The sequence below is a fragment of the Miniopterus natalensis genome, chromosome 20 (assembly GCF_054644295.1).
Source record: "Miniopterus natalensis isolate mMinNat1 chromosome 20, mMinNat1.hap1, whole genome shotgun sequence".
Taxonomy (NCBI): Eukaryota; Metazoa; Chordata; class Mammalia; order Chiroptera; family Miniopteridae; genus Miniopterus; species Miniopterus natalensis.
In genome coordinates this window covers 11,782,732-11,923,322 of record NC_142100.1, presented here as the reverse complement: position 1 = coordinate 11,923,322, position 140,591 = coordinate 11,782,732, and the positions used below count along the sequence as shown (strand labels likewise).

Below are 140,591 nucleotides of genomic sequence, written 5' to 3'. Positions count from 1 at the left end.
GTCTCCAGCATGCTTCCTCTCAGGTGTTCCTGGCCCTGCTGACTGGCCCAACATTGGGGGTTGACTAGCAGGTGACAGCCACATGACCAAGTCCACCGAGGCCCTCTCAGATAAGCCTCAGTCTCCTGAGATGGAGGACAGGGGCCCAGCCCATTGCCCTGTGCCCCCAACTTACCCCTATTCGGCTGACCTCCTGGAAGACCCACACACAAACTCCCACCAGGATCTCTGGCCCTGGGGACTGACCCTCCTTCAAAATGTGCCAGCAGCTATTTGCAGCAGACTTGGCTTCTTGGTGTTTACGGAGCATCTGTGAAATTTAGTTGTTTTATTTATTTCCATATCTCCTGGCATCTTTCGGGCCAGCCTTGTTTCTACAGGTACATTTACAGGTAGGTCATCCTCCCAAGGGACCTGGGGCCAGTGACACTCATATCCCTTTGGCCTCAGCCTGGAGGTGAGTGGATGGTCTCAGCAAAAACCGTGTGCCTTGCTCCTATGTCCTCTCTCTGCATTCTCAAACCACCCTGCTCGCCTTCACCTCCATGTCCAGGCACCGGCTTCCTTGAAGCAAGTGCTGTAACTGTGATCCCTTTGCTTTTATATCACAACAGCTTTATTAAGATCAAATTCACAAACCAAACAACTCATTCATTTTAAGGGTGCAACTGAATGGGTTTTAATAGATTCACAAAGTTAAGCAAACATTACCACTCTCCAGTTCCAGAACATTTTCATAGCCAAATGCCACACCCATTAGCAGTCACTCCCCATTCTTCCAAGAAACCACTAATCTACTGTTTTTATATAGATTTGTCTATTCTGGACACTTCATAGAAATAAGATCATACAGCATGTGGTCTTTTGTGTCTGGCTTCTTTCACTTAGCATGATGTTTTCTAGGTCCATCTGTGTTGTAGCATGATGCATCAGCATTCCATTCCGTTATCGCCAAATAATATTCCACTGTGAGTGTACTACAGTTTCTCTCTCCACTCGCCCACTGATGGACACTCGGGTTGGTTCTACCTTTTGACTATTGTGAATAGAGCTGCTACGGAAAAGGACCACTTGCCACTATCCTCATAGCTGCTGTCCCTGGGTTGAGGAACTGGGGATGGCAGCAGATCTACTAAAGGTGGAAATGGACTGAAATGAACTTAAATTTATCAGCCTCTTCATCAAGCTGTTGCCTGGAGGCTACAAGTAGTCAACAGTGCTTAACGGGTCAGGAGGTCCAATTCACCAAGATGTTTGGAGCACCTGGTGAACCAGGTGAACCAGGTGAGCCAGGTGGGTGAGGTGGGGAGTGAGGCTGGCACCACAGTCCAACCTAGCTGTGGAGGTGCAAAAATGTCTTCAGGAGACACGGGAGAGGCCCAGGAGTGAGTGATGGGAAGGGGGGTTGCTACAGGGGGCGGTCAGGACAGGTCCCTCCCAGAAGGTGGTATCTCCTGCAGCAGGCTCTGAGTGCGACGTTGGAAGGAAGGGCATCCTAGGCTGAAGTGGGGAGACCCTTAGGGGTAAAGGGAAGCCGGAGGGAGGTGGCAGAGCAGGTGGCACTGAGGGCCTGCAGAGGAAGATGGGGTGGGGGCTGAAACCAGGGGGACCTCAGGGGTTCCAAGGGAGCCTGTGGGTTCCGACTGCCCGTTGGGTGGGGCGGTGGGCCTGGGAAGACAGGAGAGAAATGGAGTTGGGCAAGTTCCTAAGGGGCCTCCTTCCCAGATCCGGCCTTAGGCCCGGGGGGGGGGGGGGGGGGGGGGAGAACGTGGCTACCTAAACACCTCTTTACGCCACAGGATAAGGGGGGCCGCCTTACGACCCTGCGGGATTCAATGCAGGCCTCGCCGCAGCTGCGAGTCCTTGAGGCTCAACGAGCGGGGAGGAGTCCGGGTGCGTGTGTGCGCGGGTGCGCACGTGGGTGCGCAGGTGCGCACGTGCGCGGCGGCGCTGACGGGCGGGATCGGGACCCACCTGGCCCGCTGGGCGGCTTGGGAAACCCGAGATGCCGTCGCGCGTCCGGTAGCGGGCCCAGCGCCTGCAGGGTCTTGGCGGGGAAGGCGGAGTTGGGGATGGGCAGCCAGGGAGACGGGGTCCCTTTTGGGGGGTGGCCACGCGCTGAGAAGGCGAGTTTCGGGCGTAAGTAGGGACGCTCGGTGCGCGGGACTTGCCACGGGACACGCGGCTCCGGAACGCTCGTGGAGCGGGGCCTTCAGGGGAGCGGGCGCGGCTGCTGGGGGCGGAGCTTCGGGAGGAGAGGGCGCGACGGAGGGCGGGGCGGGGCTTCCCGAGGAGTGGCCGGGGGTCCGGGCGCCGCGGAGGGGCCGGCGCGGCCGGGCGCAGCCGGGCGCGGGGCGGGGCCTGCGGGGCGGAGCGGCGGAGGCTACTTAAGCAAGTGCCGGGCGCCGGGACGGGGGGTCATGGCTCTGAGACGCGTCCTCTCCGTGGTGTGCCCCGGCGCTCCCCGCCTCGCCCCGCTGTCAACGGCGCCGAAGACCCGCGAGCAGCCCGCCGCGGGTCCGGGGCCGGTGCCGGGACGCGGGGCGGCCGAGGCCGTGCGGCCGCCGCTGCCTGCCGTGGACTTCGACAACCCGCAGGAGGCGTACCGCAGCCGGCGCAGCTGGGAGCTGGTGCGCAGCCTGCTGGTGCTGCGCCTCTGCGCGTCGCCGGCGCTGCTGGCGCGCCACGAGCAGGTGCGGGGCGGGCTGCGGGGCGGGCGGTTACGCAGGGCGCCCCGGCTTCGGCCGCCCGGCCCAGGGTTCGTTATGAAGTTGGAGAGTGTAAAGAAGGGGCTTCTTGAGCATCGCCTGTAGCTAGGGAAGTCGGGAGAGGAGGTGTTTCCTGCCTTCCTTTTAGTTCCTGAATTTTGCTACATGTGATTACTACCAACTGAAAAAGACAGTTTTTAAACTGTATACTGCTTGCAGTAATACAAAGTTGTGATCTGAAATTTAAAATTGAGTGTCCTGTGTTGCCCAAAGTGAAGTCTGGTGGTATTGAAGCGAAGTCCTCATCGCCTAGGACCCCAGAGTTCCCAGTATCCAAACCCGGCCGCTACGAACAGTGTTGGGAGGAAAATGGGAAGCTGCTCAAACACCAAACTTTTAAAATTTTAACATGGTAAATTTTAACATGGTAAAAAGTATGAGGGCTTTGGGAAGGGTAAGAAGCAGAACACTGCCTTAGCTGCTGTCACTCTGGGGCACAGAGATGCAGTTTTTTAAAGGGACCCTGGGAACAGTTTGCAAGGCTCCAGTTGTTGGTACGAAGCGTCTGGAAGGTTCTTCTAGCGGATTGCTCAGGTGATACTGCTGAAGGGCATGGTGCTGCTCCCTCAGCCCCTGGCGGTGGCTGGACCAAGGTGCACTGAGCCACACCTCAGGCTTAGGTGAAGGCCAGGCCACAGCAGGAGGGAGGTGAGGGCACAGGTGGGAGGTGGTGGCTCTGAAGGGACTGTGACGCCAGTGGAGGTGTTGGCCTGGATCTCTCCCCGAAGCTGCACCGTCAAATTTGGAGTCTGGGACTGGTGAGGGGAGGGAGGGATTCAGAGGAAGAAGGAGCTGAACTGGAGAAGGGGAGGCCTCTGGGAAGCCATCCCGCATTTGTGGCAGCGGGATGTCCTAAGGTAAAGCAGTGGCCGTGGCCAACTGAGGGAGGAGGGCAAGAAGGGACATTCGAGGTGAGGGAAGCTGGTAGGAGGTGATGACTACTCTTTGGGGAGCACCCACATCTGAGGGGAAGCCAGAAAGGAGCAGCGATCACTGGTGGTGCAGTATTCAGGAGGGAGGAGGCAGCTGGGGGGCAGGAATGACAGGGAGGCAAGGAGTGGCTGTCTCTGGGGTCTCTGTGGAGGGCAAGTACAGGACCCGGCTCCCAGTCTGGCCATTATGAGGACTGCCAGGTGGCACTGGCATGAGAGGTGCAGAGGCTGTGCCCTTGTGTGGATGGAAGTGAGGGAAAGGGAGGGCTTTGACCCGGCTAGGCCAGATATTGTCTAGGCACAGCATGGAATTTTCTTCCCTGGGTCAAAACTAGCAGTGAAGCCAGCATAGCTGGAGGCCCTAGGTTACCTTGGGAGGGTGGTGCCATCTCTGCTCTCTCTCTGGTGCCTGCTAGGAGCAAGTGCTGGAATGTAGGGACTGAGCTGTGGGTGCCTGGAAGAGACTGGAGGCCCCTCCCAGGCTCCCTCAAATCCCACCTGTGCCCTGGGGATGACCTCAAGAAGCCTACTATCGGTGGAAGGTACTCTGCATGGCCCCCCATTGGACCTGTTCTACCTTTGTCATTGCTTGTGGTCCCACTGATGGTGGTCTCGGTGCCTGGTGCTGGAGGAGATGGGGCAGAGGCCAGACAGACTGCACAGAGTTGTGGGCCTGCCCTTCCCTGTCCTCTGCCCTGCAGTAAAAATTCTTCCTGCTGAAAATTCCTCCTGCTGAGCAGTGCTGGTCCCTTCAATTCCTGCTGGGGTCATTAACTCCACTCCCAGGGAGAGTGTTAGCCTGCAGGAGCCTGATTTGAGCTGTTGTATTGACTCTGGACTCAGCGGGGACCACACTGAGGATCTTTTAGAAAATCCAGGTCTTTCATCGCCAAGGCTTCTGTGCTTGGGTATGAGCCAGTGCAGAAGAGGGTGATGGAAGGGGACACTACAAATTGTGACAATGGCCCTGCTAGAGGCAGGGAGAGAGAACCTGCTAAAACTGTGTTCTGCACGCATCTGTGTTTTACAGTGAAAACTAGAGTATGTGTTACTGGTGCAAGAGTCTAAATCCGAGAAGGATGCCCCCACCTGGAGAAAAGGTGGGGCTGCCCTCGTGTCAGGTAGTGCTGCCCAGATGGTTGCAAAGTGGCCACTTGTTCTGGAGTTGGCTTTAAAACTGTGAGCCCTGCCCTATGCCCTGGCATACCGGCCTCCCCTTTACCAGGGTGAGAGGTTGAGTGACTAGCTCCATGACCTGGGTGGCCATGCCCTCTGAGCCCCGCCTGCCCTTGGAGCAGAGTGCAGTTCAGGGTGTATGGAGGTCACCAGCCCAGGGTCCCCAATCCCAGCCTTCCTGTCATTGTCACTAAAGCATCAGTATTGTTCTTCCTCCTTCAATTAGTGGTGGCTGTGGCTGCTTTTGCACTACTCTGGCAGAGCTGAGTAGTTAGGACAGAGGCAGTTTGGCCGGAAGAGCCTAAATAAATTATTTGCCATGTAGCCCTGGATGGGAAGGTTTGCTGGCCTGGGAGGAGACGCTTCCACACATGGTGGGCTGGAGCTGGTGTATATACTGTCACGGGTTCTTTCCCAGAACCGAGTGACGGTTATTCCACCCTGCCTGCCACTGGATGAGCTTCGATATGTTTAAGACCTGCTTTCCCTCCGAGGCTGCTCTGGCTCTGGCTCAGTGTTAGGCTGGAGGAGAGAGAGGCCTGCCCTGTCCTTTCAGTTTCTGTTTCTAATCTTCTTTATAAAAATAACAAGATACAATAAAATTAGACAGGCTGCATGCAGCAAGACAGAGGTGAGGGTCTGGGAAACCTTGTCTTTGGGACCCTTGCAGTGCTCACAGGTGTAACCTTGAGGCATCTCCACTGAGAGCCATCCTGCATTTCAGGGCCTGTCTGCCTTTGGTCCAGTGTTGGCTGCTTGGGACTGGTTTGGGGATGAAGGTGTTTGACTTGCTTATGCTGTTGCTTAGTAGAGATTGTTCCTTGAAACCTTCATCCCAAGAGATTTTCCCCACAGTAAGGGGGATTCTGTTATCTGTGGGGTTTGAGAAACCTCAGGCTCTTCCTGTCTTGTAGCTGGGAGAGAGGCAGTGGACACAGGAATTCCCAGGCAGGTGGTGGGTGTGCCCTCCCAGCAGCCATCCCTCAAAGCCCTGGAGGCTTTCTGTTGTCCCCTTCCCTCCTGCTCTGGCTGTCTGCATTGCAGCAGCTCTGTGTCACCCCCTCACCTTGGCAAGCCCTCTCTCTGAATCCATTAGCAGACACCTCCCTCCCTGTTCTAAGTCACCCCCTGGAGTTACCTTTCCCGTCCCTTCTTCAGAGTCCCTTCCCAGCAAGATGTGAGCCTCTCTGTTTTGTGCAGCCTAGAATTGTACTGGAGATGAAACAGCTGCTCAGGACATTTGAATGAATGACAGCAAAAATTTGGGATGTGATTGGTGGTTTATGGGCAGCTGTCTTCCTCAGGAACTGGTCTGCTGTGGCCCTGGATGGCTGTGCTGAGTCCCCACTGGTCGCAGGGTGCTCTCTCATCTCACAGAACTCAGTAGATGATCACCTGGCTGCTTGTTAGCCTACACCTCACCCCAGCCGAGCTCAGATTCATTCTGAATTTTGCACATGTTTATTTGTTCAACAACTACTGAAGAGCTGGTCCCTTGCCAGGCACTACATTAGGAACTTGGGCTAAGCAACAAACAAACCATTGAAAAATCTGGGCACTGGCCTTCTAGGAAGTTGTACCAAATCCTCTCCCCCAGTGTAACTTCTGAGGTGTGGACATAAGGAATGTGCTGAATATGCCAGAGAGACCTGCCATTGGCTTCTTCATCCACCAAGCGGTGTTCAGGCACCTGCTGAGCCCTGCTGGGGTCATCTGAGCACGCAGGGCCTGGAGAATGAGTGGCCACAGGGGTGCCACTTGGGACCCGCCCTGCATGAGGAGTAGGTGATTGACAGTTGCTGCAGACAGACCAGCAAGCTGCTTTGGGTGGTCTCCACTCTAAAACTGAGGCCCTGAGACTATGTCCAGGCTTTGTGGTTGGAGTGAAGGGGTCAGGGAAACAGTGTGTCCTGCTGGGGACAGGGGAGGCTGCTGGCCCAGGACAGCGTCTTCCCTTTGCCTTTCAGCTGCTCCACTTCGCCAGGAGACTTCTAGGACAACGGCTCTTCGACAAGCTGATGAAGATGACCTTTTATGGGCAGTTTGTGGCTGGCGAGGACCAGGAGTCCATTCGGCCCCTGATCCGGCATAACAAGTTGTTCGGCGTGGGCTCCATCCTGGACTACGGCGTGGAGGAGGACCTGAGCGTGGAGGGCGCCGAGCGCCAGGAGCTAGAGTAAGGCCCGGGCCGCGGGGGGCGGGCGGAGGCCGGGCTGGGAGGGGGGGCTTGGAGAGCTGGTCAGCCCCATTTCCAGGAAGCCCTCCTGGGTTCAGTCTGGGGTTCTTGCATTCTCGCCTCGAGAGGATTACAGACCTGGGCTTTCCTGGGGACCTGGTGTGTCCAAGGCTGGAGGAGCAGCGAGAACAGGGGCCCGCACACTGTGCCCCACTGCTGATCCCACCCACGGCCTGGTTTTGTACGGTCTGCAAGCTGAGAATGGTTTTTGAATTTCCAAATGGTTGAAACAAATCAAAGCAGGAATAATATTTTGTGACATGTGAAAATTACATGAAATTCAAATTTCCTTCGCCCTGCGGGGCAGAGTTGAGTAGCTGTGGCAGACATGCCAAATGGCTCGCAAGACTGAGAATAGGACTCTCCAGCCAGTTACAGAAGATGTGCCTGCCCCAGCGCAGAGACTTCCTGCTCTGCCAAAGCGTCTCTTCTGGGAGCATCCCTGACCTGCTGAGTGGGTCCCACCGCCCCACCCTTCCTGGCCCCTGAGATGGTTTTCTGATACGCAGGTGGGCTCTGTCTGGTGGGTTTGCAGCCTGCCCAGGCATCGTTGGAGAAGGGAGTGTGCACCAGGGAATGGCTGGCAAGCTGGCCTGGGTTCCCCCTGAGGCCACCAACTTGCTGCAGGGCCTGTTCTCTGGCAGTGAGTGTGGAGACAGACAGGTACTTCCCTGACCCACCCTGCTGAGTCAGAATTAGGTCACCCCCTGCTGCCTGGGGAAGTACAGACCAGACCTGCCCTTTCTTTGCAAAATGCCCTGTTTCTGTGCTGGTGCCTGCTCCTCTCCAGGCCGGGCCCTCACTTGCATCTGGATTCCCAAGTGCAAGCAACTGTGCCCAACTGACCTGAGGCTGGGGCCAGGCCTGCTGCATAATGTGCCTGTCTCGGGCTGCAGTGTTTGCTCTGGCGAGGGGGCGGGGGAGGGGGGGGCAGTCACATGAGGCTCCTGCCCTGAGAACAGAATGTCCAAGCCTGGCAGTGGCCAATTGGCCTGGGAAGCTCAGCCCCTGCCTAGTGATTCGCTGTCTTGAAGGCGGGGTTCTCCAGCTGAGCACCCCCTCTGTTCCCAGTGGGGGCTGTGGCTGCCTATTGACTAACTAATGGGCTCTGTGTCCGCTGTGTCAGGGTGAGGGCTGGGCAGTTTCACAATGGGATTTTCTCTCCCGCATGAAAAGACTCCTTTCCCAGGGTGGCCTGCCTGGCTTCCTCCCTACCCTGCTATGGGGCTTTGGAGCCTGTGCCCTTGCACTGCCCTGCTGTTAGCACCGCGTTCTCCTGGGCTCTGGGATGTGAGCGGTGGTCCCTTCCTGTCCTAACAGGGTGACTGCCATCGATGCCAGTGGTTTGCATCAGGGACTCATGCCTAGCTCTGTTGCTAGAGGCCCTGTGGTTTTGGAGGGCTTGGCTGAGTGTGAACCAGGCTTGCAGGCGTTGCTATGCACCATCAAGTTGCCTGCCTGGCTTACTGGGTGTTCCTGGCTAGGAGTGGCTCTAAACATGCCCAGGGACCCTGTTCTTGGTAGTGATGTGGAGGCCACTGCCCCAAATAAAGGCTGTGGGCGAGGATTGTCAGGCCTGCCTTGGGCATAACTGTAAAAGGCCCAGTAGGCCTCCTGAAGGTGTGGTGAGTGGGCTTAGGAAGGCTTCTTAGGGCAGAAGCCAGGAGGTGGGAGACAGTAGCCATCTAGGGAGGGCGTGGGATGGTGTTTCCCAGAGCACTTGTTAGAAGGCAGAATCCAGGGCCCCAACTCTAGGAGAGGACCCCACAGGGTCTCCCCAGCAGGCCAGAAGCCATGGCGATGGGGAAAGGGGCTAGGGTATATTCCTGGTGATCAACTGTGATAAGAACACCCAGGGACGGTGTGGACGGTGGGTGCGTCTGCCCTGTTTGTGCAGACCCAGGGTTGGCTGGAGGCTTTCTGGGCGTTGGTCCCCAGGGTGGTGGTGGCTCCCTGGGATAAGTGTGCACAGAGTGTCTCAGGCGCTGCCTGGCACCAGGGCCCGGGGACGCGTGGGAGGCGGCGTGCAAGCAGGAACACCCCGTAGACTGAGCCAAGCTTTTCTCCCTCCTCTTGCTGCCTTGCTGGTGCTTCACCAGCAGAGATCCGGAGCAAGGGTGGCTGACATGGTCTCCCCTCACTTTCTGCTTTTCTCTAAAAGGCATCCAGCCAACAAATCACGCATTGCAGCTGCTGAGAGCTGAGCTTGGAGGTGGCCGAGAGGGTGGTTGGGTCCTCCTGTCACCTTTGCAGACCCCTGGGGCACTAGTGTTCTTTCTCTTCTGCCCCTGCCCCAGGCATACTTTGTTCCCTCTTCCTTGTCCTGGGCTATGTGCATGTGTGCATATATACGTGTGTGTACACCCTGGGTGCTCTCCTCCTTTCCCTGGTGGTGATGTGACCTCCATTGCACATGGGGACTACTGTCTTTGTCTCCTGGTGACCCATCTATCTGACCCTGTGGCTGTGCAATCCACCGGGTCCTCTGCTCAGACCATTTCTGAACTGCTTTTCCTCTGGTCTGTACACTGGAGAAGTTCATGGATGGAAATAGCCATGGCCTCTAGCAGATTTCCTGCTTCTGAGCATACTGGGAGCGAGAAATGGGGAGTCCTCTGAGCCTGGCTATGTGAGTCAAGCGGGAACATCATGGCCACAGGCCCCTGGGGACCTTTTAGATAGATAATGGTTCCCATCTGATGGAAGGACATCTGCCTAGGAGGCAGGTAACTGTGTGGTTAATGCTCACCTTCTCTGAGCCGTGGACTGTGGTTACAGAGCAGGCCCGAGTTCCACCAGCTGCCGTCCTTGCTTACGTGGCCCCTGCCTAAGTGCACACGATGGGTGCCCATGTTGCACCTCCCCTTTAATGGATGGTTTTTGCCTGGTTGTACCTGATCCACAGCTTGCAGGGTCTGGGGCTTGTCTCATAGGTGCCCTTGCCCAAGGGCCTCAGGTTAGGGGTGGGGGTGGGAGCTCCTTGTTCCCACAGGGATGTCCTTTGTGGGGCCAACATTGTCACACACCTCACGCTCTTCTCTTCTGTTACATCAAGCACTTGCTTCTGGTTGGCATGAGGTGGCCTTGTAGGCTGTACCACTGTGTGGGGAGCCCCTGGCCTCTCTGGGTCCTGACCTGGGTATTCTGTCCCAAGGTCCCAGATTCAGGCCTGGAGGGAGGTCTCCCTGGAGGGTGGCTGGGTGGCCCAGGACTCACTCTGAGGTCAATGAGGTAAAAGTCGCCACAGCCTCTTGACACACGTGAGGCCACCGCAGGTGCAGGTACCTGCCAGCAGCTTCTCTGGCTTTACCTTGGCCTAGAGTGCCTCTGGGGGGAAGTCACTGCCCTTTCCCTCTGGGGTGTGAGCAGAACTTCACCCCCACCCCCCAGTCCCGCAGGTCTGAGGATTTGGGAGGTCATGGGATGGCTGCAGGGCTGCAGCTGAGCCCTGTCTGTGGTAGCTGACTTAAGAGGCTTTATATACAAATTCAGATGATAGATAAAGCTCCTGGAGTGCCGGCCCTGGGCCTGGTGGACAGCGATGATGAGTGCTGCCTTCATCTGAAGACGTAGCAGTGACTGGCTCCAAAGTTCCTTCTTTTCCTCAGAAGGAATGGCTGCACAGCTAGGGGTTCCTTCAGGGACTCACTCTGTGCCCTGGGCTGTTCAGAGAACCCTCACCTGTCAGGTGGTTTTGCCTGCTGTCCACAGTGTGAAGGGGCCCCACCCATGTGGAACCGAGGCTTCTCCGGGGGTGCAGGCCTTGTAGGCTGGGTTGGTGCGGAGGCTGCTGCCCCTCCCAGCTCAGGGGGGGTAATGTGAGGCCTGGATGGGTGGGGCAGGTGAGGCACCCTTACCTGCCGGGCTAGCCCAGCCCTCCTCACACAGCTTTCCTTGGTCAGGTTCAGGGCTCAGCCTCTCATTTTCTCTCATCCTGATGGGTAGTACTTGTCAGTTGTGCCTAAGGTGGCATGACCCTGACCCTTGACCTCTTCCTTCCCTAAGGTCCTGTACCTCGGAAGCGGAGAGGAAGGGCGGAGGTAAGAGGCAGCTGTTCATCAACAAATGCTCTCACCTCCCCCCCCCATTCCCCCACCCACCCCACCATGGCCTGGGGCCTGGACTGGGGGCACAGACAGCCCAGGGACAAAGGGCAGTGCTGAGTTCTGACCCATGTCCATGGCACCCAGGTCATGGCTCTGAGTATGCTGACACATCTTCCCAGCCCTCCGTGGGTCTGGGTTCTGCCTTCTTGGCCCAGGTCTGCCATGTGACTAGGGCTCCTCCAGGGAGGAGCAGTGGGTACAGGGTCAGGTGACTGGGAATTCGCGCACAGCTGTCAGCACAGTGCAGGGGGCTGCAGGGCATGTGTGCTGGGAGCATGGTTGGAGGGGTGAGTGCTCACCGTTTGCAGGCACCAGTAAGAGGGAGAAGCAGTACCAGGCCCACCAGGCCTTTGGAGACCGCAGGGACGGCGTCATCAGTGCCCGCACCTACTTCTATGCCAACGAATCCAAGTGTGACAGCCACATGGAGACGTTCCTACGCTGCATTGAGGCTTCAGGTGGGGCCTCGCTCTTTGCTGCCTGTCCACCTGCCAGGCCCAGCAGGTCTACCTGTGGCACGCGGGAATATTGGGGAATGGGAGGCCAGGACCGGAGCACTCGCCCAGCTTCCTCTCTGTCTGGGTGGCCCTGCCAGTCATGAGGATAAGCTAGGGTGACGTGGAAGAGCCACAGGCTAAGCTTAAGTCACGCTGGGGTCATGCCTGCATCCAATACCTCCATGAAGAACCCAGTTGTCCCCAGGAAGGTGCCTCCCTCCCCTTTCCTGGGTACCAGGTGCCCACTGTGGGCCTTTGGGAAGGCTTTCAGTTGGCTAGCGGCCCCCAGTTATGGCAGGGGCAAGGCTCTGGTCACACATGCACCCCGACCAGGGCTGGGGAATGAGCCTGCAGCTGAGGTATGTGTGCTTGGCTGGAATGGAACCCGGGACCCTTTAGTCCTTGGGCCGACACTCTAACCACTGAGCCAAACCAGCTAGGGCCATGTCCTCTAGTTTTTAGAAACCTGCCAGGTCACCTTGCCACCCCACTGTGCATCCTCAGCAGCCCGCCTGTGATGGGCATGTGCATACTGCACCCTCCGAACACTAGGAAATGGGAGTGAGTGATAGTGGTCAAAAGCAGTCTTCTAAGAGTGGCGCTGGGGAGACCCTGGCCATCCGGGGCCCAGTGCCACGGGCATCTATATGCCTCCTGGGAGCAAATAGGCTCCCGCAGAAGCAAAGACGCCTCTGGAAGCTAGAAGCCAGATACAAATGTAGTGGTTGAGCACCTTGCATGCCGCAGCCTGCTTTCCGCTCTGCGTTTCTGTTCCCTGAGCCCCCCATGGGCAGCCTGGGTGCTGTTGGCATGGGAGAGGAAGCGGGTAGGGAGAGGGGGTGATCATCACGGTTATGTAGGAATGGGCAGGACTCTCTACTGCCTTCCTGACCCACGTGGCAAATGCAAATGAGTCACTGTTCCCGCCTCTGTGGTGGGGCGTTGAGAGTAGCCGTATGCACTGAGGTTATGGGTGAGCCTAGGTCCTGGTCCTCTCTCTCCCCTCTCTGGAGCCCTAAGAACTCTTCCTGTGGCTTCCCATAGGTGGAGCCAGCGAAGATGGCTTCTCAGCCATTAAGCTCACTGCACTGGGGAGACCCCAGTTTCTAGTAAGTGCTGGAACCTTCCACATGCAGAGAGTTGGCAGGAACTGGAGTGGGGGTGTGAGCATTAAGTGAAAGCTCATGTGCGGGTACCTTGGGGCCAGGAACCAAGTGCACAGGTGGGCGGGAAGGGGCCTGGGGGCTCGGGGGAGCCGTCCGGGGGGCAGGGAGCTGGAGCTGGGCCTGCACCTGCGAGGGCAGCTCGGGCCTGCATTTGCAGTTGCAGTTCTCAGACGTGCTGACCAAGTGGAGGCGGTTCTTTCACCAAATGGCTGCAGAGCAGGGGAAGGCCGGGCTGGCTGCCATGGACACAAAGCTGGAGGTGGCGGCACTGCAGGTGAGCAACCCTTCCCTAGTGGGTGACACTGTGGGGCTGGGGAGGCTCCCTGCCCAGGAGGAACTGGCCAGGCGGTATCTGAGGTGGGTCCCCAGAGCTGCTCCAGGGCCTGCAGCCCACCCTGAAGCTGCTAGGGTTTGGCTGGGAAGGAATCTGACCAGAGGCTGAGGACATGCTGGACAGGAGGGTGGCGGGACCGGCCTTGCAGGTAACAGAGCTCTGCGGAGCTACAGGGACAGGAAAGGGGCATTAGGAACCCGTGGGGTTTGGCCCATCTATGGAGCAAAAACACAGCCCAAACTGTATCCTGTTCTTGTAATCAAGTCAAAATAGATCACAAACCAATAGGTGGGAGACACTAAATGTTAGTGAATGGGTCGGGGGGATGCGAGGGGTCAGACACCTTCTCACTTCTCAAGGAAAGCGTGGCAAAGATGGGCATTGCGTCCAGGAAGGAGATTGAGAGCTGGTTCACAGCGGAGACCCTGGGCTTATCCGGGTAAGAGCAGCACCTGGCTGAGAAGATGGGAGTGTCTGCCCCCTTCAGCCATGGTTCCAGCTGAGTCCCAGTGGCCTCTCCCAATCTTGGTCACCCTCCTGAAGTTTGTGGGCCTTGGAACAATGGTGCAAAGAAACTGCTGCCCTGAGACGCACAGATAGGAGTTGACAGGGAACTAGGAGTCCATGGATGAAGGCCGGCAGCTTGGGCACAGGGCTAGGTGACTCTGTGGCTAATCGGGAGAGCCAGCCCTCCCTGGGCCCCCGATGGGAGGCAGGTGAAGGGCCAGGCAGCTGAGCCCCAGAGAGCCCCAGGCTTCATCCTTAGGGTGCTGGGACTGAGGTCACCAGGACCCTGGGCTGGCAACAGGGTGCTTTCTCCTTGAACACTGTGCCTGCTGCTGCCTGGTCTCCCATGGTTGGCTCTTCCCGAAGCCTGACAGCCAGTGGTGTTCTGGGTGTGAGCCCTGTGTTTCCAGAGCTGCCACTGCCCCGATGCAGAGCATGGTCATGTTATAGTTTGGTTTTTTAAAATCCTCACCCGAGGATATTTTTTCATTGATTTTAGAGAGAGAGGAGGGGAGAGGGAGGGAGGGAGGGAGAGAGAAACATCGATTGGTTGCCTCCCATATGCATCCTGACTGGGGGGTCAAACCCACAACCTGGGTATGTGCGCTGACTGGGAATTGAACCCATGACCCTTTGGTGCTCCAACCAACTGAGCCACCCTGGCCAGGGCTGGTTTTCATTTTTTAAACAGAGTGACATTTACATTTTATCTGTCTTTTGAAAGGGAACACTGAGGCGGGTTCTGTGGGGATTGGGTTTGGGGGTGCTCTTTTCGAGAATGGGCTGGTTTGGGGTCTAGGCCCTCCCAACAGATCCTAGCACCCATAGGTAAAACTACCTGGCCAGATGGAGAAGCTGCTGCCGCCACTCTACTGACTCGCCTTCTCCCTCAGCACCCTGGACCTGCTGGACTGGGACAGCCTTATCGCCAACACGACTGCGCTCTCCAAGCACCTCGTGGTCCCTAACATGCAGGTGACGCCGCCCCACTAGCCAATGAGCCCTGTCCCAGAGGACGCCGGGCCAGGAAGGGAAATGTTCCCTATTGCCTACCCTGGGCCAAGACTACTGTCCTCCCTGTCCCCACGAGACCCCATGGTTTAGGGGGAAGACCCACTAGTGCCCCACAGGATGGGATAGAGACGAGGAGAGGAGTGTCTGGGGTACCCTCCCCATGTCATCTGCCCTTGCATGTTGGGTCACCCCAAGCCTCACTGGACTGAAAGGGCAACACACATTATTGCCCTTCACCCTTCTAGGTGGTTTTCTCTCAGGGTCTCCCTTGCAGCTGTACTCAGAGAGTGGCAGGGGCTGGGGTCCTTGTGGAGGGGTCCCCACTCACACAGCCAGCTGCCAGCCAGGGCTTCCTCACCATGCGGTTGCTGGGTTCCCAGTGCGTGTCCCCAGGAGCTGGTGAAGCTCTGCCACCTTTTCTAGCCTAGCCTCAGAAATCCCATAGTGTCGCCTCCACCTGATCCCATTGGTTAACAGTAAGTCACTAGGCTGGCCCATGTTCAGGGGCAGGGATGAGACCACCTGCCCACGGGAGGGTGTCAGGAATTTGTGGCCACGTTTGAAACCATCTCTTAAGCTGGGATGTGAAGCTGCAGAAGTACCTGGAGGGAAAAGCCAGCAAACGTGCCTTTCACAAACCTCCAGCCCTGGCCCCTGAAGGCCCAGCCCCCAAACTGAGGCACTGCCGACCCTTCCCCTCGGGGCACCCTGGACAGGGACAGTGGGCAAGTGGGGCGAACAGAGGGCGCCAGTGCCACACAGGCCTGCAGTGTGTGCCCACTGCCAACCTGCCCAGCTCCCTGAAGGCTATCCGGGGCTGGTGCCTCTGTCCAGTCTGTGCTGCACGGCTGTTGTCCTGGAGCCGCAGTTATTTCTCTGCACTCCCTCCCTGCTTGGAGCTGAGCCTCTCCCCGTGATTGGATGGGTCAAGGGTAGCCTCCTTGGCGTGTGTGGGAGCAGAAGGGGGGACCCTCTGAGGGTACTGAGGAGGTTGTGGGAGCAGATACCTTGGGTGCAGGCCTGACCTGCTCTGTGAGTAGGGGCATGCTGGCTGGCTGTGAGGTTACGCTTCCAAGTAGCCTTGTCCCTGTGTCACCAGCCGGCCTCAGGGCAGGGTGCTGATCTTCATGCACAAATGGGGGGGGGGGGGGTGCTGGTCCTGGGTACCAGGTAACAGGCCTTGGTAGGCTCTGTGCAGGGGAAGCCCTGGCTTCGAGAGAGGTGTGGTCTGGGGCCCTGCCGGGGCCTGACGTGCGCCCCCCTCAGACAGGGCAGCTGGAGCCCCTGCTGTCTGGGTTCTCCGAGGAGGAGCAGCAGCAGATGAGGAGGATGCTACAGAGAATGGATGTGCTGGCCAAGGTAGAGGCTGGGATGTGCCCAGGGGCTGGGAGGGGCTCCCATCTCACCTGAGCCCCAGACAAACCCTGTCTCCCACCTCTGACCTCTAAGAAAGCCACCGAGGTGGGGGTGCGGCTGATGGTGGACGCGGAGCAGACGTACTTCCAGCCGGCCATCAGCCGCCTGACCCTGGAAATGCAGCGCAAGTTCAACGTGGAGAAGCCGCTCATCTTCAACACGTACCAGTGCTACCTGAAGGTACCTCGGGGCCCCTGTAGCCGCCCACCCCCCTCGGGTGATGGCGCACCCCCCTGAGCCCTGAGGTCAAGGGGGGAAGCCCCAGATCCAGAGTGCTGAAGGGGAGGAGGAAGATGAAGGAGCTTGCTTTCGGTCCACTTAATGTCCTTTAATCCCCAAATTTCAAAGCCTTCATGAATGACCGTTTTCCCTATGGGGCTGATGAAAGCTCTGGGCCCTTCCCCAGAAAGACTTGGCTAGAATTTTCCATGTTCTTCCCTAATGCTTCAGGGTGGAATCCCTGAGCACAAACCTAGAACGGGCTGCTTGGGACCAGTGAGGTGTTTAGAAGCTGTAGGGTGGGGGGTATCCAGGCAGGTGCCCACCCCCAAGTCAACCTGAAGAGACTGGCATGTACTATGGCTGCTAGCATCTGGCCTGTCCCCTCAAAAGACTCCCCAGGCCAAACAGAAGAGGCTGCAGGTGGCCCCAGTTAACCATTCCTTGGGGACAGAAGTCAAAAGGCCTCCCTTGCCCACACCTGTCTCCCAGATCCCCTGAGCACCCGCAGGGCATAGGGCACCTCCCTCAGTGAGCTGCTGCTACCCTGGTGCCCCTCGCTGACTGCATTGGATGCTCCTGGGCCCAGAAAGGCTCAAGGGGTGTTGGCTGGAGGGGGCTGACCTAGGAACGGACTTTTGGCCCTGACCTGCAGGATGCCTATGACAACATCACCCTGGACGTGGAGCTGGCTCGCCGGGAGGGCTGGTGTTTTGGAGCCAAGCTGGTGCGGGGCGCATACATGGCCCAGGAACGGGCCCGCGCTTTGGAGATTGGCTACGAGGACCCCATCAACCCCACGTATGAGGCCACCAACACCATGTACCACAGGTGCGCCAGTCCTTCTTGGGTCCCAGAGCCTCACGGCTACCTGGGGAGGAGAGGGAGCAGATGGAGAGGGAAACGTATCTCCTTGGAGTTGAAACTGACCCGATGGACCTCTGTCCGAAGGGGGAGCAGCCTGGAGGTCAGAAACTTCTGGTAGGAGCAAGACTTTTGCTCTGAGGCCAGAACTGGTTATTTTCTCTGCTTTTGATTTACTTTTTCAAGAACATTAGGTGGCTTTTTTAATATAGAAAAGTCTACTAAACAAAAGTAAACTAGCCTGGGTCCCCCGCAGCTCCTGCTGGTTGCCCAGGCCATCCCTACACTGCACTCACCTTGTTTGCAGGGACCATCGTTCTCTTCTGCTGCCTGCGTTTACCTTGGTGATATTTTTTGCAGTATGGACAGGTTGGCCTCGTGCTTTTTCTCTCAGAGGTTGTGCAGATATGTTGCAAATTCAAAGAGATTGTCTCCCCTCACTAGAGTTTCAGCCCTGGCAGCACCAGGCTTCCTTCCAGGAGCTGCTGTGCGCATCTGTTGGTGCGGACCTTGTGGTTGGCCTTCTGCCCTTGCTTTTCTGGTAAAGCTGTATTTGGATCCCCCCAGGTCAGTGTGCAGACTGTGCCTGTGCTTATATGTGTCCCTGCGAGCTTCAAGGTAGTTTGGTGGCCTGTTGTTACAAGGGTGATCCAGGGCATACCGTCCCTGTCTTTTGCACCCATGGGTGAGGCCAAGCTGTTGCTGGAAATGGAGTTGCTGGGCCAGAGGACATGCACCTGCCGAGCTGTTTTCACTGCCTGATGGCAGCAGTGGTCAGCGCTCCCCCCAGCACAGGGAGCCCCCGGCAGGCCTTTTAACTTCCTCGAAGACCCTTTTCCAAAGTGAAGCTGCACCTGTCCCCGGCACACAGGGCAGTGTGCCTCAGCTAGTTCCCTGAGTATCTAACCCCAGTGCTGTGTACTTTTTCTTTCTTACTCACAAGGTGCTGAGGAAGGACAAATGCTCCTGGCATTGGTCCTGTCACCACGGGCACCTTTGGGAGGAGTGGCTTACTGGATGGCCCTGGGGCCTGCCTCTGGCCTTGCCATTGTGGGGGCCTCTCCAGGCCCAGGCTCACCTGCCATTCTCCCCAGGTGCCTCAATTATGTCCTGGAGGAGCTGAAGAACAACGCCAAAGCTAAAGTGATGGTGGCCTCCCACAATGAGGACACGGTGCGCTTCACACTGTGCAGGTGAGTACACCCCTTCCACAGCTGTCCAGACACTCCCAGGTCAGGGGAGGGCTGAGGGGAGCATCCTGGAAGCGTGTACGGTAACCAGCCAGGCATGAAGGGCGTTGGGGGGGAGAGCATCTGTGGGACAAGTGGGAGGGGTGGCTTTAGTGCTCTGCAGGCCCCTGCTCCCCAGGTCCCACTAGACATTGGCACTACTGTAGACAAAAGGCTATTTGCAGTGAATTTGAGGCTATCTGCAGTTATTTTGGTTTTTAAAATTAATACCTGACTTACTAAAGTTTCAAATTCAAAAAATTCACTAGGTGACACAAATAGCTTATTAAAATGCACAGATACAGTGAAATGTCGGAACACCTCAGGAGGCCTCTGATGCGTAGCCTCTGAACTGCATTTGGAGTTTAATACAGTCTGTGTTCTTAAATGCCTGCCCTGTGGAGCACATATTTGTCTGGCAGAATCCTTACAAGTCAGATACAGAAATAAGGTGAAGCAAACTCTTAAATATCCCAGTATTGTCTCCATGTTCTTTCATCTCGTGCCTTAACCCAGGGGGCCACCTTTTGTGCTCAGCAAAGATTAGCTCTGGCTTCGACTTTTAAAATGAACATAGCTGAGTTGCAAATTTTAAATGTGGCTTTCCCTTAGGCTTAGAAATATTCTCTGATGGAACCTTGATCAAGACTTGATCCCCCTGGCGTTGGCTCCCCTAGATGCTGTCTGGCAGAGGCCCCCACACCCCTGGCCCAGCACTTGGGACCCTGCACAGTGGTGTGCCCTGCAGGGACCAGCTGTGTGGAAGGTGCCACCTTCTTAGATTTCAGCTGTGAACTCAGCAGCTTTGTTGGTGACAATTATGACTGGGCTCACAGGCTAGTCCAGACACTGATTAGACAGGGAACCATGACAATTCTAAAGATATCACCTGCCCTCTGAAGGGCTTCCTTTTGAATCTTCCCACTGAGAACACATCTGTCCTCACCATTTTGGCCACAGCAGCCTCCTGCCCTGGATGCTGCTTCCCCATCCTGAGTACCAGCTGAGGGCCCTCTTTCATCCTGGCCTCCAGGACCCATGTCAGGCTCCACAAATACACCATCATGGAAAAGGCTAGCCCCTGCTGGACACAGTTCTGGGCGCCTACTTGGGGCCAGGGAGCCTTGAACAGCTCGGGCTCACCTTCCCTGGGAAGCAGTGTAGGTCTCTGATCAGACACCAGGACCTCGGGTAGCCTGTCAGCTTTGACCAAGTAACAAACCAACCCAAAAATCAGTGGCCAAACAACTGTATGTTTGGTGGGCCAGCAGTGTGGACTGAGCTCAGCTGGGCTTGGTTGGCCCTAAATGGCCTCATTTGTGGCTGGGGCAGCAAATGGGACTGCATCTCATGGCCAGTGTCCAGCAGGCCAGCCCAGGCTTTGTCACATGGTGGTCTTGGGCTTCCAGAAGCCCTGAGGAGGACAAGCATCTGCCCACATCACATTTGCTATTGTCCTATTGGCCAGAGGAAGTCACGAGGCCCAGCCCAGACATCACAGGGTGAAAGCCTCCGTCAGTGCCCTAGGAGAAGCTGCAGTCACATGGCAGAGAGTGTGGACACTGCAGGAGAGGGTCAGCAGCCATCTTCACAGGATGCCCTTGAGCATCCCAACTCAGGTGGCAACATGGTGGCAGCCCTGCTCTCACAGGGTCATGTTCTAGTGGGACAGAGACGCATGAACTTGAGACCAGGGTGACATGATGGGGATCGGGCTGCTGTAGAGTGAGTGGCCCCAACACTGAAGCCCAGCCCCAGAGGACAAGCCTCATGCAGAGGTCCAGGGAGCTTCATGCTCTTAATGCTCTGAGACCCTGGGGTGGGATGCGGGGCCCTGAGACAGGAAAGTGAGGGGGTCCCCAGGGGCAGGGACAGGGAAGCACAGACCTGGCCTGTAGCCTGGATAGGTGTAAGGACCCAGGCTGAACAGGCCCCTGGGGGAGGTGGAAGATGGGGAAGGCCCCCCAGTGTTGCTGCAGATAGGCAAGCCTGGACATACAGATGTAGGAAGCTGGAGATAAACATAAAATCATCAAAAATCAAGTAGATATTTCAAACCCTCGGAATGCTTGTAATATCCCATGAAGGAAGGTGTGAGGGGGGAGAGGGTGCTGGACAGAACTGGGAGCCCCCACCACCATCTGAGTAGTGCTAATAGAAGTGCGAGCCACATCTATTAATTCTAAATGTTCTGGGTGCCACATTAAAAGAAAAAGATGAAGTTATTTTCACTAATATGCTTCAATTAACTCAACATAGTCAAAAATGTTAGTATTTAAACATGTGTTTGGTGTTTCTGAAATTCAGTGAGATATTCTGCATCCTTTCTTCATACCGTCTTCACAATCCCGTGCGCTTCACACTTGTAGCACCAGCTGCCTTCCAAAGACCCAATGGCCGCTGATGGCTGGTGCCTGCCACCTGCCCTGTGGGACAGAGCAGCCAGCGAGGGAATGACAAGTGGCCTGGCTGGGGTGTGAGGACTGGGCATGTGGCACTAAAGCAGAATGGCTGGAGAAAAGGGTAGTGAGAAGGCTGCAAGCTTCCCCAAGCCACACCATGGGGCAGGCTGCCGGGTGGGTCTGCCTTGCTGGGTCAGAGTACCAGGAGAGAGGTACCACTTCCCTGAAGGGGCCATCAGGGAGTGAACACAGCAGGAGGGGAGGCTGGCTAGAGAAAGAGGGAACTTGGTAGCCACGGGCTGCAGGGTAGAGGCCTAGTCTGGGCAGGACAGAGCTTATAGCCACACTCCACCCGGCAAAGGATGGAGGTTAGAGCATGTAGATGAGGACTGGGGGTGGCAGAGGGGCTCAGCTAGCACATGGGGTCAGAGGGCTCACCTGCTGCCTTCCCTGGTCACAGGATGGAGGAGTTGGGCCTGCACCCCACCAATCGCCAGGTGTACTTTGGACAGCTGCTGGGCATGTGTGACCAGATCAGCTTTCCACTGGGTGAGCTGGGCTTCCCTGGGGGTGGGGTGGGTAGGGGTGTCAGGGCCGGGACTCACTGCCTCTGCCTGTGCGTGCAGGCCAGGCAGGCTTCCCTGTGTACAAGTATGTACCCTATGGCCCTGTGATGGAGGTGCTGCCCTACCTGTCCCGCCGCGCCCTGGAGAACAGCAGTGTCATGAAGGGCGCCCGGCGGGAGCGGCAACTGCTATGGCAAGAGCTCAAGCGGAGGCTCTACACAGGCAACCTCTTCCACCACCCAGCCTAGCGCCCATGGGCGGCCGCCGCCACCACCACCGCCACCACCTGCCACCACACTTGGCCTCCCAGGGCCCTCAGGCTGGGACAGGGATCTGTGGGGTCTGGGTGGCCCCTAGTCCGATGCTGCTATGGCCCAGCCTCACACGGCTTCACCTTCTTACACCCAAGACTGAGACCTGCTCTGAGTGGGGCCTCTGTGACCTCTGGTTCCTACCCAGGATGTGGGAACTCAGGTGTAGGCTGAATCTGATACCTGCCAGAGCCACTGAGATTATCAGGAGCTACCCTTTGAGCGGGCACCGCCCTCACCTTTGTCCACCCCCATGACCTTGGACCCAAAGGCCCACTTTCCACCAAGGTATAGCCCACATACCTAAAGCCCCACAGGTGGTCAGTGGCCAGGCTGAGGAAGGGGGGCTGATCAATAAACCACTCTTTCTGCAGCTAAGAGCCCCCAAAGCCCTTTCCTATGGGCACTCAGGTGGGTCAGCATCAGAGGGAATGGCTCCAGTGGCCTGAAAAACCTCACCTCAGTCTCTGCCTCTGCCAAATCATGTGCCCCCAGGGGCCCAGCCCACAGCACCCTTCAGGCTGTACCGCAGACCCCACCAAGCAGGGTGCTGGACAACTCCACAACCCAAGACAACAGCAGGGCCGTCAGGCTCAGACCAACGCACCCAGGATAATCCCAGGGGTTAGTGCATGGTGCTTCCCCATCCTGGGTCTCATCGTCCCTCAAACCCTTCCTGCCACCCTGTGCCCATGACCCACACAGGCTTTTGCTGCTCTGATAGGATCAGGCCCATAGAGCAGACAGATAGGTGATCCTAAGTGGCCCAGGGGAAAGGTGGTGGGACTGGGCTTGCGGCTGCACAAGGAAAGCCCCAGGGAGGGGCCTCTGGAGGCCATGGAGCTACAAGGTGAGGATTCCAGCTGGGCCCTGGTCATGAAAGACACCACAGAGCTGTCACACAAGCCACTTGCAGGCCACACTGAGGCAGCTTTATTTCTCTGGCTCACACAGGGTTTGGGCCATGAAGCCTCTCCTACTTGGGGGCTGCACCTACCAAGAGAGGGGCTGAGACCAAAATAAGCACAAAGCCTAGGGCTTGGCAGAGGTCGAGATGTGCTTGGTGGAGTGAGGTGCCAGGACCCCTATCCCTACCCTGTGCCCAGCTCTGAGGCAGAGAGCCAGCAGGCTGGGCCCACTCTCCCTTCCACTCTAGCTTTAGACATAAAAACCCATACCAAGGTGGGGCAGACACAGCCTCTCCTGGGTCCATCCTGCCTCTCCTCAGAGGGGTGACCCTTCCTGCAGGCACCTGGGAAGGTGGTAGCCAGATGTCAGGAAGACGAATTCCTTAGTGTTTTGCTACCTGTGGTAACAGTGGGACAGGGCTGTCTTCCCAGCCAGGATGGGCAGTGGGTAACTGGCAGGGACCCCACCTGGTCACAGGGCTGCCTTCCCCGCCTGGAAGCCCCTTTGTTGTAACTTCCGGATGAGTTCCAACAGGTTCATCTGTAGTGTCAGCTCCTGGGATGCAGAGGGGCCACTGTGAGGCCAGAATGACACCTGGTCCCCTTTTGCCCCAGCAAAGGGGCCAGAAGCAGATATCCGGGCCTAGAGTGTGCCAGGCAGTGAGCCTGTGGGGCTGCCTCCAATAAAGCCTGGCCATAGTCTGCTGGAAGCTGATTACAGCAGCCTGGAGTTGCCCTGGCTTGGTGCACACAGAGATGTATGCAGGGGAGCTGCGGAAGGTGAGCGGTGCCCTGCAGCCTGTCAGTTGGTCCTCGTATGGGCAGAGGAAGTGGGACCAGCCTCTGTGCTGAGCATTGCACAGAAACCCTTCCTGGAGCCTAACTCCCCCCATTTCGCCTTCCCCACCCCCACCCACCCTGCCCGGGAAACCAGCCCTAAAACCCTAGATGGAATCTGGCCTTTGGGAATTAGCATTCCCTGGGCTAGGGCAGGCCCAGGGCACTGACCTGTGGGTTGGTGGTCACGTAGAAGCCAGCAACCCCTGCCTTCTCCAGTGTGCTCTGTTGGTCCGCCACCTTCCGGTCCAGCTCCAGGATGATCTTCTGGTCCATTGCCCGCTGCTCCTCACGGATCCGGTGCTCCATTGCCTGCCACAGTGAGGGCAGCTCAGGAGTTCAGCCTCAGCCCATCAATGCCTCAAACACAGGGTCCTGGCCTGCCACTCCCCACCCTTCCAAAAACAGGCTCCAAGACCACTGATGGCAGCCTTACTGCACCCAGATCATTCCCTTGGTGGCCACATCAAACCCTCCAGAGGGGCTTGGCTGCCCTCCCCTAAATCCTCTCCTCTCTAGGACCTCCCGTCAGGTGTCCTCCCTTTGCTGTGCCAGGCCTTGCCCAGTGCTGACAGCTCAGGGCCACCATGAACTGGTGAGATGCTGGTGCCACCTCTGCTTACTATCAAGCTGGCCACCATCTCTGGGCATTTGTGTACATACTTCCCCACTGGGGCTGCCTGAGACTCCAGCTCAGCACCTCCTCCATGCATGCCCGGCCTTAAGGCTGCCCCGGGACCCTACACCCACCTGTATGTACCCCACTACCTGCGGCGTCTTGGTTACATTCAGGTTTCCTGGTTGTCCCTGAGTAATCTGGGAGCAGGATGGGTCCCTACTGACTATCCCTGCCACCCCACCACTGCCCTTGCACCTCCAAGGCCATGGGCACAATGGCCCCTACTCAGCACCTGCCTTGCACAGGCCCACCCACCAGGAGCTGCAGTCTCAGGGAGCAGGTGGTGGGGATCACACACTCTCCACCTGGTCCTGGCACAATCCAGTACCCCACGGTGAAAAGCCACATGCCTTTTCCCCAGACCTTCAGCAGCCCACCCCAGGCTGAGGCTCCCAAGTCACCCCGAGCCCCTCTACCATGCCTGCCTGCACCCATACCTCCTGCTCACGCTGCTGGGCTGCCTGGAGCACAGGCAAGTTGTGGGGTCGGCAGGCCTGCTGGGCTTCCTGGTGCTTCTGCCGCAGTGCCTGCCTAAGCACTGGGAGGGAACAAGAAAAGAGAGTCCATCAGGAGGCGGCAGGGGCGAGATGGAAGGGGCAGGGAATATCTCCCACCTCAGCACCAAGCTGAGGCCCAGGGCAGCCAGGTGTAGATGTGAGGCCCCAACTGGTGATCCAGCCACTCCATAAAGAGCTGAGTGGAGCTCTGGGAAACACCCAGTCCCCTAGCCCACTTAGTCCTGCCCTCATCCAGGGCAGGGCCTTTCTCCAGCAGTGAGGTGCCAGGGGACTCAGGAATGTGCAGGGCACTAGAGGGTGAGGCAGGGCAGGCTGGCGTGGGGGTGGGGCCAGGGCCAGGGCTGTAGCTGGACTCAAGAAAGTGGGCGGGAAACAGGTCTGGAGGCTTCTGGGCTCAAATGGGACATCCGCTGAGATGTCCAGGAGACCAGCCAGGCAAAGGCCTGCAAAGGAGGATGAGGAGAGGGGTCGCTGCCTGAGTAAGGTGTGGCCTCTGCCCGAATGTTCCGAAGGACACACAGCAAAGGGTCTAGAGAGTTATCAGAACTGTCCCAAAGGGAACCAAGCCTCGGGCTCGCTTCAGCAGCACATAGACTAAAGTTGGAACGATACAGAGATTAGCATGGCCCTTGCTCAAGTATGACTCACAAATTCATGAAGCGTTCCATGTTTTTAGTAAATAAATAAATATGATGAAGTACATTTTATTTAAAAAACAAAAAGGAACCAGAGCTCCATGGAGAAATGGCGAGTTCCTCTTTAAAAAATTATTCCAAGTGCCCTATTTGCTCCCCAAACTACTAACCTCGGTGGAGATAAAGATTACCAAAACAAGAGCACGTGCTCCTTATTGACAGCAAGAGTGAGCCGCCACCACCGCCTGCACCTGGCAGGGACTCAAAGGCAGGAGTGGAAAAGCTGTATGGTGGCCAACGGGGAAGGTCCGTCCTAATGGGAGGTTGGTTAGTGTGGGGAAGCTGGAGGTGGTCTGACTAGAAGAGGGGCTAAGGCAGGGAAAGAACAAGAAAAGATGAGTCTGAACACTTTCCTCTAACAGAAAGCAAGGAGGTACTCAGAGAGTGATGGGGACACATCAGAGAGACACAGGAGCCAGGTTCAAGTTCTCCCACTGGCCAAATGTGGCACAATTTGGGCATTAAAAAGAAAAATGATCTATCTTGGATTTGTGAGTGTATGCAATAGAAAGATTTACAAAGACAACCACCCAAACGGGGAAAAAGGAATACTGACCCTACACAAACTCTTCTGGAAAACTGGAGAACACCTGCTCAACTCACCCTGTGAAGCCAGTATCACCCTGGTACACAATCCGAACAAAGACACAAGAAAAAACTACAGAGTGATGTCCGTCAGGACCACAGAGTCAAAAATTCTTGAGATTTTAGCAAATCAAATCCAACATAGACAAAAGGATAAAACGTCATGACCGAGTAGGAATACAGTTTATCCCAGGAATTAAAAAAAAAAAAATCAATGTAACTCACCATAGTAACCAAAAAGCTACTGATCATCTCAATAGAAGCATAAAAAGGATTTGACAAAATCATCATCTATTTCTGATAGAAACACACTAATTCTGGGGCAGACGTATATCGCTTGTCCCCATAGGGAAGAGACCTGTATCACTAGAGGAAATTTCGCCACAAACATTTAACCTGCATATCATCAGGCTCTACCTGCTCTCCACTCTACAGGAAACACGGAGGGTGGAGAAATACATTAAATGACAGCCCGAAGAAGCAATATGACAGATCCAGAGTGGGGACATTCTATGGGTAGAATGCCCTGGAGTCTTCAAAAGGCCAATGCCACAATAAATGGGGACTGTTCCAGAAGCTGAGAGACCAAAGTAACCAACTGCAGTGCATGAATCGACACTGAATCCTTATAAAGCGACAGACAATTTGAGATATTAGGTAATGTGACCATGGACTGAAGGTCAGAAGACGCTCCCGAATGATTATTTCTCAGGAGGCTAGTAGCCACTATGGTTACATAGGGCAGTGTTATTGTCCTAGAGCACTGGTTCTCAATCCTGAGCTAAAGTTGACCCCCAAGGATGTCTGAAGACATTTTTGGTTGTCATCTGGGAGAGGGAGACCCCATCATCTAGTGGATAGAAGCCAGGGATGCTTCTAAACATCCTGCTAAGCACAGGACATTGTCTCACCATGAATACTTGTCCAGCCACAAATATCAACACTGCTGTGGTTGAAAACCATGGTCTAGAGGAATGCTGAAGAGGCCTGGTGAAGCCCTCAGGTGTTGCAGATATTCAGGGATATAAAGAACTCCAGCCTAAAGTTAATTATTGAATCTGCCTGCAGGGCATACGGGTATTCATTATACTATTCTCTCAACGTTTTTATAAATAAGAAGGGGAACAAAATAACAAAAGTAGGAAATCCGATGGGGCAGGGAGAGCTGCCCAGCATACATTGCAGGAAGGGGTTGGGGGGCCCCTCACCCCGCCCGGAGTGAGGACGCCTGGAAGGGGCTGAGGCTCATGAATCTTTGACCGAGTGCATAGCTCAAATGGGTACGTTTTGGGGTACCAAAGGGAGCCACAGGTCACAGTGCATGGGAATTAAATGCACAGTTGGTGTGGGGTTCTGCACCACAGGAGAGGGAAATGACCATAAAGGGCGCTGCAGAGCTGTGAACACTTCGGGGCACCATTGGGGGCGGTCAACCGCTATGCGGACCGCCACCACCAGGTCTTGGGCCATCCTGCCTGAAGGGGGGCGGGAGCACGGGGGAGCCTGAGCAGGAAGTTTCCGGGTGTTATGCTAAAAGAGGACTGGTGCAACTGACAAAATAAAACTGGCGTGACCCATCTGTTACCTAAAAAGCGCTAGCAAGGGCTCGGCCCGCAGAGACCGAGAGCTCCCAGGGCGGGCTGACCTCCCGGAGGAGGAGCGTGCGCGCCCCACCGCCCCCGCTCACCTCGGTGCTCGTTCTGCAGCCGCAGGCGTTGGTTGTACAGGCTTTTCTCGGTGAGGTGCTGGATCTCCAGCAGCCCCTGCACGATCTCGAACACAGTGCCGTCGAGGAGCGCCTGGGCCAGGTCGCTGAGCGTGGTGTAGGACAGGCGCTGTTGGAAAGAGCTGCGGGCAGAGGGGCGTGGTGAGCGCGGGCAAGACCCGCAGCTGCCACAGCCGCCCGCCCCGCGGCCGCGCACCTGGGCAGCTCCTTGACCAGGCTCTGCAGCGCCGACAGCAGTTGGTAGTGACGCTCCTGCTGCCGAGTCCCATCCGCCGCCTCCTCGAAGGCGCCCGCATAGCGATCCATGGCCCCAGCACCCACCAGCCGCCGACGCGAGCGACGCTCCCAACGCTACGTCACTCCGAGCGCGGCGAGTCCCGCCCCCTTTTACGACAGTTCTGAGTAGCGCGCGGCCAGCCAGAGGAGGCTCGCTCCGCCCCTCCGCGCAAGCGCCTAGGAGGGTCCCGCGTGTCCCCGCCCCTTACCGTGCCTCCAGCCCAAGTAACCGCAGGGGCTTAACTCCGCAACCCCCAAATCCAGAGATTTGGAAGGAGCCCGCCGGCCAGCATCGCCAGCGTGGAGAAGAAAACCCAGTTCAATGCCTCATTCCAACCTGGAGAATAAATTACTGGGAATCCCCAATTACGCTTTTAATAAACCATAAAAATCTATATCCCCCCCCCCCCCCAAAAAAAAAACACAAAAAATCCCCGGGACTGCTGAATATTCTGCTGGCTCATGCGGGCCGAAGGTGGGGGGTGGGGGGAATTCCTGCTTTAGAGAACTTGCATTGTCCAGGGAAAGGGAGCGGGCTGAGGCGCCTGGCCTGGAATGTGGGTTCTTGACTTGGGGCAGGAAAGAAGTCAGGAGACGCGTCCAGGTGATTTTGAGAGTGTGTTTATTAAAGTCGGGGACAGTGAAACAAAAGAAGGGCTTAGGACAGAAGAAGTAAAATCACAGTAACAGAAGTGAGCCTGGGCTGGGCGGCCTAGACTTACTGAAAAGCAAAAGTCACTGTGACAGAGGTGAGCCAAGGCTTTTGACTCACTGAAAAGTTAGGCAAGAGGAGGGCCCGCAGAGCTTAGGAGGAAGGAAGGGAAATTACACAAGCCTGAGGAAAGGGGGCTGGGAGAGCTGCTGGTGTCCTTTGTCCAGAGTTGGCTTTTTTTTTAATCCATTCTCCGTAGGCAGGGAATTTCTGGGAAGGGCTCATTCAGAATATGCATCAGCTTTGCAGGTGTGTCCTTTAATATGCTGATACATCAAAATGGGCCTATAAAGGGGTTTGGAATCTTTATCTGGTCAGCTTCTGGTCTACCTTGGATTTGTTAGACTCTAACTAGGTTTTTGGTTATTTGTTATTACCCTGACTTCACTCGTTCTTGGGTTTGATGGGCACTAATGGCACTCACTGGGTCTCTGTTACCTATCTCCCTAACCCGCTCTCTGGCTGGGGTGGAGAGATGTAAACCATCTGCTCTTAAATGTCTTTGGTTGGAGAGGCTAGGGTCTTGTGATTTATTAGCTCTGTTAATTGCTTGGCGGTTTGTTTAACTATTTTGTCTCCCTTTTCCTCATTCCACTTGTCAGGGAATTTCCTGGCTTTTGCTGTACAGCAAAATGCCAAAATAGGCAGGATCATGGGGGGGAAAAGACCAGAAAGAAGGCTTGTGTGATCAACTTGAGAGGATGAATCCAAGTGGCCATGGAGGAAATGTCCAGACCCCTGGGGGCGCCTAGTGCCCAGCGACCCCCGTGAGTGTCATCGGGAAGGACGCGAACGGCGGCCTAGCCGGGGGCCCTTCCCAGTCCTCTCCGGAGGGCCTGTGCCAGTCCCCGGCTTTCCAGGAGGCGCCTCCGTCGACTGGGCCTCCGAAGGAGCCTTCGTATGCTGGTCGACCCCCGGCCCCCCCTAACCCAGCCCGGGAGACCCCGCCCTTTCAGGCCTCCTGGAGTCCACCGCGGCCGCATCCCGTCCTTTGCAGGCTTCGCCGGGGGAGACACTACATACAAGCGGCCGCCAGACGGCGCCCGAGAGCCGGCACGAAAGTCAGCGGTGGGACCCGACGGCGGCCGCGGGGCCTCGTCTCCGTCCCCCTGCGGCCGCGTCTCGGTCCCGGGCCGGTGGCCGTGCCCCCGAAGCCGCTCGCCTCGCCTCGAGGCTCCCGGCCGGCAGGACGCCACTCCGGCGGCAGAGAGGAAACCTGAAAGTGTTTTTAGGCGGCTGCTGGGGAGGGGACTGGGCATTTCTGGGCTCTGGGGACTTGCAACCCGCCCCCGACACGCTGGCCGGGTCTCTGCAGAGACTCGCCGGGTGGGGCTGTAAAACCGAAACCTGCCAAGTACCCCTAGAAACATGGGTGAATCATTTTTGTTTATAATTTCAGAAGGGGAGGGCCTTTCTAAAGCACAAAACAAAGCCCAAGCCATAAAGGAAACGACGGATACACTTGACCAAGTTTTAAACGAAGTTGATCTTTGCATATAGCACAGGCAAGGTCAAGTGGCAACGAATGGGGAACATTTGTGCAAACACACCAGTAATAGGATTATCGATGTCAGCATTACTTATTATAATAATAGAAAACTGGGGAAAATAGTAATCATTAAGAGGGACCAGGTTAAATAAATGCCAGTACATCAGTACAACGCAACACTGTGAATTGGTTCGTTTTCATTTTTACTTTTCAAATGAAATAGATCTCTAGGTACTGACAGGGAAGGGTGGTGATGATGGATGGTTAAATGAAAAAAGCAAATTGTAGAACTTCTTTTAAAAATGAAAATATGCATATTTCTTTTTTTAAAAAAAAAAAACTTATATGAAATGGCAAAGGCATTAGAACAGCAATTTTGCAAAACCAGAATAACCCCCCCCCATTTTAATAGTTATTATATAGCCAAACGTTCTGTGTGATGTTAATAGCGGGAAAGACAGGTTGATCAATGGAACAGAATAGAAACCCAAACAAAGATATCCAACTTCTTTTTAGCACATGTGCAAATGTCCTGTCCATCAGACGGGAGGAGGGCAATCATATCCACAGGCAAAGCAAACAAAACCCTTGACCTGAACACCTACACCTCACACCTCATAAGAACCTAACTCCAAATGGATCATACATTTATATGTAAAATGTAAAACAGAAAAAAATTCTATGAGAAAAACTGGGGATCTCTGCCTAGGCAAAGGGATTTTAGACTTGACACAAAAAATGTGATCTAAATGAATAAATTAGAAGTTATTAAAAATCTAGGCTCTGTGAAAGATGAAATAAAATGCACACTGGGAAGAAACATTTGCAAACCACATATCCAACCAAGGGGTAGTATCCAAATGTACAAAAACCCTCAAAGTGCCACAGTGAAAATAAACAATCTGATTACAAAATAGGCAAAGGATATGAACAGGCATTTCATTGACAAGGATACACAGATGGCAAATAACCAGGTAAAAAAATTAAAATCATAGCCCAGCCGGCGTGGCTCAGTGCTTGAGCACCAACCTATGAACCAGGAGGTCACGGTTCAATTCCCGCTCAGGGCTCATGCCCAGGTTTCGGCTCATGCCCAGAGGCCAAGAGGGGTTGCCTTGGCCTGTCCTCTAAGATTTTACAGTCTCTGCATCCCCAGCACTCCTATAAACCCCTAGTCACTTTCTGTTGCTTGTCAACATAAGCCCTGATCCAGTATTTCCCCCTACATCCATATAAGCCAAATCATGGACTAACTGGCAAAAGATATATATATGAAAAGTTAAACATTGTGTAAAGAAAGGGTTTAGGGTATCTTGATTAACAATTAATAATTGAAAGCAATAGTTTTTGTAGTCCTCTCTGTATCTCACTAGAATTTTCTCTCTGGCAAGAAATCTCATCAGCTTTCCTAATAATGAGTCACCTTGCACCTAACATCAACCTCATTTGCTATAATTTTGGGGTTTTGCCACTAAAAACTATTAGAGGTAAGTTACATACAAATTTTTCTTCTCTTAAAAAATAGAGAAGACAGGACTTGGTTCACCTAGATTGTCTAATTTGAGATGCGCTCAAATCCCATTCTCAGAATGTTCGCTGAGAACGCCATGGCCCTTTTAAATCCGTGACTAACCCTGTTCCTTTTAAATGGATACAGTTTTTTGCATATCCAATCTTTTCCAAATATCATCAGAATTACAATTATCACTAGCAAATGAAAACCACCAAATGACTGGCTTCACTGTGAAAGCTGATTACAACTGACGTTTTCCCAGTAGAGTTCCCGGTGGGGTTTGCCCCGACTCAGTTTCCCAATAACTACAGAAGAGGCAGAGGAATCATCAGGAAAACCTGTTGGGAAGAAAATGTCCATGTCCTAGCCCCTGTTTTTCAAAACCTTCTCTCCTGAGTAGGATAGACAGAATTGGAACCCCAATAATGTTAAACTCCTTTAGTTGGTTAAAAGAACTCAGATTTTGAAAAAAACCTTCAGGATCTAGTAGGTATAGATTTTTAACACTGCACGGAAGGCGAGGCATAGATTTTTAAGACTTAACACCAGAAGCACATTCCCTAAAAGGAAAGTTTTATAAATTGAACCTCACAAAAATGAAATGTTTTGGCTCTGTTCAAGCCCCTGTTAAGAGAATAAAAGGACAAGCTTCAGACAGGGAGAAAATATTTTCAACTATACATATGAGAAAGGACTGGTATCAAGAATATATTTTTAAAAACATCTCAAAGCTCCACAGTAAAAATAAACTGAATTATAAAATGAGGAAAGGACAGGAAAAGACATTTCACTGCAGAGGACGCGCAGATGGCAGATCAGCGCAGGGACAGATGCTCGGCTGCCCTGGCTGGCGCGGCTCGGTTGGTCGGGCACCTTCCCACGCCCCAAGGGGTCGTCGGTTCGAGTCCTGGTCAGGCCGCGTGCCCGGGTTGCAGGCTTGAGCCCCAGTCCGGGTGTCAGGAGGCAGCCGATCGATGTTTCTCTCTCATCAATATTTCTCTCTTTCTTCCTCTCCATTCCCTCTCTCTCTCAAATCAATAAAAGCATATTTTAAAAAACTCAGTTTCTGTGCTCCCTAAAGTTCTAAGAACTCCACCACTGATATTTAAAATAGTGTGTGTTCGTGGATGTGTATTTATACAGAACTTGGAAATAACGTGTTACATATAGAACTTGGGAACAATACATCCATATCTGAAAATCCTCGCATTGGCCATCTGCTCGCCCAGCCACCCTGTCCATGGCAAAGGCCTCTAAAGACACGGCTGGCGGACGCCCGGGCAGCCTCCCTGAGCCATTTCCAGCCACGGTCTCTTGGAGGAAGGGCTGCCTCCAGCTCCTCGGGTCTCAGATATCCTGGAACTTACAAAAATACCTTCATCGGGCCCTGTTAAGTGGGCATCAATCACCCGGAAAGCCCACAAGCCCTTTAAAATGGTGCAAAGAAGTAAAACAAGAATTGCTCTTATTTTGCACTTGACCTTGGACAGAAGGCTCAGAAGCGATTTGTAATTGCTCTCATTTTACAAACTGTAGGACCCGGTGGGGCAGGGCTGTAATGGGAAAGTGCACAGCACTCTCCTTGCCCTCCAGAGATGAACTTTGGGGGCAGATGAAGCTTCTAATACTTTAAGTACTCGTATCTGTTTTACAAAAAGTTGTGTAAATTTTAATGACCAGAGTTATATAATTTTTAATGTGATTAAAAAAGAAAAAAAAAGGCCGGGTCAGTAGGAGAACGGAGATGCGCTCAGAAGAGAAGCTTCCAGCCCTGACCAAGCAGTTCACTCAAGCAGCCGCCAGGCTGTGCTGGTGCCTCAGGAACATTGTTTAACCCCCACCCCGCCTCCAGCAGAGTGAAGTTCGCTTAAGATGGTATTTCGCAGCTTTCTTAGGCCTCTAAAATGCGTAGTCATGGATTTTATATAACTCCTTATATAAAATGTTCAACTCATTATTAAAACAAACTTACAGCAAAATTTCAATTAAGCAGTTTGAATATATTCAATTTGCAAAACATATGGGGTACTTACTGTGTTGTGTCATGAAGAAAGCATGGATGAGACATGGCAAGCACAATATTAATAATATACGCAAATATAAACAAGTGATTTCAATATAATAAATCGCTAGAATGTCAGCGCAAGCATTTTGCTGTTGTTTTGTTTACTGCTCTGTCTCCAACACCTGGAATATAGTAGGAGTTCAATAAATAGTTATTGAGTAAATGAAAGATTTGATGAATTAATGAGTATATATATTTATAGAAAGTGTTAGGAACATAGTCTTTTATGTTCTCTGGTTTTATTTATTTTTAAAACAACTTTTATTTTTCAATTACAGTTGACATACAATATTATATTAGTTTCAGGTGTCCAACAGAGTAATTAGACATTTGTATCTCTTACTAAGTGATCACCCAGTTACAATATTATTGACTATATTCCTTAGGCTATCCTGTATTTTGTTTTGTTAATTCTCACTCAAGCATATTTTTTCCATTGATTTTTTTTTTTTTTTTTTTTTTTTGAGAGAGAGAGAGAGTGGAAGGGAAGGGGAGAGACAGACAGAGAAAAACATCGATGTGAGAGAGACATGCCAACTGGTTGCCTCCCGCATGTGCCCCAACCAGGGTCAGGGATGGAGCCTGCAACCGAGGTATGTGCCCTTGGCCAGAATCGAACCTGAGACCCTCAGCCCTTGGGCCAGTGCTCTAACTGCTGAGCCAAACCGGCCAGGGCCCCTATGCTGTGCTTTAATCCCCATGACTATTTTGTAAGTACCAATTTGTACTTCTTAATTCATTTCCCTTTTTCACTCATTCCCCCAAACCGCCCTCCCATCTGGCAACCATCAAAATGTTCTCTGTATCTTTGACTTGGTTTCTGTTTTGTTTATTTTGATTTTCAGATTACACATAGAAGTAAAAGCATATGGTATTTGTCTTTCTCTGTTTCGTTTTGCTCAGCACAATATCCTCTAGGTCCATCCATGTTGTTGCACATGGGAAAATTCCAGTAAAGGTGAGGAACCCCTAACCTCCCTTGCTGCCTCGCCTCTCATACCAAGACACACTCCGAAACTATCCAACTTTATGGAATAGTTGGAAAATATAAGCAAAGCAAAATATATAGACTCAGTGCTTTATGTGACTCCCCATATCCAAAAGAAAAGTATGAAATACTTTTGACAGAGGGTGTCCTCAAAGGCACCCCAAGTTCTAGCCTCTTCTCAGAGTGCACCCCATTCTTCTGCCTACAGCATGAGTCTTCACCCCACCTCTCCACATGGGTTGGTCTGGCCCTAGGTTCACCTTCCTGCCTACGCTCAGGGCAGTTTATGCAGATGTAGTCCTCAGAATCTGGGCTATTCAATATAGAATAGCAGCAGCATCGTAGAGTAGTTCACAGTGGCTTTGGCACTCAAAATTCCTCATTTTTCCTGATTCTTTAACAGTTAAGTATAACACACACACACACATTCTTAGAGATGGTAAATTCTAAAGTTACTTTAAAGAATAGAAGGATTCTCCCCAATGCCCCCTCGTGAACACGGTATCTCCAGGGCAGGGTAGAGGTGGCAGTTAGCATAATCCTGGACATCCACGGAGCTCTCCTTTGTTCTTTTGCTTTCAGCCTCAGCATCCAGAGCCCCAGAAACTGGCACAATTACAACACCGCCTACCCCATGGTTACTATTCCAAGGCCTAAGAGTTCAGAAACTTGGAAATGAAATATTTTAGTTTTGATTTAATTTTACACTTCAGACCATGTAAAGAACTCTTGGGTGAAGCCTTCGCTTGCATGTACATCTATGTATACGCAAGAGATGATTTATGATCTTCCTAGCCAAGCAATCTTCCTGGGAGCTGGAAGACTATGCCTATGGCGCAAGGTATCTACATTTGGTCTTTCGGACCCTTGTACCACCACTTACCCCATGTCCCAGCCAGAAATGTCACTTGGATGAACCCATTCAGCCTACCACAAAAATGATAGAAGGCATGGGGCCTCATCTTACTAACCTCTGGGCCTACTGTAGAGCCAAGTAAACAATAGCCACTTAATCGACGCTAAATTGCATACAATGAAGCAACTTAACTAGTACAAAATAGTATAACCCTCAAGAAGAGTATAAGCAAGAGACTTCTAAGTTTCAAAGTGGAGAGAAGACCCTACTGGAGAAAAAAGAAGAAAATTCTTCCACCCGCACATCAAAAGATATTATGATGCTTCCCGGTAATTAACTGGTACAAACAGAACCGTCAGAAGAGCAGTCGCTTCATGGTTTTACCCAGGGCAAGTTTGACATCTTTGTTCCTCAAACTGTAGATCAAAGGGTTGAGCATGGGAACAACATTGGTGTAGAAGACCGAAGCATATTTACTCTGGTCCCCGGATCCGGGAAAGGAGGTTGTTAAATAGGTAAAGGCCCCTGACCCAAAAAACAGAGCCACAGCAGTCAGGTGGGAGCCACACGTGCTGAAGGCTTTGGCCCTCCCCTCGGCAGAGGGGATGCGGAGGATGCTGGAGAGAATGAAAGCGTAAGAGACGAAGATGCTGATGCTGGATGTCACGATGACCACGCCGACGACCACAAAGAACAGCAGCTCGTTGGCACGGGTGCTGGTGCAGGAGAGCTGCAAGAGGGGCAGAACTTCGCACAGATAGTGGTCGATGGCGTTGGAGTCGCAGAAGGTGAGCCTCAGCATGCCTCCGGTATGGGCCACGGCCCCGGCAAACCCCACCCCGTAGGACCCAGACATCAGCAGGGCGCAGACCTGGGGCGACATGGTGACCGTGTACAGCAGGGGGTTGCAGATGGCCACGTAGCGATCGTAGGCCATTGACACCAGCACGTAGCACTCGGAGTTGACAAAGAAGCAGAAGAAAAACAGCTGAGCCATGCAGCCCACATAAGAGATGATATTTCCCGACACAAAAGCATTCAGCATTTTGGGAGTGAAGACACAAGAATAACAGAGATCTATAAAAGACAAGTTGAAGAGGAAAAAGTACATTGGAGTGTGAAGGTTAGAATTCAGCCCGATTAGGGTGATCAAGCCCAAGTTGCCCAACACGGTAAACACATAGACCCCCAAGAAGAGGAAGAAGAGGGGGAAACGGAGCTCTGGTTGTCCCGAGAAGGCCACAAAGATAAACTCAGTCGCCGAGGAGCCGTTTCTCAGAGTCATTCTCTTCTGGGGAGCTGGCTGTGGAAATAAGGGACAGAATACATAGATTGATGCGAAGCACAGGCTTGGGTGACAGAAGAGAGGGGACAGTGCGTGGGTGCCCCCCCCTTTGCCTTTCTTCTTGTAACTGTGGAACCAGCTCAGAATGGTTCTACCCTGTGTGATGAGGTGCTCAGTTGTTTTTCAGAGACAACAGACCAAAAGCACAAGTCATGCAGCTGAAGCCTGCACAGATGAGAGAACTTTGGCCCCAGCAGCACCAAGAACCAAAGTTTTGCCCCCACCCCCATGCCCATCATGGAACCAAAGGACCAGGACATAACTGGAACTCGAACAGCAGAATGCTTTAGAAGCCAAGGGTTTGCTGTCCAGGAAGATCCAGTGTTGACGTCCCTTTACGATAAATGGCCAAGTTCCAAGGTCCTCCAATGAACACCTGCCTCACCAGCACTTCCACACATCCATTCCCCTAAGCCCCTTAAAAACCCTTAATCTAGTCCAGTGAGCAAGATGGATTGGGGGCACCACTAGGTCTCCCATCTTCTTGGTTGGCACCTTTTCCATCACTAAACCTTTACTGACTTCAAACCTTGATGTTTTGAGTTGTGGCCTTTTGAAGAGTAGGGCACATGGGCTTTGGTTGGGTAACATTCTCTCATTTATGCCCCCAGCTGAGCTACTGACATGTGCCTATGACTATATCTCAGCTCCACTGGGTTGATCATGAATCTAGGCTAGAGTCTGTTAGCATGGACAGCAAGAATCCTGTTCCACCTTGAGAAATAAGGAGATTGAGTACCTGAATTGGCTGCCCAAGGATTCTCAGAAAGACATCCCAAGGGCCAGGAGTACAACCTGAAGCCCACTGCCTCAGGATGTACTGAGAGCTCTCATGTCTCCCATTCTCTGCCCCCCTCTCCCAGTCAGACACGGGGTCCTCTCTCCCCCACGCACCTGGAGAGGAAGCCAATAGTGCCCCCTGCTGTCTCTGCACATCCTACCTTCTTCCTCTAAACCCCTTCACTCCATCTCACATCAAAGTCAATGTAGAGAGCAGGGGAGGGATCAGTACCTCCTAGACCTCTTGGTTGTGGGTTTATGAGAAGCTCGTCAGAGAATTTGGGATTCAGACATTCACCTTCCTTTTCCCTGGCTCCCTCAGTGTTGAGCTGTATGCGTCACTTTTTTCATTAGCCCAAAGCAGAAGATGGTGTTAGTGCATAAAGCAGGCAGCCTCAAGTGTTAATGCTTCTGATTCCCTGGTGCTGAGAATCAGAGCTTCTACAGACCCCAGTCTCCAGGTGCTCTAGGAATAGGCTGAGATTTCTGTTTGTGGATTTTCTTAGCTGGTCTACATCAACTTCAGGAGAAAAAAATAGCAACCCTCATTTTCATCAGAACCCCGGCTAGCATATCATGAACTTTATGCTATTTGATGGCCTCAGGGACCTCATTAGACACAATTTCCCTGGGAGTTTTTCAGATTGTCCCTGTAGGGAAGAAATTGCACTCTTTGTTTCTGGTTGGGATTATGATGCTTACACAGCACCTTGGGACTCAGATGTTCCACTCGAACTTGACTTTTACTCCAGGGATTTCAGGACTTCCTGTGTGAGGTTGGGGCCTCATTTTTTCCTCTCCTTCATTAACTCCAACACTTGAGCTTGACTTTAAGGAGAGTGGCCCCAAACCTATTTTAGCCACCATTCCCAAGTTTTCAAAGGGAGTTCTGAGAATTATAAAAATAAGTTAGATCAGAGTTGTAGGTGCTACAGAGAGAGCACCTCAGACAACATGTTTCTAGCACCTTGAGCTGCTGAGAACAGTGGAGACACCACACCAGCACCTCCACAAACACCACCTGCTCTCAGCTCTACTAAGAGCCACAGGCAGGCCTTTGCTATATATGAAATGATCAAAATATTACATCAATATGTAAGAAAGCACACACTTACCTGCATGAGTTCACTTTATAGATGTGTACAGGCTCAAGGTGCAACAGGAGTTGTACCTGAAGTTTTTAATCCTGTCATTCTCTAGTGACAAAGCAGTTCTTCCTACAATTGATCTCCCTCTCCCTTTCCCTCTCTTCTCTTTTGTCTGTCTCCCCCACTCTTACTTCTCTTTTGTAATCTCCTAGCCTTCAGGATAGTCATAACTGAACCATTTGACTTTGTCTCAAGATACACCAGAGAGCATCAAGTTTATTGTCATTTATCCAATGCTGAGGTAGAGCAGAAGCCCTTTAGGGCTTCCATGTTAGTGGGTGGACATCAGAAAAAATACTCAAGGGAAATGGCCAAGGGAATTTCTAGTACATGTCTGGATTACTTGATCCAAATTCCCCTCACTACTCTGAAAATCTCCTTCCAGTTCCATATTTTAATGATGTTTTTGAGGTTTATTTTATGAAGAAAATAGGCATTTCTTTTTAGTACATATAATATCTTACTGCATTTCCCCTTAAATATCAGTTTAGCAGATATGTAGCAATGGCCCAGCAATGAAAGAGTGAGGAAGATTTATCTCTGTTCATTAGAGTAGAAGTTAACTTATTTATTTACTCATCACCTAATAAGTATTTATTAAGGCCAGATAGTTCCAGCAGTCTTAAAAACTTTATAATCAGAAAATCTCTCCTGAAAGAACAAAACTTAGAATTCTGGATAAAATATAAGTCATTTATTTGTTCATCTTTGAGCTTGCAGAAATGAAGTGAATTCCTGCGAAAGCAAAAGATAAAAGATAAAAAAGCAAGAACCCAGAGGGGAGTGCAAGCACTGAACTTGGGTTTGCCCTTGGGGAACTAGTGGATTTCCTGTGGTTCTAAGTCAGGATTTAATTGAGTTGACAATGCAGGACATAAGAGATAAAGCCTGGGACTCAAGAAGGTTGGGAGTTTGGAACCATTATTGACTCTCCATACTGGATCCCCAAAGGGAAACATCTTCCATGGCTAAATCAGAGGAAGAAAAAGCCCACAGAAGAAGAAGGAAAAGATGTGTGTCTAACTTGGCCTTGGCTGTAGAAGAGCAGAAAAAGAAAAAATATTCCCTATGAATTTCTAACCACCTCTGTGTTTCAGGTAAAAAAATCATATTATACACAAAGAATATGAATTCTGGAGAATACAATTTAAATCCAGATATCAAAGAAATTTTTCCAGGTAAATATTAGATCATGAGCTCTTAATGGAAATCACTAAGCAAACAAATGAAACCACTAGGAATGAGAATCACCATGAAAGATGAACCACAAGCTACAGAACCAGACCTGGCAAAATTGCTAGGCTCTTCAGGGACAGAACACAAAATAAATGTAAGTACATTAATGTGTTCAAAGAAAAAAAAGAACAAATTGAAAGTATGATGAAGAAACCAACAAAATTAATAAGGCAGATTAAACAAGTATTAAATTAACTTTTAGAAGTGAATACATGATAGTTGAAATTTAAAACTTTATGAATATGTTAAACAGCCTATTAGACACAGCTGAAGAGAAAATAAGTAAATTGGAGGGTAGATCTAAAGAAATTACCCAGCAGTCAGCATCAGCTGAAGGGGGGTGGTGGGAAGAGCAAAAAGTCTGCAACTTAGAAATATAATTTAAGAAATATAGAAACAGAGAAGGCCCAACAGATATGGAGAGAATATTTACCACATTCTAGGCCCTGTGCTTTGCTTTGAGAATAAAGCAATGATCAAAACAAACATAGCTCCTGCCCTGTCAAATATATAATCTAGATGGAGAAGCCTATAATAAACAATACTTACACATAACTCATTAGAAGTACAATAAGTGTGCTAGTGATAAGTTCTGGGGTGCTATGAAACCATTTAACAGGGCTGTCCTAAGTCTGGAAAGTCAGGGAAGGCCTCCCTGAGGAAGTGAAATTCAGGTTTAAAACTAAAATGTAAGTAGGAATAAAAAGAGTTACTTGTTTGTGACTGTCCAGCATTGAACCTCCTTCAGTGTTTGGGAAGGAATAAACACCCCTGGGAATCTGCTCTTGTATGAGCCTTGGTTGGAGCCAGAACTTGGCCTTCTTCTGTGAAATTTCTCCAGAGAACATAAGACCTGACCTCAACTCGTCATGTTCCCATGCGGGACTCTGAGTGTAGGGTAAGTAACACAAAGAAACAGGAACAATTTGTATTCTATTTTGGCAAAGACAAAGAATCTACCAGTCAATGACACATGTTGGGTGTTAATGGTGCCAGCAAGAGTGGGCAGCACAGCCTGACCAGATGGTTCAGTGGTGTAACTTGGATGCTATTCCACCACCTGGGCTTCTTCTAAATCCTTCTTGGCTCCCAGAGCTGGTTCCTCAGCTTCCTCTAAGAGTCTGTGAACTAAGAGTCCCATTTCTTCCCAATTAACACTCTTTTTCTCCAAAGCTAACAAGAATCAACTCCCACTGTTTGCAGTCAACAACCCTGGATGGTGTAAGAGGGGCTGGAGATTAAGGAGGCTGTGTGCAGAGAGCGGAGAGAGGAAAGCAGTCCAGGCTGTGGGGCAACTCTCTCATATCCCTGTGAGGGGGGCAGGCACACCTGCCAAAATCACCTTCTTAAGGGGCTGTAAGAAACTCTCCCTCAAAGTTCTGCTTTATTTTAAATGACCTTTTCTCTTCCAGGGAAAGGTTTGGATGAGTTTGGAGAATAAAATAAACAAACGTTTTAAATTCCAGAGACACTTTTTCAAACTCCTGCACAAAGCTTTTCAAACATTCAGTTCTTTGGTGACTCTTCCTCTCTTTAAGAAGCTAAATTACACTGGTTAGTAGAATGAATAATAAGTTTCTATGCTGGGTAAACAGAAATGCATTCAATGAATTATCTGGCTAGCTTTTTAAATGCAGTGTGGGCCATACCAACAACAATAATAATTATTATTATCATTATGTTTAACATCTAAGGAACTAATGGTACAATAATTATTTTTATTGATGATTAAGGGGCTAGTGTATGATTAGTTGGTCAATGTTATGATAGGGTTCTATTTTTCATGGGCTCTATAATCACTATATTGTCTTTGAGATTCCTAATAAAATCATGGAATAGCTTTTTCTTTGTTTTAACACCACCACCATGGTTTAATACATGGAATTGCTTTTTGCGCACTTTGTAAAACTTAGAAAATAAGTTTACTCTTAAAAATAACTTAGAGAGTATTATAGAAAGTGTATCCTTTCTTTTATAACAGGTTATTTCATGCAAGATCTTTATTCAGAAAGTCTCCAATTATTACATTGTTATTATGGAAATGCACAATATGTTTTAGGATATGGTTTTAGAAATGCATTGCTGGTCATCTTGACGGTAAGTAGAGGTTTCCCAGCAGAGAAAAATCAGGAGGACACTCTGAGCAAAAGGGAATCTCAAAGGAAATATAAAAGGTCATAAGGGGGGAAAGCACTGCAAATTTGGGGGATGGCAGGTGTCACATGGCAGAGAGGGGGAGGAGATAGTTGGGGTGTGATTAATGGTGATAATAAATCGTATCACCCTTTTTTTTTTTCTTCTGAGTCAGAATCAATTGAGAAATTAGACGCAGAAGTCAGATAGAAAAAAATGCCAGCTTTACTGCTGATAAGGTTGACCGGAAGACCTACCTTGGATGTACGTCTACAATGAGGCCTTGGAATCCCCTGGAGTGCACAACATAGACTAAATTCATGAATTCAGGTCTAAGCTGAGCTGGGCAACAGTTGGTCTTCTCTACAAAGGATAAGGGTTGCCAATGGAAGAGATGAGTGGGGGTCCCGAGGAAGTGCCCATCCTAACTCAAAATGGGGAGAGGGGCCATAGAAAGGGGCTGGGTCACACTGAGCCACATAATAAAGTCTTCCTCCCAATTTCTCATCAGTTGGGGTGGAGTCTGGAAAACGAGAGGGAAGAGAAAGGGTTGGTTCTTTATTTACCTGCCGGAGACTTATGAAGGCGAGGGGGTGTGAGGGGGTGTGAGGGGGTGTGAGGGGGTGTGAGGGGGTGTGAGGTGCAAAGCACAAACGAGGCTGCAACCGCAGGCCGCGCACCGGCGGCCGGGCACCAGAGCCTGAACTCCGCGGCGGTCCCTGCGAGCAGAGCGCGAGGGGCACCCCCAGGCGGGCCCTTAGAATTTCAGTGAAAGATGCAGAGGAAGGGTGGCACTGGAGCCAAGGAAACCTGAAATAAAGTGGTGGGAGGGGCGCACAGAATGTGACACCCAAGAAGAAACGAGAGAGAAAGCCACCCTTAGGATACAGAAAGGGATTTCGAATCCTCAGGCAAACACGTCTGTTCAAGAGCTCTTTAAAAAGAAAAAAGAAAATAAAAAGAAGGGCCCCATGTTGTCCTTCTGGGCAGTGAGTGGAATCATTTCACATCGTTCCGCTGACCCTCCAGTTTCAACGCAATGGGAGCAGTCATTAAAAATCATGATTTTCATGTATATTTAATCACGTGGAAAGCTGTTCACGGTGTGTTACAGAATGAAAAATAAAGTTAAAGATCAAGTTGACTTGATCACGTCTGTCTGGGTGGTATACATGTCCATTATTTATCACACGTATACACATATATGCATATAGTTTTTGCAAACCTGCCTAAGCCATCACAACTACACAGGCAGAAAAATATTCTGAAATAATATACACAGAAGTCCCCAAACCAGTCGTCTCTAGCTAGATACAGGAGGACCACAGCACTGGAGGGAAGGGAGGTTTTCCTTTCACTGTTGATTCCTCAGTCATAATTTTAAATGAACATGTACCACTCAATATATATATTGGGATGTAGAAATTATCTGATCGAGCATAATCATTTTTCATAGAATCAGGCATGAGCACAGAAATATAAAATAATTGTCCCAAGTTCATACAATAAATTTGTGAAAATGTTGTGGGTACTAGGAGGCAGGGGATCTAGCAGGAATGGGAAGAAAATTTACTGAGCGCTTAGCATTTGTCTTAATAGTTCTTCAAAAAGAATTAAAGAGAAAGGCATTGATGCTTAGAGACATCAAGTAACCTGGGTAAGGTCGCAGAGCTGCAGAGCAAAAGCTGAAAGAGTTCCAGGGTTGACCCTACCCTCCAGCTCCCTAGTCTCTGCTCTGCCTGAGTCTCCAGGCTGCCCCTCTCCTGCCGGTCACCCGCATTCAGGACCGTCCATCTGTCCTGTGCTGTCAAAGCACCATCCTCTCCTGTCCCTCTCACTCCCTTTTGCTGACCCGAACCACCCCAAAGGCAAAACCATGTGCCCACCCGAACTTCATTTTTCCAGCTAGAAGAGAATTTTCCCCAAGAGAGTCTCGTAATCAGAAGTATGCTCGCAGCTGTTCACGTTTCGTCGCCTCACAGAAGCGTTTACACTTATGATTTTCTTTCCAACCAAAAGGCAGGCCTCCCCGCCTTTGCGCAGCGCCGTGAGGCTGTGGCCTGCAAGCCCGAGCCTACAGCTCCCCGACCCTTTTCTGGAAAGTGCAGCAGCCCCAGCCCCCCCAGAAAGCAGGCGAGCTGCTGAAGCAGTGCGATTGAAAAACATAAGGAAGGGGCTGGTTTGGGGGTGTAGGCAAAAGGCTGGTTGAGAGAAAAGCAAAGGGACAGAAAAGCAGAGAGACGTCACCCCCTTGGCATGAAGAAACAAAGGCACTGTGGCCGGGACGGACAGGGGCACTCAGGTACTGAGAGTGCGGCCTCCTGGAGGGAAGGAGGGACATGAGCATAACAGTAGCTCACTCCCACCACCCTCTGACCTCCTCTGCCGATTCTGGAAGCTGCCTTTGGCCAATCCCAAGCAGAAACCTGAGGGCAAGAGAGCCCACCGACAGGCCCCATCAGGGAATGCCTCCCGGACTTGTATAAGGCACAAAGGGGTGGAAAGTAGACCTGGAGAGGAGCACAGGGACCCCACGCAGTCTCCCTCCCAGGCAGCACCCTAAGTCGGTGGCTATTTCCTCCGCTGGCCGCCTGCTGTGCGGTGCTGACCTGAGGACTGGCTTGTGACATGAGGTTTTCTGTGCCCCTGAAAGTCTCCAGGTCCTTGGCTGAGCTCCCTGAGCTGCAGAATTCTTCACCCTGACTTTACAAGCACGGCTTGAAACTGAACAAAGAAATGACTGTGTGGAAGTCATTTCCAAATCCTGTCCTTCATAACCCTGACCTGTTCTAGAAAGTCTTCCTCCCAGCATTGCCAAATCCCTTAAGTCCAAGTGCCTGAAGCCCCACACAGCAGTCTCAGGAGGTGCCATGCTTGACACTCTGTGGGTCCTGGCACACTTCCCCCGCACACTCTGCAAAATTCCTCCAGAACTTGCCTGGTCACTTAGCCAAGACCATCTCAACAAAATCCTATACCTCCTACTTTCTTGCAAAAATGTGATATTTAAAATTAGCCCTTGACTGGTTGCACGGAATTTCTGTAGACAGAACTAGATTTTAACGTCCCGGAGCAGCTCACATTTGAAGTGAAAGCTTCCAGGGCGAAGGGAGAAAGAAAGCGAGTCCCTAATGGAAAGCAGGCAGTGCTAGAAGCCAAGAGCTCAATTCTAGTCCCAGTTCTGCTGGTGAGTAACCGAGTGACCTTAGGGAAGGTGCCTAAGCCTGTATCTATTCTCAGAAATACGAGAGAACTGAATTAAATGATTCTTAAGGTCTACGAAATGTAGCCTATAGTTTTAATAATATTTAAAGATGAAATATTTAAAATATTATTTTAAAACAATATTTAAGAATTAAATATTTAAATATTTAAAAACTGTGCCTGGCCGGCGTGGCTCAGCGGTTGAGCATCAACCCACGAACCAGGAGATCGAGGTTCGATTCCTGGTCAGGGCACATGTCCGGGTTGTGGGCTCGACCCCCAGTAGGGGGCGTGCAGGAGGCAGCCGATCAATGACTCTCATCATTGATGTTTCTCTCTCTCTCTCCCTCTCCCTTCTTCTCCCTGAGATAAAAAAGATAAAAATTAAAATTAAAGGATGCTTAAAATGGGAAAGATAAACTCAACGCCCTGGCAGCTGCCTCTGGAGCTGGGCCTGCTCCCGCAGGGAGAGCAGGTGCTGCGGGGAAGCAGCGTCCCAAGGATGAGCTGCGCAGTCGCCCAGATCCTTCCTTTGGTCCATTTATGTGTCCTGCCAACTCTGGTTTCTGCTCAGGTTCACCAAACCTGTGGGCAATCTCTGGGGAAAGTCCTCCCAGAGGGGAGACCGGCCCAGCTGGGCCCAGAGCGCTCACTGCATGGTCCAGCTGGACAGACAGAAAAGGCAAGGCGATCGTCCTGCAGGCCACCCCCGCCTGCGACCCGTGATTTAGGGACAGTTCAGCCCAGGTTCAGTCGCTAACCCTCCTCCAGCCTGAAGCTTCAGCGATGCAGCTTTTGGTCCAACTGACCCTCAGCTGTCCAGACAGATAACGAACCGGTCACAGGGCGCACAGACGGAAGAGCTAAGAGAGGATCCCTTTAGCTCTGTCCTGGCTGAAGGATCAGGGCGAATCCTTTCAGGGCTGCAGAGGCTTTGCCCGGGGCTTTTTCTCCAGCTTGCACAAGGGAGCCAGCCTTCGTGCCTGTGTTCAGTGCCAGCTGGTGACAGGACACTGAGCAGTTTTATTCTGGGTTTGGAGATCTGGGGACCTGATTAGAAGTAGGAAGCCAGAGGTTCCCCTGGGATCACAGCCCTAGAAATTAACTTTAAAAAAGAGGAATTTTTTGCTTATACCCTTGATAATATTTGAATGGGGTTTTAAAAACATTACTTGTTCAGTTAGGATCTGCTCGGTAAAATGCAAATTGTGCAAAAATAATACTTTATTATTTATTGCACACTCACCCCAGCGTGCCAGGATCAGTGCCATTTTACATATAATACTCCATTTTAATTCACCCCCCAATTGTTGAACTGGGTTTTATCACTCCCATTTTAGAGATGCAATTTAATTGATGTTAAATTACAAAGGACATACGAAATCTAAGTAAATCTAACTCCATATCTTAACAATATCTTGCATTTAATATCTCTCTGTGAGAAATAACCAAATGTATACAGCCTTGCCTTCAAGGCTCTGACATTCTCTTGGAAAAGATGATAGGACACATATAACTAAATATGCAAAAAATGTGTAAGACCTAGAAAGAGTAAAAATAAAATGCTATTCAAGTTCAAGGAGAGCACTATACACACCACTTAAACCCCAGTTTATCACAGGACTTGCACCATATCTAGTGCAGGAAGAAACAGATCTTCTCTGTCATCTCTTGGAATCTGAACTTGACAGTAAAGAACAATCCCCATTAGTTAAGAACAGTGTTTCCCCCAAACTGCTAAATTGTTGGAATTCTCCTTGCTGGCCCGTTCTCTACCCTCTCAGCTCTCCTTTGGGCTCCCTGATGGCCTTTCCGCTTGATGTCTTTCACCCCGCCGGACCCACTACCATTTGTTCCCCCGTTTTGCTTGCTTTGATCTTGTTCTACCTCTCCTTTTCTCATGACAAAACTTATCCCTCTGTATCCCAGTCTTTCAGAGTCTTGCTTGAGCTCAGTGACAGCAAATATACACTTTGGGGGCCTAGATTTCATGTTTACAAATCTGGCTGTACAATGGAGCTAGGTAAGTATGTATATGCTTATTAAAAGTACATGTTCTGCCCGGCCGGCTGTGGCTCAGCAGTTGAGCGGCGACCTAGGATCCAGGAGATCACAGTTCGATTCCCGATCGGGGCACAGGCCCGGGTTGCGGGCTCGATCCCCAGTCGGGTGTGCAGGAGGCAGCTGATCAATGACTCTCATCATTGATGTTTCTATCTCTCTCTCTCTCTCTGAAATCAATAAAGATATATTTTTAAAAATATATTTAAACTTCTAAAAAAAGTACATATCCTGCTGCTCCAATCAAGACAAAGCAAGTCAGAGTCTCCAGGGGTGGGACTTGATAATCCGTTTCCTCTTCTAAAGCTCCCTTAGTGATCTGGATATTTAGCTGGGTTTGGGGTTCACTGAAATAGCCCCTGTACCCTTTATCTTCCAGACAGGAAAACTGAGACCCAACCGCAGAGCTGCCTGGTGGGAGAGACTAGAATAAAACATGGTCTAACCTCCTCAGATGAAGGTTTTCCAAATGACTCAGTAGAAGCCCACTTGGCCTTTAGTTGGGCAGAAACGGGGGTACAAGTAAAAGACATAATTGGACATTAGGCCTGGAGCAGCACCCTGGGGTCATGCTGGGGAGCGACCTGGATGTCATGATGGGAGATGTATGCGCAGTGTGACTCCATGGAGCATTCTCAACAGGGAAATGACATGGTCAGATGCGACAAGGAAGACCAATTAGTCTAATGGGCTACTGGGTGTCAAGGGCTTGAAGCAACAGTCCCTCCAGGCACTATGTTTTATCTTGTAATTCAGACAAATCAATTCAAAGCACAGCAAAGGGATAGAGCACAAGGGATGGGCTTTCAGAACAAGTAACGGATAAATGGAGCAAAAGGCCTTTCCTAGCTGTTTAGCACATTGCAAATCACAAAATGTGGGCCTGGCCTTGCAGCTGTGGTGTCCTCTACCCTCTACTTGACATTTTTATGAGGCCCTGAGTTCAGGTCCCCTTGCCAAGCTCTCTGTGTCGGGCATGTTTCCCGTCTCACTTCGTATTATTCAGTCCATCCTTTGGCTTCTACTATTGCTGCGGTAGCTGGGGGCACACAGTTCGTGCCAAGCAGCACGGTTCCTCAGCCATGCCAGGTGCACCCTGCTTTCCGCCATGGCGACGTCTCTGTCACAATGTGTGGAATGTCTGTGGGATCCACTCAGACCTTCTGGCACGTGTGCAAACCTGGAAGTGTGAAGACATTAACACCCCTGCCTGCCCGTGGGCAAATGCTTCCTTTTCTGCATCTTCCATGGCTTATTCTACATAATATGTCAAAGGGCGTCAAAGAGATGGATCTGGCCTCCCCCTGGTTGATTCCAGGTTAGAAAATCAAATATAAATCACTAAATTGATCAAGTACCTGAAATTCCACGTTCCAGGGAATTGTTGTGTCTTAAATATGTCCTATGAAAATTCCCAAATGGCAGAAGAACTAGAATCTCAAATCATGATCAGCTCACACCCTCCTGGGGTTTAGCGACAAAACCCTACAGTACCCTGCCCTTGGGCTCACTGCGTAGTGCTATCTTTACTACCATCCACATGGCTCCACGGACTGTGATGGGTGGGAACTAGGCTTATTCACTCGTTTATTTTTAGAGCCCAGTGTAGAACCTGGTTTGTACCAGCTCACAGAATGTTCATTAATCTCAACTCTCAAGCTCCTCATCTGCAAAATGGAGCTAATAATAATAATTCACAGGGCTGTTGTGAGGGTTAAATTAAATCATAAAATGGAAGAGCCTAGAAAAGAGGCTGATACATGGAAGAGCCTTGATAATGTTATAGGAAATATACATAGAACACATATAAAATAGGTATAATTTAGGGAGGAAATGAGGGAGAGAAAAAGATTGCTAAGAGCTAGATCATCCTGAAGGGGGCAAGAGAGAGGCTACTATGAGGTGGGAGAAGAGAGCTGATAGAAGTTAGAGGAGATTGAAGTAATATTTTTTTCTTCAAAACTATCTCAGGCCCATCTCTCCAACATACTTAATCCACAGAGAGGCTCAAGGATCTTTATTATTTATTTTTTCCCTCCTTCCAGTCCTACCCCCAGTGCCCTATTTTTCAAATAACCACTCTCCTCCACACCACAAAGGCCAAACTACAGAGTCAGGTGAGGTTTCCTTCGCAGTCTCCAATCTTCTCTTTCTGTACCCATTTCTAATCTCGATCAACATTCCTCCCCCCAAAATATTCAAAGTCCTATTCTCAGAGTCCTAACACTTGCTCTGCCTTTGATTCTCTGTTAAAGCCCGTTCTTAGGGAAAATCTCACAAATTCATCAACCCGGTCTAATAAAGACTTGCTTAGGATCATCCACATTCCAGACCCTCTTCCAGACATTTAAAAAAAAATGAGACAAAATCTTTAACCAAAAAACAGGTCTCTAATTATGAAATGTCACACAGCATTCAATTGATGAGAGGTATATTTTGGTCAGGGCGAGGCAGCTGGGGTCATCATGAATTGGGTTTATAATCAGAACCATGTTGGCAGCTGCCTGGCTACACTTGGCAAGATAATTACACCCCCTAGATCAGGTTTGTGTATATGTGCTGTGTGTGTGTGTGTGTGTGTGTGTGTGTGTGTGTGTGTGTGTGTGTGTTGGGTGACATTTGCATATACCGAGTGCTTGTCAGTGCTCCACGCGGGGATCTGGTTGGGTCACCACTCAATAACAAGGGGCCTAAAGCATAAATCTTACACGTAGAAATTTGCCACTGTCATGGGGATAACAATACATCCCAGTCTCTGCTCTCTTCCGCACCAGCGTCATCAAATCACAATTAAAGAAAATTAAGCATTATAACAAACCCGAAATAAACCCCAAAGGAGAAGAGCTCCTTGGGGGCACAGAAAGCAAAGAAGACCCAAACTTCATTACCAGTTGACTTTTCTCTACGAGCCTTGGAGGATCCTTGTTTGGATGCTAGAACAACCAAGGAAAGTTCCTCTGGATTTATGTCACTTCGGAGCCTGTTGCCATGGGAACTACATTTCAAAACCTTCTCAACTGGGGTTTCACTAAAGTCATGTTCCCTAAAGAGCAGATGAGGCCCAAGCGAGAAGCAGTGTAGGAAGAGCTATTCTTAACTGTGTTCCTTTAGTTGCAGAACTGCCCTCTTTCGAAAACTGGAATCTCTATATAGTGCTTCTTTATTTCATTTATTTCTATTTTTTCCATCTTTTTTTAAATTATGGTCTATTTGTGTCATTTCTCTTGTGATACATGTAAATGCAATACAGCATCTCCCGTGCACAAGCATTCGCCCTCAGACTTCTGGTGGCACAAGGTCGGCCTCGGGTGCACTGACCATCCTTACGCACCAGCTGGCCAAACACAAGCTACAATTTCATGAGAAGAGGCGCAGACATCACCGAAGAGAAAAGGTGGCAGCTGAAATGTCTTCATTGGAAATGGCCTCGGTCAGCTCCTGAGAAAGCAAACGTTAGGAGCCACGTGGTCCTGCATTATATTTCAGCTCAGTTTACTTTCATCAAGCATTTTCAATTCCTACATACAAATCTATACATAAATGATATATGTCTTTAACATAGAATTAGAAGGAATCTTGGAAGTCTATATTGAGGATTTGGGGGTAATTAACATGTAGTGAACACCTATGTACCAAGCACTTTGCTGGTAGATTTATATAAATTATAAATATTATGTATTTTATAGAAAATGAATAATCTATAGAAAGTGCAGAATTAGCACGCTTAAACTGATCATTTAATGGATTCAAGTATACTAATACTAGTACTAATATTTCATATTTTCTACATGCTTACTATGTGCCAGGAACTATGCTAAGTGTTTTACACATATTAATTCAGTTACTTTTCACAAAAATCCTATGAGGTCGGTGCTTTTATCATCTTACTCGGCCCCAGAACATTTCCTTGAGTCAAGGGGATCCAGCTTGCTTATCTCAGTTCTGACAGGCCTTGAGCCTCGGGGGTTTGCAGGGACGGAGGAATTAACCGGATTTGCCAGATGGGTGATCGGAGAGGAGGGTTAGTCCCAAACAGCAGGGGAGGGCGGCGGGGGGCAGGGGAAGCCCCGGAAAGCGGCCTGTCATCTGCGGGGTCATCTGCGAGGGACGAGGGACGGCAGGAAGCAGACGGTGGGACATGGGCCTGGACGCAGGCGCGGGCGGGAAATCCTGTGAATAGCTGCGCCCCAGAAACCACGCGTCAAGGCCAAGGAAGCAAGTTTTCAAAGGGGGGGACAGCGGTCAGTAAGTGGGTCAGAGAAGGCGAAGGAGGGGCTCTGCGCTGGTTTGGTGGCCAGGCGACCTGGGCTCTAGTCCCATCGCTCACCGGCCCCGTAAGTATATGACATTTGCGCCCCAGTGACCCTTCTGTCAGCAGAGACATCAACACCTGGCGCCCAGGATTGTGCGAGGTTCAACCATCATGGTTTATAAGTAATTTCGAATTAATGAGGTGTCACAAGACCCTTATCCTTCCACGTCTCTTTTTATCCACCTGGTGAGATTCTGCCTTTTGCTTTTCACCCGCTGTTTTGGGGTCGAAGTTCCCCAGCCCCAACTATATCACAAGTGAGTACAAGGCAAGATCATATGTGGCAATGCTGTTCAGTCACATACCTGATATTGAGGGCGATGACAAGTGTGCACACTGCTTATAATATTTACTAAGTTCAATAGAAAGGAATATAAATACGGTTTAATAAAAGCCCACATTGGAAACCTGATAGATTCGGGGATACGCTTATTTTTTCCAGAACTTAAGGGCTTCACCAGAGGTTTCTTATAAACAGGTTTCCTACATGGCAAACAAACCCGTTTCTAAAAGGTAAATAAATAATGTTGATTACACATAACTGGTTTTACTGCAAGTATTTTGGACATTTGCCGTATGCTGATGCTGGCACTAAACTGACAGTCACGCTTGATGATGTGAGCCTTTTGGTTGTGACCTCCAGGGTCAAGACATTTTGAGGACTGGCAAAGGAAAATTACTAAGTGACAGGAAGAGCCGGGAAGTCTTCCCAAGTCAGGAGCTGCCCAGAGCTCAGTTTCATCGCAGCCCACAGTTTGGGGCTCTTAAAATAGGGATCCATTTTTAAGTGACATTTATCTGAGGAATATATAGGCTATAAAAAGCCAATTGCACCAACACTTGCAATATAAAGTATATGATTTCAAGGCTTGTTAAGGGCATACCATGTTCTGAGATTGTGCTAGAGGGAGAAAATGCAAGGGGTGGCCTTATTTAAAGGCTATTTGATAGAGGGCAGGTTATTCCAGGCAAAAGTGGGGATGTCTTGGTTGATTTAAAAAAAATTAACCCTAAAAATGAAGATTTACTAATCTTGTAAAACACAACAGACTTTCCTTGTTGGACAGAGATGGTCAGAAATCCTAATTGCAGGATGGTGAAGACTTGCTATTTTTTAACATCTCTACTGGTCAGGAAAGCCACAAAACCTCTGTAGCATTTTTTTTCTACTTTTCAAAGCTTTCTCTAGGGAACTTTCCTAACGACTAGTTTTAGGAAAGTTCCAGAAGTAAGGCGGTGCAGTTGAAGCAAACAGGTTTAGGAGCCTAAAGATCCAGCTGTGTGGCCCTGGGAAAGTGCAAATGCTTCCAGCCTGGGATGTCCTCTGTGAGCACAGCGGGCCCCTCCCTGCCCATCGCCAAGTGTTGAAGTTCCTCACACTTCCAGCCTCAGCTTTCCTATCTCCTCACTCCATGTGGGTTCCCGGAGTAATTCCATTCATTCCCTATGGCTCACCCATCATCGATTGGTTTGTTGATCTTGCATCAGTTGCCTTAGGTAGTCCGCTTGAGCTGTTGAACGGCCCCCTCTCCCCCCAGGCTCCACTGAAACCTATTATAATTTAATTATTATTACCATACAACATTGGCCGAAACAGGCTGGGGACCCAGGGCTATAAAATATCACTTATCTTTGGCAAACATAGTCCATGGCACGGTCAGAGGTCAGTACAGTTGACAGCTGCCGGGTGTACGTGTAGCTCAGGCCTCCGTCCTGCACCGTCAACAGGCTAAAACCCAGCCAAGTGAAACACATTTATCTTCTCCCTGAAACGCCCTCCTGCCTTTTAATCAAGGCCAAACACAACATTAATAACGAAAATGGACCCCCTCTTCTTATTCCTGTGTGTCCTCTCCATCCAGCCTTAAATTATAGACACAGATGACGGAGCTGAAACCTAGCTTCTCAGCTCCGACTCGGAAAGCCTGTCGCTCACTGGTCTGTTGCTACATGCAAAGCAAAACCAGCTCCTTTGTGGATAATCAGAGAGCTGCATCTTTTTCTTTTGGATCTTTTCACTTCATTCTTTTTTTCTTTTAATGTTTGAAATCTTTTTTTTATGAAAAGATTTTTAAATTGATTTTTAGAGAGAGGAAGGGAGAGGAAGAGAGAGAGAGAGAGAGAGAGAGAGAAACATCAATGTGAGGGCGTAACACTGACCGGGTGCCTCCTGGCCGCCCCCTCCTGGGCCTGAGCCCTGACCGGGAATGGAACCCGCCACCTTTTGGTGTCCGGGACAACACTGCGACCAACTGGGCCTCACCTGCCGGGGCTAAAACATTGTTTATTATAAGAAAAGTCAAAAGCCAAATCACAAACTGAGGAAAAATATACAACTTAAACCTCAGACAAAAAGCTATTATACCTGGTTGGGGAGCATGCAGGAGGCAACCAATCCATGTCTCTCTCTCTCTCTCCCTCCCTCTCTCTCTCTCCCCCCTCCCTTCCACTCTCTCTCAAAATCAATGGAAAAAATACCTTTGTGTGAGGCCTAACAAAAATAAAATAAAGCCTGGCCAGGAAATACCATCTATTATTTTTTAAAAATAATAATATGCAATACATTGGTGCTGTCCTGATAACCAAATATATCCCCAAAGCCACCTAGTGCTCTATGACATCCTCCAGACCAGTGTCACCCAATAGAAATACAATGCGAGCCACATAAATAATTCTAAACTTTCTAGTAGATACCTTAAAAAAATAAACAGATAAATTCATTTTAATGATATATTTTATTTAACATGATATATCCCTGATGTTATCATTTCAACATGTAATCAGTAAAAAAAGTATCAGTGAGATATTTTACATTATTTCTCATATTCTTCCAAGATTCAGTGTGTCTCTTACACTTACTTCGCATATCTACAGTATGTCTGTTTGGATGACCACATTTCAAGTGCTCAATACCATTCGTGACTAGTGACAATCATATTATATAGTGAAGCTCCCAATTAGCTTCAACCACAACCAAGATAACCCTTGAAATGAGACTGTAAACTCTGGCTCAGTCTTGAAATAATATGACACCTCCACAAAGCATCTTTACAGCCCATAAAATTCCATTTCTCTGCCCTGGAAGTCCTAATTCATTAACCTATGTCCCTAGTGCTCCACCCACCAGGTCAGGGAAGCCTAACATGCTTCCCACATACACACCACAAAATTCATCAGACAGTGATCTTGTCATTTTGCCAAGACCAACTCAACAAAAGTTTTTACCTCCTACACTCTTGCAAAATGTGCTATATTAAAATTATTTTATGAAGTTACTGTTAATACATCTGTAATTTAGATGTGCTAGGCCAACTGACATGTGAAACGAAATCTTCCAAGAAAGAGATGAGGCAAGAAAACATGAAATAAAGAAAACCAAGCTGGACTGAAATTCAAGCTGGGAGCTAGGGCCCAGCCCTGTCACTGGACAGTTTCATGTTCTCGGACAACATCCGAATATTTCTGACTCTCCAAAGTGCGATGTAGTGTATAAAAGACTAGATTAAAGGATTCTGAAGCCCTGTTCAATATTGGATGCTCCATAATTGCAGAAACTATTTTCATAAAATAAAGAAGGAAGTGTTGGGGCATAAGAGAGAATAAAATCACTTGGGAAAGAGTTAAAATTTCCTTTTTGTATAGACTAGAAAAGCATGAAGCTTGAATTCCTTATTGAAAATAATGATGACAATAATAGAAACACTCTAATTTTTAAGATACTCATCCTTTTTCTCAATTTCTAATATTTTTTATTCCAAAAGGAAGTTATCCTGCCCAAGGTTTTCTTCATGGCAGCCCTGACATCTTTATTCCGCAGGCTGTAGATTAGCGGGTTCACCATGGGCACCACAATGGTGTAGAAGAGAGAAGACACTTTCCCCCGGTCAAGGGGTAAAATAGAAGGCGGTTTGAGATACATAAAAGCTCCTGACCCAAAGAAGAGAGAAACTGCAATAATGTGGGAACTGCAGGTACTGAAGGCTTTGGACCGGCCTTCAATGGAGCTAATGTGGAAAATGCTGGAAAGAATGAAGCCGTAAGAGATAAAAATGGCAGCAATAGGCAGCCCGATGCCAACAGCCACAACAAGAAAGACCACGAGCAGATTGATGTAAGAGCTGTCGCAGGACAGCTCAAGGAGGGGAAGGATGTCGCACATGTAGTGATTGACAAGGTTGTCAGCACAGAAGGTCAGAAACGCCACGTTTCCTGTGTGAGCCACGGCCCCCCAAACCCCCATCCCATAGACGCCCAGCAAAAGAAAGAAACACACCCGAGGCGACATGGTGACCGTGTACAACAGTGGCTTACAGATGGCGACGTAGCGGTCATATGCCATCGCGGACAGGACGAAGGACTCGGCAAAGACAAAGAAACAGAAGAAGAAGAGCTGAGTCATGCATCCTGCGTAGGAGATGGTGTTCTTCTTGGTGACAAAACTCACCAGCATCTTGGGGACGATGGTAGCCGAGAAGCTAAAGTCTATGAAGGACAAGTTGAACAGGAAAAGATACATGGGGACGTGCAGGGGAGGGTTGAGCCCAATCAAGACGACCAAGCCCAGGTTGCCCACCACGGTGACCACGTAGAAACCCAGAAACAGAAGGAAGAGGGGGACCTGGAGCCCCGGCTGGCCCGTTAAGCCTGCAAGGACAAACTCTGTCACCGAGGAGGTGTTATCTGCATGTTCCTCCGGGAGGGTCTGGGACAGAAAAAAAGAGAATTACCCAGAGAAAGAGAGGGGGAAACCTCATTCTTGAGAACGGTACTTGAACAGAGAGGTTCTGAGCTTCAAGAAGATGGCATTTGCCTTTACCTGCATCTCTGTTTTTATGGTCCCCAAGCGCCTTGAAGCATCCTGACAACTGTCTGCGGGTGAAATGTGCCTCCCGAGTGAGGGCTGATCCAACTGAGAAGGCCCGCAAAGCTCAGCGGGCTGGCCCTGCACCTTATGTGGCCGTCCCCTCGCACTTCCTTCCCTCCGCTGCCTTGGTCAAGTTTTGTAAGGCCTGGGGCCCTTTTCTCAAGTGTGGCGGAGAGGCCGCTGGCGGCTGGCCCTGCCTAGACCTTCTACCTTCGGTCAGTTCTCATTAGGGCAGGAAGGTGAGGTCACGGTGCCCAGAGCCTTTAGCTGGAATGGCTGTGGAATTATTATGTGAAAATAATACTGGAGTAATAAGGTAAAGTTATTCGTGAAACCTAAGAAAAAAAGGAATACTTACTGAGCACCAGCTAGGCTGATGACACTGTTCTAAATGCTTGGGGCATTTTTATTAAACCTGTTTAACACATGAGGACACTGGGCAGAAGTGACTTACACAAGTCCCAGTCCTTCTAAGTGGCAGCAGGTGAACTCGGGCAGCCTGGCTCCTGGGGTTCAAGCTTTTACCCACTCTGCTCCAGGCCAGGCCAGGCAGGCAGGCACTCACCCTCCTTCCGCCCGGAGTCACAGTGCTGCGACCTCCTGGCTCCCACCCAGCTCTCTCATGCAGACTCAGGTGGGCCCTGGTGCAAAGAAGGTGACAATTCAGAGCTCAGACCCCTCTGCTTCTGCTTCTTTCCTATAAAAATCTCTAGGCTGTTTTGGTTCTCCTGCTGAGCTGAAGAACATGGCCCCTGACTGGTTTTGTCTCTGGCCTCCTGTCCAGCTTCCAGGGATGAGACAGCACCTTTATCACACCCAGGGGTAACTGGGGAATGAAGACTTTTATTCTGGATTAGGGACCGCAGTGACCTAGTTACATAGGCTCCCTCAGGATCACTGCTCCCTAAGGAAGAAGGAATGTTTGTTTATGCCCTTGGTGATGCTGATGGGGCTTTCAACGGCCTATCCTTTCATTCAGCCTTCAAAGTCCCCTACTTTAGTATAAGCTTATTTCCTGTGTCACCTTGGAAGAACCTATTTCCTCCAGTAACACAACCAAGATTATTCTACCCTGCAAAGCTACCATTTAGAATCAAAAGACAGATAAAGAGCTTCCCAGACAAGAAAACACTAAAGGAATTCATCACCACCGAGGTGACACAGGAAATGAAATTCAGGGACACACATGTAGGAGGCTTTTAAGCGAGAGAGGTAAGATTTATTAGAGCAAAAATGAATGAAGGACTTAGGATAGAAGAGGCAAGGTCACAGTGTGCCTAGACCAAGCTGCCTATAAAGCCCACTGCTTCCTGGTTGTAAGTCTCATGGGGACCCCTAGAGTTTAGGAGAAAATAAAGCAAAAATATGGTCCGAGAGAAGGGAGGGCATGCAGGGCACAGATGCCCCCCACAAAGGCTGCCACACTCATTGAGGCACTTCCCCGGCACTCAGCTGGCAGACAGCGTTCACTGCCCCCAGGTACACCATGCACAATGCCTCATCCACGAACGGGTGGTTCAGCTCAGTCTCGCTGCAGAAGGACAGCTTCCTGGGCTGCAGGGCTGCGCCCGCAGCCACCAGGACCAGGAGGGCCAGGCCCACAGGTGCTGTGCCATTCCACGGGCACCCAAGGCTCCAGCAGTCCAGCTCAGCCTCTGCTTCCAGCTGTGCTCTGGCCTGTGCGGCTGCCAAAAAGAGACTGGAGCCTTTGTTAAGCTTCTCTATATTTCCTTGAGCTTGGAAGAGAGTTGGTTTTCTTTCAAACTATCCAATCTCTTTCTTGGGCTTGCGTCTTTACCCTATCCAATTATTTCCCCAGGTTTCTCTCATCCCCTTTATGGTTGCCATTTTGGCTTCTACTGCACATGTGCCCAGTGAAAGGACTTCCCCTAAGCTATCTTCTCCTTCCCCCTCCTTAGTGGGGCAGACTCTCCGGGGTGACCGTAAGCTTAATGAGGCTTAATCAGATATCTGCTTCTGATTGGTTCACTCCCTCCCTTTGGGTTAATATCTAACTAACCGCCTACTATAACATTCATATGTCCTTGCTTTTATCACTTTGAATATTTCATGCTAATCTCTTCTAGCCTGAAATGTTCCTGTGGAGAAATCAGCTGACAGTCTTATGGGAGCTCCCTGCTCCCATAACTAACTGCTTTTCTCTTGCTGCTTTTAAGATTCTCTCTTTGTCTTTGAATAACAGAGTGACATTAATTGATCCATTCAACAATTATTGAGAAACTATGTTTGCCACTGTTCTAGGGACTGCACTACACAAAACAAAATCCCCTGCCTTCAAAGTCCCCTATTTTAGTATAAGCTCAATGTAGGTGGAAGACAGACAATAAATAACTTATGTAATATTTCAGAACATAATAGGAATTATTTTTTTAAAAAGGTGTGGGTTATATGTTTAAATAGGACGGTAGATTAGGTGTCCTTGTGAAAATGCCATTTGAGGAAAGTCTTGCAAGACTACGGTCAGAGCTGTGCTGTTAACATCAACTACTCTGACAGACCCACGAGTGAACATGTCTCTCCTCCCAGGCAATGCATTATTGTCCTGTGCCTCAATGAACTGCTTTACCATAAGCACTGGCTCTAATGGAAGGAATTTTGCATGTAGTGACAAGAAAAACCAAAAGACCTTTCTGAGCTTTTGATAAAATCACAAGTCACACAACAAAGGTCACCGCCCACATACATTTCTGGCCTTCAAATAGCCAGGATCAGCTGTTCTAAATTCCCTTAATTTTCAAATCAGTTCTCAGGAAGGGATCTGATCAACTCCTTTGCACGGGGACTAATTGAGCTGGTGTATCGCTACCTTTACACCAAATGCATTCATATAGCATTTATGATGTTTTTAGCCAAGGGGGTGGGAGTCAACCTCTCTTTGGAGAAACTCAAGCCTCAGTGAGCAAGTGAGTAAGCTATGTTTTTGCTCAGGGCATCTCATGAGAAGTTTATGAAATCATATCACAAATGCAGAAACGCAGCTTCTTGTCGAGTACAATTACACTGTTTATGTGTGTGTGCACACATCAATGTCTGCTTGCTTATGCACCTCTGTGGGATATGTTTAGATAATACTCCATAATAATGGTGCTTTATTTGTAGATTTACACTTAGAGCTTTGCTCTGTCCTCCAGTGACTCTATGAATCCCAAAGCCTGATTTTAATCCCACTATGCATAAGTTACTAATGGAGAAAACATTTAACTACCATAAACTCTCTTAGGAATGCAACTGCAAAGAAGACCTCAGGGGGTCATTAAAAGTTCACTTTTCTCTAGGAGCCTTAGAGAATTCTTGTCTGTATGATGCAACACCAGGAAAACTTCCTCTGAGCTGATATCACTTCAGAGATCATTGCTGTGAGAACAGTATTTCAAATGCATTTCACCCATGTCTTCTCCAAGATCAAGTTCACTGATAACACAAGCAGGAAACAGTATAAAAGAAATATTTTTCACCATATCTAATGTATATTTGTATTTGATCACATGTAATGTAAATGTATGACTGATACTTGAACATATAGATAATGTCTTTACATATATGTCTCAGAGTCCATCAAATAGCACTAGTATAGCCTTCAGTGATGTGTTCATTACACCAAGAAGAAGAGGCGTAGAGATAGGCTGGAGAGAAAAGGTGGCACCTGATAGATCTTCATTCAAAGTAGTTTTAACTACTAAGAGAATAAAATTAAGGTGATTAAATAAGAGTCAGATGGAATAGTATTCTTTTAAATGTTCAATTAATCTTTCATTTGTACATGATTTAACATTTTAAAATTCTAGATTTAGCGATTAAAAGACATGGTTCACGCAGTGGAAGAGCTTACAGTCTAATAGAGGCAGTTCTCACATTGCCGCCTGTTTCTTTTCCTCTCCCCTCATATTTCACCTTTCCCAAGGTGCTATACATTTCTTTCTCTTCTCTAAGCACTTTAAGCTGCTGTGTTCAACCACCTCCTTTATAAGGTGGCCCCCATCTCTCTATTAAGCCCCGACACTGGCAAACAATCACTTTACTGGGTATTTCCAAAAGGCTGGGCTGTGGCCAAGCCAAAGTAAAGAGAATAGTTTACTAAATGCCCATGTACCCAACACCAAACTCCAACAATTATCCATTGTTTGTACCTTTTGTATCATCTGTATCACCATCCATCAAGTATAAAATATCTTAACCATCCTATCTTTAAATAAGTTTTCCGTCTCCTCTCTTCCTCTAGGACTCTAATTATACAGTTGATATTGTTCCTGAAGTTATTGGGTTTGCTCATGTTTTCCTGTGTGATTTAGTTTTAATAGCTTCTATTGCTCTATCATTGATCTTTTCTACTTCAATGTCTAATCTTCTATGAAGACTAATACATTTTTCACTTCGTATTGTTAATCTCTTGAAGCACTATTTCTTTCTTTTATCTTCCATTTTTTCTTTTCATTATGTTCACCTCTTCTTGTAAATCCCTGGGCAAATTTACAATAGCTGTTTTAAAAGTCTTGTCTCTTGATTTCATCAGGCTATAATTTATATTTATTTTTCTCCTGCTTTTCTTACACGTTTCTGATTATACGAATGTCTAGTAATTTTTGATAGGATGGTGGACATTGTTGATTCTTTTAACAGGTTTTTTTTGTTTGTTTCTTTAAAATGTCTTAAAGTTTGTTTTGGCAGGCAGTTAAGCTGTTTGTAGATCGGCTGATGGTTTTCAGGCTTGATTTAAGTTTTGTTAGTATAACCCAAGGATAGCTTGCTTTTAAAATATATATATATATATATATATATATATATATATATATATATATATCTTTATTGATTTCAGAGAGAGAGGAAGGGAGAGAGACAGAAACATCAGTGAAGAGAGAGTCATTGATCGGCTGCCTCCTGCACACTCCTTGCTGGGGATCGAGCCCGCAACCCGGGCATGTGCCCTGACCGGGAATCGAACCACGATCTCCTGGATCCTAGGTCGATGCTCAACCGCTGAGCCACACTGGCCAGGCTCCAAGTATAGCTTTTATTCTAGAACGAATTTTGCCTGAATGTTGAGATATAGTCCTTCTGGGCCCTCTAAAGAATGCCACAGGTGTTCAAGGAGGACTGGTTGTAACACAAACATCTCACATTCCAGTGTAAGCTCTGGCATTAATTTAGCTTAAAGTTCCCAGGTATTTGTTCTTTGCCCAGCTTAATGGAGTTTTATCTTAGAAATGCATAGCTTAGTACTCAAAGGCACAAGGAGACCACTATGCAGTTTTCTGGAATTCCTTTGTGGTTTCAGTATTCCTCTCTACATGTTCCAGTTACTTTCTACTCCAAAAACCCTGGTCTGCTTCTCAACTGAATACAAATGTTATGCTTTATTACATATACCTTTTTGGGGCCATGATATAGAAAGTAGCTCCAAACAAAGAAGTCCGGGTGAATGCAGAGGATCTCTTTATATTGTATCTTACAACTGCATATGAATCTATATCTCAAAATAGTTTAATAAAAATCTTCATTCACAATATTTTCATGGATAATATATTACTGAATGTACTCTTGAAAAGTACATTTCACTTATAAAAGAAAATACATGTGTGAAGAAAAGTCTACTCTATTATGCTCCTCAGCCTCTTGCCACTCTACACTGTCAGTGTGCAGTTATAGAGGCAGGGTGACAAATTAACATTTCTTATAAAATCACATTGCTTTGCTGAAATTGTATGGTTGGTTCTAGTAAAACATTTGAATTTGCTTAAAACCCCTTTTAAGCCTAGTTGATTGTGCCTAATGATGAATAACCATAATGGTAATAACTGGTGATGAGGTTGATGGTAATGACTGAGGTGGTTTCGGTGGTGTTGGTGGTGGTGGTGATCACAGTGGCAATGATGATGGTGATGATAGTGATGATGGTGGTGGTGATGACCATGGTGGTGGTGGTGGTGGCGGTGATGGTGATGATGGTGAGGGTAATGGTGGTGGTGATATGGTGATGATAATGATGGTGGTAGTGGTGGTGGTGGTGATGGTGAGAGTGATGATGGTGATGATATGGTGATGATAATGATGGTGATGATGATGAAGATGATGGTGATGATGGTGGTGATGATGATGGTGATGATGGAGATGATAGTGATGATGGTGGTGATGATGATGGTGATGATGGAGATGATGGTGATGATGGTGGTGATGATGATGGTGATGGTGGTGGTGACAGTGAGAGTGATGATGGTGATGGTGATGATGGTGGTGATGGTGATGATAATGATGGTGATGGTGATGATGGAGGAGATGATGGCGGTGATGATGGTGATGGTGGTGGTGGTGGTGGTGGTGATGGTGGTGATGATGGTGATGATTCAGTTGTTGTTCATAAAATATTTGAATGTTAGTATCAGATTCTAAGTTTCCCACGCTACAAGAGGACTCTCTATATCAAAGGAAAATTACCACACCTGAGAGGCAAAACATGCTTCGCAGCAGAGGTGTAAACCAAGACTTTAATTGCTCCTTTAGAAAGGACTCCAGTCTCCGAAGTGAGTGCATCCCATGAGAGGTTCTGTCCATAGGCATATAAACAGACGCCCAGATCTCCCAATCTCAGGGACCCAGTTTTTATGGCTGTGACAGCCCCTTTGAGTAAATTTAGGACTAGAAATCAATCTGTATGGTTCTCTCATTTTCTGATATTTATTCCCTGACTGTTGAAACCAAGGCATCCTCCAAAATTTCCAGGAGACTGTTGCATTTTCCCTCAGCACAGGTATTTACAGATTTAAAGCAATTTTATGGAAAAATATCTCTTTCATGAACTCCTGTTTTCAATGCAGGATATCTCCAACCATATGTTTACCTTCGCCTCTGAGTGTCCTTTCTTTGTGGGCTGTGTTCTCATCAACAGCAACCCTGAGCTTCTGATGGTCTGCTAAAACTAGAGGTAATCATTGCAATAACTTATATCAAATCTGTGGGTCATCCTTGCCTATTTATGTCATTAGATGATCAGGGGGGTAAAGATGAAAACAATGCTGTCTAGGATCTTCCCATCTGCCCTGCGCCGGGTGGATGGCACTCACTCAGCACCGCTTTGAGCGCTTGTATTCTGGTAACGGTAGAGTCGGGGTGGATTTTCCATCTTTCTGATTGTTTTAAGAGGTAGAAATTAGGTAGAAGGGCATATGTAAGAATTTTTAATCTGTTATCTAGAGAACACTTATTTTTGCCTCTGTAATTAATGGAAATAATATTCAAACAATCTTAGCTACCTCTGGTCATTGTTATTATGAAGCTAAATACCTCTTAAACACCTTCCCACCAATAATTTAACAAAGTTCAAAGTGCAATGCAGGTTATATTGTCTTCAGCCCCATCCTAAGGAACAGACCTGCAGTGAGTGCTGGAGTTGTTACAGGACCCAAGTGAGATGATGCGGTTTAAAGTGCTACATGGAAATACAGGTCAAAGATTTTTTAGACAAAAGCATTTATCTTTATGAACAGCAAGGCACAGCACCATTTACGGTCTTCAAACATTACTGCCCTTCAACTCTCATAGTTTGACAACGAAGTCATGGCAATTAAAACTAAGGCAGAATGCACACGTGTGTGATTTTATACATATTTAGCTATTTGCTACTCTGCATTCTCAAATATTACACCTTTAATTTCAAAAGAGACAAATGTAATAATAAAAACACTTTTATATAGCACTTCTGGTGCTAAGTAATGCCTCTTATTAAGATTTTGTGTGACTCTAGTTCCATGTTTTTCTAAATGGGGACATCTTGTAAGAGTGTAAACAATGAAAATAAAGTTAAAAAAGAAAAAAACAACAAAAAAGTTTTTAAAAATACATATATACTTATATACATGTAAATACATATATGCATTGAAAAAAAGGGCAACCATGACCAGCATTAGTATCCGAGGAGCAGGAAAATGGTGTTTTACTTTTGCTTATTCGTATTTCTAATTTTCTACAATGCACATATACGACCTAGGTAATTTTCTTTCATGTACCTGAAATTGGCAATAAAACCTTTCCTCTACTTCCAAAAATTCCATAAATTAAGTTCACTAAATGATAATAAATTTCTACAGCAAAACAACATAGCTTAGAGGAACAAAACAGACCGGTGGTCAGAAGTTCTGGGGTTTAGGCCCAGTTCCGCCTCTTGCTCACTGTATGGTAGAGTAATTTATTTAGCTTTTAGAGCCTCAGTTTCCTAGAGAATGGAAGAAATAGCATGGCATTCCTTTTTTCCCTGTGCTATGCATCATCTAAGACGTCAAGGGTAAAGCACGTTCAGCTATAACATTTCCTAAGCTGTAGGTGTGCAGACGTGTAAGGCCACACACTCGGGCCAAGGGGAGTAGCTGGCGACCAAGAGAAAGCGGCCCGCTTCCCGAGTCCCAGTAATTTAGCGTCTGGCACTTCAGTTTTCTCAATAGGAAACTGAGAATCAAAATCCTCCTCTAAACACGCTTCTCCTCTTACCCCAAAATTGTAGGAGGAGTTAATAAGATGGACCTTTGAAGAGCATTATAGAAAAGTTAGTGATCATATGAGGAAGCATTAAAATAGTGAGAGTTTATGGCTTTGGGCTTAAGAAACACATCTCAGAGGCAGTATGTGTACAGGTTTCACCCCCAGCAACGATGGCCCGTGCGTCCTGGGTTCGTGTCTGTAATTTGAATACTTTGCCGGTAGGGAGATAATGGGGCCAGAGTTTAATATTATGGGCTGGAAATAATAGTGATAATAATAACAGTAATAATAATGATAATGGCTCTTGGGCACTTACTCTGGACTATACTATGTGCCAGGGCCCAGGCTGTGTCCCAGATCAGTGAAATCAGAGCCTCTGTTGGTGGAGCCCAGACACCATTCCTTGCTTTTTAAATGCTTTAGGTAGTTACAACAGCCAGTCAGTGGTGAGGACCACCATCTCAAGGCCTCAAGTTCAGTAAAAAACAAAGGACAAATTCGAGACACCTAATGACAACTCGCATTTTTATAGGAACTGAGCACTTGAAAAACTTTCTAAATATGCGTTTTCCAACATTAGTTTTACACTTTTGGATCTGATACTCCGAACTTCTTCATCTTTCAGATACAAAAATTGATTGTACTCGATGCTACAGTTTAACAACCATATCGCCCCGGCGTGGCATCCTTTGAGATATGCATTCAGACTTCACATCCATTCACTATTTAGGAACTGCAGAGATGACAGTGAAATTTCATTTTTTAAAGCAAAATACATCTCCGGCTACAAAATATGAAATAACTGCTTGTTACCCACAGGGGGCAGGTTCTGGAACTGCAGCGTGCCCTGGCATCGCCTGGAGAGAATGTCAGGCCCGGGTCGCTGGGCCCGTCCCCAAGGGCCCTGACTCGGTGGGTCCGGCTGAGGCCTGGGTTGGCATCTCCAACGTGCAGGTGACACTCACGCAGCTGGTCCAAGAACCGCACTGTAAGAAGCAGTGCTCCGGGATATTCGAGAAACATAAAAGTGTTAAGTGACCCAGGTCCTGGCTCCTTTCCCCTCTCATCTCCTTGATCTCTGAAATACCCAGATCCGGTCTTGCCCTCGGCAAACAGCAGGACGTGGAAACGATGCCTGAGGAGCCCAAGGCCGTTCGGCTGGCCCCAAACGCGTCCCCAAGCAGTCCCCGGGGCGGCCTCCCATGGGGTTCTCTCTTGTCCCCACAGGGCTCCCAAACAAAGGATGGCTGCAGAAAACCTCTCCGCGGTGACAGAGTTCATTCTCGGGGGCCTAACAGACCGGCCAGAGCTCCAGCGCCCCCTCTTCCTCCTGTTTCTTGGGATCTACTCGGCCACCGTGATAGGGAACCTGGGCATGGTGACGCTCATCCGCCTGGATGCTCGGCTTCACACCCCCATGTACTACTTGCTCAGCAACCTGTCGCTCGTGGACCTCTGCTACTCCTCTGTCATCACCCCCAAAATGCTGGTGCACTTCGTGTCAGAGAAGAACGCCATCTCCTTCGCGGGGTGCATGTCACAGCTCTACTTCTTCCTCGTGTTTGTCATCGCGGAGTGCTACATGCTCACAGCGATGGCCTACGACCGCTATGTGGCCATCTGCAGGCCCTTGCTCTACAGCAGCGTCATGTCCCACCACGCCTGCTCCCTGCTGGTGGCCGCGGTCTACGCCATGGGGCTCGTCGGCTCCACCGTGGAGACGGGCCTGGTGGCACAGCTGCCCTACTGCAAGGTCCGCATCGGTCACTACTTCTGCGACATCCTCCCCCTCATGAAGCTCTCCTGCTCTGGCACCCGCGTTCTTGAGGTGACAGTCTTCCTGTTGGCAGGGTTCAACATCGTAGTCACCAGCCTCGCAGTGATCTCCTCCTACATCCCCATCTTCTCCAGCATCCTGCGCATCAGCACCGCCGAGGGAAGGTCCAAGGCCTTCGGCACCTGCGGCTCCCACCTTGCAGCCGTGGGAATGTTCTACGGGTCCACCGCGTTCATGTACCTGAAACCCTCCACCGCCACTTCCCTGGCGCAGGAGAACGTGGCCTCCGTGTTCTACACCACGGTCATCCCCATGCTGAACCCCCTGATCTACAGCTTGAGAAATAAGGAGGTAAAGGCTGCCATACAGAGAACCCTGAGGAGAAAGGTGTTTTGATGCCAAAGTTATTATTATTCCTCAATTTTAAAAGTGGTTATAAATGCCAGCAAGAAGCCCCCTGGATGCCCAACCACCATGGGCATCAATTGCTTTTCTCCACTCTCATTGCTTCTTTCTTTTCTAACCCTCGCCTGGGGATATGCTTATTGATTTTAGAGAGAAGGGGAGGGACAGGAAGAGAGACAGAAACATCGATGTGAGAAAGAACATCGATCGGTTGCCTTCTGTACAACCCACAGCCCGGGTATGTGCCCTGACTGGGACTCAAACCCACAACCTTGCGGCTCCAACCAGCTGAGCCACACAAACCAGGGCTCTCGTTGCTTTTTGAGGTGAGCTGATTTCAAGGCCATGTTTTCTTTCATCTGAGATCAGTTTTCTCTATCCTGAGCCCTTTGCATTGAGTTTGAGAGCCATGTATTTTTGTATTACCTTTAGCTAGAAAACAGTACTCAACCCGGTTCTTACCTTTTTTTTTTTTGCATTATGAGTACACAAACACAGAGAGGTGCATCCGAAAGCCACCAAGAAGCGATACACAGCCCCTTTCGCAAGTAAAGCCATACCCCCCTCTCTGCATATTCCTGCCCAAGAACTCCTACTGACCGCTTTGTGTAATTTCTTAGTAACAAGGATACAACCACTAGCTGTTCACCTGGTTGGAGAGCTTCCTCTGAGTCATGCAGCTCTTTCTGTTCAGAACCCCTCATCCACAAGGGGAAGGTTCTTCCTGGCTCCCAGTGATGGGGAAACAGAGGCTCAGGGGTAGCAACGCTATGTAATTGGTGCAGAATTGGCCACCGCCTGTGCTCTGCCCAGGGCCACCCAGCTTGAGCTGCAAAGCAATCTGTAGCTGCCTGCTACCTGTGTTGGGCTTGGAGGTGCCAAGGAGGGCTCATCAAAGGAACCATGTCGTCTGCCAGGACTTTTTCTGGGAGAAAGCTGCCCTTCCAGCTCTCGCCCTGGTGCCAGACAGTTGGGTTTCTCCCCATATGTCCCTGGTGCCCTTCGAGCTGCTAACCCAGTGCTGAAGCTCAGACAGACTGAGTGCGAGTAAGTCTGTGCAGGGGCCCTTGAGAGGAACTGCCTGGGACTCCAGAAGCCATCCGTCTCACTCAGCCTCAGTTCCTGCTGGGTTTTGCAGCCAGAGGTTATGGGGACTTCTGTTTCCAGCACCAGAACCCTGGGCGTAGGGGCCTGATGTGGGGCTGGGACCCCTTGCTCCTCAGGGGTCCCGATTTTTATCCCCTGCACGTGGGTGTGGGACCAGCCTGTTCTGTGTCTCTGCCCCTCCTACCAGTTTCAATGTGGCTTCTTCTTTAAATCCGTAGTTGTAAGACCTCGATTCAGCTAGAATCCAGGTGCCTGTGGACAATGGTTGTTCTGTACTTTAGTTGTAATTTTATTACGGTTGTGAGTACCACACTGACCTACGTCACCATCTTGACTGGCAGTTCATGCTCTTTTTCAAGGCACAGTATCCTTATGTTATAGTTAAGATTGGAAATTTGTGTATAAATCCACATGGGCTCATGGTGCGAATTATCATCTTGATGCTCAGAGAAATGCACACCTGTCAGCAGCCTCATGTAGCTCAGACTCTATGGGCTTTGTGGTCAGGCTGACCTGAATGCAAACCCTGATGGCTTCATTAACTGCCGGAACGAAGACTTGCCCTGCTGGGCATTTCTCCCGAGGAGTTAATGTGCTGCCAGTGCCCACCAACTAAGGGACAAGTAGATTCTCATGCAGGAAACCAACCTTGTAAGAAGATGGGAAAAGGGAGAGGACCTGGCTTTTCTTTCTCAGCCTGGACACTAAGAGCAGACAAGTTCCAATGTGATCCTGAGCAGTGAGGGTAAAGGAAGGCCTCTGCCACAGAAGCAGGCGTGGGACTCCACAGCTGGCAATGACTGAGCAATATGTTATAGGACATATTCTGTAGACACGCTCCAAACTTATTTCCCTTTGTCATCCCCTGGCCTTCAGGACAGTTGTGTTGAAACCTTCTGGCTTTGTCTTAAGGTGCACCAGAGGGCACCAAGGTTATGGTCCTTTGTCCAGTGCTGAGGGGAAGCAGAGGCTCTCGGATGCCTGCATGCTGGTGGGTGAACATCAGAGCCAAGGGAAGGGACAGGGAAATCTCCAGGACAGAATCTGGGTCACTTGGTCCAATCACCTCTCTCTACCCTGAGAGTCAATCGCAGTTCCAAATTTGAACAGTGTGGTTTATTTTAGGAAAAGTGGCTTTCCCCCCTTTCCCCTCCCTCTCCTACAGAAGATTCATCAAGTGTATACACAGCAAGGACCAAGAAGCACATGAAATATTATTTAACCATAAAAAGGAGGAAATACTGCCATTTGTGACAACATGGAGGGGTGGACTTCAAGGGCATTATGCTACATGAAATAAGTCAGGCAGAGAAAGACAAATGATCTCACTTATATGTGAAATCTAAACTTTTTTTAATGAACTAATAGGCCCAAAGAACAGCTTGGAGACTGCCAGAAGCGGGGGTTGGGGTAGGGGTGGGTGAAATGTGCGAAAGGGGTCAATAGGTACAAACTTCCAGTTAAATGGGATGTAATGTACAGGCGGTGATTGTAGTTAATAATATGGTATTGTATATTTGAAAGTTGCTAAGAGAGTAGGTCTTAAAAGTTCCCATCAAAGAAAAATATCTGTAAATATGTGTGATGATGGATGTTAATGAAACAACTTGTGTTTTCTTTTTCTTTTTTGTCCATACCTGGCCAGAGCCGCCCTCATCCCCACCTACAACAAAGCCAAGTTCTGGGCACTACACGGGAGAGATTTCAAAGCAAAGGGGATAGTGGCGGGAACTAATGTACCCTCAGCTCCCACTGCATGCCAGGCACCGTGCACAGTGCTGTGTACGTGCATTTCACATTTATTCTTCACAACAGTGCCGTGAATTAGTTATTAGGGCTCTCGCTTAACAGGGGAGAAAATGGACCCAGAAAAGAAAAAAAATTTGCCCACGGGCAAGACCGTGATTTCTGATGAAGGCTGTGCCCAGAGGCCCCCTCCGACTGAAAGGGGAGCGTTATTTGTCCACATCACTGTGGCCACCTCAGACTGTACAGGGTTTTCTCTTACATGCAGATATAGCAGAGGCCTAAGAAGTGATCAGGAGGCGGTTCCCCTGAACACTGCCCTAGAGTTCCTGTAGGAAAAAGAAATTGCGGCCTTTGCGTTCACACAGGACCTGCACTATACTGACGACCATGCCTAATTTCACTTCGGCCCGGCCCTGTGGAGGGAGGTACCTACTCTGTGTCCCTCCCCTGTTTGGTCCTGGGGCCCAGGGTTGATGCTATTGGGCCTCCCCATGCTGGCTCTCTATAAAGATGCCAAAATTCAGTACCACAGTTTGTGGACCTGGAAACTGAGCAGGGTTTTAACATTTTCCACATGACAAACTCAGTGCTTGCTTTTATTTTACTTTTAAAAATAAATATACATATAGTATACATAAATATGTATGTGTATAGTGTATATATATGTATATATTCCCCCATTAAATATGTATATTTATATACATATATTTATTTATATAACATATACATATGTTTTTAATGAAAAGTTGTAGAAGATGGTTCTTAAAAATCGACAGACCTAAACAGCCTCAGTGTCAGCTCAGAGGCTGACTCCTTCAGCTGCTGCCACCTGGTGGCAACATGCCTAAAATTCAAGGACCGGAATCAACTGGCCCAGGGACTCTCGCATCCAGAAAAGGCTTGACAATCAGCAAGTTCTAGAACACATCGAACGCCCGGATCTTGATTGACAAGTACATCTGTACAGGAGCTGCACCGCGGCACTAGGTATGAGGAGAGGGATGGATAAGGAATGATATAACTTATTTTAAATGAGCAGGGGGCCCAAGACGGCAGAGGAGGGGCAGTTGCAGTCACCTTCTCTCATGACCCATCAGAATTACAACGAAGTTATGGAACAATGCCTGGGTAACCATCTGAAGACTAGCTGAACAGAAGTCTTATAACCAAGGATAAACAGGGGAAGCCACGTCAGGAGTGGTAGGAGAGCCCTGCCCCAATACACCAAGGTTGCAGGTTCGATCCCTGCTCAGGGCACATACAAGAATCAACCAATAAATGTATAAATAAGTGGAACAACAAATCTATGTCTCTTCCCCCTCCCCCCCCAAATCAATATATCAGCTGTGCAGCTGGCTCAGGGGGCAGCGCTGCATCTGGCTGGAGGTGCAGGGCCACTGGGGTGCCTTCTGTCGCTTCACACCCGCACTGACGTCTTCTTGGAGCACACTGCAGGCCCAGGTTCTCCTGCCATGCTTTACAGCAACAATCCTAACCTACCTGTGGACAAAATTATCACGAGCTCCAAAAATTCTGACCCATTTCTACCTGCCTAACGGTGGCCAGCTGTGCTGCTTCATGATTGAGCTGTAGCGCTATGCAGCTGTTCCACAGCTGTGCTGTGTCACAAGCGAGCTGTTCGCATTAAATAAGGCTCCTTCTTCACCTCACCCCAAATTGGGGGTTGAATTGGCACCATTTAAAACAAACTGTGTATGTGTATGCTGCCCTACGACCTAGAACTTCTATATAGATCACAATTGAATTCTCTTGTATGACCACAAGTGGAAATGTATGTTATTTTTGGTACAAGATGTACAGGCAAGATGAATGTTCATCAACAGGCAAGTGAGCAGATAAAATACTTTGTAGCAGTAGAAACAATGCGTTAGCTGTGAACGTAGCAACATGGGTGGACTTCAGAGGTGCGGAGCTTCTGGGTGCCAACTCACCGTTGGTCTTGGTCCAAGCAGAGGGCTTCTGTAGGGAAAATGAACCATCAGAGCTTTCAGTGGCTGTTGCAAGGGTAAAGTGACAATCAGAAATTGGAAGACTCCAAAAGCATGCTCAGTCTTCTCCACAGGCCCTTTACCGAATGCTGGGGTTGTGTGGACTAGACCAGAAGCTTCTTAAACGCCAGGTGAGATCTCCTGCACCCTGTGGTGATCAGGAAACAAAGACACTGCAAAGGGAGAGCGCTTGCAGTAAGTCACTGACGCAAACTCACTGAGCCGGGCTCTCCTTCAAGGCACTTGCTGGATTGTGAAGCTCCGCGCAGCGGGAGGCCATCGAGCTCAGCGGAAATCCTCTAAAGACAGTAACAGGAACTCTCAGTCTTTCCGAGCTTCAGCGACAAAGGCCCAACAGACTCTCAATCAAATGCCTGGAAAGATCAGGCTCTAGGAACAGGAGAAGCTAAATGTAGACGGAATCTTTTTTTTTTTTTTTTTTAAACATATCTTTATTGATTTCAGAGAGAGGAAGGGAGAGGGAGAGAGAGAGAAACATCAATGATGAGAGTCATTGATCGAGCCCGCGGCCCGGGCATGTGCCCTGACCGGGAATCGAACCCCGATCGCCTGGATCCTAGGTCAACGCTCAATGGCTGAGCCACACCCAGCCAGGCTAGACTGAATCTTACTAAAACTCCAGCACAGACCTAACCTGGCTCAGACCCTGATTGTATTCCGTGGCCAGCTCCTCACCCTCTATGCCTAACAGAAGAAAGGGGAGAGAATATTATCTAGAGCAGGGGTGGGGAACGTCCAGCCTGTGGGCCGTATATAGAGCCCTTGAAATCATTTGGTCTGGCCCTGCCAAGGCAACCGCAGGAGGGATTCGAAATTCAATAAATCTAGGAGATTTTTTCATAGCTAATTTTTAAGTTGGTAATTTTGTATGGCCTGTGAATGATGTTATAAATATCCTAATGGCCCTTGGCAGAAAGAAGGTTCCCCACCCCTGATCTAGAGCATCTCTGGTCCTTATAATTCTTTCATTTGCAACGTTCTGCATACAATGCAAAATTACAAAGAGATAAAGCCACATGCAAAAAGTAGACAGTAGGAGCAGATATACAGATCACCCTTACTCTGGAGTTAGCAATAAGCATTTTTAAATTATAAACAAGAAAATAGAAGATGTATAAATTAGATGAAAATATGGAGATTTTCACCAGAAAACTAGGATCTCTAAAAGAGAATAAAGTGGAATTTTCTAGAGTGATGATATACCCTAATCTTTTAAAAAATATATCTTTATTGATTTCAGAGAGAGGAAGGGAGAGGGAGAGAGAGAGATAGAAAGATCAGTGATGAGACAGTCATTGATCGGCTGCCTCCTACATGCCCCCAACTGGGGATCGAGCCCACAACCCGGGCGACCAGGAATCGAACTTCAACCTCCTGGGCCCTAGGTCGATGCCCAACCGCTGAGCCACACCGGCCGGGCTAATGTCCTAATCTTGATGAGGTGTGGATGACACAGGTGTATGCATCTGTCAAAATCTGTGTGTGCATACTTAAGCTCTGTGCATTTCACTGTATGTAAATTTTACCTTAAAAGAAACAAACTGCAAACAAATATTGAAGTATAATTAGTAATGTGCATGCTAAAGTATTTAAGAAGAAGTATATCAATGTTTACTTTGAAGTAGAGCCAAAAAAGGAGAAATAACACAGCCAGAGGGATGGGTAGGGGGATGGATAGGCCAACAGATGGCAACGCAGTGGACCAAGTGAAATACTAGTAACAGAATTAACTGTTACAGATGTTCACTGTAAAAGCCTTTCAACTTTGTTACGTATTTTTTTATAATAAGATATTAATACAATATGAGGATATTATAAATAATGGTATGTGACTAAATTTGACAATTTGGTTGAAATATGGGTGATTTCCTCAAAAACTTATCTGATATAGTGGTAGAAAATAGTCCAGAAATTCTTCGACACTCCCTTTAAAATGTGGAGCCCCTTGAATACAGGCTAGATTGTGACTTCCTTCTAGTGAATAAAAAATAGAAGTATTTGCTACTCCAGATCATAGGTCAAAAAAAGGACTGTAGCTTCCAGTTTGCTCTCTGTCTTGGATCACCTGCCCTGGGAAAACCTTCTGCCATGTTGCCCTAGGGAGAGGCCCACCTGATGTGGAGCTGAGGCCTCATGTCAACACCCAGCAAGGCACCGGGACTGCCAGCCCATAATCACTGAATGAGCTTAAAGTTCATCCTGCAGGCCCAGTGAAGCCCTGGAATGTCTGCTACTCCAGTCAACATCTCGACTGAACCTCACGAGAGACCCTGAGCCAAACAACCCAGCTATGCTGCTTCTAAATTTCTGATCTACAGAATCTTTGAGACAATAAATTTTTGTTGTTTTAAACCCTAAGTTTCAGTGTAATTTTTATGCAGCACTAGAAAGTACTGTATTTCAGCTAATAAAAGAGAAGAGCTAATAGAAGAGCTAATAAAAGAAGAGCCAGAAAACTTAGTCAAATACTTATTAAAGAAATTGAACCCACTAACTAAAACCTCCCCACAGAAAAACCCCTAAGCCTAGAAGCCTTCATCTATGAATTCTTCCAAAAACTAAATGAAGAACTAATACCAATCTTGCACAAATGTTTCCAGAGAACAGATAAAAAGGAAATGCTTCCTAACTCTTTTAGCGAGGTCAGCATAACCTGCCAAAGTCCTTATAAGAAATGAAAATAATATGAAGCCTGCTCTTTCATAAAATATAAATGCAAAGTCCTTAAATTTCTTTTTTTTCAGCAAACTGAAACCACCAAAAAAGAAGATAATATATCAGAACCAAACAAAGTCTGTTCCAGGAAGGCAAGAATAGTGTAACATTCAAAACCAACCAGTGCATTTTATCACAGTAACAACTATAAGAAGAAGAAAAATCAGATGAACGTCTGAAATTATACAGAAAAGTTTTAAAAAAATTGAACATCCACTCAAAATAATCACACTTAGCAAACTCGGAACACAAGAGAACTTCCTTAATATGAAAAAGATTATCCAGAGACAGAGAGAGAGGGAGGGGAGGGAGAGAGAGAGAGATGAACATATGCAAAGCATCATGACCAACAATTCCAATATACCAATTCTCACTGGTATATAACCAAAATAAATGCATGTACATATTCACCATGAGATGTTCACAGTAGCCAGAAACTGGAAACCCAACTGTCCATCAACTGGAGAATAAACGAATTGTTGTATTTCTGCACAATAGAAGGAATCAAAATCTGATATGCACAACCACGTGGACGAATCTCAAAAACATGCTGAGCAGAGAGTCCAGACGCACAAAAAATGCATACATGTAATTCCATTTATATTACATACAAAAACAGGCGCAAATTCATGATTCTCATAAATATGACGCAGAGAAACGAAGCCCAACACAAAAGAGTACATACATATGATCCCATTTCTGAAAAGTGTAATGAGGCAAAACTCATCTTTGCTATTAGAAGTTAGGTTAAGGGTTATCCTTTGGGGAATGACAGTTACCATGAAGGAGCACAAAGGCGGCTTCTGGGTGCTGGCAACATCCTGTTTCCTGATCAGGTGAACGTTGATTGAACTGTACACTTAGGATATGTGCTTATGAATGTATGTTTTTTGTACTCCAATAAAAATGTAAACTTATTTTTAAAAAGCAAAAGAAAACACCTGGATACAAGCCAATAATAGACATTTGGCAAAAACACACCCATTGAAAAGATACAGGAATGAGAGTGTGGAGAGGCTAAAGGGAAATGAAATAAAGGATCCCTTCTCTTGCCCCCATGCCTGGGCCACTCCAGTGAGCACACGGGCAGCTCTGAATCAGAGCTGGCCTCCAGCCTGCGGATGCGGAGAGAGGCAGGCAGAGCCCGACACTTGTGGGCCCAGGAAAACCAGTTCAGAGGCCCACATATCATGTATCTAAAAAATTAAATGTTATAAATAAAGCTAGCAAACTGTTAAATAAAATATGTTCTATCTGCCTACCTTGACATATTTAGACACACACACACCCCTTTATAATGATCAGAGCGTCAGGTTTAAATTTAGAACCCACAGATTCCCCAGGTCCCTTCTTCCTGACCCGGCTAAGTCCCCACACTGCAAGAAGCCTCGCAATTGCGTGTGTGGGCACCCCAGGGCTTCTGAATCCCATCCAAACTCCCACAAGGAGCCATTCCTTAGTCCCAGGGGTGCACACCGGCAGCAAGATCTGTCCACAGGAGGACGCACCGAGGAAAAGGTCTGCACAGGTCCTGGAAACAGGCTGGGGCCACCTGGGCATGGGATTATAGTGCCCCAGGGGCCATAAGAGTGGTCTAGAGCAGGCACATAGGCTCTGAATGGGTACATCGCCTTGGCCCCATGGACTCCTTCTCTTGTGGGGAAGCCACAGCCAAAGGTCAGGGCCTCTCAGGGCAGATGCCTTATGCTCCAGTGTTTGCTTTCCCACTGACCCAACCCCACCAAATGGAAATAAGACTTGACATTTACCCCACGCTTTACAGTTTACCAAATGCCCTCACATACAATCCTCTTGATCAATCCTCTCTGTCTTGTAAGATCACAACATAATGCCATTTGCTCATGAGAATCCTGAGCCAAGTGCCTTCCTGAAGTCACACAATAAAAAAATGAGAACTGCCAGGTCTCCATTGGAAGACTTTTCCCTCCAAATTTCAAAGGTCACGTTCTTTCCACTATTCAACACTGCCACCCTATCCCTCAGTTTTCTAAAGAACTGAATTTTTTTTTTTTTTTTAAATTATAAATACATGGAAATTGTAAATATGAGGCAGGGAAGGAAATTTAATACCCAGTGCAGAGTCCTTTCAGAAACGGCCTGAGCCCACGGCAAATCTCATCAGTGGGACAAAGGATACTGTGTAGGAGTAGCAATCCTAGCGGAGTCTTGGGGTCCCCATCCCCACCCCAAACCACAAAATGAGCACCTACAACAGAATTAAGCAATCTCCACCCAAGTTCCACACCAATTACATGGGGGCCTGGCCCCACGGCCTGCCTTCTCTCCATCACTCCACCAAAAATACTTTATTAATAAGAGGGCAGCGTAAAGCCACGGACCTCCCTCCGCTCGAGGACAGTCCAGAGAGCAGCCGGCTCCAGCCTCAGCTGACACCCGGCCCTCCCCGAGCAAGGCCCCGCTAGGCTCTGCCTCCCTCTAATTGCCAGGCGTCCGGCTCAGGGGCTGGCCGGCTATTTAGAGGAAAGCGCCCGCTCCCGGCACAGAGGCCTGAGAGGCTGGGGCTGCAGGCACTATCCGCTCAAAGCCAGGGCTCGAAGCTGCGTCTCCCTCTCTGCTACCCCGGGACCCTCCTGCCGCCTCTGAGCCCCAAAGCCCAGTGGCGTCATGTCGCTCGCACACACAGCTGCGGAGTACATGCTGTCAGATGCCCTGCTGCCCGACCGCAGGGGCTCCCGCCTCAAAGGCCTGCGCCTGGAGCTCCCCCTGGACCGCATGGTCAAATTCATAGCCGTGGGCTTCCCCTTGCTGCTGATGTCCCTGGCGTTTGCCCAGGAGTTCTCCTCCGGTAAGTGGCTTCCAAGACCCAGCGCATCGGACCCCACTTTGTTTCCGCCTTTCCGTGGGTTCCAAGGGGGCAGCCCCCACATCATCTGGGTAGGATGGCTGAGCCGGGCATTACCCAGAAGGCTGACTAGGGATGAGTTTAGAGCACCAGCAAAGCAGACACCAAAATTTTTTGAAAGTCATTCCCAAAATTTTGCAATAAAAAAGGTTCAATTTCAGTATTCATGTATTTTATGTAATTGCAATCATTAAGCTTTCATTTTATATGGGTGAGGGAGATCGGGGGCCCTCTAATCTTTTCAGGACCTAGGACTTCCAAAGGTCTTGGTCGTCCATGCTTTCGGTAAGTCTCTTACCTTCTTGGAGCTTTCTTCCTACTCCTGCGTCCAGGGTTACTGACTTAAGGACATGTGTAGGGGCCTGACAGAGCTTGGCATGCCAGAGATGAACAAGTCCATCCTTCCTCTCCACACATGCACACGCACACTAGCAAACACACGTATGTAGTGTTCTAGGTGATGGATTAACTCCGCAAACCTGCCACCCCTATTAAAGAGAATGTGAAATTCCCAAGAACTGGGATTCCTGGCTTGCTTTTCTGGCAGTGTGATCAGCCTACACTTCCCAAGGAAGTGAGCCAGGCCCCCACTGCCTCTCCATCGGCCCAGAGATGGGAAGTACTGGGCCTCTTTCTAGGGAATGATGGGGAAGTCGAACAAGAGGGGTGCCCCCTCCAAGCCCGCTTTCCTTCTAGCACCACCCGTCCACCTTTTCTCTCAATTTGGGCTCAGAAGTCCAGGCAGTTCATCTTCCAAACTTTAGAACCCAAAAGGTGTTGGCTTTCTCAGAAAGGGGGTGTCACCATGAAACCGCAGCCTTCTGGTGCCAAGCTGCAAGAACGCAGGGAGGTGTGCCCCCCAATACACACACCCCGCCCCCTCCCTCCCCTGACCCCTGCTGCCTGCCTGTCTGGGAGCCCAGGGAGAGCTCAGAGAGGAAAGAATAAAAACCTGGCAGACATCAAAGGCAAGTCACACATGGGCAGGCCCATCAGAGAAGAGTGCGGTCCTGTCATGCACATCCCACGGTGACACGGGCTTGTCAAACTCAGAAGCTGGGGCATGGGAAGAAGGAAAAGCCCGCCAGGTACAAAAATTGGCAGAGTTGTGGGGGTGACCCCTAGAAAGCTTTTAGCTGAATGCCCCCTGGATTCCCCCTCCCCAAAACTGTGTTCCTGTTCCAGGGTCTCCCATCAGCTGCTTCTGTCCCGGGAACTTCAGCGCTCAGCAGGCTGCCTACGTGGACAGCGCCTGCTGGGACTCGCTGGTCCACCACGAGCAGGAGGAGCCCGGCCAGTACCAGCTGAAGTCCCTCTGGCCTCACAAGGTGAAGAACCTGGGTGGCTGGGGGGGGGGCCTGGGCTGCACCCTCATACCCTCTCGCCTCGTCGCCACCCCCCCCTTTCACATACTGGTCACTGACGTGCATGGTTCAGGCATTCCTCAAATGTCTGGTGACCTTCGGTTTCCCATTTTCATCTGATCAGGAGTTGTGTGCTGATCGATGATGCTTATTGACCAGAAGCCCTCAGTTCAAGGAGATCCCTTGGGCCATGTCAATGGGGAAACCTCAAATATCAGCATCTATAATCCTTTCTCTTGAGCTGATGGTCAGTTTTCCCAAGAATGATTCAGTCCCTGATTTACGTGGAGGGGGGAGGGTAGAGCTGATATCAAGCTCAGCTGCCAACCCTCCGGGAACTAAGATGGAGCCTCGGCATTCAGTATTCACTCCCACTCCCTCCCTGCTCAGTGTGGTCCCTCTGCCCTCAACGGGCCCAATGCAGAATCTCTCCGGTTTAATGTTTCTGAGTAAACCACAGCCTTCTGCAGGGGAGGGGCAGGGTTGCCACTGAGTGCATCATGCTACGGAAAGAATCTGCAGGGCTGGCTTTTCAATATTCCTGTTCTCAGCCCATCTGCAGCCCCACTTTCGGACGTAGCTGGTAGCTCCAGCTCCTGAGGCTTTCTGGTTCTGTGGTGCCTCAACTCCCCACCCACCCACAGGCCAGTATCTTTCGACACGCAACTGCTTCTCAGTTTTCAGCATTTCACTGCTTTTGTCTCCTCTCCCGCTTTCTTTGTCCTTAGAGGATTATGTCCTTTTGATCCCTTTACTGTGGTTCCAGTGTGGTTTTATGAGGGAGCAGGAGTCATATGTATGCCAACTCACAACGTTTAATCAGAAGCCACTCATAACATTTTGCAGTTATGACAATTTCCAAGGCCTTGAAACACCGCAGTTCTAGGACCCAGACAAAACTGGAGACTTAATGCTGACAATGCAGGGGGTGTCTGTCACTATGAGAGTCTACGCAGGATGCGGAAGGCACCGAGTTCAAGATAGTACTGAGGGAATTCGTATGTCAGAGTTGAATCTCTAGGAATAAAGAATTTCAAGAAATGTCATTTTTCAAGCAGGTATGAAAAGGTTCTAGTTTTCTCTCATGGGCTAGTACACCGTTCCCAACCTGTCTCTCGTTTAGGTCAGAAACACACACACATACTCACACACTCCTTTCTCCTCTATCTAGATGCAACCAAATGTGTGTCCCTCTTTTCTTTCTCACCTCTAAAATACAAAGCACACTAGTTCAGAGAGCTGCAGTCAGTCAATATGGGGACAAGCTCCAAACCAAGGCCGCCGAGTTCCAAGTCCCATCCACTCACCTACCAGATATGAAACCTTGTACAGGTTACTTAATATGTTCACACTTCAACTCCTTTGCCTGTAAAATAGAGACACTAACAGCACCTACCTGATCACACCCTTGTGAAGCTCAAATGAAACAATGCATGTTAAGCACCTAACACAAATGTAGCCTTTACAGGTAGCGTCCTCTGTGGGCAGAACAGTGGTCCCACCTGGTTAGGTGTGGTAAGTATGACGGGAACACAAGGGAAAGTCCCTTATCTCAGGCAGCACAGGAGGGGCTGCAGAAAAGGATGTGGGATTTGACCTCTCTGGAGGGTCTAAGTCAGCCAGCAATGTTGGGACCTCTGGGTGGACTTCGAAAGCTGATGATTGGCGATGAGAACCTGGAATAGTCAGAGAAAGAAAAGTGGAAAGCTGAGAATCAAGACACCCTCCCCTGGGACGCCAAGACCACCGCTGGCCGTGATTTCTGGTTAGCTACCAGGCTACCATGCGCGGGGAACGGGGAGCCCTTCCTGCCCTCCCTCTCTTACCTCCTTCCTTCCTTCCTTCCTTCCTTCCTTCCTTCCTTCCTTCCTTCCTTCCTTCCTTCCTTCCTTCCTTCCTTCCTTCCTTCCTCTCTCTTTCTTTCTGCCTCTTTCCTTCCTGGGACCCTGCACTGACCCCAGATCAGAAAAGTGGAGCTGGGGAGCATGGGGATTTACTGTCCCTTCTCTCCTGGGCCTCACTATATTCAGCCAGGTCAACAGACAGCCTTAGGTGCTGGGCCTGTGGTAGCTCAGTCCCGTTCCGAGGCGGGAGCCCCTCACTCGGAACCCTCTCCATAAGGTCCGGCAGCCTGGGCCTTGCGCCTCAGCTCCCTCTCACCCACAGGCCCTCCCGTACTCCCTGCTGGCCCTGGCCCTGGCCATGTACCTGCCAGTTCTGCTGTGGCAATATGCAGCGGCGCCGGCCCTCAGCTCCGACCTGCTGTTCATCATCAGCGAGCTGGACAAGTCCTACAACCGCTCCGTCCGACTGGTGCAGCACATGGTGAAGATCCGGCACAAGAGCTCCGACCCCCATGTGTTCTGGGACGAGCTGGAAAAGTGAGTTGTCGCTTCCACTCCTTTCTCAAGGGCTCCGTCAAGCATTAAGGCGACATCCGTGCAGAGTAATGTTTAAACTATCCTCTGCCCTTCTCCACAGTGCAGAGTGGTGAACACATCCTCTCATTAACTTCCCATCTGTGTAGGACACGGAAGGGAAAGGACTCTGCCTCCGGTTTACAGAGGAGCATAGTCACAAAGGGATCACTCACTCTAAATACTTTCATTTACCACTCTCCTGCTCAGAAACCTCCAATAGCGCCCCTCATGCAAATAGAAAAATATCCACAGTCTCCCAAATATTTTTCCAAGGCCCTCTACATACACTGTCACCAACTTTTTCAACTTCTAACTACCCAGTGACAGAGTTTTTCCACTCTGTCTAGGCAGTCTCCTTTCCTCCTAAACAAGTTACTCACCCACTTCAGCGTCCCCCCATCATTTAAGAGTGGCAGGCCCTGTCCCAGTGCTTTAGAGCTGTGTGTCTGTGCATGTGCTGGAGGCAGAGGCGGGAGGGGGCAAAGCTCCACCTACCCATGGGGGCTTATATCCTACCAAGGGAAAACTAACAGTGAAGACTCATAAGTAAATAACATGGTAGGAAATGAGTGGTATGAAGAAAAACCAATAGAGCAACGTATGTGTGGAGTGGTCAGGGAAGCTGGGAGGTTGCGGAGAGGTACAGTTTTAAATAGAAGGGCCAGGGTGGGCCACACAAAGAGGGCAGGTGAGCTGAGATCTGAAGCCACATTCTGTCTTGTGTTTGCGCACATACTGTTTTTAAACCCTATTTGCCTTCTGGAGGCCAAGTCCAAGAAAATATCCTCCATAAGGGTTTCTCAACACTCCGCCCAGACTGTTACCCTCTCTCCTAATTTGCAATGATCATGGCTTGTATTCATCATTTTAACAACAAATCCAGGGCTATTTTTTTTTTAAACCCTCACCCACAAATATGTTCTTTATTGATTTCAGAGAGAGGGAGGGGAGGAGGGAGAGACAGTGATGTGAGAGTTGCCTCCCATATGCCCGAAACCTGGGTATGTGCCCTGACCCTTTTTGGTGCACAGGCCAACACTCTAACCAACTGAGCCGCACAAGCCAGGGCAAGCGCTATTTTTAGTTCATGTCTGTGTATCTTATATGCCTCGCCCCCACAAGCCAGACTGTAAGCTTCTTCAGAACAGAGACTGGCTTACATGTACCTGAATACCACAGCCCTCAAGTACTTGTGAGCACATTTATTTCTATAAACTATATGGACTGGCCTAAAAATCAGAGTATACAGACCAAGAACCAGAATATGCTTATTTAGACTCCCAGTCCAGTGCTAATCTAGTACGTCTCATTCTTCCTGAGGATCCTATGTCTGCTTAGAGGTCGGCAGAAATCCAGTGTGACAATGTATTACTCATTGACCACTGGGTTTACCGCATTGCACTGGTTGCTTAGAGAATGACATGTACTTACTAACCTCCTTGTGGGAGGAGGGGTGGTTATGCACAGAGGAGGCAGGTTTTCATGAGCCGAGAATGCCATGTTGGATACACAGATTCTGTTACTTGCTCACATGGCTCCCTCGGGATACGGTTCTAAGTGGTCCCTCCTAACCCTGCCTCCCTTCTTCCCCTGCCCAGGGCTCGGAGGGAGCGATACTTTGAATTCGCCCTGCTGGAGCAGTACCTGGCATGTAAGCAGCGCTCACATTCACTGGTGGCCGCCTACCTCCTGAGGAACTCCCTCTTGCTACTCTTCACCTCGGCCACCTACCTGTACCTCGGCCACTTCCACCTGGATGTCTTCTTCCAAAAGGAATTCAGCTGTTCTGTCAAGACAGAACTGCTAAGTGATGAGACCCACATCCCCGATCTCATCACGTGCAGGCTGACCTCCCTGTCTGTTTTCCAGATTGTTAGTCTCTCCACTATAGCAATATACACCCTACTGGTTCCAGTGATCATCTACAGCCTCACGCGGCTATGTCGGTGGGACAAGCGACTCCTGTCCATCTATGAGATGCTCCCGGCGTTTGACCTGCTCAGCAGAAAGATGCTGGGCTGCCCCATCAATGACCTCAATGTGATCCTTCTTTTCCTCCGAGCCAACATCTCTGAGCTTATCTCTTTCAGCTGGTTGAGCGTCTTAAGTGTGTTGAAGGACACGACCACCCAGAAGCACAACATTGACACTGTAGTCGATTTCATGACTTTATTAGCTGGCTTAGAACCCTCAAAACCTAAACACCTCCCTCGCCAGATAAGTGATGAAAACCCATAGTTAAGAAACCACGGAGCAAGGGATTTTAGGGGTAAAAGTCTTTCCCCTTTCTCACAAGCTTCACACACTAATATTAAAAAAAAATACCCGTTGAGCCCGGCCGGGTGTGGCTTAGCGGTTAAGCGTCGAACTAGGATCCAGGCGATCAGGGTTCGATTCCCGGTCAGGGCACATGCCCAGGTTGTGGGCTCGATCCCCAGTTGGGGGCGTGCAGGAGGCAGCCGATCAATGACTCTCTCATCATTGATGTTTCTATCTCTCTCTCTCCCTCTCCTTTCCTCTCTTTGAAATCAATAAAAATATGTATATAAAATAAAATAAACATTAAAAAAAAAAAATACCCGTTGTACAATTGCTAAGCTTGGATTGAGCTGAATTACATCTCCTGAATCATGTTATCCTAAAGGTGAGAAGACATAATCAACACATGGAAACAAATCTGAAAGTTAGAGCTGAAGAGTCAGAGAGCTAAAAAATCAGGCCTACAGCGTAACATGACAGGAAAAAACCCTACAACTAAAGTTCAAGTCTAGACGTTCTACAAGAAGGTTCTAAAGGCTATTTGCGGAGGCAGGCCCTTCTCTCTATATTTACTCTGTGGCCCTTCTGGGATACGTACTCATCTTACCCCAAAGAGGAAGTGGGTTAATCTGGTAAGAGAATAAAGATATGGAATGCTTTGGGGTGGCCTGAAATCCTAGCAATATGCCCAGCTTGCTTTGTGGGAGTCATCAACTTTGGCCAGGCCCTCTGTGGCCTGCAAGGTGGGCAGGAGACAATGATGGCAGGAACTTGTAACATGCCCTTGGCGCTTACACACAGTGTAGAACAAGGGCAGGGCCATGCATCAGCCACGGTTGGAGCCACAAAGCGCGCAGATACACCTTTTCATCATTTAAACCAGGGACTCACTTAACCAAGGGCTGGAATTATGGACTGCGGGCTCCTTCACAACTCTTAAGAGCCCACGTGTGCCCAGGGGAGGCTATACATCTTCTTGCTGCCAATCACTGAAGAGCGACCACCTAAGTAAAATGCTGGTGATCCCCTTCTCTCTCCTCTGACTCGTCACCCCATTTTTTCTGATAACTTCCATCCCTGTGCCAGCATTTAATGGAACCTTGATCTGACTCCAAAAGCCATCCTCCGCCCACACCACCAACTGCCTCTCATTTGATATTTCTTTTTAAAGGTGCACAGTGTTATACCCTTCTTGATATACGCATGTAGAAAAGTTGTGTTGCTCCTGACAAATCTGGATAAGTTTACCTAAAACAAGCAAAGGGGCTGATACATAAACATTTACTAATGGTTTCCTATCGTCACTGCTAAAAGTCTAACTCTTCAGATTGATACGCAAGACCCTTTGCTATCCAGATGCCGCCTCCTACTTCAGTCCTCTCGCGCCTCTCCACAGGCATCCTTCCCTCTAATCGACCACTTGCAGTTTCTATGCTGCTCACGACGCTCAGCCTGTGAACAACCTGCCCCCAGGCCCAGGTGCCCTCCTGCGGGCTCCTTCGGAGTCAGCCTGCGCACGGTTCCTTCACCAAGCCTTCCCTGTCTCCCCCGGACCCCTAACGAGGCGCTGCCGTATCACCCAATACCTGCCTCGGAGATAAAACTTACTGCCCTGCAGTATCATTGCCCCTTTATCCGTCTGGCCTTCCCTCTTTGGTAAGTTTCCTCAACAGTCCGCCACAACTTCTGAGTAAGCGACTGAGCGAGCTGCTCGGTGGTATCATAGTCTGGAGCGCACAGTTCCGCACGGGAAAAGCCTGGTGCCCAAAAACGCACTATGCAGCAACAAGAAGTCAAACATGGAAATAATCGTGTAAAATGACTAGGCCATAACTGAAATATCACGGGTACCCAGTGTAAAAGCTGGTGTTGACCGCCGAGGGCTGCGGGAGCGCGACACTCGAGCGGGGAGGTCTCCGCCGATTCTGCCTCAGCTCAAGTCACAGTCCTCAGCTAACCCCGCGGACGCGAGTCACCGCGGGTCACACACGGACCTCGGGCCGCCCCCCGCCCTCCTCTCCGCCGCCCCGCCTGCCCCCCGCCCTCCTCTCCGCCGCCCCGCCTGCCCCCCGCCCTCCTCTCCGCCGCCCCGCCTGCCCCCCGCCCTCCTCTCCGCCGCCCCGCCTGCCCCCCGCCCTCCTCTCCGCCGCCCCGCCTGCCCCCCGCCCTCCTCTCCGCCGCCCCGCCTGCCCCCCGCCCTCCTCTCCGCCGCCCCGCCTGCCCCCCGCCCGCCTCTCGGCCGCCAATAGGCAAGTTCGGAAGGACCCCACGCTCACCACCCGGAAGTTGCGTCCGTCGGCGCCGTGACGTAACTTCCTGGCGGGGTTACGTCCGAGGCAGCTGCGGAAGGACCGGGACGCGTCGAGCTCCCGCGCAGCGCCTCTGGCCGAGCCGCACGCTTCGGGAGCGTTCTGGAGAGCTCGGTTTCTCAGGGCCCGGTTCCGCCAGCGCAGACCCGCCGAAGCCGGCGCCCCGCCGCCCCCCGCCCGGACACCGATGCCCGCCGAGCCCGCGAGGCCCCGCCGCGGGGCCGGGCCATGAGCCTGCTGGGTGGCTTCGCCCCCTCGCCGCGGGCCGCGCCGCCGTCCAAGGCCAGGATGAAAAAGCTCCCGAAGCGGGGCCAGAACGAGAAGTACCGGCTCAAGTACCTGCGGCTGCGCAAGGCCGCCAAGGCCACGGTGTTTGTGAGTGCGACGCCGCTGGGCCTCTGCGCCTCGACACCCCGAATTCGCGAAAGCTCCCCAAACCGTCCCCTCCCCAGAGAGGCAGTGGTAGCGTAGTGTCAGCTTTTGCAGTTTACATCGCTTCTCGGTAGCCTAGTGTCCTCGGACAGGTCACGTCACTCCTGTAATCCTGTTTCCTGTTAAATAACACTGAAGCCCAGAGAGATGATTTGCTTAAGGGCGCTGTGGCAGAGCCCTGACACCCCTTAACACCGATTCTAGCTCCTTTATTACTTCCACTACCCAGCCTGTTTCCTAAGCACCCGGGTACCCCTTCCCTAAACAGATGCATACGTGAAGTTTGCAGTGATTTAGCGCCTTCTAACTAGACTCTCTTGAGTCTCCCAAGGGTTTCTGCCCTCCTTTTATTGTAGAGGCACTGGGTTTATTGGATGAACGAACTGGTTTGCCAGCCACACTTTGTTTTAAAATGTTCTGGCCTCAGTGTCTGGAAATGGGGAGTGGAGTCCTTAAAGGTCCCCCCACATCTGAATCACCACCTTCCCTCTTCTTTCTACCAAAAACTGGAAAAGCTCTCAACTTGTTTTGGAAGCACAAGGAAAGGTTTGGAAATTAGCACATTCGTTCCCAAAACACTTATTTAGCACTTGCTGTGTGCACTGCAGAGAAATAAGAAAAGGAGAATTAAGAGGGTTTGATATCTTTCTTTTATTCCCTATATATCAAAGGCATATAAAGCTAGGAGCCTGTGTTATTAAAGGGACTTTGGTTCCATTAAGTCCTCAATAAAGGTTTCGTGAAGAAAAGAGCTATTGTTTTGAACATTCAGAGTTTGAGGCCCCGCCTGTGAACACCCAGAGCGGAGCATTCCCTTCAGTACCCATGCTTGGGAAATAGATGGAGTCATCAGTAAACACAGACAGTACTTGAACAAGTAGATTATGAAGTTTAAGAATTTTACATACTGGAGTTGATTTTGTTCCATCCAGCTTTTCTCTTTAAGATTCATATTGCTTTGGGTTAGGCTGATTTTGTAAGCTCCCCAAGAGTGGAAGTACTTGGGAATTAGCGTTCCTCGTATTTATAAGAATTGCATTTAAACGTCTGTGGTTTTAAGCGGTGTGCCCTTTTCTCTGGCAAAGGCTACCCTACTTAGGATGACTGCACATCTTGGTTTGCCTGGAGCAGCCCTCGTTTACCATATTGTTCTGGCATAATCATTAATAGGGCCCCCTTTTTACTCAAAGGTACCCAGTTTGATAAATTCTGTAGTTACCCTGCCCATAGCTCTACCGTTACCTGTAGGTTTTTTAGTTTGCAGGGTAGGCTAGTTCTTCTCCTTACCTAACAACAGAGACTTCTTTGGTTTGAAAATAGAACTCTTCTTCCCAGCGTAGAACTTAGACCTTTTATTCATTTTATGTGATTATATTCAATTTTTTTTCCTTAAAGGAAAATGCTGCCATTTGTGATGAAATCGCTCGTCTTGAGGAAAAATTTCTCAAAGCAAAAGAGGAAAGGCGGTGAGCGGACTTCATTTTGTGTTGAGAACCTCAGTTTGGGTGATTGATGTGGTGTTACTGCCCTGGGGATTTTTCTCCAGTGTGATTTTTGTGCATTGCACAGCCCGCTGACCAGTGATCAAGTCCAAACTCACAGCCTGTGGTGGTGTTTCCTGTTTACCCAGGTCGTGTTAGACTATAGTGATGAATAGGGCCTCTATTCATCTTTCTGATAAAGCCCTCTTGCCACAACTAATCAGTAACCTGATTATAACACCAATTATAAAAGAAACTCTCATTCTGCAACTATTTATTCAGTGTGTACTAAGTGCAAAGCCCAGTGAGTATGCAGTTCATGGTATATGCCCTTCAGAAGCCTAACACCCTCCAACATCAAGGTAGAGCAACGCTCCAGGTGCACAGAGATACACCACAGTCCTTTATCCTTGGCTCCTTGAGTAATACCCTCTGGGGCTCCATTATTCTCAGAGTCCAATAAGAATGTTATTTTTATGAGTGTAATAATCTTTGTGTGTAGTTGGGGCTTTTCCCAGTACTTAAGTAAAATACTGACTTGAGAAAAAACGGAAATTCATCCATCTGCTTCCTTTGCTTCCCAACCTTAGGTACTTGCTAAAGAAGCTCCTCCAGCTTCAGGCTCTAACTGAAGGGGAAGTGCAGCCTGTAGCTCCTTCTCACAGCTCCAATTTGCCCCTGACTTACGGTGTGGCCAGCTCTGTGGGAACTCTACAGGGATCTGGGCCCATTTCTGGGCCTAGCACTGGGGCTGAGGAACCATTTGGGAAGAAATCCAAGAAGGAGAAAAAAGAAAAAGGCAAAGAGAACAACAAACTGGAAGGTACCTTGGAGGGGATATCAGTTGCACCAGTGGCTCAGCAACTGTTGACAAAGACCTGATACTAACGAGTTCCAGTTAGACCTGGTCAGGTGCAAGGGAGCAGGCTGAGGCCTCCCCCTTCTTCCCTAACCCCAACTCTCTGGGTTGCCTTCAGTTCAGTCTTTCCTACAGGCAGGGAAATGACCTAGGTGGCCTTTAGAGCACACTGCTGGCTTGGGAAATTTCTGATACTGAAAGTGAAGAGGCCTTAAAAAGTATAAAGCTTTGAAATCCTAAGCAGTAATATTAAAAGTGGTTACTGCTAGCTGGGTGGGTTAGAAAGATGCTCAGGGCTTTGGGGGAAGGGCCCATGTGCCCATTCTGTGAGTGTGTGGAACCAGAATTGGCTTATTGCTCTTAGCACTTACATGTAAAGTTTTCCCTTCCCCTTAGCATCGGGAGGGGCCTAAAGTGGGTGACCCCAGATTTGCGTTTCAGTTCTGAAGAAAACATCCAAGAGAAAGAAAATGGAGGGAGGTGCTCGCAAGCTGGTTCAGCCCATTGCCCTGGATCCCTCAGGACGGCCTGTGTTCCCCATCGGACTGGGGGGTCTAACAGTATATAGCCTGGGGGAGGTGAGTGAGACCAGCGATATACAGAGAGGAGAATCAGAAATAATGGGAATGGGGTTGAGCCTTTTCTCCCTGTTCCCGTTAGTGGCAGCCCCTTGCTGTTCCAGACCAACCCCAGAACATCTGTCCCTAGGAACCAGGTCGGTTTTGTCTGCAACATTGCCTACACTCTTTCGTGTGATTTAAGTCACTCTCTGCAGCCCCAAAGTGGTTCCAAAGGCTACCTGTGGTCCACTGGACATCTGAATTCTCTAGTGACCTCAGTTGCAGGTTGTGGGAATCTTTTTTTATAGATCATCACCGACCGACCTGGCTTCCATGACGAGAGTGCCATCTACCCTGTGGGCTACTGCAGTACTCGAGTATATGCCAGCATGAAGTGCCCAGACCAGAGGTGTCTGTATACTTGTCAGATCAAGGATGGTGGTGTACAGCCTCAGGTATTTTTCTTTGCAAAAATTCATTGAACTTTATAGAAAACTGGTCAAGGAATTAAGTTGGCTAGATAGTGCTTATTACAAAAATACTTTCTTCGCAAAAATTCCTATTAGTATAATTTTGATTTAACAGTTTATAAATATCAAGGTATTTTGCATTTCAAAAAATACAAATAATAAATTGAAATGGGGTTTGCAGTCAAAACGGCCTGTACTCCTCTTAGATGTAAGATGACATGGAAAATGATTTCACATGTTTTTAAGGTACCACTTGTACTTACAGATGTAAGTGGATAGAAGGGGGTCTGGAAAGGATGTAACCAATGAAGTGTTGACCTCTGGAAAGCAGTCAAGCCAGGAATATAGAATGAAAACATTCAAAGGACTCTTTTTTTCTTTGACTTGTTTGCATTTTTAAGAGCACTGTAAGAAATTGTACCCATCTCCTAGCATGGTATACATCAGCTTCAAGTTGATGTGACGAATAGTTACAGGAGTAGTATGACTTTCTACTACCTTTTCCTTGAAAATTGCTTTCAAGTCTGTGTTGTCTTTCTCAGTTTGAAATCGTTCCTGAAGATGACCCTCAGAATGCCATTGTCAGCTCTTCGGCAGATGCCTGCCATGCAGAACTGCTCAAGGCCATAAGTGTTACTTTGTAAGTTGACCAACAGCTTGAAGACAAACAAAAACATCACTTTGATACAGTGAGACCTCTTCTCTTGCTTTTAATGAGCAGGGATCCCTTATTTTTAGAATGCTTTCTTTCATACTGCAGATGTCTTAGCATCTAGTCTCCAGGTCAAGAAAGCGTCCTCTGAGTGTTCATGCCCCCATTTCATCCCTAAACCCATTCTCATCTCCCTCGAAGTGCTTGAATTAAAATTCTCCCTCTCTTATTTAGGGGGAAACTAATGCCTAACCTCCTTCCATCTGGAGGTGACTTCTTTGGGTTTGCTCATCCAACCATCCACAACCTGATCCAGAGTTGTCCAGGAGCTCGAAAATGTGTCAAGTAAGTGTGGTCAAATCCATTCCCCTGAGAGAAGTTCCGTGATCAGTGGCCCAGGGGCCTAAACTGTTTGGTTCATTTGTACATTATTGAGCTACTTCTGTGCACAAAGCATGCATTTTCTGTGTGTACCGTGACAGCAAAAGGAAGTCGGCAGTGTCACTAAAGGAACCTATTTATCTTTTTAAAGTTTTTTTAGTTAATATGTTGTTAGAAACATATTGGAGAAATCTACAGAATAAAATACCTGATGTCATTGGAGGTTAAGAATGGGTGTGGCTAAGGCAGCTCTTGATAATCATTCCCTTTGACCCTGTAGTTACCAGTGGGTGAAATTTGATGTGTGCAAACCTGGAGATGGGCAGCCACCCCAAGGACCTCTGGAGAATGATGCAGCTGTAAGCTTTGCAGCCTTTCAGAGACAGACCTTTGATGAAGATCATGGTGATCCCATTCTACAAGGTGTCTTTTAATACTACCTTTCTGGTTTGAAACTTGAGCATTTTTAGGCTACTCTTCCCCACTTCATAGCTGAGTACCCCAACTGTCTGGGCAGCTTTCACTGCTCCAATCTTGGAGAGCCCTGAGCCAGGAGGACCTGCTGCGCAGCTCTCAGCACTCCTCACAGAAGTCACAGGGCATGGCTGTGATCACAGTAAGGCAGGGCCCACGGAGAAACTAGGGTTTCTCATTTTCTTCTGAAGTTAAGACCTAAGCAGGCCCTCAGGAGAAAGTTTACTGTGCAGGACTAAGATTCCAAGTGGGGTAAAGGGAATCAAGTCATGGCCTTGGTCCTGCCTCTGTTCCATTGATTCCCTACCATAAATGGGTGGAGCAACCAGGATCGGCACTGGGATCATATAGGGAGAGCTCTGAAATGGAAATAAGAAAATATAGAATTAAAACTCCCACTCTTTGCCCAGGATCCTTGGACCTCCCGGAGCTTCAGCCTACAGCCTTTGTGTCTTCTTACCAACCCATGTTCCTGACACATGAACCCTTGGTAGATGATCACCTACAGCACCTGAAGTCTCCTCCGCAGTGTAGCCCAACACAGTCTTCAGATTGAACAAGAAGGGATCAGATACCACATCGTTTTCATCATGATGATTTTAACTTAAACTAAAACTTAAAATATATGGAAGGAGGCAGCAATTCAGAAGTGAAGATACTAAGTTCACACATTTTGTCGTGGAGGTTCCCATGGTGACAGTTTTCCCTGGGAAAAACTTCACCTGCTTTATTTTTAGTAATAAATTTCTCTTGATGCTTCTGCGTATTTTCATCTTGTCATCAGGACATGATCTGTTTCGCTCAGCTCTGCCTCAGGTAAACTTAAGGCCTGTATTAACCAGAGTGAGAGATGGCTGCTGGCTCATCAAGGAGGCAGATCCTGACAACCTTCTACCCCTGATTCTGATCCTATTCCAAGGAATATTAAGTCCCACCCCCTGCACCCGAAGTGGTGGTTTTATTTTTGTGTCGGGGTCATGAAAATCAAGTCCTGCTCATCCCATGCTGGAGAGTCCAGCCAAAGCACACTTCGTCCATTTCTTCACATGTCACATCCTTCAAGGGGATCAAAAGGTTATCTTTAACACTTTCTACGTCCTTTGTGGCTTCTTGGAGAATGTGCTTTTAACTAAGTACATTGAAACTGCATGATAACACAAATTTAAATATGATTGGGGATTGGCTCCCAGCCTCCATAACAGACTCACCCTGTCATTTCATTAACTGTGTAATGGCATAACTCCGCATTCGGTGCGATTGAATTGTCTGGAACCTGCTTATGGCATTCAGACGGGGGCTTACCACATCGCCCCTTCCGGGCCACTCCCCAGCAGCTGCTGGATGGCAGTGAGGGCATCCCAGTGAGGAGCCGTCCTGGTCCCAGGGCTGGCTGGAATGGGAAGGAATAAAGGGACCCCAGAGGTAGAAGACTGGGGTCAGATCCCTTTGGTGAGAGCTGCATTGTTACTGTGCTACAATCCATAACTGCTAACCCAGGACAAAGCAAGTGGGATTAACATCTTACAGGAATGGATTTGGCCAGCAGAGGGGCTCAGCGTTGCTGAGAGCACACCACACTGGTCACTATAAGGTATCAGAAGCAAGTAACATTAATTTTATGACTTCTAATTATAGTTTTTTTTATGTTTGTATAGCTTTTACAGTGCAAAAGTTAATATAATTTGGATTATGGGGAATCAAGGATGGGAATGGTATTAACTCAAAGCTGTTAATGTTTTAATATTTTCCTTTTGTCTGTGTAAGTTGCCTGAACATATTTGTACTTACACAGAAATTATAATGCTGCTTTTATCATATAGAAAATATCTTTCTATTCTATTACAGCCTGAGTAAAACATACTAAGAGAGCCTCATTTTAAGAAAAACATTAAAATTTTTTTAGTAAGTGTGTGTTGTTTACTCTTATTAAAGAGTACTCACTCTGTAGCTTTCCTAAAACAAAGAACCCATTTGTTCTTAAATTTAAGGTGTCAAGATGTACATCTTTTAAAGTTAAATAATTAGAATATATTGGAATGCATTGAATGTCAAAAGGTTGAAACTTTGGTATCAACTACAGTGTTTATATATGTATTTATATAAATACCACATATGCATGGATTATCAAATGTTTTTCCTATGGATTATCATTTTTAAAAACTTGAAAAATACTACCATATTATACTTAAAATCTTTTCATCTACTGGATTGTTAAAGATTTTTTAAACTTGACAACATGCAGTATCAGTGAGAACGAGATAAAAAGTGGGACTGTACCTCGGTGGGACTGTAAATGTTGGACCCTTGAGAGGGTAAAGCTGAAGGTGTCAAAATTTTAAATTTATTTGTCCTGTTATTCCACATTTATTTCCTAAGGAAATTAAGTGTGGTGTGATGATTGCAAGTATCATATTTTTACGGTACGTCTTGTGTGTTTAGATAGGTTTAGATACTACTGTGTTACAGTTACCGACAGTATTTAGTACAGTAACATGCTGTGTGGGCTTGTGGCCCAGGAGCAGTAGGCTATACCATCTAGCTTTGTGTACGTGCAGTCTGATGCTCACATGACAAATCTGATGGCGCATTTCTCACACTGTATCCCTGTCCAGCGATGCATGACTGTGTACTTTTAGTTCTAACTTCTAATAGACAACACACAATTATCAAGTCCCTTAGCTGTTTTTAATCAACCAATAAACAGCATCATGATTCTTTAACAGCACATACAAAAGCACTCTTTCATATTTGTCCCATAGGCAGCATTTTTCTTAGTGTTTATCGTGTAGCTTTCCTTTCAGCCTCACTTTTCCCTTCCATCTGAATTATCATTTTTATAGTTAAAACTTTTACCTTTAAAGATCCTGAGATTTATATTTAACTAATGACCTGCTTGCCTCTCAGTGATCTCCAATGTCACATTTTTCCAAGCTTGTGATCCCCCAGACCTGTTACTGGCAGCCTGAGCGTCGTCTTTACTACCACCTCGCGTTTGCATTCCTAAGGCTGATCCTCAGCACCTCTCCAAGTGCCTACACATGGTTCTGCTTTGTTAGCTCCCAACATTAACATTGTCATTATTGAGACTGCAAGAGCAGAAGTGTGTTTGGCTTAGAGCGAGACATCTAACACAGTCCCTGTACACCTAGAATGGTAGAAACGGGTTGGAAGAACTTCCAAGGCCATGTAGGCCACCTGGATATTGCACTCCCAATTATGAGGACGTGAATGACACAGGTTCAGTTTGCTTGTAGGTTGGCATGAGCCCAATACAGGAACCAGCCTAACTAGGCAGTAGGCAGGCATTTCATTGTTTACCAGCCCTGGCTCTTCTCAGAATATAGAAACAGCCATGTGCTAGCTAGGAACTGTCCAACGAGGTTTCTCTGTTAAGCAACAGTTGTCTTCATTTAAACTCCTAAATGCCCAAATCTGATTTTTAAAACATGCAGTACCTGACTGTTTAGTCAGGGACAATCCCTTAGACTGTCAAATAAAAAAATGACAACAGCCAACACAGCAGTAGCCATCGCTGTGAATCAAAATTATACCCTTTTTTTTTTGTCATTATGTTTAAAATATGATCATACCGCAACTAAATCATTTAGCAACCTTGCTGTGATATCTGGGTATCTGGTTTTCAATGAAAGCAGTGAAGGGAGGAGCTGGCAGGGTACTGCTGGGGTGGTACAGGGGACACTGTTTATATTCACAAGGCCATGTGGTCCAGGCATAGCGGAGAGCAACCAGAGCACCATCACAAGAACTGATATTCAGGGCCAGGGTCCGGGTGGAGAAAGTGTTCATGGGAGCTGGAAGCCACTTGCACTGATCATCAAAACAACACGAGATCTAATGAGAGAGTCATAAATAGGAAGGGTCAGGTCAGGTAGAAGGATATTCCTAGAGGCTGGGAGCTGCTCTTTCAGACAGACTGTAAGGGAGAGAAAGAGCCACTTTTAGCCAGAAACCCACTTCCTATAGTAAATGGAGCAAACCTGAGTCTGGTCTGGTCAACATAGCCACAGCTTGATAATAAATGTTCATGTGATGAAATAAATAATTTCAATCAACAAAGCATAAGTTACTGAGGGGGACAAGGAAGCACAATCACATCCAGCATTTGGGGAAGGTTCCCCAAACATCCTTGCTGTCACCTTCCCGACAAATGGCAAAGCAGGACTGAGTGAGCCAAGCAGTCCATTTGCTGCTCCCCTGTGGTTCTGCCAAGGAGCTGAGGATGAAGAGAGGCACAAAGAAACCTCTGGATAATGAACCTTTTTCAGGTCAGAAAGCAATCCAGGGAAGGGGACATAAGTGATCCAGTACCTACAGGTAAAACCTGACCTGACCACAACTGTGTTTCTGGGTCCAGATGATGGACCACCAGATACTGATGAAAGTGGAGAACACAGAATGCAGAAACTTTGGGGAGTTAAATTCACCTAAAACCCAGTGTCCAGAAGCTAAGTGGCATGAGCACTGACCAAGCACCTGAGGCAAGTAGATTTGTAGTCAGGACTCAGAGGAGAAGCTGCCCTTGATAAACGCCTGTGTGACTAGTTTGTCTTAAATATTCTTTCATCTCCTCCAGTGCCCTCTTTTCATACACCCCCAGCCCCAGCCTAACGGCCTCTTGATTCCCAGGCACTCATGTAAATGTTCCATCTAGGAATGTGGCCACCTCCACCCCCAACTACAGAAGACTCTTAACCTCTTTAATCAATAGTCCCAGTTCCACAGTGGAATGATCCTTGCTAGGTATTAGGAGCAGGTAGTTTCATTATACAAATCCACACTAAGTTACAAATCACCAAGCTTAAGCCTCTTAAAGGAGACAGTAAACTCACAAAAATATCAGAATTTAGGATAAGAGAGATCCACACGGATGAGGGAAGTATTCTGGAACAAGGATCCTTTCAATAGGTAACCTACAAGTAAAGTTGCAGGCCCTGCCCAGAGCAAAGATGGTTGCTTTGGGAGGGAAAATACAAAAGGGGTATCGTTTTAATATGGACTCATTTTCCCATCTTTGTCCTATCAAAATTGCCTCTAAGTTAGCAATTGTCAACTGGTGTGCCACATGAATTTTTAAAACATGCTATACCTGTCTATTTAGTCAGGGCACTGACCTCTTTTCCCTGAGATTATCAAATAAAAAAATGACAACAGCAAACAGCAATAGCCATCTGCTGTGAATCAAAATTAGACTTTTTTTTGGTCAGATTAGCACAAAATATACTTCCTGGTGTGCCGCACAATTTTAGTAATTAGTTTATATGTGCCATGAGATGAAACAGGTTGAAAATCACTGCTCTAAACAAATGAAATAAGAGTTGCTTATTTGCCCCCTTGAGACAAACTCAGCTCCCCACCAACCAAGTCCTGCCTCACAATCATATTAAAGAGAGGCCTCACTGTGGAGGAAACCCTGATGCCCCAAACAGGAGGGACCCTTACTGTGCTTGTTCTTCTCACCTCAAATATCTTGTCATCCTGCCTCTGCACCAGGATCTGCTGGGAATATGTGATGCTGAGCAGCCCCTTGTCGGCCAAGCGCTCTATCTTCTCGGGCAGTGGTCCCTGAAAAGTCAGTGTCTTCTCACCATAAGCCACAGCACGGGCCCCCAGGTGCAGCCGGTAGGCCACAGTCTGTTTATCTCGAGGGTGGATGCTACAGGACAAACCACAAGTAGAGAACATTGGGTTTGAGCTCAGTAATAACCATGCTTTTTAAAAAGGAAATAATATATACAAAGCAGCCTTTAAGAAGGTGAGAATAAAGTTGACTGAATCTAAGAGCCAGTGATCAGTGGCTGGTCAGCTTAAGAGAAATGGTGAATGGTAATCAGATGGGGCTCTGGGCCTTCTATGGGTTGGAAACCTTGAAGTAACAGATGACTTGGAAGGAAGAAGTAAAGGCGGAGAGGAGATAGGGGATAGTAGAACTAACCAAGGAGAGTTAACTCATAAGACTACTCCAACCAACATATCCTGTGTTTCATCTGAAACAGCTGTTCACTATTTGGTCCCCTCCAGGTTCTATTTGTTCATTCAAGAAATAATCATTCATTCAAAAATAAATATTAGTTTAGCTCCTACTATAATCCAGACCCTGAGTGTTAGGCTGCATTGAAACCCCCTTGTATCCTACAACTAGCATGTGGCAGTCAGAGGGGCTGCTCACAAACACCCCACTGCTCCTCCTCTGACGCCGTGGTAGAATTAGAATCACGTTTGCAGCTCTCCCTGAAGCTGGACATGGCCACATGGCTGCTGTGGCCCATGCAAGGTGGGCAGAAGTGACTTGTGTTACTTCCAGGGAGAGCACTCAACTGCGGGACTTAAAGGTGACTGTGGAAGTATAGGCTGACTTGGAACTTGTGTCTCTGCATCTGTGAATGGCTGTGATGGCAAAGCCTCTCTGATGACCTCTGGACATGTAGCATGAACAAATAAATTTTTGTTGCATCAAAGCACTAAGATGTTGAGGGTTCCTTTTTGTTACTGCAGCACATCCCAGTGTAAATGACTGTAGATAATGCTTCTAAGGCCCAATCCTTAGACCATCTACTCTCTCCCTCCCTCACAAGTGAACATCACAGTGAAGGCCACAGACAAAGGAGATATATTATTACTCAAGCAAAGCCCAAGAAGCAGCCATACCTGCCGAAAGGCGAGTCCCTGTCACAGAGATCCATAGCTACAGCCATGAAAGTGTTGGGCATCCTTTTGTTGGGGACATAGCCAAAGTCTGCTGTTTGATGCCAACGGATCTGGGAAAATCCATCATCTGAGTTTGCATCAGTCAAAACTGAAGACAACTAGAAAGTAGAGAGATTGGTGCATCAGAATTTCATTGCATCAGAATCCTACACTGGAGTCGTTTTCACAAGCGAACCCTGGTCCCACTTCATTCATTTGTTCGAAAGTTCATTCAACAAGTGTTTACTGAGCCTCTCACTGTTGTGGCAGAATCCCTCTCATTCCACCTGTCACCATGTAACTCTGCCACCCCTCTCATTACAAGGTGGGGTCTATGTCTCCTCCCGTGGAATCTAGGCTACATCTTGATGTTCTCTGACCAGCAGAATGCTCAGAAGTGATGTTGGGCAGCTTCCAAGTTTTTGCCTCAAGAGCCCCTGCCTTCTGATTTCATCTTCCTAGAACCCTGACATGGTCAGGTAAAAAAAAAAAAAAAAAGGCTAGCTACCTGCTGGGGAAATGATGTAGAGAGAGGGCCTTGGAAATTGGAAGATTGTGAAGGAAATGGGTATTAATGTCCCAGCAATCCCAGCAGAGGGGCCAGTCATGTGAATTATACATCCTTCAGTTCAATCTGCAGCCACATGAGCGAACCCACTGATATTACATAGAGCAGAGGTGAGCCATCTCCCTTGAGACCAACTGGCCAACCCATGGAATCATGAGCAAACACAATGGCTGATGTTTTAAGACACTAAGTTTGGGGGTAGTCTGTTGCAAAGCAATTGGTAATGGACACATCTATATGACACAGGCTAGACACTGTATGTGGGAAAGCAAAGAGGAATCTATCCTTGAGCTTGTGGGCAAAATGCATCAAAGATCCCAATTCTTTACACCTTCCTATATCCACACCCTTTTGTCTCATGGCCTTATGGTTTCTCCTATTAAGAGAAAAAGTGTATTTCCCCACCGCTTGATTCTGAGCTCAGCCATGTGGTTTGCTGTGGCCGATCGATAAAACAGAAGCTACGGTGTGTCAATTCCTAGCCCAGGCCTCGAGGCCTAGCATGGTTCCACTTACTCTTTGGCATTTATGCTACCACCATGAGAACGACATACTTGGGCTAGCCCACTCCTCTCGAGAGAATGGCAGCTGTGGAACAGAGCTGCCTCATCTAATCCAATTCAGCTACGCCTGGACCAGAGCAGAGCCTCCAGCTGGCCCACAGAGATGTGAAAGTGCCCGGTGGAACTCAGTCAAGGCCAATCAACCCCCGCTACCCAGACATGTGAGCTATAATTATGTTATTTTAAGTCATGGATTCTGTATACATGCTGAGTACATAGAATTTGCTTTCATCTGGATTAAAAGTTTATAGGCTCCTACTCCGGCAAAGGGCAGAAGCTCCTAGGAAATTTCTTTAACATCACTACAATGCATGTGGTCCCCCTATTCCTTCCTTCCTACTCTGATGTTTGTATCACCCTGTCCTCTGCTTTAGATGGCAGCTTATTCTTGGCCCTAGTTCCAGCCAGTGAGAGGCATCAACCTATTATATCTCTTTATGAACCATGATCTAACAGTAGGTCAAACTGGAAATTGGGGAAGAGTCTGGGTGAGCAACCACACTGTCACTGTAAAATGTCTGTCCCATCAGAGGAGCTGCATTAGGAACAGACTATTCCTCCCAGTCTTGTTACTCGCATGGCCCAGGAAGCACCCGAGATCATCCCTACAAACATGGCCAAGCAAAGCTTTGGATAGAGGACATCTGCTCCTTGAGTTGTCCCAGAAAGACTAGAAACTCACCAGGAAAGAGCTGGAGAAGCTGCAGTAACAGCAGGAAGGATGTGGAATGAGGGTGTGTGGACGAAAAGGGGCCACATACTAAGCCTGATAAGCTCGGGAGGCCAGCACGGCGGCCCTACAAACTCAGAGATGGAAAGTAACCACACAGGATGGTCTGAACATAAAAATCCTGAACTAAACGCAGGTCATGGCAGGTAGTCCAGTCCTAGGCCTGCAGCTTCCTTGACAAAGGTCACTCTTTACTGACGTGAGCCTGTCTATTGTCTTTTTGCATCTAAGGTCACAGGCCTTTGAAATGTCAGTGTGATCTCCACATCCAGACCTCTTAAGGCACATCTACGGCACCAGAGCAGGAGACCAAAGAACCCCTCAGTGTTATCTTGTTTCCTGAATACCATGCCTATGGCCGCAAATGTTAGTTATTAACTATCCTGTGCCCACCAATGGAGAAGTACGTGTCTCTCCAGCTTACTTTTTATCCAACCCTAGAGGTTTCCCCACTTTGCTTTCTCCCGCCCCCTTACCCTACCACTAATGGGTTTCCTGCAACCCCCTTACATCTCCTCCTTGCTAATGCATAAATCAAGCTGCAAAACTGCCATTCTCTGGAACAAATCTAGATCCGTTTAGACTTTACTTCCCAGCAATTGTCTTCAGTTTCATTCAAATAAACTCATGGAAATTCTCCACAGGTTTGCACTTTGTTCTAATTCTCGCCCTAGGATATGTTTATTGATTTAAGAGACAGAGAAACATCCATGCGAAAAAGAAACATTTTCAGTTGCCTCTCGTACATGCACCAGCCAGGGATGGAACTCGCTGCCTAGGTATGTGCTCTGAAGGGGAATTGAACCTGCAACCTTTTGGTGCTCGGGATGACGCTCCAACCAACTGAGCCACCCGGCTAGGGCTGGATGCTTATGTCAACAGGTATGACATGCAATGTAGGCGATATTTCCAATTCTCTTATTAAAATCTCTTATGCAAATTGGCTTTAGTCTATGAAACGATAAAAGGTGCTGAAGTTTCACAATGGTATCTAATGAAAACTAGAAAATTGAAGAGAAAGATCTGCGAGTCAACCCACTTCTTCCCACACGCACCCAGGAGACTGAAGGAGGAACCATGTTCACCGGTCAGTGCCATGATGGGGATCACAGCCACAAAGCGACCAGAAAGACCTGGGGTAGGTATCAGCCTGAAGCCCAACAGGGAGAAATGCTAACAACAGTCACTCATGCCAAGGGAGGCTTCTGGAAATGGCAGCTTTGCAGAGAACTCCTGCAGCAATCCTCCACCCCATTTCATTAATGCTCTAGTGCATACTGGCCATGTGGGGGCACTAGCACCCTCCACAACCAAATTGTTTTCCTGATCTGCGCTGCAGCAGGGCGATGTTCAGTCTCCCATGGTGATTAGTAGAAACACTGCTGCTTCTGAAGGCATTTAATACCAAAGAATATAGAGGTGGCCACATTCGGAGGACTTTACAAATAAAATATTGCAGTAGTTTTCAGTCTGTTCCACTGGTCCTCCAAACCCCTTCTAAGAAAGCATCATCCTAGGGACTCCTGGCCCCAGCCTCCTGTTCTCTTTCCCCACCATGCTTCCGGTCACCTCCCGACAAATCATCTCTGACACGTGTGTGGCCCTGGTCTATGCGCTGAGCTTGGTCCTTCACCTCTAACTGTGCTCCAGTCAGTGCAGCCATCACTGCAAACCCAGCACTTCATCTTTCCTTACAGACCACTGTCCCTCCCGATTTTCTGACTTCTTTCATTAATAAAAACAAACACATCATCTGGCAGGTGCCAGGTTTTGCATGGATTAACTCAATATTTAAAATATCAAAGGCGTTTGATATTTTGTTCAAAATCACATAGCTAAAGACATGTTAGAGCTGGGATCAGAATCCAGGCAGACTAGCCTCAATCTGAAGGTAGCTCCGATCTGATATTTCCCTTTGAAGGTGGATGGTTATAGTCTCAGTTTTCTGCATGCAACCAACGTATTTTTGTTGATGGTGTAAAGTTAGACCCCAGAGGCTAAGGGGATTCTACTAAACTGTAAGGCCTAAGTGCCAGGACAAGGTCTCTCTGATGAGTGCTGCTTCCAGCACCTCACATGGTACATAGCACATCATAAGCATTCAGCACACACTTCTAGCTTGAATTGGCTGGAGTCACATTTAAATTGCCACGTACACAGGCTAAGAGACAAAAAAAGTACCTCCAAATCCAAATGTAGTTTCCGCCAACAGTAACACAGAACTGTGACAGGAGTTGCTATTTTGATAATAATGAGCAGAATAATCTTGTTTCAAAGTCACAATAAATGTAAGAAAGAAAATGATTGTAAAGTAGTTATAAGTGCAAAGAGTGTCTATAAAAATCTTTATCCAAAAAAAAAAAAAAAAATGGTGAAGTAGGTCAAGGTAGAGGAGACGGGCAGATGGTGGGAAGAAGGGATCGTGGACATCCAGAGGATGTCTGGAAGTGTTATGTCCAGTTCAAATATCAAAGCCCATTCCATCATTACCTGGTGAGTTGGGCCTTGTTTTCATAACATTTTACTTGTTTAATTTCCTATGTTCCAGCAAAGTCAGAACTACCATCCTACTAAAAAGTCTAGGTCTTAAGGTCTAGGTCTTAAGTCTAGGTGTTAATAGGTGAGACAAGGCAATTATGAATTTTGTTAAATATGTTTATTTCTTTTGGACAAGGCTGAGAGAGAATCTTTTTGACTAGTTACCACTAATTAGAAGTATGCTTCCAACTGATATCAAGGCTGAGACCTATAGGATATTTAAAAGTTTGCTAGGAAAGTATGGGTGAGAAAGAGTATTTCAGGCAAAGAGCATGTGCAGTGGGCTGGGAGTTTGAGAACGAGGACCATTCTAAGGAGTGGCAGGGATACCGCCAAGTTAGGGAGGGCGTGGGGAAGTGAACACTCCCCCACATTGCTGCCAAGGGTATACATTTATACAAACCCATAAATTCCTACAGAGAAATTTGGGAACATGTTTAGAGCCTTAAAGAGGATTCAATCTAACCTAGCAATTTCATTTCTGGGAATTTATGTTATGGAAATAATTAAGCGTGCAGGTAAAGATTTATCTACAAGGAACAGAAGCATGCTGCTGCTTATAAAAGCAAAACGGGTAAAGCAACCTAAGTGCCCATCTAGTCAGGACTAGTTAAATAAGTTATAATAGAACCATATTTCAGAATACTCTGTAATCATTATAAATTGTGCCTAAGATTAATATTTACTGGCATGAGAAAAATGTTCACAATATGACATTATGAGAAAGAAAAGCAAGAGATGGTACCGTACTACAGTATGGATCCTATTTCAAAAAGAACGAGCAAAAAAGTCTGCCTATTTCTGGATTATGGAATTATAAATAATTACTAATATTTCTTCCTGTTGAAAAAGCATTACATGTTTTAATACTTCTTTAATAAACATGTAATGCTTTTTCAACAGGAAGAAATATTAGTTACTTACTAACTTTTAAAAAAGATTTCATTGTCCCATCAGTGAACACAGATGAATTAAGTCTTACATTCAGTTCTTGATCAGCGGCTATGAGGGTGAAAAAAGAAATATGGATTCCAGTAAAGAGACCTCAACAGCACATCCCCACGGCAAGGTCCATAAGCTCTCCTCCCCTCAACACATACCTGGACGAATCCGAATGGGAAGAGCCGCTCTGTCTGCCCCTGAGAGCCACGATGGAAGGTTTGGCGCCAGTCCTCAATGAGTGCAGGGAATGTGCAATTGTATAGGTCCCTGTTAAAATCTACATTGGACTCCCCTGGAAACAGTCCAAGTTGTGAGAGGAGTTTGCAGTAGATGCAAAAACGGCCACATAATATTCCCCAACCTCTATCTATGCCCTTAGGGAGCGGGCCTTCCTGGCTCCCTGCACTGGCCTTGCTCGGGCCAACGGGGCAGCAGCAAACAGATGCAAGCAGACCTGCAAAGTGCTTCAGCTTCAGCTTGGGGGTTTGTTCTCTCTTTATACACCTGGAACCCTGAAACTGCTATGTAAACAGTAAGTCTGAGCTAGTTTGCTGAAGGATGGGAGGCCACGTGAGAACCATGGGGCCGCAGCAGATACACAGCTCCCAGTCAACACACATGAAAGAGAGGCCATTCTAAGTCACCCAGCCATCAGACGACATGCCAGGTGGCCAAAGACACGTAAGAGATTCCAGCAAAAACTAGTCGAAGCAGCCCAGAGAGAAAAACTACCCTGCTAGACTACAGAATAGTGAGCTAAATTCTAGGATGGTTTGTTATGCAGCAAAGCTAACTAATACAATGGAGAAATAGCAAATTGAATACTCACCCTGGTACCATATCACACCTTTCAGAGTCATATTATGTAGTGGATGGATCATGGCATTCCAGAGAACAGAGTATGCCCTGGGACCACTTACAGAATCCGATGAAATGAACCTGAAATCAGTAAGGTGCACAAGGGTCATGAGAGAGCTAGCAATTGATCACGTTATGATCTCTGAGCTGGGTGTCTATCCAGCTTTCACGTCTGATGAAAGCAACAAAGAATTAAACTGCACCACTCTGGTTCACGTGGAGACGTGAACAGTCTCTGAATTTCACCTCCAGGTTCTTCCCAGAATAAATGTATCAGTCAGTTTTCAGTGAGTTCAGTGAGGCCATCCCAGTTTCCAGATAAGGTCATTAAAACCACTTTAACTGAGAGGAAATATTTTATTCCAAGTCTCTCACACAGGCAATAAGTTAATTTAACTAGTACTCAATGAATGGACACTTAGATTGTTTGAAACTTTTTGCTCTTATAAGCAATGCCGTGATTCTCTTTCTTAGAGCTTAATCACTGCATACAGACTTAAGTATTCCCTTAAGATAAATTCCCAGAAATGAAATTCCTGGGTGAAAAGATACATGTTTTTAAGGCTTTCAATGTGTTGCTAAATTTCTCTGCAGAATAATTGTATGAATTTATACCCACTTCCCCACACCCTTGGAACTGCCCCTTCCATGTCCTCAGAGATCTGGGAAGCCTGCTTTGGATCCCGCCTGCTTTCCCACAGCTGATTCTTTCTGCTCCCAAACTGAGTATCCTCACACAGGCACAGCTTTTCCCAAGCTGCACGAAAGCTAAGTCCACCCTCCTCCCAGAGGCTCCCAGAGGACTGACGAGACAATGTCTGTGGAAGCAGTTCACGTATTTGATCTCTACCTTAGCATGAGTAGCAGGATTTTATTAAGTAACCCGTCCCCCACCCCCACCCCACCACCAAGCATTCTTCCTGAGCCAGTTTTTCCTAAGTGTGCTTCCACAGTCACTATACTACACGTCTCTTCAATTACATGTATATTTGTTCTTCCTGTTATACCGTTTATTCTGATAAGCAACACAGGATGGTGGTTAAGAGCATGGACACTGAAACCAGGCTTTGCCACTTACCCATCCTGATACTGCTCTCAGACCTAGTATCCTGAGCCACAATACCTTGATAGTATCTACATTTCGAGAGACTGTTGTATCAAATGAGTTACTATATATAAACTGGTTATAACATTTTCCAGCATAAAGCTTTCAGTATCAGCTATAATTATTACTAAGAAAAAGAATCACAATTGCTTCTTGTAATGTTTTTAGATGGCTGTGGCGGTGATGACAGTGAAAATAATACCTTGCCTGTTCCTGGAATAAGTTAATACATATTTGGACATTCAGCACACACTTGACTCCCCAAAGGAGACCATGATCCTTCTCTTTTATATAATTTGCTGGCAGGCTTTCTCCCAGACTGGAGGATGCTTTCTTACCTTTGCTTAGGGGCCCCACAGGCTTTCAGTGACCTTTCAGATGACCAGGCTTCAATGGGTGTCCCACCCCATGACGAGGAGATCAGCCCAATGGGATACTGCAGAGTGTCGTACAGGTAACGCCCAAAGAGCCAGCACACTGCTGACATGTACTCGAAACTTCCATGGCCTAAGTTTTCTGTTCAGAAAAACAGTTGAAGAGTCAGGTAAAAAGTAGAGGGCTGCAAACTATAGGTACAAGATGGGTCTAGATGAGAAGAATGGGTGGGGATCATCCCTTGCGGGCCTTTCTAAGCATTTCCAAAAGGAGATAAGACTGAGAGGCAATTACCTCATTAGCAGAGCCCAAGCTCCCTCGCCAGGCACGGAGACCTCCCCCCTGCTCCCCTCTCACTCACAGGTTCCTGAGAATGCCAACAGTCCTCCTCAATAGGTGAGGGGCAGACAGGCCACTGGGCTCCTATGCCACCCTCACCTCTACTTTCACCTCGCCACTGTGCCCACTGAGCTCCATGGAAGGGAATAAACCAGCAGGAAGCATGTAGAGGAGAAATGTCTTTTTTCCTGGGTAGTTTTATACCCAGTTTTATAGCTATGGGAATGAAAACATGGACAAATAAGTGATGGGAAGGTTGACTGAAAGGGAAAGCAACAAAACCGGTGTTTAGGTTTTCAGCATAGTCTAGCTCGTGTGTCCACACGGCCAGTAACCAACACAAACCAGGGCGGCAATTTCCCTGTTAGAAGAAAGCTGATGAAGAGGGACCTTGCACACACACGCGCAACTGACAGGGTCACTCAGCCCAATCGCATTAAAGAACTACCACATCTCACTCACTGATAGTGGCTTGGCGCTACTCAAGAGCCAAATTCAGTATAGTCCTGGCACTCACAAAGTCGACAGTGTAACAGCGGGAATTCAAGTCAATTAAAATTGACTGAGCGCCTACTAGGTGCCAGGCACTTCTAGATGGTGGGGCTACAGTTAATAAAAAGGAGAAACATGGATATAAAATGAAAGGCAGATCATAAAAAGCCTAATAAAGACTGGCCTCCTCCTGGTGCTCCCACAATCCTCTGCGCATAGTGTTCTCCTGTGTGATGGAAGGGTGTTATGTTCAGGTTTGCTTTGTTTTATTATAATTTAAGAAAAGCTAAGCTCTGAGAGTAGTGACTGTGTCCTGCTCACTGCTCTCCTCTTGGGGCCTAGTACAGAGCCACACAGAGTGGCAGGAAATAAGGATCTCCTGCTGAATGGACAGTGGGGGGAGAAATAGAGCCTGATGGGCAAAGAAGGCCCAGGAGGAAGTAGGAGCCACGTCAGAGGTAGCCATGAGAGGACACCAGGCAGTTGTGTTCCGACAGGGAAACAAAGCGAGAACGAGAAGAGAAGAGGACACTGGGCATGGGGGAGAGCCGCTAGAGAGGCCACGCTGAATGGCCTCAATGTGTTCAGTGAAGCTGAAGGCAGAGTCACCTGCTCACAGCAAGGGAGACGACTCAGCAGTGGAGTCTTGGGAATAAACCTAGGGAACGGCTACCATCAGGAATAGGGGGGAGAGCCAATAAGAATGAAAAAGGAGGGTTGAGTCATAATAAATAGGTAAGAACCAAATTCCGGACCACAGGTTGCCCCTGGGCACTGAGGCCCAGCACAGCCGGCGCCCGCTCACCTGGGGTGGGCTTAGACCACTCCAAGTCAGCGCCGGCGAGGTCATCCAGCTCCTGACCGGCCTGGCTGAGCGACACCGAGAGGAGGCGGACCGACTGGTAGGCAGTGGCGCTGGACAGCTCACTTGTAGCATTAAGTATCTGGAAAAGAAAGAGGAATGGCATCTCTTACACCAACCAACTTAGCGGGTGGTCAGCTATCCGACTGCCTCTTAAACACTACGAACTGTGGACGAAAAGGGGCCACACACTAAGCCTGGCAAGCTCGGGAGGCCAGCACGGCGGCCCCACAAACTCGGACGGAAAGTGGCCATACAGGATGGTCTGAACATACAAATCCCGAACTAAAAGCCGGTCATGGCCTAGGCCTGCAGCTTCCTTGACAAAGGTCAGTCTTTACTGACGTGAGCCTGTCTATTGTCTTTTTGATTCTAAGATAACAGGCCTTTGAAATGTCAGAATAATCTCCTTTTCCAGACCTCTTACAGCACATCTGCTGCGCCAGAGCGGGAGACCACGGAACCCCTCAGGGTTATGTTGTTCCCCAAATACCATGTCTATGTACATGTTAATCAGCTATCCTGTACCCACCAATGTAAAAGTATGTGTCTCTTTACTTTACCTTTATCTAATCCCAGGTATTTCCTCACTCAGCTTTCTCCCGCCCCCTTAATCGACCTACCACCAATGGATTTCATGCAATCCTCCTCACTTCTCCTCCTTTGTCATTCTCCGAGTGTTTTCTCAACCCACTGGGATTTTGCTTCCTGGCAATTGTTGTGAGTTTGGCTCAAATAAACTCAAAAAATTCTCAGGTTTGGATGTTTCTTATGTCAACACAGGCCTCCTTCTGAGCCTTCAGTATGCCAAGATCAAATGAAGAGCCAATGGTGGGCTGGTGAGAGTCACCTTGATCCACCCTGACCAAAAGAGATCCTGAAGAACCATGTCCCCAGAGAAGGTAAGATGCAATAAAACCTGAGATCGCAAGGAGCAAGTCTGTGTTCGATGAGAGAGACAATGGAGTGGTTTAGACTACAGAAGAGTAGCTGTCAAACCACTGTGATATCTTGAAATGAAAATACTTCTATTCAGAAAAATTATCTTATGCCATGGCATTAAATTCTTTTAAAAATGGAGCCAAAATGGCTGTGGGAAGGTAGATTTGTGTAATCCATACCACATAAGAGAAGGGTATTAAAAAAAATACTACACACACCTGAGAAATGATCGCTGAACTACTGAAACATACTGAAATCGGTCTCGAAATGCTTGTGTTCCCATCTGCGTCTCAGCAAATCACCAAGGAAAAGCTTGGGATAAAATGTCCATTTGAAAACTAGTGTTCAGGGTGCATGCTGAGAACAGTCCCAAAAAACTAAACAAAGAAAAATGTCCATCCAAAGACACATCACTTTATCCCAAATCACTTTATGAACCCTCACCCATCGCGGAGAGTGTAACAGGAAGGACTTGGAGTTTTTCTGGACAAGACTGTGTGTGGTCTGTACTGTGTAGATTCACTGTTGGTCCTCTTGGGCATCCTTCCCCTATGAGCTTATGCATAAGTGCTATTTCCTTTAATCCTGATTTTTTAGTTATTTATTTTATTTTAAAAAGAATATATCGTAAATACATTATTTTGCTTTGTGTTTGTTCTTTTTTGCCTTCACTCTATCCCCCTGGACTCTTCTGGTTTTCCCAAAACAAAGGGCTAACAGGAGTGTCAGGAAGCCCAGTTATCACTGGCCTCAGGGAACAAGGGCTCCAGCTGAGGCGCAGGAGGCCGGATGCCTTCCATTGGCCACTAGCCGCAGAGAGCGCAGCTGGCCCGCTTCCCTCCTGCCCACCACAGCGAATACAGCTGGCCCTCCAGCCCACGCTGTAAGATAAATGATCAAGCTGCCAGATTGCCCCGCAGAGCATTGCACTGAAATATGCTGCCCCCTGAATCGCCTCTTGACTGGCCACTGAGCCTGCTGTGGCCAATAAGATGACCAGACACAAATGGTGCTTTGGGTCACAATGGAAGCCACAGCCTGAAATGCTCCCCGGGTAGCAGCAGCTCTAGCCTGTCAGGGTTACTGGTCTTCCCACCGTCAGGACACAGATTGCACAGTCTCAGGAAAATTCCATAGGAAATCCAGGTCTGTGTGTTCAGGATCATGCCTGGCAAGTTTACTGTAAAATAAACATTAAAAAGTGAGGTCAGGCTAATGCACTCGCAGTACATTCTGGCAGGGAAATTATTTTTCAGCAGCAAGTACCTGTAAAGAATCAGCTCCCTTGAAATTCAGTCCTTCACTGAGTGCTAAGGCTCGGCTGTTGCCTCCATGGAAACAAGGATGGCTCTGCTTCCATTCTCCCCACCCACACCCGCTTCCGCAGAGACTGGGAACTTAAGTGCCTCGTCGCGCGAGATGCCAGCTTGGGCTGGCAGCATGGTGAGCACGCCACTTGTCTCTTACACCCGCTGCCACACCGTCGAGTACCGCAAGGCCAACGACGCCGGGGTGGCTGGCGCTCTCCGATGGCGTTACCAGCGCAAAGAGCTGGATCTAACACACTGCCTGAAAACTTCCATTTTCAAATTCTCATTTGTGTATTACTTCAAGTCAAACCCTGAAAGCCACAGGAAGCGGTAACGAAAATGGGGGTGGGAGACAATTCTTGCTGTACCTGATGACAGTTACTGCTGGAACTGGCACCCTTGCCCAGCACCAGCAAGCCTTTCTGATGGAGGCATTTCCTTAGGGATATTGGCAACAAACTTAGAAATAAAGAGATTTCCGGAAGATTTTCATTTAAATGACACTTGGTTTCCCTGCTGATGAAAGGGGAAGCCCTGCTCCATCTGCTGAGATCAAATTTCATCTCATCAAACACCTCAGTGTAATTATTTTTCTACCAAGTATTTAAATGAGGATGTAAATGCACAGCGAGGCATTTGAAGTCATTAAGGCTGCTGCGCCAAGAGGGAGCGGCCGCCTCCCCAGGGACCGCAGCTCGCCTTCACCGCAGCTGCTCCCGGCGTTCAGAGTGCAACCTTTACGGGCGTTCTTGAATTAATGGAGAAACGTCAAGAATCTATTTCCTCAGAGGATCCTGGCAGGGGGTCTGCATGGGGAGCAAGGGGGGGTTGGTGAGACAAGAGAGGGGGAGGGGGAGAGAGGAAGAGAGCAGGAGAGAGGGACGGAGGGAGAAAGAGGGAGAGAGAGGGAGAGAGAGGGAGAGAGAGGAAGAGAGGGAGGGAGGGAGGGAGGGAGGGAGGGAGGGAGGGAGGGAGGGAGGGAGGGAGGGAGGGAGGGAAGGAGAGAGAAAGAGAGAGAGAGAAAGAGGGAGGGAGAGAGGGAGAGAGAGGGAGAGAGAGAGAGAAAGAGGGAGGGAGAGAGGGAGAGAGAGAGAAAGAGGGAGGGAGAGAGAGAGAAAGAGGGAGGGAGAGAGAGAGAAAGAGGGAGGGAGAGAGAGAGAGAGAAAGAGGGAGGGAGACAGGGAGAGAGAGAGAGAGGGAGAGAGAGAGACAGAAAGAGAGAGGGAGAGAGAGAGGGAGAAAGAGAGAGAGGGAGGGAGAAAGAGAGAGGGAGAAAGGGAGAGGGAGGGAGGCAGGCAATAACTGAGCGAATGTGGGTTCTGTATTCACCTTCTACTGTTATCAAGGAAACTGGGGTCTCCTCTTCCCCACTGGGTGCTGGGGGAGGGGTCCTTATGATATCTTGAGAAAAAGAATTTTCTGAGTCTCGCACAGGAGGAAGGATGGGTGATTTTTATTTGCATGGAGTTACGTCCCTGGGTTTCCAAAGTCCCCTTCCAGTCACAGAAGTGTAGCTGAGGTTTCAGGAACGCTGGGAGCAAGGCCAGTGTCCAGAGCTTTTTCCCTGTTGGAACCGGGCCCATCAGCCCACTGCGTGTGGGGTTCCACATGGCTGTGGGCCCTGTGAGCAAATACAGGAGAGCCGAGCATGAACCATGAGCCTAGCATGCCAAGAGGAATCAAGAAAGGGAATTTCTTTATTTAGGGGGTTAAATATTCCAAATTTTGTGCCCTTGGGTGGCCATACCCATTCTGGCCAATTACCTGTTCCCAGGTGTGACTGACAGGCAAGTACCTTCCCAGTGTCACCCCAACTTTACTGGGCATGCATCTGTTTTCCTCCCTGTCCAGTCCCTTCCCCCAGGGATCTTCGGGGATATGGACTGGTGGCTCCCTGGGGAGTATAAAGCTCTAGCTTCCTGGAGAAGTTGCCCAAATGGTATGTCTATACTCTTTGGCCTTCCCTTTGCTCCTTTCCTATTCTTAATAACTAGGTTAATTACAACCATATCACTACTCCAGTATAATACAGCAGTTTTAAAGTTGAGGGAATTACTATAAATAAGCCATCCATCATTACTTCTATGAATCTTTTTATTGGAATGTGCTATTAAGCCGTCTCTTTGGGAACTTTAATTTCTCTACTTGTAAAGTAGGAATGTGGGGATTGCCAAGATATCGAATATGGGTTTCCTAACACTGGCCATCTTCTTCCGAACTTAAGTAAAAACACCCAAGTTTTAAGACCTACCCTGTCTTAGGAGGCGACAGATGAACATTTAGACTTTTCTCCATTTATAAACATCTCACTCAGTGTTATAAATAACACTCAACTTAAAAATTCCACTTTACCCTAACAACAAGATGGGCATACAATCTGCCATTTCCTTCATTTGAATGTGCAGAGTGGTAGTTATAGTGGAAATCTTACCTCCTCGGAAAAGTCACATGGAGGGAGAAACAGAAAAAGACACAGACACTTCGTGTATGTGTGTGTGTGTGTGTGTGTGTTGAGGGGGGGTCTTGGGGAGAAAGGAGCAAAAGGAATATTGGAGGAGTCACGTACAGTATCCTTTTGATCAAAAATAAAGTTCTACAGAATGTTAGACTAGAAAACTTGGCTTTTGGTACTGTCAGCACCTAAAATGCTGTTATACAAACTAAATGCATGATTTAAAACCAAAAAATAAAGAATTATCACTTGGTTGCATCAGGTGGAATCTTTTTGCTATTTTCTTACGTTTCAGAGCTTGTAGTCTTCATTTAATAAAGAAGATGCTAAAGAGTAAATTCTAGGCAGAAAGAATGTCTTCACTTTTAACAATCAAACTCTTGTTCCCGCAGGTAGCTAGATATTAAGGCAGGAAGCAAAGGGATCTGGACACTGAACCTGTTTGCCTAGCCAGGAAGCTACGGCTTCACCAACCACCCCCCCAGGGGATCTCAGCAATGCCCCACCAAGGATTAACACCCCTCCCTTTCCCTCTACAGTACCAGATTGGGGAAGAGGGGCAGGGCGAGGCAAGCACATGCACAATAGAAGTCAAAATGGTGTTTGACCATAGAGGCCTGTCAGTCTAACCTGGAAAAGGGATCATCGGTCAAGGGGTAGATCCATTAGAAGCCCACAAAGGCTTGGTGAGTTGGTTATTTTGAAAAAGCTCCTGGTCATAACCCCAGGGAAACAAAGAAGAGCTCTTTTCATTCGAGTTTCTCTCCGCCCCCCTCCTTTCTCTCTGCGTCCCCTCCCCCCCCCCAACCAGGACCACGGCAGACCATGCGGGCTCCACAGGACTAAGCTTTACTATGAAACAGAAACTCTGGACACTGGCCTTTGTCTTGGCCTTGCTGAAGACACAGCTGGACTTCTTCCATGGTGGGACTGAGGGAGATAGAACACTGGAAACGCAGGGCAGCCTTCCCAAATAAATTTCCCACCCCACAATCTCCCATGCATGGGTCCTTGGAATGCTTTCCTTGTAATCCTGTGGAAGAATCCAATTTCCACTGGGAACAATCTGATTTAGCTCAACAGAAAATGGGATGAGATCCCCTGGCATAGACTGCTATTGAGAACTTGACTATATAAATAAAACCAGATCTGGTCCATGCCTTTCTTTGCAAACAGAGAACTGTAATTAAAGCATTAGGAAAGTACTGTTTTCCTTAATGAGTTAACAGCAATTCCATCTCTATACAAAACCATATATCTTTATTGTTGAAAGTATTACAGATGTCCCCTTTATTTCCCCCCGCTGACCCCCCACCCCAGGCCCTCACCGTACCATTGTCTGTGTCCTTGGGCCATGCATCTATGCATAAAAGTTCTTTGGTTAATCTCTCCCCCACACCCCCGATTCCCTCTGAGATTCGTCAGTCTGTCCCATGCTTCCATGTCTCTGGATCTATTTTGTTCATCAGTTTATTTTGTTCATATGATTCCACATGTAAGTGAGATCATGTGACACTTGTCTTTCTCTGAATGGCTTGTTTCACTTAGCATAATACTCTCCTTTTACTTCCATTTACTTATGTTAAAAGGGAGTCCAGTTAAAGTTCATTTTAATAAACATTTACATTCAAAAGGTTTCCATATATTTAAGTAGGGCAGGAAGCTAGAAAAAACAAAATGTTGGTTAGGGAGACATAAATGCAAGAATTTAGATTTTGTATTAGAAAACTAATAATGAAATGAAGTAGATAGGTCCAGAGTACAATCTTTTAGTAGCATTATTCAGTAATTAGTTTTAAAAAAAAGAAACTAAGTGGCAGAAGCAACAGAATCAAAATAAGAAATAAGCAAAATAAGAAATCATAAAGTATGTTAAAGGACTCAATTTTAAATTTAAAAAAAATGAAATTAATTGAGATCATGGTCTAGTCGTAGAGATTTTTAAATCTCAAATTTAATTATTTCTCAAAGACAGAGCAGTAGATAATAAAAGGAAGGCAGGAAAATAAAAATCAGCTTGAAAAGAAACTGAGTTTTAGAGAAAGAGCTAGGGGAAACAATAATCTTTTCAAGTTCTTAACCTATTAAAATGATACTGTTGTAATTAGCTAATTATTAATAATAGGAAAAAAAGCAAAGGAAAGGCCAGACATTATAGGCATGTTCCCTGTAAAATACTGGGGAAAAGGGACTGGACAAAGGGAAAACAGACACATGCCCAGGGACACAATGACTAGGGAAGGTACTTGACTGTCAATCACACCTGAGGACACAGATGGTTAGCCAGAATGGGGGTGGCCACTGCAAGCCCGAGAAGATTTGGGATACTTAATTCCCTGAACAAAGAAGCTCCCTCTCTTGTGCTCTTACGCTCAGGTCCTCTTGGCATGTCTGGCTCATGGCCCATGCTTGGCTTCTTGGCTTTCACCCACATGGTCTTTGGCCATGTGGACCCCCATGTGCAGTGGACTAATAAAAGGAAGGCAACTAGCCTGGTGCTATACTGGACCCAGCTCCAACATGGAAAGGACAGTCTGGACAAAGGCTTTGCTTCTAGCTTTACTGAAACCCCAGCTACACTTCTTCTATGATTGGACCAAGGGAGATGGGAATTTAGAAACAGGGATTTCCTTCCATGCAAATAAAAATCACTCGTTCTCCCATGCAAGTCTCAGAAAATAATTTTTCTCAAGATATTTCCCCCAGCAGCACCAAGTGGGAAAGGGGACGCCCTCCCCAGTTTGTCCGGTATCAAAAGGAAACAAGTATACAGGACATATTAATGTCAATCAATGCAAATTATTTATTCCTAAGATTCTTACTTATGTAATGTGCCTCTTTATTGTAAACTGAGCCTGTGATAGATATTTAAGACATTAGTTAAGTCAATACCAATTTCTTATTTTTTAAACTTTCCTTTAAAAATTATAGTTATTGCCCAGCCGGGCATGGCTCAGTGGTTGAGCATCGACCTAGGATCCAGGAGATTGGGGTTCGATTCCCAATCAGGATACATGCCCGGGTTGTGGGCTCGATCCCCAGTGGGGGGTGTGCAGGAGGCAGCCGATCAATGACTCTCTCATCATTGATGTTTCTGTCTCTCTCTCTGCCTCTCCCTTTCTCTCTCTGAAATCAATAAAGATATATTTTAAAAATAAAATAAAAATTATAGTTATTTCATGATTATTTGAAAAATCAGAAAATACAGATAAGCAAAAAAAAAATTCAATCCCAATTTCAAATGTGCCAAAGAACTCAACTAGTTTCTCTGGAGCACTGATATTGAGTAAAAAATATTAACTAACCTTTCAGCAATATTTTAAGCTGATATACTTTGAATACAGCCCATGAACTTGTTAATTACACCATCCAGTCCTGATCCTAAGTTAAATGAAACAATGGTCTCCCTTACTTTTAAACCAGATAGCTGCCACTAAACAAATGAAGCAACAACAACTGAGGCCCAAAGCACTAACCCCAGCACACCCTATGTAGAAATCCACTCTCCTTATTCTAGGCTGTTTTGAATCTTTCTTTTTTTAAATATATCTTTATTGATTTCAGAGAGAGGAAAGGAGAGGGAGAGAGAGAGATAGAAACACCAATGATGAGTCATTGATTGGCTGCCTCCTGCACACCCCCAAGTGGGGATCGAGCCCGCAACCCGTGCATGTGCCCTGACCGGGAATCGAACCCTGATCGCCTGGAGCCTAGGTCAACGCTCAACCACTGAGCCACGCCCGGCAGGGCTAGACTGTTTTAGTGTTTAATTAGAAAGTAGAGTGGATCCCAAAAAGAAATCTGAGTGCTAAAGACAGATAGCACTAAGGCTTTTGTGCTACCACAGTTGCCTTGCTAGAAAACCAATAAAAAGAATAAGAGGCTTGCTCCCCTTGACAACTTTTTAAACATCCTTTTTACCCAGCTTTGCTTGAGACCTCACTCACAGCCCATCAGAGGGCCCCTATTCTCTAATGGCAAAGGAGACAGGAGCGCTTCGAGGCGAGTTTCCTCGCTGACCAACATACTGCAAGTCAGCAGCCCCCTAACTGGTCCCACCTGACCCTTCATGCGCCGGCTATGCTCCATCCCTACCCAGGAGCCTAACAGTGCTCTTGCTCCCAACACTCTAGCCAGGTACAAAGAGCCCAGTGATGGCCCTGTACATTTATAATGAAGGAGGAGTGGTACTAGGTCTCAAAATTTAACAACAGTTAATCTTCAAAGTAATGACAAATAGAGAAAAAATAACTGATGCCAACAAAAGAAATTATAGGCTATGAAAGAGCTGAGCAAAAAAGACATCACTGGCCTATTATGTCTTCTTTCTGAGTAAACAACAAAAAATATATATATACAAAAATTAATTTGATATATGAATATATATGTCAATTTGATATGTGACACCTAATTGAAGTATTAAGATGTCTGCAACTTACCTTGAGATGGTACACACACACACACAAAAGATAGATAAGCCAAATATGGCAATATTAATCCAAATAAATGGGTATATAAGTTTGTACTAAATTTTCTTAACTTTTGTGTGTGTTTGAAATTTTTATAATAAAATTTTGAAAAAGTAATGACATCTTATTTACATAGCAGTTTTCAATTGATAAGGAAAGTCTTTTTAGAAACAGACAAAATAATTTACTCTTCCACAGTGGCCCTGTAAATTAGCTGGGTCAAATATAATCAATGTATCATAAAAACTAAGCCTCAGACATTTAACAAAATTCAACATACTTTCATCATAAAATCTCTTAGGTAACTAGGAATAGAGTGAAAAGTCCTCAACATGATGAAATACACTTATGAAAAGCCCACTGGTAATATCAGACTCAGCGATAAAGAACTGAAAGCTTTCCGTCTAAGACCAAGAACAAGACAAAAATCTCTGCTCCCACCACTGCCATTTAACACTGTACTGCAAGTTCGAACCAGAGCTATTAGACAAAAATGAAGTATCCAATTTGGAAAGAAAAGAGGTAAGAGGTAAAACTATCTCTATCTGTAGATGATATGTTTCCATACATTGAGAAAATCCCAAAGAGTCCACAAGAAAACTACTAGAGATAATAAATGAAGTCAGCAAAGTTTCAGGGTACAGGGTCAACATGCAAAAATCATTTGTTTCTATAAACCAGAAATAAACAATCCTAAGAGGAAATTAAGAAATAAATCCGATTTATAACAGCATCTAAAAGAATTCAATACTTGGAAATAAATCTAGTCAAGGAGGTAGAAGATACTGAAAACTATAAAACATTGCTGAAAAAAATTAAAGACATTAATTTTTCCACAGCAGCTGTACCATTTTACATTCCTATATCCTCACTAATGTGTTAGTTTCTATTTTTGTTTTGTTTTGTTTTGTTTTCATTATAGCCATGTTAGTAGGTGTGAAGTGGTATCTCATTGTGGTTTTGATTTGTATTTCCCTAATTACTAATGATATTGAGTACTTATTGGCCATTTGTAAAAACTCTTTGAAGAAATGTCTATTCAAGTCCTTTGCCCATTTTTGAATTGGGTTATTGGTTGTTGAACTATAGGAAACCTTTATATTCTAGATAATAATCACTTTTCAGGTATATGATTTGAAAATATTTTAATCTCATTCTTTCTGTTGTTATTTCACTTTCTTGAGGGTGTTATTTGATACACAAAAGTTGTTTATTTTGATGAAGTTCAATTTATGCTGGTGGTTTGGTGGTTTCTCCAAAGTTAAACACAGAACCAACAGATGACCCAGCTATGCCATTCATAGGTATATATCTAAAAGAATTTAAAGCTGGGGCTCGAACAGATATCTGCACACCAACATTCATAGCAGCCTTATTTACAATAGCCAAGAGGTGGGAGCAACCCAGGGGTCCATGAACAGATAAATGGATAAACAAAATATGGCATATAACATAGGATACAATTCAGCCATAAAAAGAGATACCATTTTCATATATGCTGCACCATGGATGGACCGTGAAAACATTATGCTTAATAAGTCAGACACAGAAGGTCAAATATGATTCCACTTATGTGAGGTCACTAGAATAGGCAAATTCATAGAAAGAAAGCAGAACAGAGGTTACCAGGGCTGGAGGAAGGAGAAAGGGGGAATTATTGCTTAATGGATACAAAGTTTATGTTGAGGATGAAGGAATAGTTTTGAGTATAGACAGGGTGATGGGCACACACAGCACTGTGAATTCAGGGTGGGCAAAAGGAGATTTACAGTTGTAAATATGTGAGACACAAGAGTTTATTCTTGTATTACTATTTATTAATTACTGCATTATTTTCCATACCAAAAACTATAAGTCTACTTTTGCCCTGCCATGTATATTTAATACTACTGAACTGTACACCTTACCAATAGCTAAAAGGATAAGTATGTTATATTCATTGAAGCACATTTTTTAAAAGTATGCTTTAAAAACAAAGTCTCAAAAATACCAAGTGATTTGCTCTAAGCCCCAGTAAAAAGCTAAGCCAACATTCGATCTTAATTTTTCAATCTTCATGACAACAAAAGACACATAGTGTATTGGTTGCTCAGCATTAAAACAAAATCTATTTGTTTTGATTCCCTAGGCTCTCTCAGAAGCTCATCTTCTAAGATCAAGCAAAAAGAAGAGTAATCTGCTTTGTCTTCAATTTGTTACGAAATCTCCGCTACTGTCAGTCATGCTCTAGCTTCTGCCTTCAGCCCAGGAAGGAAAGACAAGAACCCCTGGCACGTGATAGAAAGGTTTCTCTCTCTCCTCCTCGCCCCTTCCTCCCTCCACTTCTTTTCTTCCTCTTCAACATCAACACTATTTATTTTCACTGAGACTCTGCAAATTACCTGTGAAACGGTCATCTGCATGTTACTCTGTCCACTGCAAAGCCAAACATCTCCAAATAAGACATCATGAACTCTCTGGGTTACGTTCCTTCTCCCCAAAATGTGCTGTGCCACCAATTCATAAGGTCCACCAGGCTTCATAGGATCCAGTACCACCGTCCATCTATCAGAGTGTGCTGAAATAATAACAAGGTTCCCAGGAATTAATCAACCAATTAATTAAAATGACATTAAAGCCCAATCCTGTTGTGCATCATACTCATTTGTGACCATTTCCAGCTTTAGTGATCAACGGAATTCAAAGTTATGAAAATTGGCCAAATTTCAGACAAGCAAATAGAAATAACAACAGCAGCAGCATTTCTATCCTCAATCTGTGCCAATCCCTCCTTACTTTTAACTGAAGTGTTTATGAGAGAAATAAATTCGCCAGTTATAATCCTAAATGAAGATAGACAAAAATACAAAGAAATTAAAATTCAAGGGAGTTTAATAAAAAACAAAGTAGAAATTCTCATTATACTACCCAACTGTCAATAGTAACATAATCATAATCTAATAGATTTACACAGTGCCCCAAATGTGAGCACAGGTTAGAGAAAATCACTTGTAATCTGAAACTTCCCCTGCCCAATGGTATCATCTTTGTCATCGACCTCCCCACCTCCTCTCCACATTGCCACCAAGGATTGAGACTAGCAATCCTGTGAACAGATAAACAGGTGAGCGGAGAAAGTGTCACATAAAGGAGTAGTGAGAGGCATATAAATCAGTCTCTCTGTGAAGAAGACATGTAGACTTACCCAATTATTTCCACAGAGTTATTTAACAGACTTAAGGTTTTCAGACTTAATTAAGGAGATGAAAAGCTCCCCAAGACCCCTTTTCAGAGATTCATAGCATATTCCTTAGGAACCACTCCTCTACCACCTTCCCACCTCTCACCCACTCACACTACCATCCCTGCAAACACCATATTCAGAAACTGAAGGAAAATATCTTCAAAGTGGAAAATTATGCTTAGGAGAACCAAACAACATGAACAGAGTTGAAAAAAATGAAAGTGAGAAAATAGATAAAATAGAGAAATAATCAATTTAAAATAAATATTCTTGGCATAATGTACAATAGGAACTGATTTATAATTTCTGCCCCTCAGATCCATGTAATTTCAAGGGAAATGAATGGTAAGAACTGGAAATTAAGCGGCCGGTAAAAAATAATAATTATAAAAATACTACCCAAGTGACCACTAGGAGCTAGACAGTGTGCTAAGTTCTTTCTAACCAGCAAGAACTAAGCAGGAACATGAGAAGTCCAGATGCAGGACAGGAGACAACCAGTAAAAGCTCAAACCACAAAGGATCGCTCCATCTTGGGGGGAATGTCCAAAACCCCCAAAGCATCAGTGTAAGGATGCATGTTTGCTCCTCTAAAAAGCACAACTGACTCCATTGCTCCTCCCAGCCCTAAGAGGTTAATTAAGCCCAGGATCAAATGTCCACTTTTATACCACTGACAGCCAGACATCAACACATTAAATGTGTAATTCACCTGAAGCAGAACAATCACTGGTTTGGAAACAGCGGGCAGCCAGTACAGACTGTGTCACACAGGTGCTCGTGCTCCGTGTGACTCACACTTCTGAGCAGGCAGACACGCCAATCTGTCCCAGCTGCAGCCTTGCCAAGGTCTTTCCAGGCTTCTCGCACTGACATTTCTTACTGGAGCTCTGTCCTTCTGCATCCAGCGATACTCATTTATCGCAATAAGGTCAACCCCCAGAAAACCGAGGGCAGGACTATTTTTCAGCCTTCAACTGTACAATCCATTCCTCCTCACTTCTGTTAACTCAATATTCACACTTCACTTCAATTCAGGCAATAAGGCTGGTGAAGAAAACGACCTTCACCAGCTTCTGAAAGTTTTGCTGCCTAGCAATAAAAGGACAAGCAAGGGAAGGGGGACATTTGGGTAAACATGACAGTATCAGTCCACTACAGCCAGAGGATGAGCTCCCTCTGCAGGAGCGAAGGGAACTGCAAGTCAAGGCCTGAGCCTTAGTCCTAAGCGCTGTTCGGAGGAAACCTTTCAGGCTCCCTGGAGAACTCAGAGAACTTCCTTCTGTTCTAGTTCTCAAGATCTTTTAATTTCTAGCTTTTCCCCACTTGATAGAAAAGTAAACGCTGATACAGTAACGAGTGTTAAGTGAGTTAACTGCCAGGCAAGGCAGGGGAAAGCAGATCTACTGCAGAAAGGTCACCCTAATGGTCCAAGTAACCCAGAAACAATTCATTTAAAACAATGAGGATTTACTCCCATGTAAATATATACAAAGGAGAGCAGCCACTGCAAAGACTGTTTCTTTGATCAAAGGCAAGGGTGGGATCATAAAGGCAGAAGCCACTGCGTTTCACAGGGAGAATTGATCAGTCCTTGGCCTGGCAGTTTAGGACTAAAGTGGAGCTCACCACAGGATGGTGACGTCCAGTTAGAGTTTTTAGAAACTGTGTTGACCCACCAAGGCCAATAGGTTGAATCCAAATAATAAAACTGAGTCACTGACCACAAGAGCTGGAGGCCACCAACCAGCTGGCTTCCTGCTAATCCTGGTCTGCTTTCTGGGCAACAGTTGCTCTGTCCCTTCTCCTGGCCCTAATAACCTGCTGTCTGGTAGCCTCTCTTCCCAATCCAGGCCCAGGTTTCTGTAGATTTTCATCACAGTTGAATCTCTGCTTCCTCACATCTTTCTTCTCCCATCTAGGAAGATTCTTCTCCTTCCTTTATCACATAGCTCCTTAGAGTGTGCCTGGCACTCCATCCTGTAAATGACAAATAAACCCCTGCCCTGGGTGACACTAACAAGAAAGCCTTGCAAGCTGACTAGGGTTGTGTTTTCATGTCTGACAGATAGCGTATCTGGTGGCCTATTTGCTGTCCCTCTGCTCTTCACATTCCAGCCACAGACTTGGGAAAAGAACATTCTATTTCCATTTCCTCTACATCTCCCTGACCAGCCCCCATCTGAAAATGGGAAGACTAAACAATCGAAGGGAGGAAATTAAAACAATTTGTCTAGAGACATGCTTAGTCATAAAGTGCTTTCTTTTTTCTTTTTGCTATTCACATCAGATGTTAATTATTTTTCAGGTTGTTGTGCCAAATCTCAGATGCCAAGAACAGAAAAAGAAAAATTATCCACAACCTTTCCCTTCCCACGAGGAAAAACCTAGAGCTGGAAGAAACCACCCTTATTTACTTCTGCCCACATGGAACCCTGGCACTCCACCAGCTGCAAGTCGGTTCCATGGTTTGTGGAAGTGACTTGCAGGTAAAGAAAGCTTTACAGGCCAAACTGCCCCTTTCCAACCAGCATTTATTCTGTATGAAGTCCATGTCCACCACCACCAAGTATAAATGTAAAAAAAAAGCTCAAGTACTTAAATTGTAGCATGCTATGGAAGACACACCCTAAGATGACCCCCAATAAACCCTGTATAATCCCCGCCCCCTTAAGCGCAGGCAGAATCTGTGATATGCTTCCAACCAACAGAAAATGGCAAAGGGGATGAGATGTCCTTCTCATGATTAGGTTATGTTATCTACGGAAAAGATAAAGGGTTTTTGCAGATGTGATTAAAGTTGCTAATCAGTTCACTTTAATAAAAAGGGAGATTATCCTGGGTGGGCATGACCTAGTAAGGTGAGCCCTTTAAAAGAGGATCTAGAGGTCAGAGGTTGGAGGCAGCCGAGATGCAGCCATGAATCCTACAGGCACGAGGAAGTGAATCTGCCAGCAGCCTGAGGGAGCTTGGAAGTGGATCATTCCCCCAACTGAGCCTCTGGATGAGAACACAGCTTGGCTGATGCCTGGATTTCAGCCTGTGAGACCCGGAGAAGAGAGACCAGCTAAACAACAGCCAGGCTTCAGATCTACAGAAACTGAGACAGTAAAAGTGTGTCCTTTTAAGCACCTAAGTTTGTGGTGATTTATTATGTAGCATAGGAAACTAGTATGCATACTAATACTGCAACCAGGAACTTTTTATTTTCTAAGTGAGAGAAAATATATCTGTTTACCTCGGTCATGATGACAAATTCAGGCAGACATACCCTCATTTCATCATCCACGTATGCATCCCCATGTGTGTCAGAGTGAGAGGATATATTCTGCTCTCCCCACTTTTATTCCCTGTGTCTGAATCATCCTGCATCATCTGACAACATGGGTTGACAGGTCCAGTACCTGACTATTCCCAATCATCCATCAAGTTTTAATTTTCCAAATGTTTAAGTGTCAGTCTGCTGAACAAAAACCTTTATGTTGTTAAATTCTACTTCATTGTGGGCACCTTGGGGATTACAGGTAATAAGTTAAATATTAACAGAGACAGACAGAGTGGCTAACTGAAGAAGTCTGGCTGAAAAATCCCAGAGTCCCCGTTGATATTTAAATAGAAGTCAACCCTTAAATATACCCTGTAGTATCTCCTCTGAGAAACATTTTCTTTTCTGCCCTGTGGAATTTCCTGCATATCTACCTTCTTTATTCCAAATAACACTTTACTCATTTTGCTTCATGGGCAGGACAGAGCAAGATGCCCACTGAGGATCTACACAAACTAAAAGACTTTTGCTCTCTACCAAGCAGACTTGGAGAGCTTAACAAAAAGCTCTACTCCCTTCCACTACCGCCCTATCTCCTTTAGACAGAGGCTCCTTTGTAAGGCTGCTAATTCTCACCTTCTTGACTACCTTGGGTGAAGCCTTCACTGTCTATTGCCTGAATATCATAATAGCCTGCTAGCAGGTCCCACCACTTCTGGTCTGCTTGATCTCCAATCAGTTTTCCACAGTGCTACCAGAGTAATCTTTGTGAAACACAAATCTGATTGTGTTATTTTGTGCTTAAAATCCCTCAATCCAAAATAGAGTACCCACTCCTTAACCATGACAAACCTCCCTACATTTCAACATTTTCCCCTGTCACCCGCCACTAGTCATGTACCCCAATGTTCCTGACAAACCTACCTATTTGCCATTTCTCCAATGACCCATGCTCATTGGTGCCTCCACGCCCTTGCCAGGCTATTCTCTCTGCCTGGTTTATTCTACTCATCTTTCAAGATAAATCTTAGACTAAGTTAATTATCCCTATTAAGTACTCCTATAGCACCTAGTACTTCCCCCTTGTGGTGGCACTTGCCACACTTTACAGTAACTGTTATCATTTTTCTGTCCCCTTGCCTAACCTCTTGGCTTTATTAGGGGAGAAACCACATCTGTTTTGCTTATCACTGCATCACCAGTAACTAACACAGTATCCAGCACATAGTAGTCACTCAATAAATATTTGAGTGATTGACTAAAATAATACCAATAACAATAACAACAGCTAACATTTATTCAGTACTTACTGTGTGCCAGGCACTGTTCTATATACTTTATATGAGCTAACTCATTAAAAACCCACATAATCCCCAATATTATATTATCTCACTTCACAAATAAATAAACTGTGGCACAGAGATATTAAACAACATGTCCAAGGTTATATAGCCATTAAGAGACAGAGCCAGGACCTGAACCTAAAGAGTGAATTCCAGAGCCTCAGTTCTTAACCACTCCTCCACACTGCCTCTCCTTTCCATATGATTCAGTTCAAATGCCACCTTCCATGTAAACCTTCCCTTACCGTCCAATCTGAGGTAGATGTTTCTCTTCTGTATCCCATGACACCCCATATACACCTTCATTGTAGCAGTTATCACACTGCACTATATAACTTGGTGTCTACTCACATTATTCCATGAGCCCCTTGAGGACAGGCACTTTGACTCAGTTTTCTTTGTATCCTCAGTGCCTAACACACGGTCAATACTCAAATAACTTTTATGGATGGATGGATGGATGGATGGATGGATGGATGGATGGATGGATGGATGGATGGATGAATAACGGGAGCTGGAGAGTAAGCTTTCATTTTCAGATAATCCAGCAGGTGGCAGAAGAAGACAGAAGCTAAACAGAGAATGGGGGCGGCCTTACCTTTCACATGAGTCACTTTCTTCATGATGGTTTCCTGCTCTTGACAAAGAGTCACTGTCACTGTGGCTCCAGGTATGCCATAGCCCCAAATCACTGCCCCTGCAGGCGCCTTCTGTAGCACCATGTAGTCATCGATGTATGATGCAAATCGAAAATCAATACCTAAAAAATTTAGCAAACAGAAGAGCATCACTGGGAAGATTAATCACTGATTGAATCTGGCTGAAGAGCAAGGAACATACGGTCTTTATACAGAGAATTTGAATATACTCAGTACTTTTAATCTTCTAAAACCAGATCTTATGCCTCCTAATTAGGTAAGCAGCATAACAAGAACAGTTGCCAACAATATGCATCACAGTACAAGACCAATAAGGAAAACTCCAAGAGCCCAGGGCAACCAATGCGCTACAGACCTGTTCCCCTTCAGAGCTCTTGATCTGCCTTTGCTCTCAGGCTTGGCTCTAATGCTTGACTCTCTCCTCTCAAATCACTAAAATGCTCCTTTCATGCACCCTACAGATGGTGTTTATGAGAAAAATAACCCTCTTCCTTCCCCTTCTTTCCATTACCACGCCCACTCTGGAGTAGATGAGAATTAACCTGCCTCTCTCCAATACAGCCCTCTCTAATCTCTTCCCCCCTTCATCCCCCCAGTGTGAACATCCCTCAAGTAATTCCTTGTGATTTTTTTTTAACAAGCCACTGAAAATTCTAAATAAGCATTTATGAATATCTGTGACAAATCTGCTTCCTGCTAAGGTAAATTCAGATAAATTAAGATGCAAAAAACAAGGTCAGTGAGAGTTAGAAGATCAAAATGTCTGAACAAAGGTCTTTGGTCACCGTTTTACCCATTTCACAAGCTAAATTAGGCACAATGAACAAGAGAAGGGACATTGGAAACTGTGGATTCTATTCTAGAGTCACTAACAAGACTGAACAAGAACTCACGTTAACAAGATCATTCCTATTTTTAACATCCAGCCTATACAGAAGTATTTCATTAATAACAAGCATCTATCCAAATTATCTCAGTGAGTTCCTCATCAACACTTAAAGGGGGGGAGGGGAGAACTTAACTTACATCTTTGTCTGAACAAGACAGAGAAAAAATCTCTAGAAAAAAATAATTAACACAATTAAGATTTTTTAAAGGGTTTTAAATAAAAATGATAGGCAGGAAAGAAAACCAGACCTAACAAGGCTGACATTTTCCTTCCTAGAAGCTACCAATGATGACGGCCCCTTAGGCTATACTTTAAGGAGCAGCACAGCTAATGGGGCCTTCTACACGGACTCAGTGGCCTATTTGTCCTGCAATTGGAATAAGAACCCCAGTCCGTAACATCCTCAGCTCTCTCTGCCGAGTTAGTTCCATCACGAAATCTACATGATAAAGTTCATCCAGAAGGCCCACTGGGCTGGAGATGCACGACTGCCTGGAGCAAAGTACTGGGAGAAAATATTACACTAGGGGGAATTGCATAAGCAATTTGTCAGCCTGCTGGAGGGAAGGGGAGAAGCATGTGTGTGGGAGGGCCTTGTCTTGGGTAGGTGCATCTTATGAAACAAAACTGAAAACTAAAGGCCTAAGAGCTAAGCAGAGAGAGGGCAGAGGTGAGGAATGGGGTGAAGAAATCTGGCTGCCACTGGCATATGAGCTGGAGCAAACAGGGGGCTCTAGCTCTGTGCAGTCACCATCTAAGGCTGAAGGAAACCCTTTTCCAAATCAGTCTGTTTTCTCCAACACATATTTACTGAATGCTTTGTGCATGGCTCTGAATTAAAGAATTATAGAGGTAGGAAGATCTTTCACATCCAGGGGTATAATCATGTTATTTATACCCCTGAACAACAGACTGAGACCCAAGTAATTTTTAGGTAATTTTTTTAAATAGCTTGCATATTGCCTGGCCAGGCGTTGAGTCAATACTCAGCAGTTGAGTATTGACCTAGGATCCAGGAGATCGCAGTTCGATTCCCGATCAGGGCACATGCCTGGGCTGCGGGCTCAATCCCCAGTTGGGGTCCTGCAGGAGGCAGCTGATCAGTGATGACTCTCTCTCATCACTGATGTTTCTCTCTCTCTCCCCCTCTCCCTTCCTCTCTCTGAAATCAATAAAGATATGTTTTAAAAAATAGGTTGCATATTAATTCATTAACTCAACAAATATTTATTTATTGATGCCTACTATGTATCAGGCGCCATTTTAAACACTGAGGATATAACAGTGAAAGAAAATAAACCCAGACAAAATCCTTGCCAGCAGGGAGCTTACTTTCTACTGATAGGCTTACTTGTGGCAGGGGCTGTGCTAAACACACTGCAGACATTGAGTTTCTTTGGCCTCAAATCACATAGGTAGTTTACAACAGGACTAGAAACTAAGCCACTTGATTCCAGTGTTACTGCAACTTCCACTCAGCCAGTTTGAAACTGGTGGTAAATCAAAGGTCATATTCCCTGTCCTTATAAAGCTTACATTCCAAACTGAGTAAAGAGTGGAACACTTCAAAGGGATGGAGCAATGGACAAAACAGGAGACTAAGAAAGGAGGCAGGACTGGTAAGAAAAAAATTAGGACAGTGGTTACCCCTGGTGAGGACCTGGTGGATCACTGGGGAGAGACACCCAGGGAATCTCAATAAAACTGGCAATGTTGGAGATCTTAAGTTGGGCAGAGCACCCATGGGTGTTCATTTTATTGTTTCATGGTTACATATATTTTTGTACATCTCAATTACATGATAAACATGGACACAGGGAAATGATTTGAAGGAAAGAGTTCAGCATGTGCTATCAAATGAAGAAGGGAAATTTATAGTATTAATGAAAAATATAGTCAATGTCAATGAAGGTGATGTAATGATACGACGCAAAGGCAAAGATAAAACACTGATATCAGCCCTAGCCAGTTTGGCTTAGTGGTTAGAGCGTGGGCCTGTGGACTGAAGGGTCCTGGGTTCGATTCTGGCCAAGGGGACGTACCTCAGTTGCAGGCTCTAACCCTGGCCCTGGTCTGGGTACATGCGGGAGGCAACCAACTGATGTTTCTCTCTCTCTCTCTCTGGCTCTCCCTTCCACTCTCTCTGAAAAGCAATGGAAAAAATATCCTGGAGTGAAGATTAAAACAAACAAAAACCACAGGACAATAATAAATAACCCCAATGTTTAAAACAAAACAAAACAAAACACTGAGTTCAAAGTTAGCAGCTTTAACAGAGAAAACTAATAGACTAACGGCCCTTCTCTCCTCTTGGTGCTCTCCCAGCTCATATTGCTGGATTCAAAGGTCACCGTGTGAGGACAGAGAAAAAGGCTCGTTTACACTTTGGTTAAACCCAGAAAAACCACCTGTGGGCTGCAGTCTGTCTGAATAGGGGTACTTCTTGGGTTCTTAGGCAGAGCGGCAGTCATTTTTCTGCACGCCACCCATTCTTCCACCTGGACTTTCCATCCTTAACGGGGATCTCTGTGGGTCATTTGAGTGTTTGAAGGAAAAAACCAGGTCCAGCATTATCCCTTTTAACTTTGCGCCGGCACACGGATCGGCCGGGTTTCCCACAGCTGGGACTCAGTGCCCCTCAAGCCGGTCACTCGAACTCCCCGCCCCAGCAAACCCTCCCCCAGGCCGCCTCTGAGGGGCGGCGCTGAAATGTTTCGCCCGACTCGGGCGCCCGTTTCCGAACACCGTCTGCCCGGCTTCGCCCTTCCCCTCCGAGCTCCCCGGCAGCTGTTCAAAGCCCCCGAGGGCCTCCCCACGCCCACAGCCCAGCTCTCCATCTGCATCCTAAGGGCGGTGGACGGCGTGGAGGAAGCAGAAGGGCAGGAGCTCCAGCCCGGCGGAACCAGCAGCCCAGGCCCGGGTTGGAGACCCTTCCCGGCCCTTGAGGGGGGCTGCGGGCGGGGCCTCCTGCGAGCGCCCGGGATGTGGGGAGCCCGCGTGGGCTGGCGGGCGGGGTCGGGCCCAGCCGGGCCGCCTCACCTGCACTCACGCGGGCCCGCAGGATGAATGGCAGCCACAGCCCCAAGACAGAGCCCAGTGCCACCATATTTGAGGCCTCTGCGCGTGGGCTTCCGGACGCGGAGTCGGGGCGGGGGCGGGGCCTTGTGGGGCGGGGCTGGTCGAGGGGCGGGGCCTCCCTGACCCCACCCTTCCAGGCTGAGCGGCCCGCGACGCCTCGGCGGCCGCCCGCCGGGCCGTGCGTGTCCCCTTCTCGGCCGCCGTAGTCGGGTAAATAACGGTTCCTCAGCAACGAGAACAAACAACCGGAACCATCGGCGCCAGCTCTGGGAGGACCAAGAGGTGAGGCTGTTTGCCCCCGCTGGCTCGCCGAGACGGAGACCTCGGCCTGCCCCTTCGCCTCGCGGGTCCTCTCAGGATCCCCGACACATCCCGGGAGCCTGGGGCAGGTTGGGGGCCCCGGCAGCGGGCGCGAAGTCCCAGGTCCTCGACGTCCCGCCCCCCGCCCCGCAGTGGATTCAGGGGCTCCCCAGGCCGTTCCACCCTGAGAGGACTCGACACCTCGTCTCCTGTTCCCTCGAAAAGGGAAAGACACACGCACCAAAACCTCCACAGATTGGGCCTCCCGAAACCGTCTCGCGCCCACCGGGACCCCACCCCAGCCTCCGGCCTCGACCGTCGCAACGGGGCCCCGAGGGGGGGGTGTTTGTTGTTAGTTTTTTGGTTTTTGCGTGCTCCGTAGCCCAAGCCTCTGCTTGGCAGCTGTCCTTAACGTAGCCCTTGAAGTCCAAGACAGGAAGACAAGACCTGATCAAGAGAAAACCAGAAAATAGAAGCACCTCAAAACTTGGGGAGGCTGGGGGAGCAAAGTCATAATGGCCCCGCCCGCCCCTCGGTCCCCGCCGCCCAGTCCAGAGCCCTGAGGGGTTTCACGGAAGTGGAAGCTCCGGGAAAGGCTGTGAAACTTACTCAATTAACGAATTAGAGTCATTTCTAGAGCCAGGACCAGCTGTGACTTTTTTCTTTTTTAACGTTAGACCCTAAGCAGGGTCTTCTCGGCAATTCATGGTGAAGTTTTAACCACCGTTCCCTAAATTCCAGCGAGATAGCAAAAATTACTCTCACCTTTTAAACAGAAAAAGTACTTAGTGTTATAGTGGGGGGGGGGATCTGTGATTTTTGTAATTAAAAGAATGGCTTGACCTATTAGATCCGTTTTTGTAATACTCTAGTTAATAATGGAGAATTCAGAACAAATGGATGGACTTGGGTTGTGTTGGGGGACAGGAAATTTGGTGTTCAGAAATAATTTGTTGCTGTAGTTGTGATTATATAAGTAAAACGAGACAAATTTAAAGACGGTCCTCTTTAATGAATCTCTAGGTACAATAGGCAGTTCCTTCCAAGGAGATGTCGATTCCATTCTCCAACACCCACTACCGAATTCCACAAGGATTTGGGAATCTTCTTGAAGGACTGACACGTGAGATTCTGAGGCAGCAACCGGACAATATACCATCTTTTGCAGCAGCATATTTTGAGAGTCTTCTAGAGAAAAGAGAGAGTAAGCTTTTTAAAAATAGGCATTTGTTTAAAAAAAAAAAAATTAGAGACTACGCACTTGCTTATGGTGAACCTTGCTTAAGACCATCCCTGTTCCACAGAAAGTCTTTATGAGGCGGATAGCTTCATCACAGTTCTTGCTATTTGAAACATGTGCCCTTTTGGCAGGTTCTCTTAAATCACATTACTTCCCATTATTGAAGATTACCAGTTTATTACCCAGACCTTCTTGGTTGTATTTCTCGTGCACACACGGGGTAGAAGGTGACCCCAAGAGATCACCCAGTACAGCGCTCTGTTTCCCAGCAGGCCGTTGCCAAGCATCCGAGGCAGTTGACTGTTCTTATGAGGAGGAGAGTTTGTGGTTTTCTTTACATTTTTGCTGTTTACTTGAAAGTATTATAAGTATTGTAAAAAGTAATTCTACACTCCTTAAATAAGTTGGTATTTGCTGAGGTATATGAAACCGTTCTACAATAAAGGCACAGAGAAAACTGCTTTGAAAGTGAACTTCCAGCTTGGGATGGTAAAGTATATTCTTTTTCTCTACTCCCAAGGTTCCATCCTGTTCAGAGACTAAGATTCAGGCTAACAGTGACTCTTTAGTTGAGAGCCAAAGCTGTTTCTTTGTTTCCATAAAGTTTCCAAATTCCCAGTCTTGAAGGTTCATGACTATCAAGACCCAACCTAATGGTCAAAATGGGAACTATTACATCTATAAGTGTCTATAAAAAACTCATAACTAGAGCAACCGTTTTTAATATAAGCTTTTATCATTACTTTTGATTACAGTATTCCAACAGAGCGATAAAGATGCCTAGAAATAGCCACAAATAAATAAAACATTCCATTTTAAATCAGTTTAGAAGGAGAAAACCTACCACAAGGCTTGACTCAAAACAACTCCCATACACACTGCATAGGTCTCCACCCCCTTGTCTTTGCTCTACCCTGGCAGAGCTCAAAATCTCTGCCAGTTTCCAGAATATTGTATAATCTGAAACTTCAGTGCCACTAAACAGCTATTAGGGGAAATCCTTTAGGGTAAGAGATGAATTATAATGAACATTAATTTTGTTGTTACAGCTTTATTTTACAAATTCATGAGTAAAATATCTATAGTCATTTATTTAAATTTAGACCTCAGGAACATCCCATTATAAGAACATTTGAGTCATTGTTACTGGATCATGGTAATTAAAGCAATTGGTGATTCAAAGTAATGGTCTCAGAATACTAACTCTCTAACTAATAAAAAATGGGTAAAACTGTTTGAAAAAACTTGAAGCATCATACCCATTTTCACTCATGTAAACCAAAGCTGAGTTAGCCAACTGACACAAGTATTAGAATTTAGTCTCCAAAAGGGAAGAGGAAGGTCCTCTAGGCCAGTCTCACACAATGCAAGAATTTACTTACCACCCCAGAGGTAATTACTAGTCTTAATTTTGATTTCACAGGAAGCTATTAGTAAATGAAATAAGTGGTGTCTCAGAATCACTAGGGAAAAGGTGGGCGTTTTGTTGAAAGGTATAAAGATGGAAAAAGATAAAATTTGGCCTATTCCTTACTTGATACACCAGAATAAGTTCCAAATTGATCAAAGATTTGATATTTTTTAAAGTGCAACATAAAATATGGGTGGGGGAAAAACTGCTAGCTAAATTGCTATAATTACTTTAAAAACCCAAGAGCAAGTAGGGAAAAGATGGATAAAATTGACAATATTACATGACAAAAATTGCCACAAGGAAAATAAAACTACAATGGCAAACTGAGAAAAAAATGTCTGTAATGTCTATCACAACTTGTTAATCAACCTAATAAACAAACAGCTTGTAAAAACAGTGAAGGAAAAACCCAACAATGCTATATAAAAAAATGGGTAAGTCATATTATCCAACAATTCACACAAAGATAAATGCAGATGGCCCTTAACATATTAAAACATACGCAAACTAACCCATAATAATAGAAGCCGATATCAAAACTACACGGAGGTACCACCACCCACCACCAGTGCCAAATCCTGCTCATCAGATTGGCAAAAAGCCAACAGTTTGCCAATTCCAGGGAGGGCTAGAGGGAAATAAGCAGTCATAAAATGATAACAACCCCAAGGAGGGGAAAATGGCAATATCTACCAAAATTATATACGTATTTAACCTTTGACCCAGCAATTCCACTGCTTCACTTTTCACTGCATTGTTATTTGAGGAAGCAGCCCAGATGTCCATAATAAGGATTTACTGAATAAACGAGTGCATCCACACAATGGGATAATATACAGCTTTAAAAACAATGAGGAAGATCTCTGTATGATGCTATGGAGTGATTGAAGATGTAAGTGAAAAAAGTAAGGTGGAAAAAGTGTGTTTAGTATGCTACTAATTAACAGGTGTTGAATACATAACTGTTCATTTATATTTTTTAATAGGAGAATAAATCTTTAAAAATAACATTTACTTCTAGGGAGAGGAGGAACAGAGTGGAAGGAACAAGATAGAAGCTCTATTTCTCTGAGTATATCTTGAATGCGAAATCATAAATGTTAGCGTAGTTATAAGATAGAATGAAATTTAAAAGTTGTTAACTTCTAAAATTTAGAAGCAGAGTGTGACAAACTAGTATTGAATAGGTAGCATAACCACACAGAGGAATTATTTCAAGTGACTTTATGACACAATAATTTGTACCTCCCTGATGGCTATAGCCTAAAAACAAAATAAAGTAAAAAAATCTTAAATTATTTTTAGTAATTATTGTTAATATTATAGTATAGTTATTCTTTATTTTTTTACAAATTGTAGGACATAGCAAATAAGTAACTCCTCCTGTAATTAGGAATAATATTTTTAGTGTAAGAAGAATGACTTACAAATATAAAGTTAATAAAATCCTGTAATCCTAAATTTGAATTGAAAATTTCAAATTTCAAATATAAAAATAGTGTTATATAAAAGTAAATACATTACATAAAGTTAATAAAATCCTACAATCCTAAATTTGAATCGAAAAATATCAGTGTGACCTCATGATATATTTCTCTTTAAAAGGCCTCAAAACAAAGACCAACCCAGTGCTAGTGAGTACCTAATCCCTACGGACCCTTAACTACCACTTCCCAGGAACCAGGCTTCTTGGAGAACTAGTTCATTTCTTAAACTGGGTAGGAAATCGGAACATGAGCCTGAACATCTTGCCATACCAGAAAATAAGGAAACTGTCAAAGATCACTAGAGTTCCAAAGGACCCAAGAGCATCTGAGCACCCAAATAAGCCCCTACTGGCCAATTTTGAACAATCTAAGCATCAATAAGAATAATAAAAGTAATGGATTGAAATTCGATTTGTTAAATATTCTTAAGTTCATAATGATTAAAAAAATAGAGTCTCCTTGAGAGGATCCTAAGGAACCAAGTGATTATTCTGAAAACTGGTAAATAAAGGGAAAGAATCAAACCTTTAACCTACCTTTTCTGTAAGAACTGGATTTCAGGGTAACCAAGTAGTTGATGAGGGAAAGGTTTTTTTAATTTTTACTGAGTACTCCAGAATGGAAGTAATGATAAAATTAGAACATTGCCATTATGCAACACCTAAAGAATTATCTAAGCATAAAATGATAGAGACAACCAGGCATTATATATCTCCTGACAGAATTACCCTGCACTGCCTGTGTTCTTGCCAAAAACAAACCTGAATCAGATCGAACTCTAGATCTAACTAGCAGTCTATAAGAAATTTAAAGGCAGAGGAACTTGTTGAAAATCATCATGGGGATGGAATAAATATCTAAACTATGGAAAACTCTGAAGAAAAATGACCCAATTTCATCAACAAATAAATTGCAAGGAAAAAATATGGGGTGGGAAGTAGGGAGCTTTCAATGAACAGAGATGTAAAAGACATAATAAAAGGCTGTATGTGCCCATGTTTGGGTCCTGATTTGAACAAACCAAGAGTAAAATAATATTAGATAATGGGGGAAATTTCGGTAATTGATACTAAGAAGTTATGGTTAGTATTTTTAGGTATAATAATGGCATTGTCTTTATATCTTAGAGATGCATACTGAAATATTTGTAGATAAAGTAATATGATGCCTAGGATTGGCTTGATAATCAGAAGAAAGGGCAGGAAAGTGAGTGAAGTTTCAGATAAAGTAAGAAGTATCCTAAGTTTCTGATGGTTGAATCTGAGTCATGTGCACATGGTAATTTGTTCTCTACTTTCTAAGTTCAAAATTCTTCACAATTAGAAGTTAAAGATTTTGTTTTAATATAAATACTTCTTGTCTATGTCAACTGACTATATAATATGCCTCAATTTTTTTAGAACATTCCCATCCCTCACTTTTCCACACTTCCTTACTACTTAGCATTTATTTGTATACATTTTCCTGTGTGTACTAATTCATGCTTGTAAGTTTCTATACTTATATTTAAGTATAGGCATTGATTTTTTCCCCCTCTCCCATTTTGTTATAAATTTTATGAAGGCAGCGCTTGTGGTTTTTTACTGCCTTTCTAAATATACCCAGTGGCTCATCTAATGTTTAATTCATCAGCATATATTTAATGATTACTGGTTATATTTGCAGCGCTAGGCTACGTACAACAGCAATAAGATTTTCAGCTGGCAGTAATGAACCTATGATTTGAAAAAAAACACACTCGTTTTGTGTTACTATTCTAGATTTACTTTAATAAACTCAAAATCAGTCTAAAATTATATTTTTATTATTTAGAAACCAACTTTGATCCAGCAGAATGGGGGTCTAAGGTAGACGACCGCTTCTATAACAACCATGCATTCAAGGTATGGTCCTGTGACACTAATGGATTTGGTTATTTCTTTTCCCTGTCTCCAAACAGAGATTATTGGGATCTCTCCAGAATCATGTAAATTGTGAGAGGCATCACACAAATCTTATTACAGCTTCTTCATTGTAATGTTCTTTCTGATGAGACATTCTTTTCTAAAGTGTCTGAGTCACACACAGATACATAGCTTAAACTTAAAGATGGTCAACAGGAAGAATGTAATATAAAGGTATGGAATAATTTATTCTTCAAATTTTCCTGGGAATTACACTGCTTAGCGGTAGCAGATAATAAATATTTGTTGAATTAATGAATGATATTTCATAAAATCAAACACTATTCATCCACTAAAGTCAGAGAGAACACTACTCAGGACAACTAGCCACAAAGCACCTGCAGATATTTGAATTAAAAGGAATTAACAAAGTTCAAGTTTTAATGGTGTTCCACAGTAGATCTGGCGAATTTCCTGTGGAAATATCTGTCACTTATCCCATGAGTTCAGAAATGAATTTCCATCTATCTGTGTCTACCAGATTAGAGAGTGTTCTGTTTATTTCCATTTAACTAGATTCTCTGTGTTCATGCTTTACTGAAATCAAAGGAAAATGTTGAAAATTTTAAAATATTTGTGTCATATCAGCTATTTCTTCTCTTTTGAACTCTAAATACTTTATTTGATTAGCTCCTATGTCCTCTCTGTTCTGTGAATTTAGGAAGCTCTTTCCGTAAGTTGTGAATTAGCAATGTCTGTATTTTGGAAAAAGGTTTCAATAACCATGTCAAAACAGGCAGAGCTGAATTCCTTTTTCTGTTTAAATCACTCCTCGCAACAAAACTTACTTTTTTTAAACTTAGTTTTTAACCTACAAACTCCATTAAAAACTCAACTTGATTTCACACTATGCAACACAGTGACATTTGTTTTGTTTCTATTTTAGAAACTATTGGCACTTCTTTATACTTTGTTCAGAATTCATTACAGCATCTTATCAATTTTTAGTATAAGAATAATTTGTTTTTAATATAAAACAATGTCACATACATTCCAAAAGCAAAAAAAGCAAACGTTTCTTACCAGTTCCTCCATCTTTAATATTTGTTTATGCATATACCCTTGAGAGTTTTCATTTATTCATTCCCCCCCCCCCCCATTTTCCTTGTTAAAAAGATCAGTACGTATTTAATTCCCACTTCAATAACTTAAAGTCGTGTTTAATTACCATCACGCAGTTTGACCTAAAGCTACTGTTTTTGGAGACATTGCCTATTTGACCCTCTCTCCTCTCTCCAGGAGCAAGAAATATCTGAGAAAGGAAAGCCTGAGGCATCTCTGAGAGAGGAGACACCAGTCAAAGCCTTAGTAAGTTACATTTTCCACGTACTGCTGTAAGGATATCACTCAATTTGAAATTATAATCTAAATATGAATCTGGTCTGTTATCCATGTTGTTAAAATTATGATTTTCCGCCCGGCCAGGCGTGGCTCAGCGGTTGAGTGTAGACCTAGGATCCAGGAGATCGGGGCTCGATTCCCGGTCAGGGCACATGCCCAGGTTGCGGCTTTCAGGAGAGGACTGTGTATATCTCTATACAACCCTGTGCTTAGTAATGTCACTTTGGTAGCTTGAAATCAGCCATAGAAGGAATATTAAAACCATGACAGATACTGTGAATCAGGACTTTTTCCCCCTGGAGAGCCAGTTTTTAAGCATTTACCAGCATATCACTACATTTTTCATAGTCCAAGCTCAAGAGGACCATGCCTAGTGAGAAAGAACTCACTCTCCACAATACTGAAGGCCAAACATTTGAGTTTCTTTTCATGTCCCAGTTAGTTACCCAATAATTGACGCCCAAAATGGACATCCCCTCAAGAAATACCTTCCTTCCTGCCCAGTGGGGCATAACGTTACCCTATCCCTTTATAAATTATTCCAGAATTATATGTACAATTTAGCCTAACGTTAGTACAAGATGCATTGAGACATCAGAAAAGAAGGAAAGGAACATTATTTCCTTAGAACTTCAATAGGTGCCCTTACACAGGTTTTCATGAGTTTGAGGTAAGATCCCATTGATTTACAGCTTCATAATTTACTTGCCCATATTGGGGCATCATCTCAGAGGATTTTATACCACTTTGTTTACATTTAAAAGTTTAAGAGCTAGCCCTAGCCGATTTGGCTCAGTGGTTAGAGCACTGGCCCAAGGACTGAAGGGTCCCAGGTTCGATTCTGGCCAAGGGCATGCACCTCGATGCAGGCTTGATCCCGGGTCCCTGGTCAGGGCGAGTGCGGGAGGCAACCAATTGATGTGTCTCTCTCACATCCAATGTCTCTCTCTCCCTACCCCACCCCCTTCCACTCTCTTTGAAAAGCAATGGCAAAAATATCCTCTGGTGTGGATTAAAAAAAAAATGTTTAACAGCTAGTGTTTCCTCATTACTGTAATAGAGGGAAAGGGGAGGGAAACAACCCAGAAGTCTGTCAATAGGAGGCTGTGTAAGTAAACCCAAGCCCATCAGCACAATACAATACGATGGTGTCATGAAAAAAAGAACGGCAGAGGTACATACGGAATAGTAGCACAGGTGAAGGGAACCGAGCATGCTGTTACATGGAAATAGTAACAGAACATTGCGAATAACATCATCTCATTTTTAAAGTAAAAAGGCACATATGTATCCATATGAATACTTTGTCTACTGAGAAATTTTGGAAGAATATATACACTCAACTCATAATAATAGTCACGTCTCAGGAGTAGGATTTGGGAAGGGGGAGAAAATTTTCACTACCAGTGGTATTTAAGTTTTTAAATGTATACATGTCACTTTTACAACTTAAAATATTAAAAGCTACGTATCTATTGAATTGTACACTTAAGATCTGTGCATTTCACTGTCTGTAAATTATACCTAAATTTAATAAAAAAAGAAGCTAGGTACAAAAGTTAAACCAACTATATTAAAACTGACATTATTGGACTAAGTAGGTTTCTCTCTGGCACTCTTTAAATGTGTGCTTTTGGTTAGCTAGTTTTTGAGACATTAATAAGTTAACACTTTAATTCATTCTATGGAATCATGATTATTTTGAAACAGCACATCTGCTGTTCTGGACATTTTTACCTTGCTTCAAGGATTCTTACTTACCCTCCCTCCCAAAATGTTATTTCTCTGGAGACTGTTAAATAGGAGCTATTTTGGAGGGGAAAAGTTGGCCATGATGATTTATTGCAGAGAAATATTAAAGTGACAAAACAAAATGCCTGCTATTGTGGCACTTACCATTTGGTGCACAGACAATGGGACAATATATAAAATTCCTTCAGGAAGCAACAGATCTCAGTTGTTACATCCCTAAAGTGAGTAGATTCGTGCACTACTTTTTATGGGTCAGAATGATGCAGAGGATGTGTGCTAAGTCTCTCTCCCTCCCCAGGAGGAGTCTCCTGAGGAGGAAAAGGAGAGAGAGGAGAATGCTGCGGTGAAGATCCAGGCGGTGTTCCGGGGACACCTCGCCCGGGAGGAGGTCAGGAAGATGAAGCAAGACGAGCCTGCGCAGGAGACCAACTGAGGAGACTGGTTTTGCCCCCAAACATGACAAAATCATTCAAATCCATCAACCGCGTTGTGATTGTCGTTTTTTCTTAGTAAGGGAGATTTGATTTAGCGAAATAGCATTTGTTGCTGTTGTGAAAATCTGTCATGAGCATTTGTTTAATAAACATGCCATTGAACACATGCCTCTTGAGGATTTCTCTGAGATCAGAAGTCTTATTTATACTCCTCCTGAGTCTATGTATAGAGACCCTTGGATTCAGAGTTGTAGACCTGGAGTATCCGAGTTTCAGAGATCTCAGAGGTTATGTGGTCTAACCATTGTCTAATGAACAAATCCTCTCTGTCACATCCCTGAAAATGGTCTTCTAGCTCCTGTTTCACTCATAGTGATAGAGAATTTCATTGCCTTTCAAGGGTAGTCGTTAATTTTAGAATAACATGAATTATTAGAAAAATAAGCTAAGTAAAAAATCCACCTCCTTGTAAGTTTTCATCTATCACGCCTGCATTCAATCATTCATTAAAAAATGTAGGAGCATTTTTCGTGTGCTGGGGTTTAGGAGTGAAAGTCTGTCCTTACATCTGTGCACCTGGAGGCTTTTTCTTGTCTTGCTCTCCAGAACAACACAGAATAAGACTAATGCGTCACATATGAAAAAAATGAAAGCTGTCGTAACATCATAAAGACTCTCTTCTTCAGCTAGAACTTCCCATGTTTCTTCAATGTAGAAATGGTAATACCTTCACCACAAACTCCCAAACTTCAGAGTCATTCAAGCCCTGGCACCTTATTTTTAGAAAGTTCAGTGTCTCCTTTTTGAGGCCTCCCCTCTCCTGACTATTCAAGAAACTGCAGGGTTCATGTCTTACACCCAAAGACGCAGTTCCCTTCCCAAAAGAAAATGGAGAAAAAGCAGATAATATAACAGCATTACCATATAATGCTGTTACTTTCTACCACAATGATGCAGCCTGGTCCAGCAGGCCGACAGAGTCCTGGCTGGTTCAGATTCCTGCCTGCAGTGCACTGGGTGTCCCAGGCTTTGGTTCTAGCATCACACCCCTCTTAGTTCACAGTCACATAGCTATTGGTCCCCAAAGCTCAATACCATGTGTGGGTGGGTCGGTCTTGAGGAGCTTCTAAAACCAGTCATGTGTCCTGCATAACAAGTGGTCTCCTGCAAACACTTAGATCTCTGTCTTAAGCTCAGACTTGCCCTTTTTGCAAAGCAGTGTTATTTCAGGTGCCCCGCAGCCCTTCCCGTCACTGAGCCCCTCATCAGGCTCCACAGCAGTTCACGCAGGCGATCTCCCCTGAAACACAGATGACTTAACCAGCGCCTTCAAGACTGCGCATTCACCCACCAGCCCGCTCGCCCACCTGGGGACAGCCTGCCCCCTCCAAGGTCTTCCGGCCGCGGAGAGCTGCATGCTAGCTAAACACAAGTCTCTAATGTCCACTGGGCCCCTGCCCCCGTCCTTCACCCCCATCTCCCAGG

The 140,591-nt window shown here is 46.9% G+C and overlaps 9 protein-coding genes, 1 long non-coding RNA gene and 1 other non-coding gene across 11 annotated transcripts; 7 read left to right on the top strand and 4 right to left on the bottom strand.

The window, feature by feature from the left end:
* The first annotated feature begins 2,420 nt into the window (after window positions 1-2,420).
* Window positions 2,421-21,680, top strand: PRODH (proline dehydrogenase 1). The gene is made up of 14 exons (XM_087828709.1): window positions 2,421-2,693; window positions 6,844-7,052; window positions 11,118-11,152; window positions 11,527-11,676; window positions 12,760-12,824; window positions 13,039-13,155; window positions 13,575-13,654; window positions 14,616-14,697; window positions 16,003-16,095; window positions 16,186-16,332; window positions 17,027-17,202; window positions 18,330-18,428; window positions 21,327-21,415; window positions 21,493-21,680. The coding sequence occupies exons 1-14, from the start codon at window positions 2,421-2,423 to the stop codon at window positions 21,678-21,680; spliced, it is 1,803 nt and encodes a 600-aa protein (XP_087684835.1).
* Window positions 21,681-21,997: 317 nt separating this feature from the next.
* DGCR6L (DiGeorge syndrome critical region gene 6 like) lies at window positions 21,998-28,022 on the bottom strand. The gene is made up of 5 exons (XM_016204272.2): window positions 27,888-28,022; window positions 27,653-27,813; window positions 24,605-24,705; window positions 23,660-23,800; window positions 21,998-23,207 (listed from the first exon to the last, which is right to left on the bottom strand). Exons 1-5 carry the CDS (start codon window positions 27,995-27,997, stop codon window positions 23,124-23,126), a joined length of 597 nt encoding a protein of 198 aa, XP_016059758.1. The 5' UTR covers window positions 27,998-28,022; the 3' UTR covers window positions 21,998-23,123.
* Window positions 25,256-25,359, top strand: LOC148090787 (U6 spliceosomal RNA). The gene has a single exon (XR_015716270.1). It is a non-coding gene; the product is annotated as a U6 spliceosomal RNA (small nuclear RNA).
* A 7,923-nt stretch (window positions 28,023-35,945) lies between the features above and the next one.
* LOC107530501 (olfactory receptor 8B4-like) lies at window positions 35,946-36,875 on the bottom strand. Its single transcript, XM_016204273.2, has one exon. It carries the CDS (start codon window positions 36,873-36,875, stop codon window positions 35,946-35,948), a length of 930 nt encoding a protein of 309 aa, XP_016059759.2.
* Window positions 36,876-55,548: 18,673 nt separating this feature from the next.
* On the bottom strand, window positions 55,549-56,631 carry OR8B12 (olfactory receptor family 8 subfamily B member 12). Its single transcript, XM_016204235.2, has 2 exons — window positions 56,626-56,631; window positions 55,549-56,511 (listed from the first exon to the last, which is right to left on the bottom strand). Exons 1-2 carry the CDS (start codon window positions 56,629-56,631, stop codon window positions 55,549-55,551), a joined length of 969 nt encoding a protein of 322 aa, XP_016059721.2.
* Window positions 56,632-66,403: 9,772 nt separating this feature from the next.
* Window positions 66,404-67,333, top strand: OR8A1 (olfactory receptor family 8 subfamily A member 1). The gene has a single exon (XM_016204274.2). It carries the CDS (start codon window positions 66,404-66,406, stop codon window positions 67,331-67,333), a length of 930 nt encoding a protein of 309 aa, XP_016059760.2.
* A 10,256-nt stretch (window positions 67,334-77,589) lies between these two features.
* On the top strand, window positions 77,590-83,946 carry PANX3 (pannexin 3). The gene is made up of 4 exons (XM_016204384.2): window positions 77,590-77,770; window positions 79,013-79,155; window positions 81,358-81,572; window positions 83,210-83,946. The coding sequence occupies exons 1-4, from the start codon at window positions 77,590-77,592 to the stop codon at window positions 83,847-83,849; spliced, it is 1,179 nt and encodes a 392-aa protein (XP_016059870.2). The 3' UTR covers window positions 83,850-83,946.
* A 2,434-nt stretch (window positions 83,947-86,380) lies between these two features.
* On the top strand, window positions 86,381-97,967 carry TBRG1 (transforming growth factor beta regulator 1). Its single transcript, XM_016204386.2, has 9 exons — window positions 86,381-86,554; window positions 88,007-88,077; window positions 88,683-88,915; window positions 89,393-89,529; window positions 89,820-89,966; window positions 90,524-90,621; window positions 90,868-90,978; window positions 91,295-91,437; window positions 91,899-97,967. The coding sequence occupies exons 1-9, from the start codon at window positions 86,408-86,410 to the stop codon at window positions 92,042-92,044; spliced, it is 1,233 nt and encodes a 410-aa protein (XP_016059872.1). The 5' UTR covers window positions 86,381-86,407; the 3' UTR covers window positions 92,045-97,967.
* On the bottom strand, window positions 94,152-129,251 carry SIAE (sialic acid acetylesterase). Its single transcript, XM_087828474.1, has 10 exons — window positions 129,157-129,251; window positions 125,168-125,329; window positions 119,120-119,295; window positions 107,509-107,647; window positions 105,836-106,013; window positions 104,364-104,473; window positions 103,693-103,826; window positions 98,155-98,312; window positions 96,967-97,162; window positions 94,152-95,340 (listed from the first exon to the last, which is right to left on the bottom strand). The coding sequence occupies exons 1-10, from the start codon at window positions 129,221-129,223 to the stop codon at window positions 95,089-95,091; spliced, it is 1,572 nt and encodes a 523-aa protein (XP_087684600.1). The 5' UTR covers window positions 129,224-129,251; the 3' UTR covers window positions 94,152-95,088.
* On the top strand, window positions 117,044-122,325 carry LOC107530578 (uncharacterized). The gene is made up of 3 exons (XR_001602547.2): window positions 117,044-117,260; window positions 118,867-119,023; window positions 122,270-122,325. It is a non-coding gene; the product is annotated as an uncharacterized LOC107530578 (long non-coding RNA).
* Window positions 129,252-130,328: 1,077 nt separating the features above from the next.
* On the top strand, window positions 130,329-139,264 carry SPA17 (sperm autoantigenic protein 17). Its single transcript, XM_016204388.2, has 4 exons — window positions 130,329-130,699; window positions 135,449-135,519; window positions 136,819-136,887; window positions 138,971-139,264. Exons 1-4 carry the CDS (start codon window positions 130,546-130,548, stop codon window positions 139,103-139,105), a joined length of 429 nt encoding a protein of 142 aa, XP_016059874.1. The 5' UTR covers window positions 130,329-130,545; the 3' UTR covers window positions 139,106-139,264.
* The last annotated feature ends 1,327 nt before the right edge of the window (window positions 139,265-140,591 follow it).

Excerpts from the sequence above, each read along its gene's own strand:
- PRODH (XM_087828709.1), top strand. The coding sequence starts at position 2,421 with ATGGCTCTGAGACGCGTCCTCTCCGTGGTGTGCCCCGGCGCTCCCCGC. Across the intron at positions 16,333-17,026 it reads CGTACCAGTGCTACCTGAAG|GATGCCTATGACAACATCAC; the intron begins GTACCTCGGGGC and ends CCTGACCTGCAG. Across the intron at positions 17,203-18,329 it reads ACCAACACCATGTACCACAG|GTGCCTCAATTATGTCCTGG; the intron begins GTGCGCCAGTCC and ends CATTCTCCCCAG.
- LOC107530501 (XM_016204273.2), bottom strand. The coding sequence starts at position 36,875 with ATGACTCTGAGAAACGGCTCCTCGGCGACTGAGTTTATCTTTGTGGCC.
- DGCR6L (XM_016204272.2), bottom strand. The coding sequence starts at position 27,997 with ATGGATCGCTATGCGGGCGCCTTCGAGGAGGCGGCGGATGGGACTCGG. Across the intron at positions 23,801-24,604 it reads CCCAGCAGCGTGAGCAGGAG|GCAATGGAGCACCGGATCCG; the intron begins GTATGGGTGCAG and ends TCACTGTGGCAG. Across the intron at positions 23,208-23,659 it reads ACGTGACCACCAACCCACAG|GAGCTGACACTACAGATGAA; the intron begins GTCAGTGCCCTG and ends TCTGCATCCCAG.
- SPA17 (XM_016204388.2), top strand. The coding sequence starts at position 130,546 with ATGTCGATTCCATTCTCCAACACCCACTACCGAATTCCACAAGGATTT. Across the intron at positions 130,700-135,448 it reads TCTTCTAGAGAAAAGAGAGA|AAACCAACTTTGATCCAGCA; the intron begins GTAAGCTTTTTA and ends TTTATTATTTAG. Across the intron at positions 136,888-138,970 it reads AGACACCAGTCAAAGCCTTA|GAGGAGTCTCCTGAGGAGGA; the intron begins GTAAGTTACATT and ends CTCCCTCCCCAG.
- PANX3 (XM_016204384.2), top strand. The coding sequence starts at position 77,590 with ATGTCGCTCGCACACACAGCTGCGGAGTACATGCTGTCAGATGCCCTG. Across the intron at positions 77,771-79,012 it reads TGCCCAGGAGTTCTCCTCCG|GGTCTCCCATCAGCTGCTTC; the intron begins GTAAGTGGCTTC and ends TTCCTGTTCCAG. Across the intron at positions 81,573-83,209 it reads TTCTGGGACGAGCTGGAAAA|GGCTCGGAGGGAGCGATACT; the intron begins GTGAGTTGTCGC and ends TCCCCTGCCCAG.
- SIAE (XM_087828474.1), bottom strand. The coding sequence starts at position 129,223 with ATGGTGGCACTGGGCTCTGTCTTGGGGCTGTGGCTGCCATTCATCCTG. Across the intron at positions 97,163-98,154 it reads AGGGACTCGCCTTTCGGCAG|CATCCACCCTCGAGATAAAC; the intron begins GTATGGCTGCTT and ends TTTGTCCTGTAG. Across the intron at positions 95,341-96,966 it reads AGGATGACAAGATATTTGAG|ATCTCGTGTTGTTTTGATGA; the intron begins GTGAGAAGAACA and ends CTCTCTCATTAG.
- TBRG1 (XM_016204386.2), top strand. The coding sequence starts at position 86,408 with ATGAGCCTGCTGGGTGGCTTCGCCCCCTCGCCGCGGGCCGCGCCGCCG. Across the intron at positions 86,555-88,006 it reads CCGCCAAGGCCACGGTGTTT|GAAAATGCTGCCATTTGTGA; the intron begins GTGAGTGCGACG and ends TTTTCCTTAAAG. Across the intron at positions 88,078-88,682 it reads AAAGCAAAAGAGGAAAGGCG|GTACTTGCTAAAGAAGCTCC; the intron begins GTGAGCGGACTT and ends TCCCAACCTTAG.
- OR8A1 (XM_016204274.2), top strand. The coding sequence starts at position 66,404 with ATGGCTGCAGAAAACCTCTCCGCGGTGACAGAGTTCATTCTCGGGGGC.